General features: G+C 38.5%; 7 protein-coding genes and 3 long non-coding RNA genes across 20 annotated transcripts; 4 read left to right on the plus strand and 6 right to left on the minus strand.

The window, feature by feature from the left end:
* Window positions 1–9,475: 9,475 nt before the first annotated feature.
* Window positions 9,476–11,719, minus strand: LOC122327164. Its single transcript, XM_043222357.1, has 2 exons — window positions 10,725–11,719; window positions 9,476–10,599 (listed from the first exon to the last, which is right to left on the minus strand). Exons 1-2 carry the CDS (start codon window positions 11,407–11,409, stop codon window positions 9,476–9,478), a joined length of 1,809 nt encoding a protein of 602 aa, XP_043078292.1. The 5' UTR covers window positions 11,410–11,719.
* Window positions 11,720–17,232: 5,513 nt separating this feature from the next.
* Window positions 17,233–18,617, minus strand: LOC122327157. Its single transcript, XM_043222351.1, has 5 exons — window positions 18,528–18,617; window positions 18,076–18,402; window positions 17,814–17,912; window positions 17,554–17,624; window positions 17,233–17,441 (listed from the first exon to the last, which is right to left on the minus strand). The coding sequence occupies exons 1-5, from the start codon at window positions 18,589–18,591 to the stop codon at window positions 17,349–17,351; spliced, it is 654 nt and encodes a 217-aa protein (XP_043078286.1). The 5' UTR covers window positions 18,592–18,617; the 3' UTR covers window positions 17,233–17,348.
* A 2,829-nt stretch (window positions 18,618–21,446) lies between these two features.
* On the plus strand, window positions 21,447–33,057 carry LOC122327210 (keratin-associated protein 4-1-like). The gene is made up of 4 exons (XM_043222426.1): window positions 21,447–21,489; window positions 23,117–23,188; window positions 32,523–32,616; window positions 32,766–33,057. The coding sequence occupies exons 1-4, from the start codon at window positions 21,447–21,449 to the stop codon at window positions 33,055–33,057; spliced, it is 501 nt and encodes a 166-aa protein (XP_043078361.1).
* A 497-nt stretch (window positions 33,058–33,554) lies between these two features.
* Window positions 33,555–37,781, plus strand: LOC122327156. 2 transcript variants are annotated; one of them, XM_043222348.1, is made up of 4 exons: window positions 33,555–33,726; window positions 34,216–34,250; window positions 35,701–36,027; window positions 36,207–37,781. In XM_043222348.1, the coding sequence occupies exons 1-4, from the start codon at window positions 33,692–33,694 to the stop codon at window positions 36,464–36,466; spliced, it is 657 nt and encodes a 218-aa protein (XP_043078283.1). In that variant the 5' UTR covers window positions 33,555–33,691; the 3' UTR covers window positions 36,467–37,781. The 2 variants fall into 2 exon arrangements, with proteins under 2 accessions (XP_043078283.1, XP_043078284.1); XM_043222349.1 differs by lacking the exon at window positions 33,555–33,726 and adding an exon at window positions 33,795–33,947.
* A 21,470-nt stretch (window positions 37,782–59,251) lies between these two features.
* LOC122327165 lies at window positions 59,252–64,400 on the plus strand. The gene is made up of 2 exons (XR_006247610.1): window positions 59,252–59,734; window positions 60,758–64,400. It is a non-coding gene; the product is annotated as an uncharacterized LOC122327165 (long non-coding RNA).
* LOC122327170 lies at window positions 64,336–67,938 on the minus strand. Its single transcript, XR_006247615.1, has 3 exons — window positions 67,813–67,938; window positions 64,567–64,662; window positions 64,336–64,476 (listed from the first exon to the last, which is right to left on the minus strand). It is a non-coding gene; the product is annotated as an uncharacterized LOC122327170 (long non-coding RNA).
* LOC122327162 (V-set domain-containing T-cell activation inhibitor 1-like) lies at window positions 65,650–70,877 on the plus strand. 9 transcript variants are annotated; one of them, XR_006247606.1, is made up of 5 exons: window positions 67,959–68,249; window positions 68,564–68,946; window positions 69,626–69,666; window positions 69,749–70,075; window positions 70,243–70,877. XR_006247606.1 is itself a non-coding variant. In XM_043222355.1 (2 exons), the coding sequence occupies exons 1-2, from the start codon at window positions 69,673–69,675 to the stop codon at window positions 70,392–70,394; spliced, it is 555 nt and encodes a 184-aa protein (XP_043078290.1). In that variant the 5' UTR covers window positions 69,626–69,672; the 3' UTR covers window positions 70,395–70,877. The 9 variants fall into 9 exon arrangements, 1 of the variants encoding a protein (XP_043078290.1); XR_006247608.1 differs by having other exon boundaries at window positions 67,963–68,249; window positions 68,564–68,724; XR_006247603.1 differs by adding an exon at window positions 65,650–67,152 and having other exon boundaries at window positions 68,063–68,249; window positions 68,564–70,075.
* Window positions 70,878–79,886: 9,009 nt separating this feature from the next.
* LOC122327171 lies at window positions 79,887–82,804 on the minus strand. The gene is made up of 3 exons (XR_006247616.1): window positions 82,751–82,804; window positions 82,591–82,631; window positions 79,887–82,128 (listed from the first exon to the last, which is right to left on the minus strand). It is a non-coding gene; the product is annotated as an uncharacterized LOC122327171 (long non-coding RNA).
* A 6,845-nt stretch (window positions 82,805–89,649) lies between these two features.
* On the minus strand, window positions 89,650–93,480 carry LOC122327152. Of its 2 annotated transcripts, XM_043222344.1 has the most exons (5): window positions 91,398–93,480; window positions 90,996–91,319; window positions 90,470–90,592; window positions 90,243–90,355; window positions 89,650–90,083 (listed from the first exon to the last, which is right to left on the minus strand). In XM_043222344.1, exons 1-5 carry the CDS (start codon window positions 91,420–91,422, stop codon window positions 89,991–89,993), a joined length of 678 nt encoding a protein of 225 aa, XP_043078279.1. In that variant the 5' UTR covers window positions 91,423–93,480; the 3' UTR covers window positions 89,650–89,990. The 2 variants fall into 2 exon arrangements, with proteins under 2 accessions (XP_043078279.1, XP_043078278.1); XM_043222343.1 differs by having other exon boundaries at window positions 90,996–93,480.
* Window positions 93,481–93,748: 268 nt separating this feature from the next.
* On the minus strand, window positions 93,749–112,005 carry LOC122327211. Its single transcript, XM_043222427.1, has 11 exons — window positions 111,725–112,005; window positions 110,111–110,151; window positions 109,700–110,026; window positions 104,512–104,600; window positions 104,075–104,389; window positions 103,446–103,592; window positions 103,167–103,279; window positions 102,928–102,983; window positions 94,941–94,981; window positions 94,535–94,861; window positions 93,749–94,143 (listed from the first exon to the last, which is right to left on the minus strand). The coding sequence occupies exons 4-11, from the start codon at window positions 104,534–104,536 to the stop codon at window positions 93,914–93,916; spliced, it is 1,254 nt and encodes a 417-aa protein (XP_043078362.1). The 5' UTR covers window positions 104,537–104,600; window positions 109,700–110,026; window positions 110,111–110,151; window positions 111,725–112,005; the 3' UTR covers window positions 93,749–93,913.
* Window positions 112,006–125,643: the final 13,638 nt, after the last annotated feature.

Below are 125,643 nucleotides of genomic sequence, written 5' to 3' on the forward strand. Positions count from 1 at the left end.
CTTGCCCGCGCCGCTGCCCAAGATGGCCGCCTGCCCTGCGCCACGTGCGCTCCGTCCAGTGCCCGTGCCTCGTGCACCGCCTCAAGTTATCCCACTCAGTCCTCTGTCGCTCTGGCTCCACCGCATCCTTCTTATCCCCTGTCTCCGCATCAGTCGCCAAAGCCTGCGGCGTCGCCTTGGTCCTCCAGCGCCTCTGTGTCACCGTGGCTCTTCGGCTCTCCGCATCTGCCTCAGTCTCCTCCACCACCTGCACCCTGTCGATTCCATGGAGTCGATGGCCGCTCCTCCTCCATGGTTCCTCCCTCCGTCGGCTCCACCATGGACCATCATGGCTGGGCTCTGGATGTCCTCCTGCTCCAGACACCTTCTGTCTCCTCCCTGGCTCCTCCTTCCGTCTGCACCTCCCTGGACTCCTTCTGCTTACCCCCTCCTGGGGTCCTGTCCTCCACCAGAACCTCCTCCCAAGCTTTTTTTTTTTTTTTTTTTTTTTTTTTCAGGGCATGAGAGTCCACACCGGAGAAAAAACATATGCATGTGATCGTTGTGGCAAAACATTTCTTTAGACGTCATCCCCAAAGAGGCACCTGACTGTTCATAAGACAGAAAAGCCACATTTATGTTCTTCGTTTGGAAAGAGCTTTTCACAGCTGCAAAGTTTGAAATCCCAACAGAAATGGCATAATGCTGTGAGAGATTACATGTGCTTTGAGTGTGGGAAGACTTTTATTTTGGAAAGCCATTTTAAATGGCTCCAGAGGATTCACACTGGAGAAAAACCACACAAGTGTTCACACCACGACAAGAGATTCGATCTGTCAGAAACTCTGAAAGCACACACGAGGGTTCACACTAGAGAGAAACTGTACAAGCGTTCACACTGTGACATGAGATTCAGTCTGTCAGAATATCTGGTAAGACATGAGCAGATCCACTCTGGAGAGAAACCGCACACATGAATTTTGCTGTGAAAAGTCACCTGAAGCTACATATAAGGATCCATGCAATAAAGAAACCTGATCACCGTGATCAACGTGAAAGGAGTTGATGCTGTGTGTGTTTTAAGAGGTGGAGGTCCTATAATACAGATGCTGCAATGAAAGAACCAAAACATCACAAAACTTTTAATGTTAATTTTCTCTTTTGCTAGACTTTGTATTTGCTTCAAGCTAAGTTCTGTTAAACTCATTTTAAACAACATTCTCATAGTTGTAGCATTAGCATTTAACCTTTTAGATTTTAGTGATTGAATAAAGAGTGAAAGTCATAGTTACTTTAATTTGCCTGAATTACAGCCCTGACTTTTCTGTTTTTTTTCCCCATGTCTCACCTTCTTGTCTGCCATCGCAACTGCGTCTTAAGGTTTGACCATGCAAGGCCCGTGCCGGGTTGAGCAACTCTTCAAATCGAGAAGAGGTAAAGCAAGAATGAACGGGCATAGCCAACATTTCAGAAGTGAGGGGGACAGGAAAAAAGAATAATTAAAAATGATCTTTTTTTCATTTTTTAAAGCATTTTTTAAGTACACCTACAAAAAAGTCTAGAAGTATATTTGAACTATACTTGTACTCCTAGAATCAGTTTTTCATTGTTATGTGATAGGGGGCGCTAGTACACATCTTCTGTATTGAAGTTCCAAAAAAACACACACTGTACAAAAATTTGTCAATATATTTACTTTATGCATTTGACATGAACTTTTCACAATTTCACATTTTTGTTGTTTACATGGAAATAAAGACATTGTGCTCAAAAGCTTGTGTTTTTAGGCTTTATTTCAGAGGTTTTGAAGACGCTTAATGTTAACAAACAATTACTGAAAGACAAAAGTATAAATTACCAGTATGGTGGTCAATGTTCCCCTTAGTTGGGCTTGTGACTCTTGACATGATATATATATATATATATATAGAATGGGTAGAATGTTTCTTAGACTGACATTAAGAGTCAGTGTATGAATCTCAACAATGGTGACAAACCACATAGATAAACAGATGGAGGGATGGGAGAGAGACACCAACAATCTTCTCAGCTGCTCTCATTATGCGTTGGAGTGTTTTTTGGCAGGACGCGTTGCAGGCTCCATACCACACAATGATGCAGCTGCTCAGGATGCTCTCGATGGAGCTTCTGTAGAAGGTGCACATGATGGGGGTTGGGGCTCTGGCTCTTCTCAGTTTGTGGAGAAAGTAGAGATGCAGCTGTGCTTTCCCGGCCAGTGCTGTGGTGTTGTTAGTCGAGGAGAGGTCCTCTGTGATGTGAACATCCGGGAACTTAGTGCTGCTCACTTTCTCCACAGCTGCACCATTGATGGTCAGAGTAGCATGCTGGGTGTTCACTCTCCTGAAGTCCACAACAATCTCCTTCATCTAAAATAATGCATGACTCCAAGCACTTCATGAGAACTGAGGACTGGGATAATGGTGGTAGCTTTAAGGCATGTGGGGACAATGATTTACGTCATTGCATTGCATGTTTTTGTTTTTTCAGAAATACCATACCACAAATTGTAGTAATAATAATCAAAGTAAGGATCATTTCAATAAGGTAGGTTAAAGCGCATTAAACATATTATAATAACAGATCATGAACTATCATAGATGACCTGCAGAGGGCAGTAGATGAACTCTAAAAGGCTACAAGCAAAATTGCAAAATATTATTTCAACTGTTATTACAGAAGCCATACAAGCGTTCATATCTTTCAAATAAGAGATTTACTTGCTCATCTACTATATTTTTTAATAAACACATCTAATGTTCATCTAATCCAATAAAAGAATGAATTTTTATGCTGTGAGTGTGAGCTAAGTCGTTCAGTGTGGTTAAGGTGTCATTACAGCTCTGTGGTGTTTCTTAGTCAGAAAGATATGTTTGCTGGTGACTGCTTAGAGGAAATAAATCTGGGTTACAGAATAAAGATCATACAACTCTACAATTTAAAGTTTCTCACACCAGATTTAAAAAAGATTTAATTGGATTAGATTTCAAGCCACAGAGAGTCTAGCAAACGTACTCTTGACTTTAGGGGCAGAGGAGGCGGTGAATCACTTTCAGCTTCTCCGGGGTTGCTGTTACAGTAGCATACAACATGCTCAATATGCAAACAGCAACCTCAAACAGATAACTACTGAAATGTGGGTCATATGTCTGCCCCGTCATTGCTCTTTTATTTTGTTCGTCTTGTGTGCAGCTTGTCTCTTCTTCAGCCAATAACAGATGAAGGTGGTTACCGAAAACTCAGTGGACCCTCAGATGCTTCAGACTATTAATTATGAATAATGGTATATCATGTTTTATTTGTGTTTAAACTGTTTAAACCAGGACATCGGCAGCCACTTGTGGTCCCTGGGTGTGTTAAGGTTTTTATTTTCTTTCTGTCATTATTATATAAATATTTTTCAATTTTTTTCTTCCTTTTTTTATTTCTCTGTCTGTGTTTTCTTTGTAAAATTAAGTGTTAGGGAGAGAGTGCCTTTTTTCTTTGGAGCTCATTTTCATCCCTGTTTTTGGTTTAGTTAGGGAGTGCAGGGAAGATTTATGTTGTTTGTTTTCTCTTTTCTTTTGAGTCAAGTTAGTGCTGCTCCCTAAATAGGCAGGGAACTGTTTTGTTTGTTATTTTAGGCCTTGCTCTCTCCTGAGCCATTGCTTTATCCTATGTTAAACTCGTGGTTAACTAAATGAACTAAAAACATTTTTAAAAACAAAGATGGTATGTTAAATGTGATCTCAAAGCAGCACAGTTGAGTACACTTAGATGGTCTTGAGTTTATCATAAGAAGTACTAAAGACTCATTTTTAGTATATTAAGTACAAAATTAGTATGCGAAAATAGAGCTCTTTAAATACATTGTGGAAGTGTACTTGTTTTTTACCTGGATAGCATAAGTGTCACATACTTCGGTTGATCATGTATTTGACACGCTATAAATTACCCGACATAAATAACCCCAACAGGCAGCAAGGTGTTCAGCAGAAGGTCAAAACTAGCAAACACTAAAGGTATGGCAATTCATAGGTACAATAATTAAAGGTACACACCAAAAACCACACTGTCACCAATATAAAATATATTGTAGCACATAAAGGATAACCTACACTAATGCCATATGCGCACACATTCACAAATATACACACATACTAACTCTGGGGGGATGCAACTTATCCTCACCAGCGACTAAACACTAAACGCACCCACAAATCGATTACAGCGTAGATACGATTAGACAAAGCCGTACAAATCTATGTAAAAGGAAGTTGAAATGGCACGGTTGCATAAATGAATGCGTTTTAATGTGAACTTTGCATTTGGGTAGGTTTATGGCTTGATTTGGCATATTTCCAACAAAAATGAACTTTTACATACATACCTACATCAACATAATACAAACAAGTTTTAGACCCTGTGAGCATTTCTCTTTGAAACTGTGGTGAAACGTGCTGTAAGGCACATAAAAACAGTGCTGCAAAAAAGTGAACAGAGATACATATTTTTATATTGTTGAGTACATTTTACACAACTAAACCAGTCACTGATCTCCATGATGGTGACATTATTTTAACCAAATAAAACATCAGCATCTGTTCCTCTGTAATTCTCAATAACAGCAGGTGTTCCTCAGTAATACACAATCGTTATTTAATCAGACACTGAATTATCTCATTAACTTTAAGTCTTTAACTCTATATAAGTCATCAGCGAAGGACTCAAAAGTACTGATGCTGTAGATGCTGTACTCTTACCCAACACTGTATTTTTATGAGATCAGGTTGACATTAACACATTTGGTAAGCACTAAAATTAGACTGTATGTGTCTAGTGTAGGGTTTTCACACCTAATTTTAATTATGATAATTACGAATTGTCATTTGAATCAGTTCTCAATTCAAGTTTGGGGAATTGAATCTGAAAAGATTCACGTTGGTATGCAATTCAAGTATACCTTTAAATCACTTAATACGTCCAGCGTTTTAGGGCAATTTAAATGTATGTTACCAATATGAATTTACTCTGTGATCAGCAAAATAAATCAATTGGATTCTTCGCTTTACCTCGAGCAGGTAACAACGGATCTGGGCATGAGTTTGACTTTCCAGTTACATAACACACAAACAAGAATTCGTAATAATGAAACACAATTTATTAAACAGTACCTACTATTTGACAAGACTACACGGAGAAGACTAAACATAAACACACACACACACATGCATTCATACACACATTCACGGGTTGGAAGGGAAATGGATAATTGTCTGTCCAAAGTCTGTTAGCTAGTTCTGAGATCGCACTAAGAGCACCAACAAAGCAAAGTTAGGTTTAGCCTCGCTTATATGTGTCTGCGCCAATTCAGTAGAGACGGAAAGGTAGTTTTACCACTCGGCGTGTCTGGGGAAATCCCGGCGTGCTGATTGGGCAGGCTCGTCCGTGGGATGACGTGGTCGGGCTTTCCCGGGCCGTTTGAATGAAGTCTCTCTAGCTTGGTGGTTCGCTTTGGATGAACCGGGTTGGTTATGGAAAGGGCAGTGAGTGTCCGTGGAGTGATGTGACGGAGCGGACCGGTCGAGGGTATCGGGTCGTTCTGGTTCGGAGTCTTCTGACTTCTACAAGTTCCGAAGTTTCTCTGTTTCCTTGGCGATTCCTGCAGCGACCCGAATTCCCCTCCCGGTGGTTCCGAAGAGTTCTTCTCGACTCGACTCCGACTCCGATTCTTCTCGTTCTCAACTCAACTCAGAGAGCTCTGTTCCCTGCGTTTTGAGGTGCAAATTTTGGGCCGTGCCCTGGGCAGTTGTCCAATCCCGAGGTCGAAGGGGCGTGTCCACGCCTGCTTTCGGACTCGGTTTCGTGCATACTTTATCCCAGTTAGAATTGACATTCTGCACTTCTGTTCCCTATCAAAAGCTTATAAGTGGAATACACTGTTGTGCATTGCACAAACACATATATTCATTCATCACGATATTGGAAACATCGTAAGCTTCAATTTGATATCAAACATGCATTATCTAGCGCTTATGGAACGCTCTCTGTTAGAGGATTATTTAAAGAGTATATAGCGGTTCCTACATACATCCCAAAACATTTATTAAGCAGTTATTTACAGATGAACCTTTATTCGTTTGAAAGGAAGGCATTTAGATTGTTCGTTTAGTGGTTTTATGTGTGTCCTGGCAGTTCCTTTATTGTAGCGAAAAGGAAAAGGCGCGCTTTTAAGGAATGTATGTTGGGACAGAGCAACCCTCCTTGGGGGGGTTGAAAGTGTGAGGCTGTCCTGACCACGTTGATTCACCGCGGGAGTCTTATCACCTTTTGACTTGGTGGCTTGGTAGAACTGGTCCCAGATCAGTGCGCAGAACGAGTTATCGTGCTGTCGACCAGATGTTGCAGTTTCAATCATCCCAATCTTGACGTGGGTACTCTCGGATTGGTCGAGCTCACTGCAGCGACAGTCCCTTGAGAATGTTTGGTAGACGTTGCGGCGCTCTGCATCGCTCGGCTGACCATCTTGATTGCCTTTATGGTCCGGGGTGCGGAGGATGCGCGATTTTACGACCTGGTTCTAGAGCGATTCCCCCTTTTATGGTTCGTGTCTGTTCATCGAGGCCCCACATATCCCCCTTTTGCGCGATGAGGTTCCCGTTGCGAACGTCATCGGGCACTGGAACAATGGACAGAGAGAACAGACATCCACAAACAACATTTCCATCGCTAACTGAACTGTGGTGCAGAAATTTGGAATTTGGGCAGATCGGGTGAGAAACTTGATACGACATTTGCGCTCAATCTATGGACTTGGTGCGGGGAGTCAATCTTATTGTCAGGACCTGACGTGAGAGAATGGTTAAGGGTGTTCCTGTAAAAGGGCCTAGAGGGGAAAAGGGAAACAGAGAGGGAAAGAGAAGGGAAAAGACAACACATAAGGGACACAAGGACATTGAGTGAGGTTAGGACAACAAACAATGGTCACATGTGTGGAGAAACTCCTTGTTACTAGAGTGTTGGTTCTAGCAGTGCGGTGAAGGAGCGTGTAGGTGTTGTGCTTGAAAACCTGGCTATGTGTTTCCCTAGTGGGTGAGGAATTACATCAGTGAGGTGCGATAGTCGGTCTGTGTCAGTGGGTTTGGTCTCCCCCTTTCCTTGTCTCTTGGAGCCCTGGTGCCTCTTTATCTGGTTCCGTGTACCCATCGCAGGGCTGGCTCGCTGCGCCCTGTCGAATCTTGATTCGGTAGGCAACAGGTGACAGTTTGTCTACGATTTCGTGGGGTCCCGTCCAGTGAGGTAGGAACTTCTTTGACAATCGATGAGGGGTGTTTGGCCGTGGTTGGGCGAAACTGTAATACCACACTTCGTCTCCGACCTCAAGTTCCTGATATGAGGCTTTCCTGTCGTAGTAAGCCTTACGACCTTCCGCGCTGCTTTGGAGTTGTTGCTGTGCAAAGGCGAAAGTCGTTCTCAGGTGCTGATGCAACTCTTCTAGGTACTGATGCGTGGTGTAGGCAGTGACGAGGTTCATGTCACCGGGTTGGTACAGCAGGTGTAAGGGTAGTGTCATGCGTCTCCCCGTCATCATTTCGAATGGAGGTACTCCGGTGGACCGGTGAGGAGTGGACCTGATGGCCATTAGTACCAGGGGAAGTTTGACATCCCAATCCTTCTGATTGGCGGACACGTACTTCTTCAGCATGCTGACCCCTGTCTTGTTGGCACGTTCCACCTGTCCAGAAGAGATTGGGTGGTGGCTTATGTGCAGCTTGGCTTGCACACCCAGGAGTTTCCACATTTCTTGCATGACCTCAGCGGTGAAGTGAGTTCCTCTGTCTGAATTGACACTCAAGGGCATTCCAAATCTTTTGAGAATATGGTTCATCAAGAGGTAGGCTGTTGTTTCTGCCGTGTCATTCGGAGCTGGGAGGCACTCTATCCACTTTGTGAACTCGCAGACCACATTGAGGAAGTACTTGTTACCTCGTGTCGACCGTGGCAGGGGTCCTACCCAGTCTATTTGGAGGTCTGACCATGGGAAGGTCATTCCTTTCCTTTGCAGTGGTGCGCGGTGATTTGCATTCGCCGGTTGAAACTGGCAACAGACCAGGCATCCTTTCACGTATTCCGCCACGTCTTGCTGCATGCCAGGCCAGTATACAACCTGTTTGAGTGTCTCATAGGTGGCCTTGGCGCCATGGTGTCCAGCGCATGGTGCATCGTGGGCGTATGTCAACATTATCCCCCTTTGGCTCTGAGGCACTACGAGCCATGGCGTAGCGAGTGGCTCAGGGACATACGTGAGAACGCCGTCTTTGAGATGCAGCATGTGCTTGATGGAGTGCAGGTGGCGGAGGTCAGAGGAGGTGGCTAGGTTGAAGGCAGAAACGTGGGCGGTAGCTGGGTCAGAAATGTGTGCACTGATGGTTTGCAGTGCTGGATCCGACGCTTGAAGGGTACTGAGATCGTCAGCAGCAAACTGTGGCGAGATGGAGATACGGGAGGAGGTGGGGATCGCAACGCCAGTGGCGTGTAGGCGGCGGGTGATGGCTGCCACAGCTGGGTTGGGTGGGTGGAAATGGAGCGTCCAGGACTCTCCATGTAATGCACCTGCTTTAGCGAGGGCATCTGTTTGGTCGTTGAAGTCTTTGTCGTGGTTCTTGCTGCTTGAACTTGAAATTGCTTGTGACCTTGACATTGCCTCGGCGGTCTGTAAACGGGCAGTGGTGTCTGTGGCTTGGCACTGCAACTCCTGAACGTTTACTGACTGGAAGGGCAGAGGTTCACGGACTTGTGTCCACAACTTCAAGTGCTTAAAGTCTATTAGTGGCTTAAAGCGATTAAGCAGGTCCTTTCCGATTAGCAGTGGGTAAGTCTTAAGGGGTGAGATGTAAACTGGGTGGATGAGGTTCATCGGACCCACTGTTAGGTGGATTGGGGCCACTTGTGTCAGTTGTAGACCCGTGTGGGAGTATGCTTGAAGGTTCAGCTCACATCTTTGAAGTTTGAGGGGGCCATTTAATGTCTTTGCTCCTTCCTGGATTTTTCCGAGGAGTTCTGCTGACATTAGTGTGATGTCAGCTCCTGTGTCCAGAAGGGCTTCGACCCTGATGTGGCGTTCGATGATGATGGAGAGGTAAAACTTTCTTGCCATACCTCTCTCAATGAGATCACCCAGGAGTTGAGGGACTGGAGTTTGGGATGAGATGGGGAGGATATCAGGGCTGATCTGCAGTTCTTCGGACGAGTGGCAGACGACCAGGACAGCACTTTCAGGAACCAGAGTGGTTTCAGCGGCAGGTGTTTGTTGGATGATGCCGTGGTTTGAAGCATCATATGGTGAGTTAGGGGCTAACTCGATTGCTGGGGTTTCAGGTAGGATTTCTCGTCCATCTGAAGTTATGGTCATTATGGTTCTTTGAGTGTGCGGGGAGGAAGTGCTATTCTCTGTGTCTGGTTGGGTCGGGTGGTCGCTGCTGTCTCGTCCGGCTGTCAGTCAGGCTGAATCCGGCTGTTCTTTCTTTTCCCACTTCCAATCTTCCTTCATTTGCTGGAAAAACTCTTTCATCATACTCTTCATCAGTTCTTGGGAGTTAAAAGACGGTGATGTCTTTTGCTCTTGTGTGGATACAGTTTGAGCTCTGTCAGTTTGGAATCTTTGAGCGTTCTTTCGTTGATTCCTCGGGCTGGTTGCTCCAGGGTGTGTTTGTGCTCTTCCCATGGAGGTTCCGTTGTCATCCCAGGAGCTCTTCCCCCTTTGGTTTCTAAAGGAGGTTGACTGATTCCACGATCTCTCCCACTGACCTTCCTGCGGTCTTGAACTGTCCCATGACTTTTCCCAGTGGCGTCCAGGCGAGCGCTGTCGTTCACGTGGTCCCTCCCAGCGGCCGTTTCTCTGCTTGGGTCTGGTACCTGCGTGGAAGTCTTGCTCTCTGTTGGACGCGTTCCACTCTTTTCTTGACGGCTTGAAGCTGTTTTGATGTTGGGCGCCCTCTAGAGGCAGTCTGTGACTTTGTGTGTTGAAGTCGAGGACCGTCGGAGCTTTAGCGCCTTTCTCTGCAGCCATCTTCTGTTTGCTGTAGGCTTTGTGTGCTAAGTCGCGCAGCTGCTGAATGGTCATTGTGCGCGGACATGCAAGCACGCCTAGATGGTGGCTTACCCCAGGATGTAGGTTCCTGAGGAAGAGAGTCTTAAAGTTCATGTCCTGTTCCATTTCGGGCTCGTTGCGAGTTCCGAAGTATGCTCTCCTGAGTCGGCTGTAGTAGGCTTGTGAAGGCTCATGACGGCCTTGTCTGATCTCCAGGGCGGCTACTAGTCCTTGTTCTGACTCTGGGTCATCAAATTCATTGATGAGAGCCTCTCGGAGCAGGTGGTAATCAGCCTTTGTCTGGGCTGGTTGCCGGTCTAGGAAACTGCGTACAACAGGGCTTGATGTTGCTCGCAGTAAATAGAGTCTATCTATATCAGTGACGTGAGGTCTTACTTCCAGATGGAATTCGACGTCCTGCAGATAGGTTGGAACATCTGGACTACTTGGCACACCTGGGGTGAACTTGACGATGTTCCTGGCGATCTTGTCGAGGTCTTTTAGGTCCAGGCCGTGTGATGCTCTTTGGCTGGCTGGGTCCGTTTCTCTTGGCCTTCTCGCGAGGTATGTCTCTTCAGAGGAGCTGGTGAGTGTTTCAGCATCGCCTCTTTCCCCCTTTGTTCACTTGCCTCTACAAGAACAGGAGACCCGGTCCTACTTGGCAGGGGTGACTTTGGTGCCTCCCGTGTCCTCAGTGGCTCAGCGCGCAGGTCGTAGGCGTGTCTGAGTTCCTCCTTGACACTGTCGAATTCCTCTTTGACGTAGTCCAGCTGTTGTTCTAGGCGGCTGATCTCATTCCTTGACTGGTTCAAGTGAGTCTCAAGGGCTTTGATTCTGCCGGCCTTGTCTCTAATGTCAGTCTTTGCCTTCTCCAGTAGCTGTTCTGCGTACTGGAGGTTGTTGGCAGCATTGTCAAAGTCTCTTTTGGTTTGTTTCACCTCTTGTGTGGAAGCTGCTAGCAAGGCTTTGAGCGTGGTGATCTCCTCTGGGTCCTTTCTCTCCTCATCCAGCCTTTCCTGTCGTTCCTGAGCCTCCAGTTCCAGCTGTTTGATGCGTCGCTGTGCGCATGTCAGCTCCTGTTGGAGATCGGCGGCGTGCCTGTCACTCAGTTTGAGGGTAGCGATGAGGGTCTGACTTAGGGAGCAGGTGATCTTTGCTAGCTCTTTGTTGTTGTAGCCTTGGCTTGGGTCCTGTTTCATTAGGCTCGTTAGGTTGTTATCCAGCTGTTCCTGGGTCTGATGCTTTAGTGTTTCCGCGGCCTTGGGTAGGAGGCTGCTGGTTGCAACACTTAGCCATGTTTCCAGGTCTTCCCAGTGACCAACGTTGTCTGCTGTGTGAGACATGTTTTGGTGCGGCGAGGGGGAACGTGACTGACACAGACCTGGAAGAAAATAACAACCAAACAAGGCAGAACAGACAACAGCAAGGAAAGACAGAGGTGTAGATGTTTGGTGTCAGTTGATGCTAAATGTGAGGTGTCAGGTGGGTGTGGTTCTCTGTGACTGTAATCCTCTGGTGGGTGTGCTTCTAACTGGCGTTTCTGGGGAGACAATTAGTAACCACACACAGGACGACAGAGAACAGAAGACAACACAGAACAGGAAGAAGGGATAGCTGGGCGTTTCGTTCTCCTGTAACAGGCGGTCCTTGCTTCTTCTCTTCTCCTTTTTTTTTTTAGAGAAAGGGAGGAGCTACCTGTAAGAGACGTAAGAGAGGGAGATAGAGAGGGAGAGAGATAGAGAGAGAGAGAGAGGGGGGGGTAACACACTCTTTCCTGGTCAAGGAAGGAGGGGGTTAGGCTCTATCACTGTCTCTTTTCCTAAGTTAGAGGATGCTTTTAGGAGTTTCTAAATGGGGATTTCTAAGTACTAAGACTGCGATTGCCATTAGAATCTCCTCCGGCGAGGATAAAACAATAGCAATGACAGTGTTAGCTTTTAGTTGGTTAGATTGACTCCGTGCACCAAGTAGATTGTTCCTGGGGTCGTGTTTACGATTCCTCGTCGATCGACTTTGGTTTCGGCTGGGTAGGATAACACGCTGAGAAGGGAAGGTTTGTGAGCATGAACAATTTGAAACAATGTCGTCAAGTTTCACCCGATACTGATCAGAAATGTCTCAAATTAAATTCTTTGCTTTCCTGGTTCCCACAGGTGCGATCTCAGAAGCAGCAGCAGCAGTCAGATCAGAGGAGAGGAACAAGAAGGAGAGAAGAGAGAGAGTTGCTTACACTGTAAACAAAGTTGACAAAGTGTGATGCTGTTAAGCCTGATACCTAATGGTTGGTTTTACTATGTTGGTGTGATGAGTTAAGTCACCTGAGGTTGAATAGGCCCTAACCTACTTATGGGTGTCGCCAAATGGGTTTTAGCAAAAGGGGTTTAGACTTAGGCTTTGGTGATGAGGCGATTAACCCGTCCGGAGTACAGCGGTATGGCTCCCGTCTGGGCGCCCCTGTGCTCCTGTAAGGTCAATCAGACTTCTGTCCGACAGTATTGCAGTGAGCCTCTCAAACAGCGTCGGCTTTTGACACAAAGGTGCGGGCCCACGGTGGAGGTGCGTCAACGGCTGGCCTGGACTGACAAGGCTGCGGGCAGAGCCCTGGGTTACTGATCGGTTTCCCGATTCAGCAGCTGACAGGGTGGTTTACCTGAGCCTCCGTCCAGGTCAGCTCGTGTTGACTCCTCCTCCGTTACACAATTGCTGATGCCTGCTGCGGGTTCACTCACAATGCTAGGACAGAGAGGCCTGGCTGGCCCCCAGCTGGCACAAGGTCACGTTCAAACGGGGTCCTCACTCGCTGTGACACCTCCGAGACAACCGTCCCTGCACCAACCTAGCACTAGGGGAGTGCTAGCTGCTAAGCCCTAAGTAAGGAGAGACCCTGTAAAGAGGATTGAGAGGAGGCACTCAACTGTACACACCAACGTAACTGCAAATGACTTGAAATTTCTATTTGGTAGCGATAATTAATGATCAAAACTTCCTGAGGAGTCAAGCCTGAATTAATCACTAAGTATCTTCTGCACTAGAATCCGGATACTATGCTTGGAATAGTAAACGGAAGTTCAAGTCGATTATAATTGAAAATTTATGATATTGGTATTAAATTATAAAGCAATTATAATTAAATAAATCCCCAAAATAGCAATTATGTAGGGGAGTCACCCTAATTTGCTAAATCTGAAATTAAAATTCCAAACCAGGGATTATATTTAAGTGATGCGTTATCACGACTATAAAGGCAATTATAATTAACCAAATCACCAGCTGAAACTAAAATTTTCAATCAATAACGGCAGTTAATAATTAAAATTCAATGCAATTATCATCAAAGTATTCAAAGCAATTATAATCAAATGAATCAGCAACTATTATTGCAATTTATGAATATGAACCTAATGCATTTAGTAAATGACATTATGGTTTCACATTAGCAATGCTAGAAAATTGGTAATATTTCCTGATCTCATTAAATTAATAAAAGCAGTTATACTTGTTGATGGCAATGTATCATTGAAATGCTAAGGGTAAGAGAAAAAAAAAACGTTTCTTGTTAATACCAACGGTTATGGCAGTTCAAACATTTGTCAACATTCTTCTCGGTAAGGGAAAGGTGAGGAAAAAGGGGATAAACGTGAAGGGGAAAGGAGGAGGAAGCCCACTATTGTGGTTTCGGCGTTCCGATGTAACTCACACACCATAAACACACAATGCATTCAACTCAATGGACAACAGAGGTCTATTCGCTAAGAGCTAGCCTGATGCTAACAGTTTGCATAGGTTTCAATGCCAACACATTAGATTCAGTTATCCTAGCCTCTGTTCACGAACTTCAAATATGGCGCCGGAGGACTGCGCTTGCGCACTTTGAAGTTAACTCGGAAACGGCGTCCTAGGACTTCCGCGTCGTTACTATGGATACGTGCAATTCGCTATTGTACGAGTTCGGCCCACCCGAAATGACGGCGCATTTCGCAATGAGTAAACTCGATCAGCTTCGTCTAGCACTGACAACTTCACTTGCTAAAGTGAGGCACTTTTACATACATATACTGCAATTAAACGATGACGTCATCGGACCGCGGCGGGTCTGCACAGTTTATTCACTTGATCAAGAATTTTCTTCTCCCATATACTTCCGCGTTCTGACGCTCTCTGCGCTACGCTCGGTTTCACTTCTTCAAGTGACTAAATGGCAAAGGATTACTTAGTTAGCTACTTCTAAGCTCTTGCCAGGGAGGAAATAGATTCATATGACAGTGGAACTCGCACTGTCATAGATCAACAAAGGCCTTATGGAAAATAAACAAGGAACACGCTTGCTTTTTTCCTCAACGCGCTCTAACGCGGATCTCTGTCTCTATGGACAAATATTACGATTACTGCAGTTTTCAAAGTCTTCACAATTCACACGCACTTTTACGTGTTCGCATGTCAAAATAGAGGTACGAAATAACAACAATTTGTCTCTGTGTCTTAATCTATTCTTCCGGATAAAATAGAAAAACCACGAAATCACGAATCACAAATTTATGAATTATGAACTGAAAATCAAATCTTGCCCGCCTTGATTCTCCACCATTATATGTAGGGTTTTCACACCTAATTTTAATTATGATAATTACGAATTGTCATTTGAATCAGTTCTCAATTCAAGTTTGGGGAATTGAATCTGAAAAGATTCACGTTGGTATGCAATTCAAGTATACCTTTAAATCACTTAATACGTCCAGCGTTTTAGGGCAATTTAAATGTATGTTACCAATATGAATTTACTCTGTGATCAGCAAAATAAATCAATTGGATTCTTCGCTTTACCTCGAGCAGGTAACAACGGATCTGGGCATGAGTTTGACTTTCCAGTTACATAACACACAAACAAGAATTCGTAATAATGAAACACAATTTATTAAACAGTACCTACTATTTGACAAGACTACACGGAGAAGACTAAACATAAACACACACACACACATGCATTCATACACACATTCACGGGTTGGAAGGGAAATGGATAATTGTCTGTCCAAAGTCTGTTAGCTAGTTCTGAGATCGCACTAAGAGCACCAACAAAGCAAAGTTAGGTTTAGCCTCGCTTATATGTGTCTGCGCCAATTCAGTAGAGACGGAAAGGTAGTTTTACCACTCGGCGTGTCTGGGGAAATCCCGGCGTGCTGATTGGGCAGGCTCGTCCGTGGGATGACGTGGTCGGGCTTTCCCGGGCCGTTTGAATGAAGTCTCTCTAGCTTGGTGGTTCGCTTTGGATGAACCGGGTTGGTTATGGAAAGGGCAGTGAGTGTCCGTGGAGTGATGTGACGGAGCGGACCGGAGTCGAGGGTATCGGGTCGTTCTGGTTCGGAGTCTTCTGACTTCTACAAGTTCCGAAGTTTCTCTGTTTCCTTGGCGATTCCTGCAGCGACCCGAATTCCCCTCCCGGTGGTTCCGAAGAGTTCTTCTCGACTCGACTCCGACTCCGATTCTTCTCGTTCTCAACTCAACTCAGAGAGCTCTGTTCCTGCGTTTTGAGGTGCAAATTTTGGGCCGTGCCTGGGCAGTTGTCCAATCCGAGGTCGAAGGGGCGTGTCCACGCCTGCTTTCGACTCCGGTTTCGTGCATACTTTATCCCAGTTAGAATTGACATTCTGCACTTCTGTTCCCTATCAAAAGCTTATAAGTGGAATACACTGTTGTGCATTGCACAAACACATATATTCATTCATCACGATATTGGAAACATCGTAAGCTTCAATTTGATATCAAACATGCATTATCTAGCGCTTATGGAACGCTCTCTGTTAGAGGATTATTTAAAGAGTATATAGCGGTTCCTACATACATCCCAAAACATTTATTAAGCAGTTATTTACAGATGAACCTTTATTCGTTTGAAAGGAAGGCATTTAGATTGTTCGTTTAGTGGTTTTATGTGTGTCCTGGCAGTTCCTTTATTGTAGCGAAAAGGAAAAGGCGCGCTTTTAAGGAATGTATGTTGGGACAGAGCAACCCTCCTGGGGGTTGAAAGTGTGAGGCTGTCCTGACCACGTTGATTCACCGCGGGAGTCTTATCACCTTTTGACTTGGTGGCTTGGTAGAACTGGTCCCAGATCAGTGCGCAGAACGAGTTATCGTGCTGTCGACCAGATGTTGCAGTTTCAATCATCCCAATCTTGACGTGGGTACTCTCGGATTGGTCGAGCTCACTGCAGCGACAGTCCCTTGAGAATGTTTGGTAGACGTTGCGGCGCTCTGCATCGCTCGGCTGACCATCTTGATTGCCTTTATGGTCCGGGGTGCGGAGGATGCGCGATTTTACGACCTGGTTCTAGAGCGATTCCCCCTTTTATGGTTCGTGTCTGTTCATCGAGGCCCCACACTAGTAAACAATTGCATTGCTTGTTTCCATTTGAGGTTAGGACAGCTATGAGAACTGAGATACATAAATGCAAAAAGGTATTGAAAAAAAACCCTGCACTCGGTTCTTGGTTAAACCCCCAGTCTTGACAAAGGTGAGCGACCATGTTTGTCATGGGCTGTCAAGTGCTAAATGCAGCAGAACATATTTGTAGTTTTAAACGTTAAGCTAGCTATAAACTGTAATGTCTTACAGTATAGTATACAAATATATCATCAATAAGATTACACTAGCGGTGATACAAATTTGAGGCGTGACCAAAGCCATACCATTTTTATATTTATTTTTTATTATTTTCGAGTTTTTATTATTCATTACTTATATATAATTCTGATTGTATACTTAATGCGTGTCTGTTTTCATACAGTCATAAAGACCCCATTCACCAATAACAATATTATTTATCAAGAGGTTGCAAAAAGAAAGAAATTGCTAATAAATCTCTGACAAACACAAACATGCACACAAATATATAATTTTTTTAAATGTATTTATTTATTTAATATAAAGCAGCAAGTTTACAAGATGGATTTCAATTGAAAGATTAAACTGTTTTCAGCATAAGGGTGTTTTCATAAAAGACACTTTCAGATGCTGTCGTGTTTATACTGTTTCTATTTCAAGAAGTATTGTATTGAAAGGAAGTTATTAAAAGCAGTCATTTCAATATTCTTTTCTTGACCGTCTGTTTTATAGAAAGGAATACATTTACGACACAAAAATGCACTTTAAGAAGCCAAGCGGATAGACATTTTGCCATTTAGCTGATGCTGTTTACTTTTTAACCCTTTTCGATTCTTTTTAAAATAAGATTTTTATTTTTTATTTGACTATTTTCTCTGATCTTTTTCCATTATATTCATGTGTTCATGACTTCGGCAGCTGTAGAGCAGCATAGGTGCTGTTGATTTGGCTGGATCGAATATTTCTACGCAGCTTGGAAAAATCCACCTCAGCGTACTGAAAGAACATTGAAGAAAACGGTATAACCTATACAGCAGCTCTGAATAGACTGAAAATAATGTTTCAGTAGCCAAACAATATTGTTGAAATAAGTATTGATGAATTATACCTGTAATTGTAGATCAGTGTTAAGTTGTTCTGGAGACCTTCTGTTCCCAACAACAAAAACCTTTACCAGTCCTAAAAATAGAATAGGTTAAATTTTTACTAAAGATTGTATTTCTTAAATTATTTAGTCTAATTTAGTTTAGTTTAATGTAGAATTAAACTACAATTTAAATAAAATTAAATGCCAAACATAAAAGTTAAAAGCCTGAATGAAGACTTACTTTAGCCTTTATGAAGAAGAGCATAATTTTGATAACTCACCGATCACTACCATGATCAGAAGCCCATTCATCAGACCAGATATTATGATGATAATCTGCCAGTGTGTATGATCCAGACACTTAGATATTTGAACTGGCTCTGTAAAAAAAAAAATGTTCATAGTTTATTGCTGTCAGAACAATGACTTCAATTTTGTAGAATCGATGTAAATATCTATAATATTTTTAACTCTGTGTGAAGTGACCAGTGAGGTGTCTCTATAAATAAATATTTATAGTGGTCATTTAGCAAATGTACTCACCTTTGAAGTATATTCTGGTGCTGTTGCTGAGTTTTGGAGGTGTTTCTGTGTTCATACAGTAATAAACTCCTAATTCATCAGCAGTCACATTATTAATAACCAGACGATGTTTAGACTGCACTGAATAATTCTTTCTGAAGGTTTTATTATGGTAGAAAGGGGATTTTGTTTGTGTTGAGAATGAACGTAGGATGACTGTTGGAGGATCTGCTGTTTTCAGTAAAATCCAATAAACCTCATCTTCATCAAGATCACAGTTTATGGTCACATTTGATCCAAGATCAGTTATTAGATCTGTCACTGCATACTGACAACATGTTAATACATCTATAAAATAAGAAAAAAAACCAAAACACATCATAATTAAGATTAGCAACTTAATGCTTTTAACAAAACAATTTATATCAAGGAACATGCAAATATATTCATAAAATGTGCAGTAATGAACTCACAGAGCTGAAGCAGCATGATCTTCATGGTTCTTGCTTGATGAAGCTGCTTCTCGCCACACAACATTAACAGAGGAATCTACTGCAACTCTGAAACAAACAGCAGAGGAAGTCAAGTTTGCTCTGACCACATTGTACACACGTTTTTCAGCCCACACCATCATCATCACTTTGTTAATCAAGTTGAATATGACAGTAAATTGCAAGATAATTGTAATGTTACTAACACATTTGTCACATAAAACAACCTCTTAAGACAACTCATTTTAGATAGATCAGCGTCCTAACATTGTATGAACGTATGATTTATAATTGAAATTGTTAATGGTTTCATTTTTCTCTTATAATCACGGCCACGTTTACATTAGAATTTGACCGGTTTCATCTAATCAACTCAAAACTTTTATGAATTTACACAAGAGACTTTACAGAGACGGGTGCTCTGCCTAACAGTGAAATAGAGAAGAGAAGAGAAGTCTGGTAGACACTGTTCACTGTGCTTCTGCTGTCATAGAGGTCATAGCGCCATCAAGACGTGAGGTAAAAAAACTCACCAACATGACTAACAGAACAGGATTTATAATCTGATATAGAATTACTAATTAAATATGCTAAACATAATAGATTGAACAAAATAGACTTTCAGTGCTGATTACTTTTTTGTAATGTCTTTATCTGTCTACCAACAAATAAAATGTCAAAAACCTACATAAGCTATAGATAAGACAAGGATCACGTTTGGCACATCTCTACCCACGCCTCGTTCTGTTTAGAGTTATTATTAAACATTAAATTTACATGTACATCCTCTTGAGGGCAGCAGAGGACAATTTTGACATTTGATTTGGTCTAATAAGATACTGATATCAGTTCTCCACAAGAGAATATAAAGTGAGTAAGAGGCTGTATTTCCATTTAAGGTTTAATCATCACAGCACACCAGCTATATAACATCTAATGTACAAAAAATCATGTAGGCCTACTGATACACAACAATTTTAAGGTCTCTGGAAGAGGTTTGGATAAGTGATAGTTATGTTCTCTGTGGTCAAATGTACAGTCCGGTGGGGGTGACTTTATCCACTGGTTGTGCTGAGAACAATGCAGTGGGGAATGGAGGATGAATCCGTTTTGACAGCCTTGAACACAAAGCGCTGGAGGATACTGATCTCCAAACAGTCCTTAAATCTGGAACATCCCTAGAGTCCCTAGCGTAGGTGTAGAAGGTCCTTGCCTAGAACACACAAGCAAAGGTACCTCAGAGTGAAGGTTTGCTCTCTGGAACTTAACCTTGCTGCTGATGTCTGCATGTCTTCTGCCTTTCTGGAATTGAGACTCAAAATTTGGTCAATCCGCTTTGTCTCTCTAAAAGGGAGATGTACTGCATCTGTTGCTGTCTCGCTGGACGAAGACTCTAAATGTAGTCTGAATGCAGATTATCTCTTTCCTTGCAGGAGGCTCAGAATGTGGTTGTATCTGTTGCTGCCTCAAAGCCCTGCCTTCCCTTCATGTTAATTGTATTATTGTCTTCAGCCAAGTCTTGTTAATTTAGTTAATTACCTTTGTGTATTTAAGTCCTGTGTGTTTGTATTCCGTTTGTCCGAACGTCAATGTCTTTACTCAATGTCGATTCGATGTCCTTACGTGGTTTTCAAGTCAAGTCAAGTCAACTTTATTGTCAAATATGCTCTATGTACAACATACAGCACAGATGAAATTCCTTCCCTTCTGACCTTGCAATCGTGCAGAATAAAAGAATAAAGATAAAAGAATAAAAAACTAAAGTATAATAAAATAATGGTAAAATATCTAAAATATCTAAAATATAAATAGTGCAACATTAAACATACAGACATTAAACATACAGACAAGGCACTTGTTGGAAAATTAAATTAAGTTAAAGTGAGGTAGTGCGTTGAGGTGCAAAAAGTGTAGACCCTGAGATTATGAGTTTATGTGGGGGGCGGGATCACAGTCTGAGGTCTGAGGCCTGAGGCAGGGGCCAGAGGTAGAGGTGAGTGAAGGGAGAGTAGGTAGGGAGTTGAGTCTCCTGACCGCCTGGTGGATGAAACTGTCCCTGAGCCTGCTGGTTCTGGCTCGGAGACTCCATGATCTCTTCCCCGGCGGCAGCAGGTTGAAGAGGCAGTGGGATGGGTGGGTGGGGTCTCCTGCTATCCTGGTGGCTTTTCGCGTGAGACGAACGTTAAAAAATGTCCAAGAGAGGGGGGAGAGAGACACCAATGATTTTCTCAGCTGCTCTCACGATGCGCTGCAGTGTGTTACGGCAGGACACGGTGCAGGCTCCGTACCACACCGTGATGCAGCTGGACAGGATGCTCTCGATGGTGCCTCTGTAGAAGTTCTGCATGATGGGGGGTGGGGCTTTTGCTCTTTTCAGTTTACGGAGAAAGTACAGGCGCTGATGGGCTTTTTTGGCCAGTGATGCGGTGTTGTGACTCCATGACAGTCACAACTGTTTTTGTCCAGCCTGCCTGTTCTGCCTGCCTTTATATATTTCTTTTGCCCGTTAAGATTTAAATCTGTTTATTTCGATTCTCAAGTGCTCCTTCTCTCGCGCGTCAAACCACCGGGAAACGTGACAGTTGTCATCAGTTATACTATGAAAGTAATCTAGGTTTTATATAACCAGCAGCTTAACAATTAGTGCATTAATTTTAGACCATTTATAAGGTGATAATTCAGCTTCTTTCAGTTCCTTGTTGTCAGTTCATGATTGCTCTTTGAAATTACAGCATTCATTTTTATTGTTTATTTTCCCATAAATGTTATTTATCTCAAACCTTGTACTGTTTACAAGGTTTACTTCTCCTCATGTTTCTGATTATTCAGACTCATTTCCAGATGTTCTAAACAATTTAATAACACATTTTTCACTATACAGTCTCCACTCCAGACTTTAACATGTCCATTGTCCCGAAGAAGACTGTAGAGCTGATCATCAACGGTATGTGAAACTCACTGTCGTTCATGATGTTTTTAGTTCAATTGTATGGGTTTTTTTATGTCTATTATATAGATGTAAGTTCACTAGTGAAGTCTGAAAGGTGGTGTATATAAATGATCTGTTGTCTTCATCACAGTACAGTAATGTTGTTTTCTCTCAGACTTTTTTGTTGCAGAACCAGAACCAGTTACAGAAAATGGAAACAAAGCCACTGATAAAAAAAACAAGAAGAAACCAAACCAGACAGTCTCGAGAAATCATGGCTTTGGATCCTGATTGGCTTACGCTTACTGGTTCTTTTAATCATTGTAATTATCTTTAGAAGAAAGATTTCCAGCTGCCTTATGTCAGGTGAACACGTCCGGGGTTCAGACACTCATGAGGTTGTGAGTCCTGGTCCAGGTTATAAATCAGTATCTGCTGATGGTCTTTAAGCAGCTAAAGCAGGGAAATTATACAGATGTGCAGCTTGGTGTACCAGCAACTTTATTCAACAATTTGTGTCCTGCATCACTGTTTATTTATGTTTAGATCATAATAGCACTACTGGGTGATGTGGAGGATATAAATTGTTAAATAAAGTTGTTATTTTTGTTTTGTTTGTTAGCTTGATAAAATTACGGTTGAACCACAGATATCATATGGATAATTAAGAGCGATGTTCCTTCATTGAGTAAGAAACCTTGTTCCTCTTTTAAGATATTCTATAACCTTTTCTCTTTCATTTTGTCTCTGTCCCAACTTTTCTGGAGTGTGATATAGGAATTCTAACTTTGTTTATATTCACAAAATGCATTTAAGTTGGTCAATGAAATCTTTTCAATGTACTTTTGTCAATTTAGATAAGTTAGTATTAATTAACAAATCACATTTGGCGAAATGGTCATAGTTTTTTGTAATTTGGCTCGTATTTTGTACTGCTTGATTATTTTTATTACTTTTATCTAAAGGTGCTTTTTAAATACCTGTGTATATGAAATTTGCTATATTAATAAATCAGCATTGCCTCTTTGCTTCGAACATTTGTAGAGCAAAAAGCACTTATAGCATATTGTATCCTTGCTTTATGCACTTAAATATTGACATATAATGTATAATTATGTATTAAAATATGTAAATGAGAACCTTTTTCCTTTTCAACTGAAGAATATTAGTCACTATGTCAATGCCCCATGTTACTGAACATACTGAATATATATATATATATATATATATATATATATATATATATAAAAAATGTTTAATCTTCAGTATTCTTAGGTATTGACATAGCATTGTGTTTCACAGTTTTTTTGCATTTACGTTTACATTTGATCATTTATCAGATGCTTTTATCCAAAGCGATCTGCAAATGACGAGAATAACAGAAGCAGTTGGACGAACGAGAGAGCATCAGTATACAAGTGCTCTAACACGTCTCTCATAGTCTAGCACGATACACATAACTACTTTTTAGTTATTACACAACAAGAATTAACCAATGAGCAAACAGAACTGAGAGTCGTATGAAAGGACAATTACCAATCAGCACATGACACAATGGACAAAGGAATACATGAGGGCAAGGGAACATGACAACAAGAACAATGTGTTATAACTTGACATTGTTATAACTTGTGGTTTTAAGGCATGTATCTTCAGATGACTCTCGTGGTTCCCAAAAGCACCAGTGTCAACACAATTAAGAAGGAAATAAGAGGTCTAGTGATCTGAGAAGTGGAAATTAGTGGACATTTTTGCAACCAGAAATGTTTACTGGACATTTCTAGCTTTGGCATTTTGAAATGCAACTCATCAAAAACTCAAATTTAAGTCTGAATTAAAAGATCAGCATAATTTGTTGAAACTTAACAAGAGATGATGTAAAAAAGATTCAGATATAATTTTTAATGAACCCTCAAACATCTTTCAGGGCAAATTTTGTGGTTGTTTTTAATCTGAGTGGTACAACACTCTGCTATTTTTAAGTTTGCCACCTGAAAGAACACACACACAAACACAAACAAAATGGACTTGATTTAAGAAAGAGGTTAAAAAAAGACTTAATTTGTCTTTCATGGACAAAAATGGCCATTTACTACTTTTAATATATTGATTAAAGAACTTGAGGCTAGACTGAGAGATATAAAAAAAGACAATCACTTTTCTTGATCTATATATAATAATTTATATAATTTATATGTCACGATTTCTGTGTTCTACACATTTCCACATCAAGAGTGGTCCAGTCCAGACACACCTTAAAGTCTTTTCCAGGACATTCCAGGGGGACAGATGAAGACACTTTCAAGCCTCATGGTACAGTTTACATCCATGGATTGAATATTCTCAGTGCCAAGACTCAGTGTACTATTTTTCTTATAGATACTGTGGCTTTCTAAACATGTTTAGTGTGAATAGACTGAACAATCTGGGAGTCTTAAGTGTTAAGTCCAGACGAACCAAGTCTCTGAAACTTGATGAATTTGCGAATTTCTCTGCTTTAAACCACAAAAATCACAGCATCCAACTAATGTTGTACTAGTAGTACTAGCGGAAGGTTTTGGAAACAGCTTGTAAGACTGTCATAGTTGTGAAAAAAATTGGGGCGAATTATGACAACATTTTTTTATTACTTTAAATGAACTAAGTAAAATGAAAGCATTGGAGCATTTTAGCAATTGGACACATCATTGTGATTTAGGCACCTACAAAACTAAAAAACACTTTCACTTTCACTTTCTGTAGGCTGTATTAGATGTAACGTAAACTGTAGTGTGAAGGCGCACAACTCGCCTCTTCTTACACAGAGAAAAAAGAGCGACAGAGAGAGAGAGAGAGAGAGAGAGAGAGAGAGTGTGTGTGTGTGTGTGTGTGCAACACAATATGCAGAATTGACGTGCTTCATGTTAACAATTTTCTTTATTGTTGACTTTGTCAAAATAACGGAGTTCTTTAGGAATTCTTCAGATTTTAAGAACGCCTCCTGCTGACCAATGACAGAACATTTAATAAATGTGAAAATTAACTTTTATTTTGACGCTGCAAACAAGACAAGGCATTTCAAAAATCGAAACGTTTAAAATAATAAAGTTTTCTGAAAACCTGCAAGACTTGCTTTTTACAGCCATTTTGCATTTTAATATGTTACTGTAGTCCTTGCCATAAACGCTCATATAGTGTTTTATTTTTGTCTTTCAGTCTTAAAATAGTCTTTCATTTGTGCTTAAAAAAAAAGTTTTATTTGATCATAGTTTTGAAAAACATTAGACTATGACTATAAACTATGACTGTGGAGCTGTTTTGATTCCTTAAATCTATCAAGGTAAAATAGTTCTATGTTGTTGAGTGTGTTTGTGCTTGTTTTTTTTTTCTACATATAGTTGATATGGTTCTTTTAGTTTGCAGTGGAATGTCAGCCATATATATATATATATATATATATATATATATATATATATATATATATATATATATATATATATATATATATATAAATATTTATGAATGTGAAACATTGATGGCATCAGCTGACATTCCACTGCAAACTAAACGAACAACGTCAGCTATATGTATTTAACAACCAGTCTGATCACTCTGAGAACAGGCTTTATGTTTGTATTCCAAAACACATTAGTTATTACCAAAACTGCAATATTGCAAAAACATTTGTGAATAAGCACTGCCACCACTCACTGAGTGACCACTCAAGAGCAAAGTCATAATTTCATAAACTGGCAAGAAATATAAATAAGCCACTGAATACGCTTATTTTCATATTCACCTTACTTGCTCCTCAGAGCTCGTAGATAAGCACCGGGCAAAGTCATATTTGTTACATTTTTCAATGCATTTCCATCTCCCATTATTTCCATTAACCCTTTTTTAAAAAGTCAAAAACCACAACATTCGACATTTTTAATAAGAAAACTTTAGAGCAATATTGTGCTACAGAGAACTCTTAGAAGTAGTTTAGACGCACTGAACCTCAAAAGATGCTGCTGTCATTTGTTTGTCACTAAACACATGATCTCTTTCACCCTCCCATCAGACAACTAACCACTGAAGTCTCTCCTCCCACCAGCAGACAGAGTATTACAGACCTTCACTGTACTTGTTCAGTCTGTCAAGATGAAGACTAAGACGAAAGAGAGGAATTTTTTAACAGATCTTTCTTGACTGAGTCCAGATACAGAAACACTTCAGTGCAGGTAAGATATAGCATATACTGTATCTGTATATCTGGATAATAAGCATCATTTGAAAGGTATTTCATGGAAAATCCAGGTTTTCTGTAATCCTGCGCTTCCAGGTCAGAAAATAAAAATAAAATGTAAAAAAATAAGACAGAATATATTAATCAATCAATCAATCAATCAATTTTATTTATATAGCGCTTTTAACAACACAGGTTGCATCAAAGCACTGTACAGTATAATGACAGGAATGTATAATGACAGGGATGTATAATGACGAGAGTGACTAATTTCTTATTAAATGCAGAGACGGTCTCTGTAGTCAATTCAACGATAGTCACTAGAAGTTAAGTGTCCCCAACCAAGCAAGCCAGAGGCGACAGCGGCAAGGAAACAAAACCCCATGCATACAGAATGGAGAAAAAAAAACCTTGGGAGAAACCAGACTCAGTTGGGGTCAGTTCTCCTCTGACCGGACGCCCAGCACTTAACTTCCAGTTCAATTTTAAACGCAGCTGTGTCAGGTAGTGTAAATGACTTAGTGTTTGCGTGTGCGCATCAGGATCTGGTGATTGGTCCACAGGGCGCATCTAGGTGTTCTGGTCTCTGATGAACATAATCTCTGGGTGCTGATCCACCATCTAGTCTGGATACAAACTGTGAAAACAGATTGAGAAAGAAACAGGACTAATATTAGCGTAGATGCCATTCTTTTTACGATGTCACAAGTACATCGTATTGTAGGAGTAGTGTTCCCGGTTCCAGCAAATCTAAGTAATGCAGCCTAAAAATCCTTTAACGGATTTGAATAATAAAAGGTGTGTTGGAGTGTTATGTGTAGGCTAAGTTAAAAAGATGTGTCTTTAATCTAGATTTAAACTGGCAGAGTGTGTCTGCTTCCCGAACAGAGTTAGGGAGATTGTTCCAGAGTTTAGGTGCTAGATAGGAAAAGATCTGCCGCCGCAGTTGATTTTGATATTCTAGGTATTATCAAATGGCCAGAGTTTTGAGAACGCAGCGGACGTGCAGGACTATAATGTGATAAGAGCTTGCTCAAGTATTGAGGAGCTAAACCATTCAGGGCTTTATAGGTAATTAATAAGATTTTAAAATCTATTCGATGTTTGATAGGGAGCAAGTGCAGTGTTGACAGAACCGGGCTAATATGATCATACTTCCTAGTTCTAGTAAGGACTCTGGCTGCTGCGTTTTGGACTAGCTGAAGTTTGTTTATTAAGCGTGCAGAACAACCACCCAATAAAGCATTGCAATAATCTAACCTTGAGGTCATAAACGCATGAATTAATGTTTCTGCATTAGAGGTTGAAAGCATAGGTCGTAATTTAGATATATTTTTAAGATGGAAAAACGCAGTTTTACAGATGCTAGAAACATGATTTTCAAAGGAAAGATTGCGGTCAAACAGCACACCTAGGTTCCTAACTGACGATGAAGATTTAACAGAGCAGCCATCAAGTGATAGGCTGTGTTCTAGATTATTATATGTGGGGTTTTTAGGTCCAATTATTAGCACCTCTGTTTTTTCAGAATTTAGCATTAAGAAGTTACTCATCATCCAGCTTTTTATATCGACTATGCATTCTGTTAGATTCTCAATTTGGTGTGTATCACCAGGCTGCGCTGAAATATAGAGCTGTGTATCATCAGCATAGCAGTGAAAGCTAACACCATGACTCCTGATAATATCTCCCAGAGGTAACATGTAAAGGTTGAAAAGTAACGGTCCTAGCACTGAGCCTTGAGGAACTCCATATTTCACTTTTGATCGATATGATACCTCCTCATTTAATGCCACAAACTGATAGCGGTCAGATAGATATGATTTAAACCATGCTAAGGCGCTTCCTCTAATGCCAACATAGTTTTCTAGTCTATCCAAGAGAATGTTGTGATCGATAGTATCGAATGCTGCGCTAAGATCTAATAGCACTAATAACGAGATAAAACCACGATCAGATGATAGAAGCAGGTCATTAGTAACTCTAATGAGAGCAGTCTCAGTACTATGGTACGGTCTAAAACCTGATTGGAAATCCTCACAGACACCATTTTTTTCTAAATAGGAATACAGTTGTGAGGATACTACCTTTTCTAGTATCTTTGACAGAAAAGGGAGATTAGAGATTGGTCTGTAATTTACTAAGTCCTTGGGATCAAGATGTGGTTTCTTAATGAGAGGTTTAACTACAGCCAGTTTAAAGGTTTTGGGAACATAACCTAATGACAATGATGAATTAATAATGTTCAAAATAGGATCTATGACTTCTGGAAGCAGATCTTTTAATAGTTTAGATGGAATAGGGTCTAACATACATGTTGCTGGTTTAGATGATTTAACAAGTTTGTACAAGTCTTCTTCTCCTATAATAGAGAAAGAGTGTAATTTTTCCTTAGGGGATCTAAAGCTCATTATCTGATGTGAAACTGTAGTTGACGGCTGCATAGTTACAATTTTATCTCTGATGGTATCAATCTTAGAAGAAATTCATGAACTCATTGCAGCTGTACTCTTGGGGCATATTAGCACCTGTTGATGCTTTATTTTTTGTTAATTTAGTTACTGTACTGAATAAATACCGGGGGTTGTGTTTGTTTTCTTCTAAAAGGGATTGCTATTTTTAATGCTTTTCTGTATGACAGCATACTCTCCCGCCAGGCAATACGAAATACTTCTAATTTGGTTTTTCTCCACCTGCACTCCATTTTCCGGGCTGCTCTCTTTAGGGTGCGTGTGTTGTCATTATACCATGGAGTCAGATTGTTTTCTTTTAACTTTTTTAAGTGCAAAGGAGCAACTGTATCTAAAGTGCTAGAAAAAAGAGAGTGCATAGTTTCTGTTACATCATCAAGTTTTTGCATCGTATTGGATGAGCTAAGGAATTGAGATAAGTCAGGAAGGTTATTTAGAAAGCTTTCTTTTGTGGTGGAAGTGATGGTTCTACCATACTTGTAATAAGGTGCAGAGTTTACAGGTTTAACTATACAGAGTTCACACAAGACTAGATAGTGATCTGAAATGTCATCACTTTGCTGCAGTACTTCAACCATTTTAACATCCATTCCATGTGACAGTATTAGATCTAGAGTATGATTTCTACAATGAGTAGGTCCAGAGACGTGTTGTCTAACCCCAATGGAGTTCAAAATGTCTAAGAAAGCTGATCCTAATGAGTCTTTTCATTATCAACATGGATATTAAAATCGCCAACAATTAAGACTTTATCTGCGGCCAGTACTAACTCAGTTAGAAAATCAGCAAATTCTTTGATGAAATCTGTGCTGTGCCCTGGTGGCCTGTATACAGTAGCCAGTACAAACATGACAGAAGATTTATCACTAGCACATGATTCTGTAGATAATGTTATATGCAGCACCAAAACTTCAAATGAGTTATACTTAAAGCCTGCCCTCTGAGAAGTACTAAGAATATTGTTATAAATTGTAGCAACACCTCCCCTCTACCTTTTAAACGTGGCTCATTTTTATAGAAATAATTTTGGGGGTAGATTCATTTAGAGTAATATAATCATCTGGTTTTAGCCAGGTTTCTGTCAAACAAAGCAAATCTAGCTTCTGATCATTGATCAAATCATATACATAAAGTGCTTTTGTGGAAAGTGATCTAATATTTAGCGAGCCAAGTTTTATCGTTTGCTTATTTGAATTATAGGTAGTTTTAATTTGTTGGACATTAATTAAATTATTGCTTTTGATTAGGTTTGGACGTTCTCTGCATATTCTAATTCGGGGAACAGACACAGTCTCTACAGTGTGATATCTAGGTGAAAGAGTCTCTATGTGCTGAGAATTAACTGCCTTCTGTGACGTGAGGCAGCTAGCAGACGATCGGTTTAGCCGGTCTGTCTGCTTCCTGACCTGGGCACTAGTTGGTCATGTTGGAGCTATAAGACTGTATGCCATATTTCTAGATAGAAGAGCGGCACCACCCCAAGAGGGATGAAGACCATCTCTTTTCAAGGTCAGGTCTGCCCCAGAAACTCATCCAATTGTCTATAAAGCCTATGTTGTTCTGCGGGCACCACTTAGACATACAGCCATTGAGACCCAGCAATCTGCTGTGAATCTCATCACCCCGGTAAGCAGGGAGGGGACCAGAGCATATTACATTGTCCGACATCGTGCTTGCAAATTCACACACCTCTTTAATATTATTTTTAGTGATCTCCGACTGGCAAAGTCGAACATCATTAGCGCCGACGGGAATAACAATCTTACGAAATTTAAGTTTAGCATTAGCCAGCACTTTTAAATTTGACAAGATGTCAGACGCTCTGGCTCCCGGTAAGCATTGGACTATGGTGGCTGGTGTCTCTATTTTCACGTTCCGTACAATAGAATCGCCAATTACTAGAGCACTTTGATCAGGTTTCTCAGTGGGTGCGTCACTGAGTGGGGAGAACCTGTTTGATGTTCTGATCGGAACGGAAGAGCGGTGTTTTGACCCACGACTAGCCCGCCTCACGGTCACCCAATTGCCCTGCTGCACGGGCTCTGAAGCTGGAACCGAACAATGTACACGATTCACTGTACTAGTCGCATCCAAAGCAGTATCTACAGCCCTCGCATTCTTACTGTCCTCAATTAAAGTTTGGATACGTGTCTCTAATTCTAAAACCTTCTCTGTCAGCCTAGCAATTTCCCTGCATTTATCACACGTGAATCCCTGATCGCTAACAGAGAAGGATAAGCTATACATGTGACAGACGGTGCAAGTGACGATGCAGGGAGAAGCCATTTACTCACCGTAAGGATTCACTTACCACTCTTGTTTTGATGAGCTTGTGAAAGCGGAGCGAACGAGCGCGAGGAACAAATGAACAGGAGCGGGGGAAAAAAAGCCCACAATAGGCGCGAAAATGCGGGTGGGAGTGAAAGCGAATCGGCTAACGAGTACTAACTCACCGCCGAGTTTTAGATTAAAGCGAAAACAGGACAGGATGGCAGAAATATATAAAACATCACTTGAGGATCATATGTTCTTGACTGAGGATCATAAATACTTTCAAAAAGTATTCACTTTCACAATCAGCAAGCTGTAAGTTGACTAAATTCATTATTTTGTTTAATCATTTTCATTTTACTAAAATGAAAACATTTTAGGAGGCTATTCTGCAATTTTCTTTCTCTTCTTCTGAAACTTAAATTAATGTCCCTAAGCCAGCAGAGGGAGCCCTTACCACTGGATGATCTGTGATCACTCCCTCTGCTGCTACTTCCTGTTTGAAAGACTATAAATGCTGTAGCAGGCCCCTCAGGTTGTATTTTTTGATTGTCTTCTGATTGTTGCGCCTAGTTTTCCTTGTGTTTCCCGAGTCTTAGATTCTTTGGTTTTGACCCTGCCTGTCTTTTGATACTTTGATTGTTTGCTGCCTGACCTGACCTCTGCCTGTTTTTGGATTTTGTTGTTGCCTTGCCTCTGATACTCCTGTTTGCTGTGATTTGACGCCTGCCTGCTTTGACCATGCCTTTGTTTAATAAAAGCCAGCGAATGGATCCGCATGCCTCAGACCCCTCAATCATGACAGAATACAACCTCACACCAGGATCCAGCGGCTTTTCACCCGATCCATGGCCAGGTAGGCACCTCACAATATCTCTACTAACCCTCAAGCAGGGCACCTGAACACTTGAGGACTATACCCAAGAATATCTGGACCTGGCTTACCTCTCTGACATACCGGACTGTTTGCTGATCGAGTTTTTTCATGAGGGTATAAATCAGCCACTCAAGACGCAACTTGTTCGAGAGGGTCCACGTGAGTCAATTGCACAGTTTGTGGAGTTTGCTTTAGTGACTGTGGGGTCAGCATTCACGCTGGGTATTGTGGCGAAAGAAGACATCGCATCGACTCCTGTAATGGCCGCCTTCCCAGAGCCGCTTCCCAAGATGGCCACCTTCCCAGAGCCGCTTCCCAAGATGGCCGCCTTCCCAGAGCCGCTTCCCAAGATGGCCGCCTTCCCAGAGCCGCTTCCCAAGATGGCCGCCGCCTTCCCAGAGCCGCTTCCCAAGATGGCCGCCGCCTTCCCAGAGCCGTTGCACAAGATGGCCGCCGCCTTCCCAGAGCCGTTGCACAAGATGGCCGCCGCCTTCCCAGAGCCGTTGCACAAGATGGCCGCCACCATCCCAGAGCCGCTGCACAAGATGGCCGCCGCCGTCCCAGAGCCGCTGCACAAGATGGCCGCCGCCTTCCCAGAGCCGCTGCACAAGATGGCCACCGCCTGCCCTGTGCCGCTGCACAAGATGGCCGCCGCCTTCCCAGAGCCGCTGCACAAGATGGCCGCCGTCTGCCCTGCGCCGCTTCCCAAGATGGCCACCTGCCCCGCACCACTACGTGCGCCCCGTCCAGTGCCCGCGCCTCGTGTGCCGCCTCAAGTTAACCCACCCTCCCACCCTTGCCACACGCCGCCGATGGATCCCAGCAGCCCCTGCACTCATCCACTGCACACCATCGGATGCGCGCCATGGGTCTGCCAATCTCCATCGCCGCTGTGGGCGAAGGATTCCTCGCTTCACCGTCCCGCCTCTGAGTCCCGGACTCCACCTCGGCTTGTAGACCCGTTGGCTTCCACTAGGCTCCTAGCTCCCTCCTCTCCACCGTGGTCCGTCAGTCCACCAGCTCCACCAGGCTCCATCGTCTTTCCGGCTCCACATTGGTCGGTCATCGACCATCCGTCGCCACAGGATTCCTCTCCTCTGGCTTCACCTCGTCCCTCCATCCCTCCAGCTCTGTCAGGCTCCTCCTTCCCTCTGGCTCCACATCAGTCCTCTGTCGCTCTGGCTCCGTTGTGTCCTTCTTGTCCCTATCTTCGCATCAGTCGCCGAAACCTGCGGCGTCGCCTTGGCCCTCCAGCTTCTGTGCACCCCATCCAGTGCCCGGGCCACGTGCGCCTTGTCCAGTGCCCGCGCCACGTGCGCCCCGTCCAGTGCCCGCGCCACGTGCGCCACGTGTGCCCCGTGCGCCCCGTCCAGTGCCTGCGCCATGTGCGCCATGTGCGCCCCGTCCAGTGCCCGCGCCACGTCGCGCCACGTCCAGTGCCCGCGCCACGTCGCCCGTCCAGTGCCCGCGCCACGTGCGCCCGTCCCAGTGCCCACGCCACGTGCGCCACGTGCGCCCCGTCCAGTGCCGCACCACGTCGCCCTGTCCAGTGCCCGCGCCACGTCGCCACGTCCAGTGCCCCGCGCCACGTCGCCCGTCCCAGTGCCCACGCCACGTCGCGCCCGTCCAGCGCCCGCGCCGCGTGCGCCCGTCCAGTGCCCGCGTGCGCCACGTGCGCCCCGTCCAGTGCCCGCACCACCTGCGCCACGTGCGCCCCGTCCAGTGCCCGCGCCTCGTGTGCCGCCTCAAGTTAAGCTCTTTGTTTGCTGCCTGACCCGACCTCTGCCTGTTTTGGATTTTGTTGTTGCCTTGCCTCTGATACTCCTGTTTGCTGTGATTTGATGCCTGCCTGCTTTGACCATGCCTTTGTTTAATAAAAGCCAGCGAATGGATCCGCACGCCTCAGACCCCTCAATCATGACAATTAATTTATCACAGTAGCATATGAAAATGGAAACATAAAAACTTAACTAGTATTTTCAATAGCTGTTGAAACACAAAAATAGTTTTACATAATTACAATTACAAAACAACACAAAACTATTTTACAGTTAATCTGGCGCAATATTAGTAATAATTGAATGTGAAAACTTAAAAAAAAAAGATGATTGAGACTTGAGTAGAAGATCAAAAGTTGGCTTCCTGCGACGAAAAACTTGTTAAAGTCAACTTCTTTCTCAGGTGTCTTGAATATACTGAAGTAAATCTAATAAGTTTAACAATTTTTTGGTGCGTTTTCATATCGTTCGCATACTGTTGACGTCACTTACGTCTGATGTCATCCGTAGGACGCACAACGTGATGCTAACACGGAAGCGTATGTGCTGCTAGGGAGTATTTAGAGTATTTCAATATAGTTCAATATACTAAAATAAAACATATTGATTTATGTATTTAAAAAATTGGGGCAACATTATGTTCTGGTAGGTATGATGATTCAGAATGAATTAGACAAACACGTATTCATCTTTTAGTTTTGTTTTGTAGCACGCACAACGTGATAATAACACGGAAGTATGTATGTACCGTGTATGTGCTATTAGGGAGTATTTAGAGTATTTAAAGTTCATTTAAGTTCAATATATTAAAATAAAATATATTGAAAAGTTATGTATTTGAAAAATTGGGGCAACATTATGTTCTGGTAGGTTTGATGAGTTCAGAATGAATTGGACAAACACGTCTTCATCTTTCAGTTTTGTTTTTGCACATGCTTTATTAAAACTATTTAAAAGGGATATTTTAGTTATGAAAACTTTAACATAATGAAGTGGTTGTTTTATGATTATCAGGTTTATTTGGAGGGGAAAATCTTAATTGCTGTTAGCATTAGCATTTAGTTATCTTTGAGAAGATAAATAAAAAATGCTGAGTTGCAGTATTTAACACATTTTTTTTCTCTGTTTCTGCAGCTACATCTTTGTATTTGCAGCACTCATAGATAAAGGTAAGAATCTAAACAAAGTGCATCTAGGTGTTCTGGTCTCTGATGAACAATCTCTGGGTGCTTAGCCACCATTTAATCTGCATACAAGTTTTACAGATGCTGGACACATGGTTTAAGGAAAGATTGCTGTCAAGCAGCACACTAGGTTCCTAACTGATGATGAAGAATTAACAGGGAAGCCATCAAGTGTTAGACTGTTCTAGATTATTATATGTGGGGTTTTTAGGTCCAATTATTAGCACCTCCGTTTTTTCAGAATTTAGCATTAAGAAGTTAATCATCCAGATTTTTATATCAACTATTCATTCTATTAGATTCTCAATTTGTTGTGTATCACTAGGCTGCGCTGAAATAGAGCTGAGTGTCATCAGCTGTCACGTTTCTGGTTTCGCGGGAAGGAGCACTCGAGACAAAAAAAAAAAAAAAAACTTAACCAGATTTAATATCAAACGTGTAAAATAAATATACAAAGGCAGGTAGACAGTGTTTTATAGTGCGCAAATCTCCTGCACCTTCTACCTTATTTAGTTTATTCTCATGTAAGGTAAAGTAAGTCGAGTCTGTCCTATCTCTAATAAGCATTTAATCATACTCACAAGACAGGTCACAGAAGACTTCTCCGTGGTCTGTTCTGCTCTGGTCTTGAAATCAGAGTCTTTGGCAGGCGAGCGTATTGGTTATAATAAGATATAGTTTTATTATATATAGGTAAAATACATTACAAATAAAACACTAATATAAAATAGAAATAAAAACAAAGCTGTATAATTTGCGAGCTCGGTCGTTCAGAGGCGTCGTGGCGAGGCTGTCTGGCATCGGAGAAGCGTGTCGCCGAGGTGCAGCGTTATCTTCTGGCTCACTTCTAAGTGCCACCCTCCTATATAGACTACAGGTGCATGTCAACACTTTTTGAGAAAGTCCCGTATGGCTGGAGACCTCCCTTTCAAGAAGCTCACTATAAAAACACAGCCATCTTATCAGTCTGCTCTTCTGCGAATGCAGTGTCACTGAAATTCAGCCGTTGAACAAAATGAGATATGTAGATATATGACGGGAATAAAGTCAGATTGTAATGTGTGAAGCTGATGCTGTTTGTGGAGATGTTTAATCATCCTCTCCTGTTTTATTTCAGTTTATTTAATCTAAGGCTGTGGCTGAAGTTTGTTGTAGTTTCATTTCTTGTTCTTTTCTTTAATGATTCTTTAATTCATCATTGGCTGAATTCACTCATTACTTCATTTTATAAATTCTATGTTTGTATTATTCTACCTAAGGTGACTTTGAAAAAGGTTTTAAATACTCCAAGGTGTGATTGGTCATCTACACTATGTACAAACAAAACTTTGTCAGACAAATAGAGCAGACAGATAGCAAATATTTTAAAAATAGTTAGTTTTGGTGTTGATTGCATTTATTTATTTATTATTTTCAAAATGTTTTCTCATTACAGCATCTCTGCTGGTGACAGTATGGGGTTTCGTTGGGGGTTCTGTCGTCCTGCCATGTTCTTCAGATGATTATGAACATAAACTTCAAGATGTTGATGTGAGCTGGAGACACAATGGTAGCAAAAATGTGTGTGATTTAATTCCACACAGTAATTTAACAAAAACACAGGACGTACGATACAAGAACAGAACAGAAACTTTTCCTGAGGAGTATAATCAAAGAAACTTCTCCATCAAACTCTCTAATCTCACTCACGCTGATGCAGGAAGATACATCTGCTTCATCACACCCTCAGATGAGATGAATACTGTGGAGCTGATCATCAACGGTGTGTGAAACTAGCTGTCGTTCATGAAGTTTTTAGTCTAATTGTGTGTTTTTTTTATTATATCTATTATATAGATATAAGTTCATTGGTGATATTGTCTGAAAGGTGCTGTATATAAATGATCTGTTGTCTTCATCACAGTACAGTAATGTTGTTTTTTTCTCAATTTTCTGTTGCAGAAAAATTAGAACCAGTTACAGAAAATGCAAACAAAACCATTGATCAAAAAAACCTAGAAGAAATCAAACCAGACAGTCTCGAGAAATCATGGCTTTGGATCCTGATTGGCTTACCCATACTGGTTCTTTTAATCATTGTAATTATCTTTAGAAGAAAGATCTCCAGCTGCCTTACGTCAGGTAAACACGTCCGGGGTTCAGAGGTTCATGAGGTGAGTCCTGGTCCAGGTTATAAATCAGTAACTGCTGATGGTCTTTAAGCAGTTAAAGCAGGTGAATGACACAGACAACAGCTTTCTCCTTAAACAAGCAGTCAGAGGAGGAAAGTGCTGCTTTTATTGTTGCTGATGCAGTGAGTGTGTTGTTGTATTTTCTTTGTCTGCACTCTTTAAGACTACATAGGTCTCTGGATTGACTTGGTCAAATATGATTTCAGACAAATTCAAGCAGATTCAGAACATTTTTCACAATCAAAAAAATATTGTTAGCTCATTAAATTGCTATAGAGATTCATTGTTTTAAAGCTGTTGGGATAATTTTGTAGCAAATTCATAGTAAACCATGGCTTTCTGTCACATTTGATGAGGTTCACCAGTCAATGTTCATGTTGGTAACATTGCCAATGCCACACTGATCTTCTTGCCTTTAAATGGCCTACTATCAAAAACTACATATTTGTCTTTTATTCGTTATGTATTTATTGAATTATTTATTTTTTGGAATGTTTTTTTGGATGTTTTGATTCATTGGTGTCGTTCGCACTGATAAAGGATCACCTGATCCACCTTCTGTATTGTAACCAAGTGCCATATATAGGCCCCTTTCCACCACTATTAAAATATAAAGTTCAAAATATAAGATAGCAAAATAATTCATAGTTAAAATTGTCATAGGTCAGTTCTAATTATAGTTTTTTTCTCAAAGTCAGTTTTCTTTTTGTCAATTTTGAACATCATACTTTTGACATTTATGTTTTTTGTTTTATATATATTGTGTAAATAGGATTCTGTAGCTCAATGATGCAGCTCAAATCAGATTCATCCGTACATAATAACAAGTACATAAAGCTCAACACACATACCAGAACTTAATGTTGCTCCTCAAGTACTATGCTGAAAATCAAAAAGTTATAGTGCAGTTTTAATAACAGGTTTTTTTTTTTTTTTTTTAATTTTTTATTATTTGTACTGTTTTATTACTTTTTATCACTTATGTAAAGTGCTAAGTTAATAAATTTGCCTTGCCTCTCCACTTTGGAAAGTTACTTTTAGATGAATTTGAACAAAACACGATTGTGCTCTTATATTCTTGCCTTACCCACTAAACTCTCATTATATAAGATTATATGATATGTTGAAACATGGAAATGCACTGAAAGGAATATGAGCCTGTCAATATGTTGCTGACCTAAAAATTCTGTACTTTTATGCTTTGTATTGGACCATATAATGAAAATATTTGCACTGAAAATGTTTTATTTTTGTTCAAAATCTAATTCAATATTATCAGGCATTTACTTGTCTTTCATTTTATATTGATTGTAAACTTTAAGACCAAATAAAATGTCTAAATAAAATGCGTCTTGTCAGTGGATTTTTCAATTAATAAAGAACATCTTTTATTTAGTAAATAATATGCTTTGCATCATTTAATAGTACATTGTTCTTCATGAAAATGCATTTAAACACAATTTTGTATTACAGAAATGTCTCATAATATGTCTGAAGTTCTTTTGAGTCATTCACGAAATGGTAATTTTTTTGTGACACAGTTGTTTTCATACTTTATGCATTGTCTAGACACGATTCAGAAAGATCTTTGTTCTTCATACTGCATGATAACTGTGACCTGCTTAATAATGTAGAGCAACTTTTTTATGGCACACTATAGGCAAGATCTGTATGGGTTTAGTAGGGACAACTTCTTTCCTATTCCAAACCTATTTTTCATTTGCAACACCTGATGGCACAGAAGGGCTTTAGGCCAAATCTGTGTGTGTTGGGGGTCTGCTAATTGCTAAAAGCTCTTTTGACTCGTGACAGTGTTTATAACTTCAGCATCCTGGAGCTACGTGTCACCACATTCCTTGACTTGGTGAATATAAAACATCAAACATCAGCTGACATGCAAACTAATCGATACGTATCTATGTATTTAACAACCAGTCTGAAGGAAAACAGAGGCAACACAACTTGTTTCAAACAGTAATAGACTTTGCATGAATGAGTGTGTAACTGGAATTTCTGCATTCTTTTCATGCTCTTACACTGAAGACTTTGGTGATATCTGGTGGCACATGATGGCATAGAAATCAAAATAAATAAATAAATAAATATATACGCAACGACCACGTTATCAGGTACTCCTGTCCAACTGCTTGTTAACGGGAATTTCTAATCAGCCAATCACATGGCAGCAACTTAATGCATTTAGGCATGTAGACATGGTCAAGATGATCTGCTGCAGTTCAATGGGCTACAGCAGCAGAAGACCACACCGGGTGCCTGTCAGCTAAGAACAGCTGATCATGTCCGTCCTTTATGACCACAGAGTACCCATCTTCTGATGGCTACTTCTAGCAGGATAACACTGTACTCAAATGGCCTCCACAGTCACCAGGGGGGTATTCCAAAAAACAGGTTATGTGACATACCTGGGTATGTTTAAGGGTAAGTTCGTGGATAACCTCAACTTTCAGTTCCAAAAACGGAGGTAACTTTCTGGGTATGTATGTAACCATAACAACTGACTCTCTGAAGATAACCTGCTCGGGAGCACGTTATGTTTCAGAGTAACTTCGTTTCAGAAGGTTGGTGAGCATGGCGTGAGCATGGATCCTGTGGACGTAGAAGCACAACTTATATGAGGTTTTTTTTCGTCGGGAGAGGGTTATAAGACCACGTATTGACGTGTTTGCATACCCCAATGAATATTTAAAAGAGCGTTATCGTTTTTCAAAAGATTCCTTTTTAGTTTATTTAACACGTCTTTTAAAACCATGTCGTAAATGTGACGAACCGCGGTTCTGCGCTTAGCACAGAAAACATTTTGTGCATAGCACTTAGGTTTTTTGCGTCTGGCCATTTTTTTGTACAGTGTGGGCGATTCGGAGCATGTGGGAAAGGCAACTGTGTGTAGAGCCGTTCGTACAGTATGTCTGGCACTTAAACAGTTCTTACCCACGTTTGTACAGTTCCCTGGCCATAAACCTCTGCTTGTTATTAAAGACGAATTCCACAGAGTGGCAGGTTTGTCCTTTGTAGTAAAATCTATGACGCATCTTTAATCATATTATTGATATCTATACTATATATATACTATGTATTCATTATGCACACACACTTCATACTTCCATAACTTTCTGTTTCAGGGTTTCCAAATGTAATTGGGTTCATTGATGGCACTCGCATTCCTATCAAAGCTCCATCAATAAATGAGGGAGACTATGTTAATAGGAAATCTGTTCATAGTATCAATGTGCAGGTTACAACTTAACTTTTTTCCCTTCTTAAAATCTTAAAGTCTACTTTTTCCACTACATAGGTAATATGTGAGGCAACCCAAATAATTACCAATGTCGAGGCAAAATGGCCAGGATCTGTGCATGATTTTTTTTTTTCCTTTTTACTATATTTGTGTTGTACACTTCAATCATTACAGGACAGTACAATGGTTACTTGCTGGGGGACAGAGGATACCCTTGTCTGCCCTCTTTAATGACACCCTACCCTGAACCTGAGCCTGGACCACAGACACGCTTTAACCTGGCTCACAGCCGAACACGGGCCGAGGTGGAGATGACTATAGGGATCCTCAAATCTCAGTTTCAGTGTCTGCGTGGGCTCTGGGTTAGTCCAGAGAGGGCATGCGACATTATAGTGGCTTGTGTTGTGCTTCACAATATTACCACTATAAGAGGAGAGAGCCACCCTCCTTGTATTGAGGAAGATGGCCCAGAGGAACATCTACAGATTTTACAGGCCAACAGAGATGGAAGACTTTTGAGAGACAGGATCTGTCAAAATTACTTTTATTAGTTTTTTTTGCACTGGTCTGCCAGGCACTTCATTTCTTTATTTCCTGAAAAGAAATAAAAGTACAATTCAATAAAATGTTTTTTTTTTTTTTTGCTTTATACACACACACAGATATATACATGCACCCAGCACTTTTATCATGCAACAGATTGTTCTGACAGAATATTCAGACAAGTTCTCACCTTAAGGCGATGCTCCAGTAATTCAATTTCAAGTGCTGCTTTTTTAACGAGGAGCCTTTTCTCTTCCATTTGAAGCTGTATAAGGTCCATCTCCATGTCACTTTTCCTTATTTGTTTTTGACGATGGACCTTATACAGCTCTTTTGCTGGCAAGGTGGAAACAATTTAATAAATGAGACTGACCAAACAGACAATATAATTAAAATATGGACACTTTAATGAAAAAGGGGCAATACATTATAATGGTATGCATCATACCTCAGTGGATCTACCAGCATTGTCCACTTCTATCACAGCAGATGTGGTCTCTTCATCGTCATCTTCATCATCTTCATCCTACAGGAGAAATATTCAAGTATACATTATCTGAAAAAAAAAAAAAAACTAAACCTAAAAGCAACTAAAGGTACCTGACAACAAATCACTTACAACTGTGACAGACTGTGTTCTTTCTGGAGAGTCCAATAATACAATCCGTCCATCAGTGTCTATAAGAACACACAACCCATAAAATTCTCAATATTATCAAAGAAAATAATACATGAAAACAGTAACATGTCACTCTAAGATCACAGTAGCCTATACATCATATGCAGTTAAATAAAATAAGCCTACATAAAACATTTATCTTGTTAAAAAAGCCTTTAAGTGACAGAGATAGTCATTTATTAGGACAAAAAATTAAAACAAATCATAGAGGTAAACTCACATTGCACTATTTTTTCACCATCACTTGTGGTGCATGGTGTGTGTGATGAACTGCCCCCTGGATGCTCTTTATTAAGGGACAGAGCCAGCTCCTCGGATGGGGTGAGGGGAGGTGGTGGTGGGCTTCAGTCTTCTTTCTATTAGCTACATGACAGAATGAATATACTAAATCCTGTTATAATAATAGTTCAGTAATTGTGTAATCAAATATTACCTTTTTGCAGAATGTTTTTGTGTTTCATTTGTGACTTGGCTTAAACTTCTTGCGGCTCCAGAAGGATTACACCTTATTAAATAAAAACATACATTATTTTTTTAAACTAAACAAATAAATGGCAATGGCAAAGTAAATGCTTTCATAGTGATATAACATTCAAAAGGATGTATAAATCATACTTCATTATTTTGCATTATAATAAAACGGGAGCCAATACCAAATTTGTAATTTAATATACTCACGCATTTACTCTGTCGGTTATTTTTTGCCAAGCCAACTCTCTTGCTTTAGCTGATGCAGCTGTATTGCTTCTTTTTAATATTATTGGCTTAAACTTCTCATAAGCGTGCATTAAAACCTCCAGCTCCGCCTCTGTGAAATACGTCGCTCTCTTTTTTTTCGCTTTGAGTTTCCATGGTGACTCGTGAAATCGGCGATCCATTGAAAATGTCTTTCTACATGCACCGTGCACACGCATTAACTCTGGGTAACCAGTTGGAGGTTGATTAAACTAACTCTTCTCAGGTGTTTTGGAACCGATATACTCATGGTATGCCTGTTTGGGGTAAATCAACCCAGAGGTTATGATTTATCAAATGGTAAGTTAACCAAGCTTTCTGGAATACCCCCCAGATCTCAATCCAGTAGAGCATCTTTGGGATGTGGTGGAACTGGAGATTCACATCATGGATGTGGAGCCGACAAATCTGCAGCAACTGTGTGATGCTTTCATATCAATATGGACGTATGTGTGCGTGCGATTGGCTAAACAGTAATGTTCGAAAGATGTTTGGGTTTTTGTTATTTTTATTTTTTTTTTTGTCCGCATAAATGAGGATGCAATTGAAATTTCTGCTTTTTTTTATGTTTTTACATTGGCAGCAAGCAAAAGCAAAGGACTATGTTCACATCATACCAACTATCTATTAAGTCCATAAATGCATTAATTTGATTAGGTTTTATGTTTTCTCTGTTTAAAAGGATTAAACAACAAAATGAACTTTTTAGCATTTTAGAGTAATCATTTATTTAGTCTATAGAGAGCCCCCAAAATATCACAAAGTTTACCACTCAGTGCCCAATTTTGTCCATAAAGGACCCATTAACATATAAAACATATTTATATATACTCTTCAATTTTTGTATGAATTATTCTGTTCTTTTAATTTAGACTTAAACTTGAGTTTTTGTTGAGTTATGTGTATGCCTGATGCATATTGCAATTGTGTAGCCAGACCATGTCTCTGGTGAATCCTTAGGTGAATGGCACGGGGGTTTGTTACTACTTGTTGGAATGTTTTTGGAGCTTTGATGTAGGGAATAGAGAGCAAATCTGTTTAGTATCTTTGTGATAATGGGGGAACCATGGGCAATTTAACACCCACAAAGATGTAGATATGAGGTCCAGGTCTGTAATTTATCTGCAAATTTTAAAAAGCGAAAAAGGGTCCTTGGCATCTTGATCTTAGCCAGACGCTACAGCTGAGTCCAGATAGAGAAACACCTCAGTGCAGGTAAGCTATAGCATATAGCATAACTGGATAATAAACATTATTTGAAAGGAATTTCATGGAAAATCCAGGTTTTCAGTTCTCTCTTTATTTATCTCTCTATTTAAGACATATAGTCTATTAAGACTATCAAATGGCCTCAAAGAAGTTCTGGCAAACCGTCCGGCACCTCAGAAAGGGGAAGCAGTGCCCTTCCAACACCGTATACAGTGCTGGTGGGAACCTGCTAACCTCGACTGGGGACATTGTCAGGCGGTGGAAGGAATACTTTGAGGATCTCCTCAATCCCGCCAACACGTCTTCCAGTGAGGGAGCAGAGGCCGGGGACCTGGGGGGACTCGACCATCACACTGGCTGAGATCACTGAGGTTGTTAAGAAACTTCTGTTGAGATCCGCCCTCAATACCCCAGGTCTCTGGATGTTGTGGGGCTGTCTTGGCTAACACGCCTCTGCAGCATCGCAGGGACAGTACCTCTGGACTGGCAGACCGGGGTGGTGGTTCTTCTTTTTAAGAAGGGGGACCAGAGGGTGTGCTCCAACTATAGGGGGATCACACTCTTCAACCTCCCTGGGAAAGTCTATGCCAGGGTACTGGAGAGGAGAATCCGTCCGATAGTCGAACCTCTGCTTCAAGAGGAACAATGCGAGTTTTGTTCTGAACATGGAACACTGGACCAACTCTATACCCTCTTCAGGATACTGGAGGGTTCCTGGGAGTTTACCCAACCAGTCCACATGTGTTTTGTGGATTTGTAGAAGGCATTTGACTGGGTTCCTTGCGGTGTCCTGTGGGAGGTGCTTTGGGAACATTCTCGTCGAGTGCTCCTTCACACTAAATCACAACCTGACAGTTGCATAAACAGACTAAGATGATAAAGACCAAATTATATAACAATAAAGTTATAAGTCATATTGTCTTATTGTTGACGCAAACTATACAGACTAGCAGACATAAATGTGCATTAATAATAATAGAAAAATTGAATAAATATTGTTGAATATTAAATAATTGAACTAAATTAATAATGGTTTACTTTTTCAATTTAAATGCCCATTTGTTTTAAACACTTATTTTTATGGTTTACTTCTTGTCATCACATGGAAGAGCTAACTCCGCACTCTTCCTATTGCCCTTTCTGTGAAATACTACAGTTAATGTTCTGAAAATAATGAATAATTTTCTTTTTCATACTTAAATGTAATTATACTATAATAAAACACTGCAAATAAATAAATAAAGCAATAACTGCATTCATATAATTGATGTTACTATATATGAAAATCCCAATGGAAAACAGCGTTGACAGTATTGTCATCTGGCAACATTGACATTTATTTAATTCATGGTAAAGCTATATCAGGCATTGTTGCTTTGCAAATAAAAATATGTTATTTATTAACCAAAGATGGTGCAGAATCCCTTTTGGTTAGAGATGTTCAGAAATTAGGTTCACAAGCACTTCCTCCATGTGAGGGTGTGTGGTATTACATATTTATAAAAGGTTAAATATAGGTTCCAATATAACAGTTTGAACCAAAAAAAGGTTATGTATATTGTGATTTACATTCTAAGAGCAGTTCTGTTGTCCTGCCCTGTTCATCAGCTGAACATGATCTTACAAAAAAACAAGACATCAGTGTACACTGGAGAAATAGCGGCAGGAAGATTGTGTATGATATACCTGAAAGTAAAGAATTTCAAGACTCAGTGTATGAGAACAGAACAGAAACTTTTCCTGAGGAGTATAATCAAAGAAACTTCTCCATCAAACTCTCTAATCTCACTCACGCTGATGCAGGAAAATACATCTGCTTCATCACACCCTCAGATGAGATGAATACTGTAGAGCTGATCATCAACGGTGTGTGAAACTAGCTGTCATTCATGATGTTTTTAGTCTAATTGTGTGTTTTTTAAGTCTATTATATAGAAGTTCACTGGTGATATTGTCGGAAAGGTGCTGTATATAAATGATAGGGATATGTTGTCTTCATCACAGTGCAGTAATGTTGTTTTCTCTCAGACTTTTTTGTTGCAGAACCAGAACCAGTTACAGAAAATGGAAACAAACCCACTGATAAAAAACAAGAAGAAACCAAACCAGACAGTCTTGAGAAATCATGGCTTTGGATCCTGATTGGCTTACCCATACTGGTTCTATTAATCATTGTAATTATCTTTAGAAGAAAGATCTCCAGCTGCCGTATGTCAGGTGAACACGTCCTGGGTTCAGACGCTCATGAGGTTGTGAGTCCTGGTCCAGGTTATAAATCAGTATCTACTGATGGTCTTTAAGCAGTTAAAGCAGGAAATTATACAGATTTGCAGCTTGGTGTACCAGCAACTTTATTCAACAATTTTTGTCCTACATCACTGTTTATTTACGTTTAGATCATTGGTAGATCATGTGTGTCACCAAGCCAGCAGAGGGAGCCCTGACCTCTGGGTGATCTGCATTCACTCCTAACCTGCAGGTGAGGGGCCTGCTACCGAATTTATAGTCCTCAGACAGGAAGTTGTCGCAGAGGGAGTGAATGCAGATCACCCAGAGGTCAGGGCTCCTTCTGCTGGCTTGGTGACAATGTGGAGGAGATACATTGTTGAATAAAGTTGTTATTTTTGTTTTCTTTGCCCACAAAAGTATTCTAGTAGCTTGATAAAATTACAGTTGAACCACTGATATCATATGTATAATTAAGAGCGATGTCCCCTCATGTTTCTGTTCCTTGATTGAGTTAGAAACCTTGTTCCTCTTTTGCAGTTTAAGATATTCTATAACCTTTTCACTGTTATTTTGTCTCTGTCCCAACTTTTCTGGAGTGTGATATAGCAAATCTAACTTTGTTTTTATTTGTATTTTTTTTTTTAAATTTTCAGTATTCTTAGGTATTGACATAGCATTGTGTTTCACTGTATTCTTGCATTTACGTTTACATTTGATCATTTATCAGATGTTTTTATCCAAAGCGATCTGCAAATGACGAGAACAACAGAAGCAGTTGGACGAACGAGAGAGCATCAGTATACAAGTGCTTTAACACTCTCATAGTCTAGCACGATACATGGAACTACTTTTTAGTTATTATTATAAATAAAATAGAATTCTATTCGGTTCTGAATTATTTGCAGAGGACACGACAAGAATTAACCAATGAGCAAACAGAACTGAGAGTCGTATGAAAGGACAATTACCAATCAGCACATGACACAATGGACAAAGGAATACATGAGGGCAAGGGAACATGACAACAAGAATAATGTGTTATAACTTGACATTGTTATAACTTGTGGTTTTAAGGCACGTATCTTCAGATGACTCTCGTGGTTCCCAAAAGCTCCAGTGTCAACACAATTAAGAAGGAAATAAGAGGTCTAGTGATCTGAGAAGTGGAAATTAGTGGACATTTTTGCAACCAGAAATGTTTACTGGACATTTCTAGCTTTGGCATTTTGAAATGCAACTCATCACAAACTCAAATTTAAGTCTGAATTAAAAGATCAGCATAATTTGTTGAAAATTAACAAGAGATGGTGTAAAAAAGATTCATATATGATTTTTAATGAACCCTCAAACATCTTTCTGGGAAAATTTTGTGGTTGTTTAGTGGTACAAAACTCTGCTATTTTTAAGTTGGCCACCTGAAAGAACACACACACAAACACAAACAAAATGGACTTGATTTAAGAAAGAGGTTAAAAAAAGACTTAATTTGTCTTTCAAAAATGGCCACCCCTAGGAAATGAATTTATTTATGTCCAATAAAGTCAATAAATCTAGCAAAATGCAGATTATGAATGGGTTAGCCTAAACAATATTCTTAATGTGGCAAACACACATTTGTTACAAATAAACATCATTTACTACTTTTAATATATTGATTAAAGAACTTGAGGCTAGGCTGAGAGATATAAAAAAAGCCAATCACTTTTCTTGATCTATATATAATAATTTATATAATTTATATGTCACAATTTCTGTGTTCTACACATTTCCACATCAAGAGTGGTCCAGTCCAGACACACCTTAAAGACTTTTCCAGGACATTCCAGGGGGACAGATGAAGAAACTTTCAAGCCTCATGGTACAGTTTACACCCATGGATTGAATATTCTTAGTGCCAAGACTCAGTGTACTGTTTTTCTTTCTAAACATGTTTAGTGTGAATAGACTGAGCAATCTGGGAGTCTTAAGTTTTAAGTCCAGACGAACCAAGTCTCTAAACCTTGATGAATTTGTGAATTTCTCTGCTTTAAACCACAAAAATCCCAGAATCCAACTAATGTAAGTTGTTGTACTAGTAGTACTAGCGGAAGGTTTTGGAAACAGCTTGTAAGATTGTCATAGTTTTGAAAAAATAATAATTTAAATTAACTAAGTAAAATGAAAGCATTGGAGCATTTTAGCAGTTGGACACATCATTGTGATTTAGGCACCTACAAAACAAAAAAAAAAAAAAAAAAAAATTGATAGTGCTTTCACTTTCACTTTCTGTAGGTTGTATTAGATGTACCGTAAACTGTAGTGTAAAAGCGCACAACTCGCCTTTTCTTACACAGGAAAAAAGAGCGATATGTGAGAGAGAGAGAGAGAGAGAGAGAGAGAGAGCATGTGTATGTGTGTGTGTGTGTGTGTGTGTGTGTGTGTGTGTGTGTGTGTGTGTAACACAACATGCAGAATCGACGCGCTTCATGTAATTTTCTTTAGGAATTCTTCAGATTTTAAGAACGCCTCCTGCTGACCAATGACAGAACATTTAATAAATGTGAAAATTAACTTTTATTTTGACGCTGCAAACAAGACAAGACATTTCAAATATTGAATAGTCCTTTTATTTGATCATAGTTTTGAAAAACATTAGACTATGACTATAAACTGTGGAGCTGTTTTGATTCCTTAAATCTATCAAGGTAAAATAATTCTATGTTGTTGAGTGTGTATGTGTTTACAGAGTTTAGAAATATATATATATATATATATATATATATATATATATATATATATATATATATTTTTTTTTTTTTTTTTTTTTACATATAGTTGATGTGGTTATTTTAGTTTAAATGAACAACGTCGACTATATGTATTTAACAACCAGTCTGATCACTCTGAGAACAGGCTTCATGTTTGTATTCCAAAACACATTAGTTATTACCAAAACTGCAATATTGCAAAAGCATTTGTGAATAAGCACTGCTACCACTCACTGAGTGACCACTCAAGAGCAAAGTCATAATTTCATAAACTGGCAAGAAATATAAATGAGCCACTGAATACGCTTATTTTCATATACACCTTACTTGCTCCTCAGAGCTCGTAGATGAGCACCGGGCAAAGTCATATTTGTTACTTTTTTCATTTCATTTCCATCTCCCATTATTTCCATTAACCCTTTTTTAAAAAGTCAAAAACCACAACATTCTACATTTTTAATAAGAAAACTTTAAAGCAATATTGTGCTACAGAGAACTCTTAGAAGTAGTTTAGACGCACTGAACCTCAAAAGATGCTGCTGTCATTTTTGTTTGTCACTAAACACATGATCTCTTTCACCCTCCCATCAGACAACTAACCACTGAAGTCTCTCCCACCACCAGACAGAGTATTACAGACCTTCATTGTACTTGTTCAGTCTGTCAAGATAAAGACTAAGACGAAAGAGAGGAATTTTTTAACATATCTTTCTTGACTGAGTCCAGATACAGAAACACTTCAGTGCAGGTAAGATATAGCATATACTGTATCTGTATATCTGGATAATAAGCATCATTTGAAAGGTATTTCATGGAAAATCCAGGTTTTCTGTAATCCTGCGCTTCCAGGTCAGAAAATAAAAATAAAAAGTAAAAAAAAAAATAAGACAGAATATATTAATAACATGATGGCAGAAATATATAAAACATCACTTGAGGATCATATGTTCTTGATTGAGGATCATAAATACCTCCAGAGGAGTTTAAGAAAGGAAGCTCCACTTTCACGTTCACAAGCTGTAAGTTGACTAAATTCATTATTTTGTTTAATCATTTTTATTTTACTAAAATGAAAACATTTTAGGAGGCTATTCTGCAATTTTCTTTCTCTTCTTCTTCTGAAACTTAAATTAATTTATCACAGTAGCATATGAAAATGGAAACATAAAAACTTAGCTAGTATTTTCAATAGCTGTTGAAACACAAAAATAGTTTTACATAATTAGAATTACAAAACAACACAAAACAATTTTACAGTTAATCAGGCGCAATATTAGTAACAATTGAAGGTGAGAAACAAAACAAAAAAAAAGATGATTGAGACTTGAGTAGAAGATCAAGAGTTGGGTTCCTGCGACGAAAAACTTGTTAAAGTCAACTTCTTTCTCAGGTGTCTTGAATATACTGAAGTAAATCTAATAAGTTTAACAATTTTTTGGTGCGTTTTCATATCGCTCGCATACTGTTGACGTCACTTACATCTGATGTCATCCGTAGGACGCACAACGTGATGCTAACACGGAAGCGTATGTGCTGCTAGGGAGTATTTAGAGTATTTCAATATAGTTCAATATACTAAAATAAAACATATTGATTTGTTATGTATTTAAAACATTGGGGCAACATTATGTTCTGGTAGGTATGATTATTCAGAATGAATTGGACAAACACGTCTTCATCTTTTAGTTTTGTTTTGTAGCATGCACGACGTGATAATAACACGGAAGCGTGTATGTACCGTGTATGTGCTATTAGGGAGTATTTAGAGTATTTAAAGTTCATTTAAGTTCAATATATTAAAATAAAACATATTGAAAAGTTATGTATTTAAAAAATTGGGGCAACATTATGTTCTGGTAGGTTTGATGAGTTCAGAATGAATTGGACAAACACCTCTTCATCTTTCAGTTTTTTTTGCATATGCTTTATTAAAACTGTATTTCAAAGGGATATTTTAGTCATTAAAGTTTAACATCATAAAGTAGTTGTTTTATGATTATCAGGTTTATCTGGAGGGGAAATCTTAACTTATTTTTATTTAGTAAATTACTATTAGCATTAGCATTTAGTGTCAGAGCTTTTGCTTGAAATGCTTTATTTTGGCCACTAGATGTCCCTATAGAGCCCTCATGTCTGCATTATTTGTTTCTAATCAGTGCAACTGCTTTCACATGTGCCTCGTTTTAGCCTATGTATTTAAACAGAGGACTTCCTTTGGGTTCTTTGCTTGGATATTGAGGTTCCTTAGCCAGTCCTATTGTAAGTCTACTTTAGGACTTATCTTGGCAAATCTTTTGTTTCTATGTCAAATTTGGCTTGTTGATGCCTTTTCCCTGAATTTAGTTTTGGAGGTGTTTTTTGCCCTCCTGTTGGACCTTTTTGGACTGATGATTACTGTTTTGACCTTCTCTAAGAAAAGGATTTCTTGTGCCCTTTGCTTTTTGCTCATTAAACTTTGCTGAGTTAATCCAAGAATGTGTCTCACTATTGGGTTCAACTGTCTTCGGTGGCTCAGAGGTGGAACATAAGACTCTCCTGCCAGAGACCCGGGTTCTAGTCCCAGTCCTGACAGAATATACAAGCCAACTATGAACCCAGAAATGCCTAAACCTGAAGAACTCCTTGCCACAGTGGCTCAGCATGAGGCCTCAGTCCAACGGCATGAATCAGTATTGCTGCAGCAGGAGACCTTGATGGTTAAATCTCATGACCTCTGTTCGCCAGATCTTTGACCGGTTGCCCTCTACCTCTACTTCAGCTGCCCCTGTACCCCCTCTGGATTCTCGAGTGCCCACTCCTCTTACTGAACCTCGCTTACCTCCACCTCCACGTTTCTCAGGTGATCCCAGTGCATGTGATGGTTTCCTGACTCAGTGCTCTCTCTCATTTGAATTACAACCCTCTCCCCTCAGATCGGGCCAAGATCGCATATGTTATCACCCTCCTTTCTGGCAAGGCTCTTTCGTGGGCAACAGCAGTCTGGAAGGCCCAGACACCTTTCTGTTCTAGTTACTCGGCATTTGAAAAGGAGTTCAAGCGGGTCTTTGACCACCCCCTCAGTGGCCGGCAAGCCTCTAAGAAACTTCTCACTTTTCGACAAGGTAATGGCAGTGCAGCTGAATATGCCATTCAGTTTCGGACAGTTGCTGCAGGGAGCGGCTGGAATGATGAGGCCCTAATGGTGTGTTTCCTGAATGGTTTGTCAGAGGCAATCAAGGATGATCTGGCTACCAGAGAACCTGCTCACGATCTTGAGACTCTTATGGATCAAGCAGTTAGGTTGGATAATCGTCTGAGGGAAAGGAGCCTGAACCGTCCATCTGGTTACACATTCTCTGCTTGTCCATCTTTGCCTCAAATGTTACCCCAAGATTCCTCGGCACCCATGCAATTGGGTAGGACTAGGCTTTCCCCAACAGAACGAGACCGTCGTATGAGAGAGCGCTGTTGTCTATATTGTGGGTTACAAGGTCATTTTTGCTCCACCTGCCCTGAGCTTTCGGGAAACTCCCCGTCCCGTACAGGCAAGGAAGGACTGTAATGGGAGTTACCCACACGGCTTCACCTTCCAACTCTGGATTGCTCCTTCCCATCACTCTCACATTTGGAGGCCAGAAACACCAACTCCAAGCATTGATTGATTCAGGAGCTGCTGGGAATTTCATAGATATTTCCCTTGCCAAGTCTCCAGATCCCTAATTATTCCCTTCCTGCTCCTCTAACCGTCACAGCCCTGGATGGAAGACCGTTAGCTCCAGGGAAAGTAACCCACCTCACCTCACTGCTTGGCCTTATCGTTTACCAGCAACAGGAGAGAGTGTGCTTTCACCTCATACAGTCTCCAGAGTTTCCTGTTATCCTCGGTCACCCTTGGCTCCTCCAGCACAATCCACACTTTGACTGGTCCACTGGCGCCGTCCTCAGTTGGGGTCCCACCTGTCAGACTACCTGCTTAGCCCAGAACTCCCTTGACCCTATTCTCGAGTCTCAAGAGCCCCTAGATCTGTTTCAAGTACCTGCCCAGTACCATCACCTCAAAGCAGTATTCAGCAAGAGGAAGGCCACCTCCTTACCACCTCATCGCCCATATGACTGTGCCATTGAGCTACTCCCAGGAACCTGTCCTCCCAGAGGTCGCATATTCTCTTTATCTCCCCTCGAACGAACTGCTAAGGATCAATACATTAACGAAGCCCTTGCAGCAGGTATCATCCGACCATCCACTTCCCCTGCCGGAGCTGGGTTTTTCTTCGTTGGGAAGAAGGATGGTGGACTTAGGCCATGTATTGATTACAGGGGTCTTAACAAGATAACTATTCGAAACCGCTATCCCTTGCCACTAATGGTCACTGCCTTCGAAATACTGCAAGAAGCTTCCATCTTCACTAAGCTTGACTTGCGCAATGCCTATCATCTTGTGCGCATCAGACAGGGAGATGAATGGAAGACCGCATTCAACATGCCCACGGGGCACTATGAGTATTCAGTTATGCCCTTTGGTCTCACTAATGCCCCTGCAGTGTTTCAAGCTCTTATCAATGATGTTCTCCGAGACATGCTCAACCAGTTTGTGTTTGTCTATTTAGATGATATCCTCATCTTCTCGAGTTCCCCCCAAGAGCATGTAAGACATGTGAGTAAGGTCCTCAGGCGGCTTCTTGATAACAATCTTTATGTTAAACCGGAGAAGTGCGCATTCCACGTGACCGAAGCTCAGTTCCTGGGGTTCATCATCAAGCCTGGAGAGATACAAATGGATCCTCAAAAGGTTCAAGCTGTCGTGGATTGGCCCTCCCCCTCATCAGTAAAAGAGGTACAGCGTTTCCTTGGCTTTGCCAATTTTTATCGCAAGTTCATTCAGAACTTCAGTACTGTGGCGGCTCCTTTGTCTGCCCTAACCAAGGGGAACACAACCAGTTTTCGCTGGGGATCTGAAGCCGAGTTGGCGTTTGGCAAATTAAAGAGCCATTTTACCTCTGCACCTATTCTTATTCTCCCTAACCCAGATAAACCCTTTATTGTGGAAGTCGATGCTTCAGATGTAGGAGTTGGAGCAGTGCTGTCCCAAAGGGGAGAGGATTTCAGGTGGGATTTGGAAAATACGGTAAAACAGGCCCAAGCCCAAGAACCTGACCCAGGTGGTGGGCCAACTCGCTGTCTGTCCCCAAAGCTGCCCGCTCCAAGGGCCTCCAGTGGGGACACTCCTCCCGTCTCACGTGCCATCCTGGCACTTCCCGTACTCTCAAATTTCTCCTGAGACTGTTTTGGTGGCCAACTATCAAGGAGGATGTGACAGCATTTGTAAATGCCTGTCCCACATGCAACCAAAGTAAGGTGTCTCACCAGTCTCCTCAGGGGCTATTGCACCCCCTCACCATACCTCATAGACCTTGGTCTCATCTTTCCACAGACTTTATCACTGGACTTCCTCTATCAAAAGGCAACACCACTATTATGGTCATAGTTGATAGGTTCTCCAAGGCGGCCCGATTTGTCCCTCTGCCTAAACTACCTACTGCAAAGGAGACTGCCGAACTAATTATGAACCATGTCTTTCAGGTCTTTGGCATTCCACAAGACATTGTCTCTGACCGGGGACCCCAATTTTCTTCCAGATTCTGGCGGGCATTTTGTCAGTCTCTGGGGGCTACAGTAAGTCTTTCCTCTGGGTTCCATCCAGAGTCCAATGGGCAAACTGAGAGAATTAACCAAGATCTTGAGACTACACTGAGGTGTATGGCAGCCAACAACCCATCCTCCTGGTCTTCCTTCATTATGTGGGCTGAATATGCACACAATACCCTTCACTCCTCTGCTACAGGCATGTCTCCTTTTGAGTGCCAGTTTGGGTACACCCCTTCACTATTCCCTGAGCAAGAGGTGGAGGTTGCAGTTCCCTCTGCTCAACAATTTGCTAAACGCTGCCGCCAGACATGGAAAAAGGCCCGAGCTAAGCTCCTTAAAGTTTGTCAACAGTATCGGCACCAGGCTAATCGCAGACGCAGACCTGCCCCCAATCTGCGCCCTGGTCAAAGAGTTTGGCTCTCCACAAAAACATTCCCTTACGGCTAGAGTCCCGTAAACTTTCCCAGAGGTTCATTGGCCCCTTCAAGATTGCCAGGAAAGTTAATCCAGTGACTTATCGTTTATACCTGCCTAAATCTTTAAAGATTAATCCGACCTTTCATGTCTTTTTGTTAAAGCCTGTTTTGTCATCTCCTTTTCTTGCCACAGGTAAACCTCCCTCTCCTCGTATCATTGGTGGCCAGCCAGCTTACACAGTCCACAGAATACTGGATGTCCGTCGAGTACGTGGGTCCCGCAGTATCTTGTGGACTGGGAAGGCTATGGTCCTGAGGAGCGCTCCTGGGTTCCTGCCAAAGACATCTTGGACCCAAATCTAATTCAAGAATTTCATGCTCGCAAGCCCAGTCATCCTGGAGGGAACGCCAGGAGTCGTTCCTAGAGGGAGGGGTCCTGTCAGAGCTTTTGCTTGAAATGCTTTATTTTGGCCACTAGATGTCCCTATAGAGCCCTCATGTCTGCATTATTTGTTTCTAATCAGTGCAACTGCTTTCACATGTGCCTCGTTTTAGCCTATGTATTTAAACGGAGGACTTCCTTTGGGTTCTTTGCTTGGATATTGAGGTTCCTTAGCCAGTCCTATTGTAAGTCTACTCTAGAACGTTTCTTGGCAAATCTTTTGTTTCTGTCAAATTTGGCTTGTTGATGCCTTTTCCCTGAATTTAGTTTTGGAGGTGTTTTTTGCCCTCCTGTTGGACCTTTTGGACTGATTATTGTTTTGACCTTCTCTAAGAAAAGGATTTCTTGTGCCCTTTGCTTTTTGCTCATTAAACTTTGCTGAGTTAATCCAAGAACGCGTCTCACTATTGGGTTCAACTGTCTTTGGTGGCTCAGAGGTGGAACATGAGACCCGGGTTCTAGTCCCAGTCCTGACATTTAGTTATCTTTGAGAAGATAATAAAATCATGCTGAGTTGCAGTATTTAACAGGATCTTTTTTTTCTGTTTCTGCAGCTACATCTTTGTATATGCAGCACTCATAGATAAAGGTAAGAATCTAAAAAACTCATGTACACCTAAATCTTTCGGTATAACATAAGTAGAAATGAATTTTTGCTGATATGGCAACTCCGTACCATGCAGCGACCATTGGACTTTTCTTCGTTCTGTCACAGATGCAGTTTTTGTTCCTTGCCACTGTGGCTTGCTCAATTTGCAACACTTAATTTCAACTAATTATTGTCGATTTGACGACACAGATATCATGAAGTGTTTACTTTGAGGCAACTATTGAGAGTGCAAGTCTTCAGCCAGACCCTTCTCTTCATTTTGGGCTCCTTTCTCTCAGATCTTTTTAATCATTTGTGTCTCCTTTTATTTCTCCCAAGGAATTAAATAAATATATAATTTATGCCACTGACTGTTTTTGCCACACTTAGTTTGTGTTATTTCAGTCTCTCTGCAGGTCACAGTAGAAGGTTTCGTCGGTGGTTCTGTTGTCCTGCCATGTTCATCAGCTGAACATGATCTTAAACTTCAAGACATCAGTGTACACTGGAGAAATAGCGGCAGCAAGATTGTGTATGATATACCTGAAAGTAAAGAATTTCAAGACTCAGCATTTAAGAACAGAACAGAAACTTTTCCTGAGGAGTATAATCAAAGAAACTTCTCCATCAAACTCTCTAATCTCACTCACGCTGATGCAGGAAAATACACCTGCTTCATCACACCCTCAGATGAGCAGAAGACTGTAGAGCTGATCATCAACGGTGTGTGAAACTAGCTGTCGTTCATGATGTTTTTAGTCTAATTGTGTGTTTTTTATTATATAGATATATAATTTCACTAGTGATTGTCTGAAAGGTGCTGTATATAAATGATCTGTTGTCTTCATCACAGTACAGTAATGTTGTTTTCTCTCACTTTTCTGTTGCAGAAAAACCAGTTACAGAAAATGGAAACAAAGCCACTGATCAAAAAAACCTAGAAGAAATCAAACCAGACAGTCTCGAGAAATCATGGCTTTGGATCCTGATTGGCTTACCCATACTGGTTCTATTAATCATTGTAATTATCTTTAAAAGAAAGATCTCCAGCTGCCGTATGTCAGGTGAACACGTCCTGGGTTCAGATGCTCATGAGGGGAGTTCTGGTCCAGGTTATAAATCAGTAACTGCTGATGGTCTTTAAGCAGTTAAAGCAGGTGAATGACACAGACAACAGCTTTCTCCTTAAACAAGCAGTCAGAGGAGGAAAGTGGTGCTTTTATTGTTGCTGATGCAGTGAGTGTGTTGTTGTATTTTCTTTGTCTGCACTCTTTAAGACTACATAGGTCTCTGGAGTGACTTGGTCAAATATGATTTCAGACAAATTCAAGCAGATTCAGAACATTTCTCACAATCAAAAAACTATTGTTAGCTCATTAAATTGCGATTGAGATTCATTGTTTTAAAGCTGTTGGGATAATTTTGTAGCAAATACTGAACCATTATTTTTTCTCTGTGTCTCATCTCTGTAAATCTGAAGATCATCTGCAGTTGACAGTGTAGTAGAAGCTTGAAGCCACAACCAGTCAATCAATCTTGGTCTAAAAAGAGTTTTCAAACTAAATCACTGTACTCGTAGTAAAACATACTGTTGGCTTTCTGTCACATTTGATGAGGTTCACCAATCAATGTTCATGTTGGTAACATTGCCAGTGCCACACTGATCTTCTTGCCTTTAAATGACCTACTGTCAAAACAACATATCTTTCTTTTATTTGTTGATTTATTTTTTTGGAATGTTCTTATTATATGATATCTTGAAACATGGAAATGCACTGAAAGGAATATGAGCCTGTCAATATGTTGCTGACCTAAAAATTCTGTACTTTTATACTTTGTACTGGACCATATCATGCAATATATATACATATATTTGTGGTGAAAATGTTTTATTTTTGTTCAAAATCTACTTCAATATTATCAGGCATTTACTTGTCTTTCATTTTATACTGATTGTAAACTTTAAGACCAAATAAAATGTCTAATTAAAATGCGTCTTGTCAGTGGATTTTTCAATTAATAAAGAACATCTTTTATTTAGTAAATAATATGCTTTGCATCATTGAATAGTACATTGTTCTTCATGAAAATGCATTTGAACACAATTTTGTATTACAGAAATGTCTCATTATGTCTGAAATTCTTTTGAGTCATTCACGAAATGCAAATTTTTTTATGACACAGTTATTTTCATACTTTATGCATTGTCTAGACACGATTCAGAAAGATCTTTGTTCTTCATACTACATGATAACTGTGACCTGCTTAATAATGTAGAGCAACTTAAGGTTTTTTTATGGCACACTATAGGCAAGATCTGTATAGGTTTAGTAGGGATAACTTCTTTCCTATTCCAAACCTATTTTTCATTTGCAACACCTGATGGCACAGAAGGGCTTTAGGCCAAATCTGTGTGTGTTGGGGGTCTGCTAATTGCTAAAAGCTCTTTTGACTCGTGACAGTGTTTATAACTTCAGCATCCTGGAGCTACGTGTCACCAGATTCCTTGACTTGGTGAATATAAAACATCAAACATCAGCTGACATGCAAACTAATCGATACGTATCTATGTATTTAACAACCAGTCTGAAGGAAAACAGAGGCAACACAACTTGTTTCAAACAGTAATAGACTTTGCATGAATGAGTGTGTAACTCTTACACTGAAGACTTTGGTGATATCTGGTGGCACAGGATGGTATAGAAATCAAAATAAATAAATAAATATATATGCAACAGCCACTTTATCAGGTACACCTGTCCAACTGCTTGTTAACGCAAATTTCTAATCAGCCAATCACATGGCAGCAACTTAATGCATTTAGGCATGTAGACATGGTCAAGATGATCTGTTGCAGTTCAATGGGCTACAGCAGTAGAAGACCACACCGGGTGCCTGTCAGCTAAGAACAGGAAACGGGGCTACAGTTCACACAGGCTCACCAAAATTGAACAATAGAAGATTGGAAAAACGTTGCCTGGTCTGATGAGTCTCGATTTCTGCTGCAACATTCGGTTGGTAGGGTCAGAATTTATCGTCAACAATATGAAAGCATGGATCCATCCTGTCTTGTATCAATGGTTCAGGCTGGTGGTGGTGGTGGTGTAATGGTGTAGGGGATATTTTTTCAGCACACTTTGGTCCCAATAGTACCGATTGAGCATCATGTTAATGCCACAGCCTACCTGAGTATTGTTGCTTACCATGTCCATCCTTTATGACCACAGAGTACCCATCTTCTGATGGCTACTTCCTGCAGGATAACGCGGCACTGTACTCAAAGTCACCAGATCTCAATCCAGTAGAGCATCCTTGGGATGTGGTGGAACTGGAGATTCGTATCATGGATGTGCAGCCGACAAATCTGCAGCAACTGCGTGATGCTTTCATGTCAATATGGACCAAAATCTCTGAGGAATGTTTCCAGTATCTTGTTGAATCTATGCCACGAAGGATTAAGTCAGTTCTGAAGGCAAAAGGGGGTCCAACCTGGTACTAGTAAGGTGTACCTAATAAAGTGGCCGGTGACTTATTTATATGTATATGTTGTAATAAATAGAATACAAAAGGCTTGCATTCATGTTTTTTTTTAAGATAATGTCAAGGTAAAGGCCCTCACAATATCCGTTTACAATCACTTTCGATTTTTGGTGGCTTCTAATGTGTATGATTTATTCTGTTCTTTTAATTTAGACTTAAACTTGAGTCGCATCTCAAAATGTCACAGTCTTTTTAGTTGTTTTTATACTATTATCATCTGTGTTTAGCTGGAGGACTTGACTTATGTTGGTTATGAATGATCTGCATAAGGAAACAGAGAAGCTCTAATACAAAAAGTCATCAATACATATATATTAACTGTCTTCACAGAAGCTGTTTGATTTGTTAGCTTAATGAAAATTAAAAAACAATTAAGCTGCTGTTTATTTCGCTTTTAACAAATTTGACTATACATTTAGCCATTAAAATCTGACACACACAATACTGTGCTAATATCAGTCTATATAATAAAAAAAACAGTACAACAATGTTGTAATACAATACAAAGAATCCACCTGTTTGCTTAAAAGTAATGTTTGAAAGGATTAGGCTCTATGTTGGAAACTTTCTTTAAGGAAGAGGGTTCTCTTACTTCCTCTTTATGTAACTGGAATCTTTCTTTTCGTGTTATTACGATGACGATAAACAAAACCAGTAAAATGACGATGTGTAGACACCACACCAATCCACTCCTAGACTCTTCTGGTCTGATAACAATGAACAGTTTGTGTCAGACTGAAACTGAGAGGAAGCGTCTATGAGGCAGATCTCGCTGAATCAAGCAAATACACAGAAACGAAACATGTCAATTTTTGTTTTAATTGATGGAAACCAGCTGAAAGGCGAGTTCATGAAAAAATGATTGTACGTCGCAAATGATAGTATGTAACTGGATTCTTGTCATTCTTACAGTGAGAAATTAATCAGCTCATGACGTTATTATAGACGTGATGACAGGAGGAATGTGTTGAAAAGATAATTAGATAAACCTCATCTTGTAACGAACTAGAATGTACAGAGAACTACATTTATCATGATACTATTATTTATATTTTTGGAGTTGAGATCCACTGAGTTGTCATTTATTTTTCACTAACGGCATTCACCCACCCAATTTCCTTCACCCACCAATCTGATAACAAACCTCAGATGTCCCTCCTCCCATAACTACATTCCTTCGCTGTACTTGTTTAGTCTGCCCGGATGAAGACAAAGATCACAAAGTAAAACATCATATAGAGAAATGATTCAGCTGAGGATCCAAAATCCTTTCAAAAGGAAGCTTCATGTGAGTAACTGATTAAATGTCTTTATTTAGTTTGATCCTTTTCATTTCACGAATATGGAAACATATAAAGGAAGCTACGCAGTAACGTTAACAGCTTTTTGATCCAAATTTTAATCCAAAGAAACGTAACGTAACGACATGTATACATTTGCATAAAAAGAAAATATAAATAACAAATATTAATGGTCATGACAGTCTGTGAAAAAGGCCCATCATTTCCAGTGAAACTGACACAATATTTTATAGTGCAACCAATGAAAATTTAGAATAATAAAATTAAGCTTTTGTCTTTTATTGGTGAACTGAAGTTCAGACATGACTAAATGATGATTGGAGACAGTAGCTGACGGCAGAGACGTGTTTAGTTTTGCTAATGGTGAAGGCTGATTAGAAGATCAAGAGTAGAGAAAAGTTGAATGCTTTTGAAAGTCAACTTCTGTCTCAGGAATTTTGAATAAGCTGAAGTAAATCTGAGTGACGAATCTGCTGTGCATTTCATACGTTTCATTGTTCACTGACGTCACTTACGTCTGATGTTATTTGCACGGATTGAACAGAAGTATATGATATGGAACTTTGAACCATTTTGAAAAAGTATTTCATTTAAATTTGAGTTTTACGTTTAAACAAAACAAAACATGGTAATATTATTGGGGAACCATAATATTACAAAATGCACTATTTTATTATAGGAAATAAATGGTTGTGTCTTGAATACTATTGAATATTAGATACTAATGGATACTATTATGTTATTAATAAATAATTATTATTTAAAATTATTATTTTTAATTCTTATTTAATTTTTTTATTTTATTTTGTTACTTTATTTTCTTTACTTTTGTTACTATTGTTACTATTTTACTTTTGTACATTAAAAGTCTCATGATCTGCTGCTTTTTTAAAACTGCAGTTGCAGATAAAGGTGAGCGCAAAACAAACTACATTTAAAAGTTGAGTTGTCAAATCATGTCAAATTTTATGTTTACAGTTACATGTTCTGTGATTTCATTCTGTCTGCAGGTGACTGTAGAGGCTGTTATCGGTGGTTCTGTTGTCCTGCCGTGTTCTGGAATTGCATCGTTTAGCCAGGTTTCTGTAAAACACAGAGCAGCACAGTTTGAAAAACCCCTATTAGTCCGGGTAAGTCCATTTTGTTGGGTAGAGAGCGGAGGTTCGCCAAGTGAATGCTGGGCAACGGCGTTCGGAGTCCACGTTGTCTGAGTTTCACAAGCGCGCCGGAGTGGTCTGCCAAATGTTCAGCAGTTCATCCTTTGTAAAAACTATGGTATTTGATGAACAAAAAAACAGGAAAAACTAACAAAAACAATACGAGCATTTGAGAACTGCCATTCGCGGACATAGGAATGCAGATATAGGAATGGAAAAGAGGTAAAGTATTAGATACAAAATTAATGATATTCAAAATACTGTAATTAAAATTGAAAAGTTTACACGTCACAAAATGTTATTTAGCCATGTGACATGCTTTTTACTGGGAAAGAACAACTTGCTACAGAAATCTTATGTGGTTGCTTTTTTGAACAAGTAGTTTTTTTGTATGTACATTCTCAAAAAAAATCCTCAGAAAAATGTAACAAAATCTGCATATAGGTAAAACATGTTTTACATTTTTTTTCCCACAGCCACGTATTTAATAATCCACAGAGTTTAAGACAAGAAGGTAACCACAAGTACACAGACGAGGGAGAACTGAACGGACTAGAACTTATATTGGGGAGATAATGACATTAATTAACACAACACACCTGAACACAAATGACACAATCAAGGGGAGAAATAAGCATTTTCTCAAAAGGCATTTCTTTTATGCACAATATGTGAAATAATGTGATTAACATGATGATAATGTGAAAAAAATAGATGTCTGTTGGATCCTTAAAAAACTGCATTAGATTAGCATTTTTAGCTCTTTTTATTCATATGGTCTTTGTTTTGCTGGTGTACTTGACTTGATTTAATAGTCGCTGACTATAAAATTTCCTGCAATTCTGGACGATCAATGAAATGTTGGTTAACCTAGTTATTAAATCCTAGTTAACCTGGTTGCCTGTCATGAATGACCTTGCAGAGGGCAGTAGAAGAGAGCTGATACAAACAGGATAGATAAATATGATGTTAAAACTATCTTTACAGAAGTCTTTGATTTTTCAGTATAAATGAAAACAGGCAGCATCCATATGCAGAGTTTATTAATCAATATCAAACAAGCAGAAGCAGCATCTCATCGCACACAAAGCATGAGCTTTCTTTTGAATGTGTTTTCACTCACGGTAAGACCCCGGTAAGAGAAGGTGGAAAAAAATATTGCATAATGCATAATATTAGCGCTTCTTTGGTGTTAGAAGTATATTTCGTAATGCCATATAGTGCTAAAATGAGTGTAAATATTACACCAGATAAAAACAAAAACTTGTGTTAGGCCCATTTATACGCCAGAATAGACTTGAGTACGACATGCAGTGTGTAAATGTGTTTGTCATATATATTTCACATATACAGTGTCATATACATTTCATATAATCATCCAAACCTGTAATACCTTCATAATTAATGACAGAATTTAAATGTTTTCGGTCAACTATCCCTAAGACTAACAATAAACAAGAGGTATTTCATCAAAATGTAAAAAAAAAAAAAAAAAAAAAGTTTACTGTAAATTTATTCATTCTCCGGCTAATAAGATGTAGATGGAATTTTTTTTTTTCTTCGGTACAACATTAAAAGAGAAATACTGCAATGCTGGATGGGTGACTGTGAGAACTATATTAAAATAAAAGTTTCACCTCTGCACTCGTTTCACAGTTAAACCTTCACTCGAGACAAAGGTGAGAGTTGTTGGTTGTCAAGTGTCAAAGCAGTGGAAAATGTTTTTGGTTTTGGTTTAGCACTTCAGCGGCTGACTTTAGTTATTATATTGTTATTTTTTATTATTACTTACAATAAATATTGAAATAGTGCTATTGAAGTAAAATGCTGTTTATAGATTATAGACGGATTGTAGCTAGATATTTCTCCAGTAGATTATCAGGAGTGACATGCTCAAACACACACAAAAACATACATGAAAATAATTAAGCAACTTTATAATAAGAGTGTTTTTCATAAATGTCACGTCAGGACAAGTGTATGATTTCGAATTTAAAATATATATATATATATATATATATTATTCCTGATTTCTATTTGAATGATTACGTATACGCATAGATATTTCTCAAATTAAACATTTTAAAATCCATGCATATACTATACACCGTTTAAACAGTAGGGAAAAAAAAAGTGATAGAAAACACAACATTTAACACAACATCGTTTGACTCTTGAAAGATTTAATTTATATGCATCAGTTTAATCATCAGGTGATTATGATCACCAGTCTTTAGAAAGAATACTGAAATATGAAAAATCAAATATAATATGTACACACTCACCAGCCACTTTATTAGGTACACCTTACTAGTACCAGGTTGGACCCCCTTTTGCCTTCAGAACTGACTTAATCCTTCGTGGCATAGATTCAACAAGATACTGGAAACATTCCTCAGAGATTTTGGTCCATATTGATATGATAGCATCACGCAGTTGATGTAGATTTGTCGGCTGCACATCCATGGTGTGACTTACCAGCCACTTTATCATAAGTGTATATTTGAATATTTGTATATTTGTATATATTTATAAAAAAATATATTATTTACATTTTTAAGGAAAATTACAGTTTTTATTTATCTGAGTTAAGGAAAAATCTGCAAAATAAATATAAAAACATTTTGTAAATATAAAAACAGTGTCCACCGTGGTATGCTGAAAATCAATATTAGTATTTTTAGCTACAATCACACAAAATGAACCAAAATAAAGTTATATAGATGCTGTTCTACAGGTGAGCAAGAATGCTCAATAATTATCAAGGCAGAAATTAATTTTAGTAATAAGACTGGATTCACAGTTTTTTAAGTGCAGATGTTCCTGATGTTGTAGATCAGCGTTGAGTTGCGATTGATTTAAAGATCTTTTGTTTCCAACGAAAACATTTAATAGTCCTAGAAACAGAACAGTTTACTAGATTCAGTATATTTACAATAACAGTTGTACAATAATAATGCAGTTGCCGAAAAATACATTTATGATATAGATGGCTAAAAAGCAACTCACCGATCAGCAGAATGAGCAGAAGTCCATTCACCAGAGCAGATATGATAATAATAGTCCGCCAATGTGTTTGATCAGTATATTCAGTCACTGTTTGGTTGTGACACTGAGTTGGTTCTGTAATAAAAATGTCCACAATCTCTGAATGTATAATTGTTCTTAATGAATATTTAAAAGCTGTAAATAGTTAATGACTAGTGTGTATGTAAGCAGTGATTATTGATCACTACAGGAGTAAATGGACTCACCGTTGAAGTATATTCTGGTGCTGTTGCTGAGTTTTGGAGGTGTCCGTGCGTACATACAGTAATAAACTCCTAATTCATCAGCAGTTATATTATTAATAACCAGACGATGTTTAAACTGCACCGAATATTTCTTTCTGAATGATTTATTAGGGTAAAAAGATGATGTTGAGAACGATCGTAGGATGACTGTTGGAGGATCTGCTGTTTTCAGTAAAATCCAATAAACCTCATTTTCATCAAGATCACAGTTTATGGTCACATTTGATCCCAGATCAGTCAGAAGATCTGACACCGCATACTGACAACAGATCAATACATCTAAAATAAATAAATAAAAATACATAAATGTCATACGGCATTAAACTTTTTAGAATTTTAATAAAGATGTCAAAAAATGTCAAAACTCACAGAGCTGAAGCTGAATGGTCTTCATCTTGTTGTTATGTGTTAAGACACTTCAGAATAAAACCTGGTTCCTTCCAAACAACAGTTAAGATGAATCTACTGCGAAGACAGGAAGACAAAGAAAAAAAAAACCTTCCCACATCAAGCAGAGAAAGACCTTATTCCCCCTCACCATCATAACTTCTTTTAGTTTAACACCTTTAGTGTTTGATCATGTCACAGATTATTAAGCCATGCTGGTATTTCTCAGATCATGTCTGAAATTGTCTTATCTATTCCAGAAACATATATGTACTGTCTGTGTTTGAAGAGTTGTATTTGGATCCTGACACTATTTTTGTTTTAGTGTATTTTGCTAATGTTTTTTTTTTTTTTTTTTTGTGACACACATGAAACGCATGATTCAGTTCTGATGCTTTTGTGCCAATAGTAGACAGTACAGGGGTCTCGTGTGTACTTTGACTGGTTTGTTTATATGCAGCAAACTGTCATTTATTGTGTTTTAGCACCTGTCTACTATTGCCAGCATTATATTTTTCAGCAATTTGAGGCACGGTAGCTTTTCTCTGTTATCAGACCAGACAGGCCAGATGGGCTTTAACTTATTGTTTTGGTGGTATTGATTTTCTGAGCCTTGATGCCACCTACTGGCATAATAATACAATCTGCACTGAAATATTGGAAAAATTCCCACCATGGTCTAATGTATTTTTAATATCTAATAAAGTTAGAGTTAATAAAGTTAATATCTAAGCTAATATCTATAAAGCTAAAACACAAGTATTTTAAAAGAAAAGTAGTAGGTAATCTCTCTTTCTTATATGACGTTAACTGGACTAAATATTTGTATTTATGTGTGTGTGCGTGTACCTGGTATTTATCACATTATGGGGACCAACTGATAGGAATAACAGTAGATTTTGACCTTGTGGGGACGTTTTTTAGGTCCCCATAAGGAAACAAGATTATGAATCATACATTTATTTTTTTTGAAAATCTAAAATTGGCAGTAGTTTCCTGTAAGGGGTAGGTTTAGGTGTAGGTTTGGTGAAGGACAATAACACATACAGTCTGTAGAGTATAAAAACCATTACGCCTATAGAAAAGTCCCCCACAAACCATGTGTGTGTGTGTGTGTGTGCATGTGTTTGTGTTTATATAGCTGCCACTTCTCTGCATATTTTGCATGCGTATGTAACATTTTCTAATTTTCTGTATATGTCAATGTATATGTCAAATGTGTGTGCCAATGCTAACAAAGTAGTCAGCATTATATTTAAAAGATCTGAAAGTTTGAGCATCAGCATAAAAAGAAGCGAAATAAATCTGATGATGGTCTCTCAGCAAGTTAAACCCTTGAGAGAGGTTTCTATGTAACCATAGATTTAGTTCCCCTTCTTTCCATAACACGGAAAAAAGCTGTCAAAACCCCTGCTTATTTTCTTAGAAATGACAATATGCAGATCTCTGTCTAGAGAATCATGAGAATATACAAACACCAGGTCCTTTGGCAAACATAAATGCAAGCACACAGACTAATTTTTTTACACGTATCGTAGCAGTTCCAAAATGAAACATGGAGGAAAAACATCATAGAAGTGTCAAGAAATCATAAACATATATAACATTTGGGGGACGTCTTGACCTAATGGTTACCTAAAGGTTGCAGGTTTGTGTCTCAGGTTCTACATGGATTGTAGGTGGGAAGAGTGAATAACCAGTGCTCTATCCACTCTAATTCCACAACTGAAGTGAGACACTGGAGCCCTCAACTACTGTTCACTACTCACTGCTGTCTGTGCAATCTGCCCACTGCCAGTTTACCCAATTGTATTTGGAAAACCTTGGCTCGAGAACAATGCAGTTTGAAGCACACAGTCATTAATGCTTCCACATTTGTCTCATGGTTTTCTGTTATGGTGTAGGATGCAGGAACAAACTTCAATAACAGATAATTAATTATAATTCAAAGGAAAACATGTGTCATGCCCCTAGACTGTTTTGCTTGTGCTTTCACACTCCAGAAGACATGAAGACATTTAAAATCGGGCAAATAAACCAGAAACAGAATTCTCTTTAAACCCCAGCTGGTGAACCTGCATGTCTGGCTGGTCAGTTAAGCCTGTAACCAGAAGGGATTGTGCCTCAACGAGTGTTAAACACAATCACTGAGCCTCAAAAATTATTATTTATATGCAGATCAAAGTATTCTAATATTAAACAGGGAAATAGTGTTTCGAAAGTGCGTCACTCGTCTCTGGTCAGATGAAATCAACAGTAATTCAAACACATATGTATACTATGTTAAGGTAAATTTATTAAATGCTGACCTTCTTAATACCTCTGCTTGGTGTCTCTATGCTCATTAGTGGAAATTGTTTATGAATTGATGTAAAATGCAGGGTTGAAGACCCAGTGAATTATCCTGTGTCAAATATACCATTGTTTTTACAGAAGTGATTAGATTTCCATCCTTAAAAATGGCATTTTGGTGTTAGAGCCCTCTTCTCCAGATCTATGGCCTCCTCATGGGCTTGAGTCACATGAAGCATCTGTTTAAGTCATTTGATTGGCAGCTAGTTGCCAGAGGTAAGTGATATGGTGCAATAGAGGCAGAATGTAACCCTCATTTCTAAAAGTAGGGAATGGAGTCAGTGGCCGATGAACTGTGATCTCACTTTGAGAAACCAATCCACTTCAGCTGTATTAAAACAAGCAAGTGCACATTAGTATACATTGGCATGCAATGACAGCATCCAACTGCAGCTGACCCCAGCATGAATATAAATGAGCCGATAATGCAGCACATATTCAGGTTTTCACTGAGCAGACGTGCCAGTGACATGGCCAATCAACACCACCATGGCGATGGGATGTAACATCTCCGTTCCCTTCTTCGGGAAATGAGAGTTACATACATAACAAACGACTGACGAATTGGGATCCCTACCAAAACAACATGGATGCTGCCCCTTCCAGCCTCAAGTAGTAATTGCTAAAGTAATATGCTATTTAAATACTATGCTGTTTACTATGCAATCTAGAATTTATGTGCTGCTAAACCAAAATTTTAATTAGCAGATGAACATCATAAAGTACTCTCTGTTTAGGTTATTGCCTGAAGGGTCAGCTATTAATGAACTACAATAAAAATACTTATCAAAAAAAAAAAAGTGTATATATATATTATTATATGATCCTCAACAGTGGTGATAATTCATTTTCAATACTGCGAGTTTTCATTATTACCTGAAACACTTAGATATTCATGGTGGATGTTCAGTTGTTACCACTTGCTTCAGATGTGAAATTCCCATTACTTTTGTAGAATGGTGCACTGAAATGTTTCCTTAATGTTTAAATAACCAAGAATCTTCTTCCAAAACACATGTAAAACTGCACATTTTAGTTCCATCTGACTTAAAGCAACCAGTCCTGCATGGTTTGAAAGACATTTTCTCTGCAAGTCTGTCAGACTTTTGCTTCCTCCCTTGTTTAGTTTCTCTTTAGGTGAGAATGAGGATGTTCTGGCCATCCAATTAAAAACCACAAAACGCACTGTACTTGCCCAATCGCCAGCTTATCTCAGCTCAGTTTTTTCACCCGTCTTTGAGTCAACAAAACATTTTGAGGAACTACAAAGAAGATCGTTATGGATTGCGCCTAGCTATATTTAAAGAAATCAGGTAATTTCTGTTTTCTAAAGTTTATTTTTGAAAACCATTTAAAAGACAAATTGGTGAAAATGCCGGGCTGCATTCCCATTTTGTATTCAAATCTCTCTCTCTTTCAAGTGAAACAGGATCCAAATGATAGAAAGCTTCAGTTGCTTATTTTAGATTTCATGTTTCTAACATTGAGTTTCCATATTGGTATTTAATGATATACAAATAGATTTAAAGCTAATCCTGTAACTAATCCGGTAATGTAAAATACATTTCAAAGCAACTATTTTTCAGTTGGCTAATTGTTTCTTCTTTTTTTTGACACATATTGACAGATATTGAGAACACATCTGGGATATTATTCAGTTCCATTCTCCTGGGACAAAGGGATGTCATCTCTTTTCGTCTCCTCTGAGTCTCTGCTGCTGTCAGACACTCTCCTGTGTCACTTAGCCCAAGATGAGGCTGAGATGATCTTTACGAATTGAGGATTTAGGTGAAAAAATGACTCACATATAAGGATTTAACAGGAAGCTCTGTGTACTTGTTCTGGTCTTTCTGTAATCAAAAACTGAAGTTAAGATACTCGGGTTGTCTATTGACACGATGGAAGCAGGATTATATAAGACATTATATAACACATTCCCTTCAAGAATCAATTTCCAGAATACAGCTTCTAGAGTCTAGAGTCTAGAGGAAGCTTCACTCTCATATTCATGTAAGTAACTGATTAAATGTAACCATTAAAAAGTAATTGGGACCACATCAAATCACATGTATTCATACCATATTGCTATAATCTAGCAAATTATAAGATTTTTTTGTCATGTACAAAATTAAAACTTAATCAATTGGTCTTGAAAATACTATAGTAAACTTACAATCGACCAACAAATACCTGGTGCGCGTGCGCTTGTTACTCGACGTCACTTGTCTGAGCAATGCGGAAGAGTTCCTTCCTGTCGTTTCCTGTTTTAAATTGATAGTATTTAAACTTAATTTCAGCATTTAATGTACATTTTTATCTAGATTAAATATTATATTTAAGTAAAACCACGATGATGAGGTATGTTTAATGAATTGTGAATGAAGCTAATTTAAACAAACGTGTTGTCCTTCACCGATTTGACCGAAGGCCTGCGTTAGTTCCTGCAAATATGAGTATATCTGCCTGCTGTATTTTGGTTGTTGGTTGCTTTGTTTAAGCTAGAGTTAGGATGGAAAGATTAGTTAATTCTATTCATTCGTAATTCATAACCGGTTTATAGCTGTAACTATATTTTGTAATTATTAGCGATTAGCATTAGTATTTTGTATTGGGCCTACCTTATTTCGTCTCTCAGAACATGTGCAATTCACGTTAAGGGTAGAAAATTTATTTTGCCCTGTTTCTGCAGATGCTGCTTCATCTGTGTGTGCGCAGTGCTAATAAGTAAAGGTGAACATGAAAAAAAATTACACTGAAGTGTTACGATCACGTATCGTGTATCATGTGCCAGATTGTGTGTTTGTCATTTCAGTGTGTCTGCAGGTCACGGTAGAAGCTGCAGTCGGTGGTTCTGTTATTTTGCCATGTTCTTTAACTGCAGAAGATATTAAACTTCAAGATATTGATGTGCACTGGAGACAGAATGACAGCAAAATTGTGCATGATATAATTAAGGGGGAAGATTCAGTAGCGATACAGGACCCAGTGTTCAAGAAAAGAGTTGAAACTTTCCCTGATGAGTATGTGAGAGGAAACTTTTCCATCAAACTCAACAATCTTCAACACACTGATGCAGGAAAATTCATCTGCTACATCACACCGTCGTCTGTATCTCAGACTGTAGAGCTGATCATCAATGGTGGGTAAAGCTGGTTGATTCGTGTATTACAATCTTCTAATAAAATCAGAATGCATTAAGTGTTTGACCAGCTCTAGTAATGATGCTGTCTGAATGCTGCTGCGCATAAATGATAGACAGATCTGTTGTGTTTATCATATTTTTTTTTTTTTACTGTTTTGTTGCAGGCTCAAGATCAAAAGGAGGAGCTGACATTGAGGGCAAACCATTGCTCTGGGTTTACATTGTAATACCTGTATCAATAGCATTTATCTCCAGTTTAATCATATTTTGCTGGAGGAAAAAAAAATGTTTCTTCTGTTTCAAACTGAACGGATAACAGCAATAGACGATGAATTGCAAAACATTTCTGATTATGCTTTACTAGCTGTTTTTCTATTTATTGAAGTTTCTATTTATTGAAGCTTCTTCAGGACTTTGTTAACACACTTTATTTTTTTAAGTTTTAAGTTTTTTTTTTTTTTTTATTATGGAATTGTTAGATGCCAGTGTTTCTTGTAACAACTATGCAAAGATTTCAAAACCAGTATCATATTAAAGTGTTTCTTGTTATTATTTTAAGAGTGATGTTAAGCCTGATCTTGTGATGGCTGTGCCTTTAAATTAAATTATGGCCCTGTAAAATGTTTGATACTGATTGTCGTGACATTCCAATGTTTATATGTTATTCCCTAATAACAACTGGTAAAATAACATCCTGGTAACTATAAAGTTGGTTCTACATGCTTGCTATGAAGTTGTTGTTGTTGGGTTTTTTGTGTGTGTGTTTGATTAGCTAATAAAATATTAAAACTCAATTGAATGATGTGTACAATTTCTTAATTCTATCATCCTTATATTCTCGTTTCATATAAACACAGCTGCTGCCATTTTGTTTTGTACACTGTAATAAATTACAATATAATTAACAGCTTCTTGGAAGCTTTTTCTTTAAATATTTAAACTCAGAGATCTATCTCATGTATCCATGTCTAATTATTTATTTTTTGTGGCAAGCAGCCATGTAATAAACGAAATAATGTACATTCAGACAGTTGTTATCGCAAAATGAAGATGTGCATTATCACTTATTATAATATTAATTCAAGTAATGAAGGACTTTGAAAATCTGACGAGAAGTGTTGAGTGCTGAGGTTAACCAGGCCTGATTTTAATGTTTCAAAATGATGAAGAGTTCAGAAAAGAGGTCATCAAATCTTATAAGGTACATTACTTCAATAAACTAACTGAATAAATGACACTACTTGTAACTTGTAATCTGTAACCCACATTTCCAAAGTAACCTTCCCAACACTGCATATTCAATAAAGTATTAATTTAGTGTTAATTGGACACGATTAACATTTGTAGTTTTATCAAAAGAAAATCGCTTCTTGCCAAATGTGATGATTTATCACATGCGTCAAGATGCCAGGCTTCAAAATTGTGTATTCCCTTTTTCTGTATGTGTTTTAAGGAACTTTTAAAGAACTGCTTCAGGCATAAATTCAATCCATTTCTGAAATGGAATTCAAGATCAAAAGTCAAGCAATCTTTTGGTCTGGCGGAGAGTGACCCTGCCTCAAAATCAGTGTCTTCACTTTCTTCTTGAATAATCCCTAAAGTAGTCCAGATGCTGTGTCTGTTTAATTCAACAAATGTTTATAGAACCTTTGCTGTGATCTTGTTCTCTAGCTGCTTGCTAAGATCTGTCCAGGTGCTCTGATTAGGAGTAGCTATGTTGCCATTGTTGACTATGGCCTCTTATAATGAACACAAGACTGTAAAAATGGATCCCTGTTGACTACTGGTTCCTTGGGCATCTGGCATGAGCAAAATATCCTGGACTCCAAAAATGGCATGTATATTATAAACCTGTATATATACATTATATCCTATATTACTAACAATGTTGGTCCTTAAATGCATAACATGTTCTAAAAACTCACATGGGTCATATGTGCAAATGTAAGAAGCATTTAATTGGTAATGATACAAGTGATCTAAGTAGCTTTTCAGTTTTCTGTTCAATGAACATTCACAATCTTAACTCATTTGACCGCTGTATCATTGTAACAAAGATTTTCTTATTATTTTCCAATATATGGTATATTCATTACCAAGTTTTACTACAAATGCCATAATTATACTATGGTTAGTGTAACAAAATCATGGTTAATTTATGGTTACCATGGGTTTACTGTAGTTTACTGTATTTTATTTGTAGTTTCATAAGGGTGTCTAATAATATTGTGAACTGATATTGTTAAAATATTGTACAGAAATTTGAGTTTTTAACTGTTTTGGGAGAATTTGGAGCATGTGGGGGACTCTGAGTGACCTCAGAATTACCTTTAAATAAATATTTATATTTTAACCAAAGCAGCACAAGCAAAAAGATTTACAGCACAAACAATTGAGATAACCTTGCTCACAATTAATCCCTGAAATCAGATTTAATGACAGGTGAATGACACTGATGTATGCCTAAACTAAATCTGTTTGGATAATCACAATGTTGTTACAGGGTCAAAATAGATGTTGAAAATCAGGTTCTGCTGCAAAACAAGAAACAAAGGCATCAGTTGACACACCTCATGTGACTCATCTGCAATTTAAATAAGACACATACGTATTTAAGAAGCAGTTTGATCAGTATGAGAACATTTTACATAACTTTATGACCTTTTTTTTCCAGAATACTCATGCCTGCACAGCACTTACTGAAAAAATATCTTGATAAAGGGTTCAATGCCTTAAATGTAGCTTCAGTTTGATAATTATTCTAGTTTTGAATAGTTTGATGAAGATCAAAAACAATGGGTGGTTATTTTTGCTTATCAAATTATTTGAACACAAGCCGACCCCTGTTCTCTGTGTTATCGAGTTGTTTTTCACTGTTAACACCTGCTATGCGTAATAGTTTTAAGAATAAAAACCTTCTATGAAAAGAACCTATGTTGGCGCAAGTGCCATTTTTTTAAACCCATCAGATTTAGGTTTTGTACATATAATAATGCCAGCGTGGAATACAGCATAAGATACTTTTGAGTACTTTACTGATGACTGTTCAAGGGTTAAAGACCTCAAGTTAATAAGATAATTAAGTGTCTAATTAAATGATTGTGTATTAGTGAGGAACACCTGCTGTTATTGAGAATTACAGAGGATCAGATGGTGATGTTTTATTGGTTAAAATAATGTCACCATCATGGAGATCAGTGATTGGTTTAGTTGTGATCTTGACCCATTTACTAATTCCAAATAATATGGTTTTAATCAGTTACAATGTTATTTCACGGCAAGCATTTGTGTGTTGCTGAAGGAAATATTTAAGTAGCAGGTGACTGAACTTTAGGAAGTGCTCTCTGGTTTGGTTATTGACTGAAATTCAGCTGTTACTGAACTACAAAAAGAAATACTAAAATGCCACCTTAATTCTTCAATATTAAAAAAGAAGAATTAGGGAGGCTACTAAAAAGCTGAATTAGCTCAGACTTCTAGACATGAACACTTATCATATGATACTTGGTGTGGTAACAGTAATTTTTCATACTACCGTGCATGATTTCATCAGTGCATGAAGGTTTCATTCATCCCTCCATGTCACCTACCGCCTCCAGTTTTTTCTTTGTCGCCAAGAAGGACAAAGGTCTCCGTCCTCCGTCCGGCTGTGAGAAAGAAAGTGAAGGTAGACCCAACAGAGAACAATACATGTTTCACACTGTCCACAGACCAAGATTTTGACTGCTGGCAACATTGAAACAGACGTTTGGCATTGGCAATGGTTTGGCTATAGCTGCCCGGCCATGTATATTGACCCTGTGGAGCTCCCGACGGACAGCTTTGGTGGAAACAGGAGAGTTGAGGTGCACATTCAACTCTGCAGTGAGCTGGGCAGCTGTGGTTTTATGTTTAATGGATGCAATCTGGGTTAGCAACCGGACATCCTTTTCAGAAAACTTCCTCTTGTGTCCACAGTTACTTCTGTTTGATGTGGTTCATACTTTGTGTTACGCTGACATTACCCTGGATACCGTGGCTCTTTATACATCACAAAAACTTGCTGTGTGGGTCACAGATGCGCCAGCAAGACGTGCACCAACAATTTTTCCTCTTTTGAACTCTGATGTTGTGTGTTGTGTCATATTGTTGTGTCATAATGTTGTGTGTATTGCATTTTTAAGTAAAACTGCTATTACTCTGCTACTTAAACCTTCACAGTTTGCTCTTACTGGTGAAGATTGAAGATTGGCCACAAGGCTTGTCAAATGTATATAGAAGACAGATTTTTTGTACAGTGTCTCTGAAGAGCGGACCCCTGGACAGAGGAGCCCCACGCAATTGCATGGGTTGCGTGGTGGATAAACATGCTTCTGTTGATAGGTGTTGTATTCCTATAGATAGATGTGACCAGCTGAAAATCAGCTGATTCAAGCTTGACTCACGTGACCTCCCAGAACAAACGCTAATGCTTAATTTACCGTTCACAAAAAGCTTGATTGACAGGCAATCTTACCAATCAGAGCATGTATATTATGTGTTTATACTCATTTCAGCATTGAGAGGCTGATGATGTACAAGTAGTGTCACGAAAATCAAGAGAAGGATTCAATAGTGGTGAACGACAGTTTATTATAAGATAAACAAGAGAGAAAGTCACTGATGGCGGTGGAGCTCGTGCAGCGCGAGGATGGAAAGCAGTGCAGGGACGCAATGGGCAGCCAATCCAAGCGTAATTCTCCGAAGCAGACCGACAAACAGAGCAACATCAGAACAGGAACTCAGGACAACGGTGAGGATCTGACAATGAGAGTGGTGTTAGCTGGTCTTAAATAGCCCAAATAATGAGCCACAGCTGGGGCTGATCAGATCGCAATCATGAACTTAGACACACCCAACACTCAGCACATGACAAACAGACACACAAGATGATACAATGAATCCATGAACCGTGACAGTACCCCCTCTCCTAAGAGCGCCCCCTGGCGCTCCCAGCCAACCTTACCCGTTGATTGTAATCATCGATAAGAGAGTGATCCAGAATGTCCCTGGCAGGAACCCAACTTCTCTCCTCTGGGCCATAACCTTCCCAGTCCACCAAGTAATGGAATCCACGTCCCCTCCGCCTTGAGTCCAGAATGCGATTGACCGAATATGTTGGCTCCCCGTCTACGAGACGCGGCGGTGGAGGAACCGGGGCTGGCGGATTAAGGGGTGAATGAAAAACAGGTTTTAATTTAGAAACATGAAACACAGGAATTCTCCTGTACGCTGGAGGAAGTTTGAGGCGGACTGTCACCGGACTAAGAACTTTGGTGACAGGAAACGGGCCCATGAATTTGGGAGCAAGTTTATTACAGACGGGGTGGAGAGGAATATTCTTAGTTGAAAGCCACACCTTTTGACCAACGACGTATACAGAAGGCTTTGACCGGTGGCGATCGGCCTGAGCCTTAGTGCGCCGTCCCACCCGGAGGAGGGTCTCTCGGGCCCTTCTCCAAGTGTGACGGCACCTCTGGATGAATGCGTGGGCAGAGGGAACCGCGACTTCGGATTCCAGACTAGGAAAGATAGGTGGCTGGTACCCTAGACTACATTCAAATGGTAAGAGGCCCGTGGATGACACTGGTAACGAGTTATGTGCGTACTCAACCCACGAGAGTTGTTGACACCAGGAAGTGGGATTCTGCGCCACCAAACATCGCAACACCCTTTCCAGATCCTGGTTAGCCCGCTCAGTCTGGCCGTTGCTCTGAGGATGGAAACAGAAGACAGACTAACGCTCGCCCCCAGCAAACGACAAAACTCTTTCCAAAATTTGGATACAAACTGGGGTCCCCTGTCGGAAACCACGTCCATCGGGAGGCCATGAATGCGAAAGACGTGATCAACGACAGTAACCGCTGTCTCCTTAGCAGATGGTAATTTAGGTGAGGGGATGAAATGAGCCGCCTTCGAGAACCGGTCCACTACAGTCAAAACAACCGTATTGCCCAGGGAGGGCGGAAGGGCCGTGACGAAATCTAGCGCGATGTAGACCAGGGTCTCGAAGGGACAGACAGCGGTTGAAGTAATCCCTCTATGGGTCGATTGGAAGCGCAGACTGAACAGGCCAAAACAAAATCCCGAATGTCCCGAGCCATGGCGGGCCACCAGAATCGTTGGTTAACTAGAAACCTAGTGCGTCCAATTCCTGGATGGCAAGCCACATTGGAACAATGACCCCACCGGATAACGTCGGACCTTAACCCCTCAGGCACGAATAACCGGTTCGGTGGGCACCCGGACGGAGGCGTTACCCCTTCTAAGGCTGTGCGAACCTTCGATTCGATCTCCCACGTGAGTGTAGAAACAATGAGTTTCTCAGGTAGTATGCACTCAGGAGACTACGGCCGTTCTGAAGAATCAAAGATACGGGACAGCGCGTCGGGTTTGATGTTTTTGGACCCCGGGCGGTATGACAGCGAGAAATCAAAACGACCGAAAAATAGTGCCCACCGAGCCTGCCTGGAGTTGAGGCGTTTAGCGGATCTGATGTACTTTACGTTTTTATGATCGGTCCAGACGATGAAAGGGGCCCCGACCCTTCTAACCAATGACGCCATTCCTCCAAAGCAAGCTTAACCGCCAACAACTCTCTGTTACCAATGTCATAATTGCGTTCAGCAGGGGATAATCGATGGGAGAAAAACGCGCAGGGGTGCATCTTATCCGAGGAAGCCCGCTGGGACAGCACCGCACCTACCCCCACCTCTGAGGCGTCGACCTCCACCACAAACTGACGTGTGGGATCAGGGGCTGTAAGAATGGGAGCCGAAACAAAGCGGCGCATTAGATTGGCAAATGCAGCCTCAGCTGCATTGGACCACCTGAACGCCGTCTTGGTGGAGGTCAAGGCCGTCAGAGGAGCGGCTAGTTGGCTGAAATTACGAATAAAACGTCGGTAGAAATTGGCAATCCCCAGAAACCTCTGCAGGGCCTTACGGGAATCAGGGGTTGGCCAATTCACCACAGCCTTGATCTTGTCGGGGTCCATGTGAATTCCCTCGGCCGAGACGATGTACCCCAAAAAGGGAACTGACTGTGCATGGAACGCGCACTTCTCCGCCTTGACAAAAAGCCCATTCTCCAACAGCCTCTGGAGCACTCGCCTGACGTGCTGCACATGTTCCTGGAGAGATGAAGAAAAAAAAAATCAATATGTCATCCAGGTAGACATATGAACTGATCTACCATGTCTCTCAGCACATCATTGACGAGTGCTTGGAAAACTGCGGGGCAATTAGACAGCCCAAACGGCATGACCCGATACTCAAAATGCCCCCTGGGGGTATTAAAGGCAGTTTTCCACTCATCCCCCTCCCTTATGCGGACCAAATGGTAGGCGTTACGCAAATATAACTTGGTGAAGATGGATGCTCCCTGCAACCTCTCGAATGCTGAAGACATCAACGGCAAAGGATAGGTGTTCTTTACCGTGATGTTATTCAAGCCTCGGTAATCAATACAAGGTCGCAGAGAGCCATCCTTCTTCGCGACAAAAAAAAATCCTGCCCCCGCTGGAGAAGAAGGGCGAATGATCCCGGCTGCTAGAGAATCAGAAATATATTTCTCCATGGCCTCCCTTTCAGGAACTGAAAGTGAGTATAACCTGCCTTTAGGCGGAGACGTACCTGGAACTAGATCTATCGCACAGTCATAGGGACGATGTGGAGGAAGAGAAGCAGCCCTGGACTTACTGAACACTTCCTTCAGGTCGAGGTACTCCTTGGGCACGTTTGACAGATTCACCGCCTCATCCTGAAACGAAACACAAGACACAGGAGAACAAGCAGACACAAGACAAGAGGCATAACAGTTCTCGCTCCACGCCGTGATTGAACTCTGGCCCCAATTGACCCTAGGGTTATGCCGAACCAGCCAGGGATGGCCAAGCACCACAGGGATGAGAGGTGAATCAGTCAATAGAAATTTAATTGTCTCTGTATGATTTCCAGATGTGACAAGTGTAACAGATATAGTGGAGTGAGTGATGTCAGGAAGGGCTTGTCCATTGAGGGCACTGACAGAGACCTTGTGACGTAGGGAGACAGTGGGAATGTGGAGTTGAAGGGCAAGAGTTCGGTCCAAAAGGTTACCTTCAGCCCCCGAGTCCAGCATAGCCGAACAGTCATGTCTTCCGTCTGCCCACTGCAGTCTTACCGGGAGGAGGGTGGTGGTTGAGGATTTGTTTAGTGATACTCCACCCGACAGTAACCTCAATTCTATCGCCGGGCTTGTGCTTTTACCGGGCAATCCACCAAAAAATGGCCTGATGCCCCACAGTACATACAAAGTCCTTTGGCTCTACGACGATCTCTCTCCTCCCGGGAAAGCCGAGCTCTACCAACCTGCATGGGTTCGGTGTCCGGTGAGTGACTGAACATGCATCCAGAGTCAACAGAAGAAAATTCCGTAACAGGTGGTAATCGCTGACGACATGCTCGCTGGTCACGTTGCTGTAATCGCGAATCCACACGGAGGGCAAGATCAATCAGTCCATCCAAGCTGTTGGGTAACTCCAAGGTAAAAATCTCTCTCTGGATCCGGTCAGCCAACCCATGCAGGAACATGTCCCACTGCGCTTCCTCATTCCATTTGCACTCAGCCGACAGGGTTCGGAACTTGATGGAAAAGTCCGACACAGATCTTTCACCCTGACGGAGATCAGCCAGTCTGCGTGCCGCCTCACGCCCAACTACTGCACGATCGAAAACTCTTTTCATCTCCTCAGACAGTGCTTGGAACGAGGAACAACAGGGATGGCGATTCTCCCACACCGCCGTTCCCCATAAGGCTGCCTTCCCGGACAACAGGGTGAGTACCAATGCTACCTTGGACTCTTCAGTAGCAAAAGTCTGTGGCTGAAGTGAAAAAAACATTGAGCACTTAACTAAAAACAATCTGCAAAAATTAGGCTCACCATTATATACTTCCGGTGTCGGCAGCCACGGCTCGTGCTGAGTCACGCTGATAGGAGAAGCGGGGGGAGCGGGCGGTGGGGGTGGCGCAGTGGGCGTCCCACATCTGCACCACTAGCGCGTGCACGGCTCGTCCAGTCTCGAGCATTTGCTCGTCTTGGCGATCCATTCGTGCATTGTTGCTTTCAAGCAGTTCTTGAATATTTCGAGCTTCCGCTGAATCCATATATGGTCAGATCCTTCTGTCACAAAAATCAAGAGAAGGATTCAATAGCGGTGAACGACAGTTTATTATAAGATAAACAAGAGAGAAAGTCACTGATGGCGGTGGAGCTCGTGCAGCGCGAGGATGGAAAGCAGTGCAGGGACGCAATGGGCAGCCAATCCAAGTGTAATCCTCCGAAGCAGACCGAAGCAGACCGACAAACAGAGCAACATCAGAACAGGAACAGAACAGGAACTCAGGACAACGGTGAGGATCTGACAATGAGAGTGGTGTTAGCTGGTCTTAAATAGCCCAAATAATGAGCCACAGCTGGGGCTGATCAGATCGCAATCATGAACTTAGACACACCCAACACTCAGCACATGACAAACAGACACACAAGATGAGACAATGAATCCATGAACCGTGACAAGTAGCTCCTGAGACACCGGTGACCCTGCCATTTCTCCTTTATCCTGTACCACAAGTTATGAGGTGATCTAAATCTAGAAATTGCGAATATTTCAAAATGGTTATGTTGCAAGTTATTGTTGACATTTCAACAGATTTTTAAGTGATGCAATATATATATATATATATATATATATATATATATATATATATATATATTTTTTTTTTTTTTTTTTTTTTTTTTACAAACCATATAACTAATGTTCAAGGTGTAATGCTTTCAATAAAAAGCTGCAAAACGTGATTCACAATGGTTAGTGGTTTCTTTATTTACTATTCATATACAATGATTTGATATTATAATGCCAATATATGGTCTGGAGTATGTGATCAAATTAGCCAGGTACATGTGAACCAGGCATCTAATTGCCAGCTCAGCCAGGAAAACACCATGACTGTAAGACTGGTTATGTGTCACATCTTTGGACTTTTTGTTGTTGTTTTTCATGTTCCATGTGCTCTGTATGCCCTACTTTTCATTTCAGTTAATTGTATCATTGTCTTCAGTTGTCTCGTTTATTTAGTAATTTACTTTGAGTATTTAAGTCCAGTTTGTTTCCATTCAGTTGGTCCGATCATCGTCTTTGTTGCCTGCCTGCTTGCAACTACATTGTTTATTTCGAGTGTAGAAGATTAAAAAACTATTTGTTATATTCTCATCTAGTGCTCCTTCTCTCTTGAACTACAACGTGACATTATGAATATGAATTTGATACAACTGATCGCACCCAAACTCACCAGAGCCAGTTACGTTCAGTCAGTTTTTAGAGGCAGCATTTCCAAGGGAACCAAGAAAAAGAAGTTAATCGAAAAGGAGTCACCATAACAACACCAGAATGTTGTGGACACGGTTATTTTTTTAACTTATTAAATATGTATTAGTAGGAATTTTCTGTTCAGATACAAGCTTGTTATTAAAATGAATCATGCAACATGTTTTACCATTACATTCACCCAAAAATGATAATTCCACTATACTTAACTATATTTTAAGACATCCTAGGTGTGTATTACTTTATTATTTTAAATAATAAAAATCGTTAAATGTTAAATGCCGAACACGCCTCTCCTCGAGAGACCGGTCTCTTCCCCCGTGCATGCACGCTGGTGTCCTCGTGGGTCCAGGAAGGGTGCGTGAAGGAGCTTGCCGGCCGCTAGGACCACGTAGTCCAGGCGATGACCCCCGTATAGTCCAGGTGACGACTGCACCTGTGTACGGCTGACGGGCCAGGATGCCGAGCCGTTTATCCCCTTAATCTCTGACAACCGGAGGAAAGAAGCGATGGAGATGCCGCGGAAGAAGCCGCCGCCGGACTCCGCCCCTTACCTGGACCCTGCCCCCTGCAACACTACCTGACCTTGCACTTTCCCTGCAGCACAAGGACACCAGTTCCCCCTTTTTTATTTGGACACTTTCTCCCTGGACACTTTATTTTGTATTTATTTTGTTTAATAAAAAAGCCTCTCCGAGGCCTGACGCCACGCCCACTGAGTCTGTCGTTGGCTCCTCCCGTCACACTGGTGGAGAATGCGGGCAAGGCGGAGCTTAGACGGCACAGTTGGGCGGCACCTGATGACGTCATCCCCTCTCACTCGTACCCACGCCGGGACGGAGGAACGACGGAGACTCGCCTCCAGCCACCAGGAAGGGTAAGTGACGCTTGAGCATATCGACTACTTCCCGGTAGTCTGCCTTCTTTCACTCACTTGACTAATGTGAGGATTGACTAGATCCAAACAGGAGACATTTGTGCCTGCATCATCGAATCCCACACCACGCCCAGATAAGTGGTTTATTTTTGATAGAAAAAAACATACTCTCTTGGTGTTTAGTCTTAACCCCAACTGTTTCATGTGAGTGTGGACTGAGCTAATATAAGCCAATCATTGATGTAATCTGAAGCCGCAGCGGAGCTAGAGCTGCATTTATTACTTTCATAAACATGTGGGTGAGAGTGCCTCACTGAAGGGAAGAACTTGATATTGGTATGCTTTGCCCCTAAAAGCGAACTTTAGGAACTTCCCGTGACACAGAGGGATGAAGACGTGGAAGTATATGTCTTTTAGACTGAGCAATTCACCAGACGCAAATCTAATATTGGACACAGCCTCCCATGCTTCTTTGGAATTATGAAGTACTGGCTGTAGAACCCAGACTCTACTTCACCCCGTTGACTTCCTTAGGAGAGTCTACTGTCTATTCTGTAACCAAAGCCTGCCTGTGACTCACCAGAGTGGGAATCACACCACTGAAGCAAAAAAAGATGCTAAAAAGTCTTGGTGCTCGCAAGCACCTGTTCAAAGTGTGGCATTGCCTTACTCCTCATACCAGGAGGATTGAGGGCTCTGACAGAAAAGGAGAGATTCTACAGCAGATTCAGAGCGTGGTCACCCAGAAGGTCTTCCAATTGTGTTTTCTTAGCAGGTCGAGTTCCCTAAAAGGAACAAACAAATAAACAATTTCAAGAAAAAAAAATATTGTCACATGGAGCAGTCAGCTCCTATCACTACTTTCCAGCAAGCATGGCGAAGGCATGAATCCCAAAGAATATTACAGGAACAGTTCATCCCCAAAAAAATTTAACAAGAGATCTCTAATTTTTTAAAATATATTTAGTCAAAATAATAGTGTTTAATGATCGTGACTGATACTTTGAATCTCTGAATAAAAACAAAAATGTTTTATTGAAAAACACATATTAAATTAGCTTTACAACGAAAATGAACAAGAAGAACAAGAAACTATGAGTATACTGTATCTATGAGAAAAACATTTAAACATTTGAATTGAAACATTTTGAACAAACAGAAAAAAAGGGGGTGAACTAGTCACAAACAACAATTGACTAATGACAAGTGAACTAGACCAACTTAAAAAAGAAACTGAAGACAATTACCTTTCAAAGAATAACCATGACAACTATCACATAGTGGGAAACTACAACAAAGTACAAAACATAGATGTTATCCATGTTTTATGTCGTAAAGACATGCAAGCAAGAAAGAAAGAAAGAAACAAATAAATGATTTCAAGAAAAAAAAAAGGTAGTAACTTACATTTACATTTAGTCATTTTGCAGACGCTTTTATCCAAAGCGACTTACAATTGAGAGTCGAACAGACAGAGTAAGTGCTTGTAACACCCAGTCACAGGCAGTGTTCAAATTAGTACATGCCAGAAGGGTAGGAATAAACAAAGGGAAGTGAGAATTTTTTTTTTTTTTTTTTTTTTTATGATGAGGTCAGGTATTGCTGAAAGATGTGAGTTTTCAGCTGTTTCTTAAAGATTGACAGAGATCCAGCATTCCGGATATGTATGGGAAGATCGTTTCATCAACCAGGAACAGAGAACGAGAAAGTTCTGGAGAGTGAAGAAAGTTCTGGAGAGTGAACTTCCTTCTTGTCAACATGGAGCTGTCAACTTCCTACCACTACTACTTTAAAAAAACAGTTCACCCAAAAATGTAAATTCTGTCCTCATTTACTCACCCTTTACTTCTGTCGTCAACCTTACAGACGTCATGAGACAATCACAGATGCAAAGCTCCAGACATCCCAGATCCCCTATCACTGATTTCGCTAACAAGTGGAATTTAAGGAATTTTTATGATAACAGCATTCTTGTGAAGTTGCATTGAAGGTCCTGCATACCATCTAATCACTTTATTCTGTAGCTGCATGAACATTGAGATGTTAATCATAAAAATAGACAAAAGAGCAGAGTGAGCCTGACTGCTGTCTGTCTAGACATCGGGCTGCATCCAATTCTTATTAGTTCTCATAGCTATCGGTTGCTTTCGTTATCCTGTGCATGAATAGCCCTTGTGTTTTCCTTGTGCTTTCTTAGTTGTTGATGGTTTTGTTTGTGTTTATGTTCCTAGTTTTTGGTTCTCCTTACTAAAACCTGCTTTCTAAAAATTAAATAAAATTCGAATTTGAATTTCTGCTGGACTGACATAACGATTCATTGTTCTCACTTAATGATATTTATTGTGCAGAATGTGATCTTTGGTTTACCGTTACGTTCCGATTCATTAATAAAAAGCATTAAAAGTAAAGTAAATCAACAGATAATGCGTGTATGGTATGGTTTATTCAAACTGACTGATACTCTGGAGCTCTGTGCGTGCGCGTGTGTTCAGTCAGACGACAGCAAGAAAGTGGGTTTGTTCAGTCTCACAAAACTTAAAAGAACTTCAACAGAAAGAAAGAGAAGAGATTTTCAGATACTGCTAGATGTTGTGCATTGAATTTATCTGTAAATACAGAGAGAAACAACAACCCGGCTAACAGGAAACATACTCGCAACTTTAGTTTAACAGTTTACAAGGTCATCTCAAAGTACGTTTCCGTTTCTCAAAATGTTCATTGAGCAATTGTACCTGAAGCATTTAGCTGGGTGTTTATAGTATAGTTTATAGTAAATACTGTATAGTGGTGAAATGCTTGGTAATGCCGGTGGATGGTGCCCATTATTTTGAAGCTCCATAAATCATATATATCCATCATAAAATTAACCCATACACCTCCAGGGGTGTTAACACGTCTCGAGATCGATGCGTCTAAAAATATTTTTATTTTTAAAATTATGTTTTTATGTATGCACGTTTGTACCTAAAGGGTCCACTTTAAAGGTGCCTTAAAAGGTACATAAAGTGTACATATTTGAACCTAATGCGGTAGGTACAAAATGTACCTTTTGGAAAAGTTACTTTGTTTCTGAGAGTGCATAACCAAACGTTTCATGACAAGGTTTTGCTTTCTCTGTTGTTTAGGTTTCTAAAGATCAAAACGAGGATGTTTTGGCCATGTGAAGCAAAACCACGAAACACACTGTACTTCCCAGCTGCCTGCTCATCTAGTCTGACAGCTTCTTCTCCTCCCATCCACCATGAATAAATATTATCTTTGAGCGACAAATCAACTGAACAATCAGTCAGGATCAAAACGAGAGAGGAACTATGTAGCTCAGGTATAAAATATAATAATAGCATGTCATTTCTTTATGTATTCCCTAATTTCCTAATTCTTTGTCTTCCCTTTTTTTCTTTAGATCGGAATGAGGACAGCAGCGACGATTATGAAACGAAGCGTCATTTTCAAGTAAGTCTGTGTATATTTACTCTTGTTATCTACTCGCTGCTGTACATTTCGTAAAACCTGGATCAAATGCCACATCAGATGCAAAGACAGCAATAAGCTAAAAATACAACTTTATTATGTTACTTTATTGTTACATATCAAATTGAATTTTTAATGAAACTAGCACTGTACTTTGTGTTCTAACCAATACAAAACAAAGCTTTTGTCATGTTTTTATTGGTTACATAAAGTCCAGACATGACATATTATTGAATATAGTATTTAATATTAATAGTTAAAATTGGTTAAAATTGAATACACATTGATGATGCCAGCGTAGGTATGATATGGGCATTACATGGATGGTTGATTTAATCTGAATTAGCCCCAGTGGCTCGTGACCATGATGATCAGGTAAGTTTGATGAATTCTGAATAAAAATATAATTGGACAGAAAAATAACAATGAAGATCTCGTGTCATTTGCCGCCCTTATTTGTGTTTTGGTCGTCAAGTGCTTTATTTAACTGAAATTGTAACTAAAATAAAAGGGGAAAATGTTAGTACATTAAACAATAATCAGCTAATTAGTGATTACAAGTTTTTTTTTATTTAATCAGTTAGTATTCTTTATTACTGTCTTTTGTGTTTTATTGTTTGGCACCGCAGTTTTTTTTTGTCCTTACTAATATGAAAAGCAGAATAAGGAACAGGTTTTTTTGCTGTTGCTAAAGTGAATGAGGTTGAAAATTATGTTGTCGTCTCGGCCACAAATGTTATTTCTCATGTTATGTTTTCAAGTATTAAATCAATTTAGCATTATATATGTGACAATGCATGCTAACAGAAACAAATGAGTAAACACAGCTATGCTATACAACTCTGAATACTAATGTTGAAACAACAAAAAGTGCATGATGTTGTTATCAGTAACATTAAAAGTTTATTAGGCAGAAGCGTGATTAAACACAAAGTTGAAACCTGTAATAACCGATAGCAGAAATCATCTTTTAAAACGTTTTCATTTTGTCTCAGTTGTAATGTGGCGCCATCTAGTGGAAAAATACTAAAGTACATTACACTCTGTAAGCGGTACTTTAGCCTTTAGCCTTTAGCCTAGCCTTTACATTATTTGTTTTTTGTTTGTTTTTTTCGAATGATAAGGACCGAATATTTAAATGTTCGTGTATTTGTGCACACCCCTAGTTTGCATCCTGCAGCCTGTTAACGTATTTTATTTTTATTACATGTATACAAAAAAAAGGTTTGCCTAACATTTGTAACTCCAAGCTTGAAATCCGATTATTCGATATAAATGTCTGTCAATACAGATATGTCAAATATGAAGTATTTGCCATATTTGTCCAGTAAATAAATAAATAAAACATTAAGATGTGTTTTAAAATTGTTTTGTTTTAATAAGCATTGGCAACAAAATAAACCAAAATATAAAGCAATACAGTGTCGTTTACTGTCATTGCAATTACTCGTTTTTCTACTGCCTTATTATAAACAGCAGCTTTTTGAACGCTTTCGTTTTGTCTCACTTGTTGTGTGGCGCCATCTAGTGGAGAACATAACTAAACGAATCTTGTAATATAGCGACATTACACACTGTAAGCAGTACTTTAGATTCACCTTCTCTTTGTTTCCTGCTGAAGTGTCCAGAATATGCTTAATCGCTATGTTGAAGAGGTATTCACCTATTCTTATTTTTTTTTATTTAGCTGTATTGGTGTAGCCAATTTTTATTAATGTAATTTGTATTAATGCAAAAAAATGAAAAAATTACAGCATGACGCGCTGTTGGAAAAAAACCAAAAAACAAAAACATTAAACCTTTTTTAAAGGTATTTTTTTAAAACTGGTGTTGTACCAAAGAGAAAACAGATTTGAATTGTCCAATTGTCAGCAGTAAGAGTAAAAAGGTTTTAAAAATTTCCTAAAAGTTAGCATTAGCTAGCTAGTTCGCCAGTTCAGCTAACAAAATGTTACAATTCATAATGAATTATTCCATTCTTTTTAACTTTAAGCCTGCACTCTGATTTTGCGGTAAGTACTCTCCCCAATATTTACTGGCTCACCTTCATGGTTTATTGTTGCCAATAATGTCTAATTTGCAGTGTTTATAACAAGAAATGCTATAAAAAATTGTTCTTCACTGCTTCTTGTTTTAGATAATCAAGCATGTATATATATTTTATATACATGTATTATATATTCAGTGGTCTTGGCTTTAAAGAACCACTTTACCGGTTTTTGCTGGAGCATTGTCCTGCATGTACATTGCTTGCAGGGAAGGAACTGCATGTGCAAGGAAAGAAGTTCTAATGATCACTTGCATTCACCTGCCATGCATCTGTACAAGAGGCCCAACTCTTGATGCAGAAAACATCCCTCAAACGGTAACACTTCTTCGTTCACCTTTCACTTATTCTTTACACACTTGGGCTTTAGTCTTTCCTCGGTTTTAAGCCAGAATCACACTTGCTTTCATCACTGAAGTGAACACGTTCTCCTCACTCCACACAACATGCTCCTTAGCAAAGGTGAACTTAGCCCTTTAATTCTTTCTGCTGATGAGGCTTCATCACTGCAGAGTGCACTTTCAGTCCAACTTCTCTTAAACATGCAGAGACAGATCCTTACCCTGTACAACACTGAACAAGCAATGCAGGACAAATGCTGGTGGGAATCCGCTGACCTCGACTGGGGACGTTGTCGAGCGGTGGAAGGAATACTTTGAGGATCTCTTCAATCCTGCTAACACGTCTTCCTCTGAGGGGGAACCCCGGAGGAGGGACTCGACCATCACCCTGGCTGAGGTCACTGAGGTTGTTAAGAAGCTCCTCCTGGATGAGATCTGCCCTTAATACCTCAGGTCTCTGGATGTTGTGGGGCTGTCTTGGCTGACACGCCTCTGCAGCATTGGAACAAGAGATCGACAGACGGATCGGTGCAGCCTCTGCAGCATTGGAATTGCTGTACTGGTCTGTCATAGTGAAGAAGGAGCTGAGCCGCAAGGCGAAGCTCTCAACTTACCGCTCAATCTTCGTTCCTACTCTCACCTATGGTCATGAGCTTTGGGTCATGACCGAAAGGATAAGATCCCGGATACAAGCGGCCGAAATGAGTTTCCTCCGTAGGGTGGCTGGGCGCTCCCTTTAGAGATAGGGTGAGGAGCTCAGTCACTCGGAAGGAGCTCCGAGTAGACCCGCTGCTCCTCTACATCCAGAGAGGCCAGCTGAGGTGGCTCGGGCATCTTTTCCGGATGCCTCCCGGACCTAGGACACGCTGGAGAGACTATGTCTCTTGGCTGTCCTGGGAGCACCTCAGTGTTCCCCTGGAAGAGCTGGAGGAAGTGTCTGGGGAGAGGGAAGTCTGGGTGACCCTGCTTTTATGTTTAACAACTGATGATTTGTGAAATGCATCACACTTTTTTAGCTTGCGCAGAGAATTACCCTTAACAGTCAAGTTAACCACCTGGTTGTGTATATACTGAATTGATCATGCTGTTTGAGCTTTTTCTTTGTAAGTCATATTTTTTAAAACAATTACAAGTCTTCACTAACAAAACAAAGGCACTGGCGTATTTTAACGTCAGTCAGTGCAAGTATCTTTCGGTTGAAGATTTGCACTTTAGTCTGGGAATAGACCTAAGCCCCGTCTATGAGACAGGGTGTTCACTTGCATTTGCCCAATAGGCTTTGTTTTAGCACTTTTAGTATCACATTTGTGTAAAATCTTTTATTTCTAGATTTGTGTTAAATTGCTCTGCCAGCTTCAATGTGTTGAAACTTGATAGCAATAAATGCTTCAACATAAAAGTTGTGAATGTGGTTACACACGTTAACATTTAGCAAGTGCCAATTGGCCATTGTGTGGGTCTAGTAAACAAACAAAGCAGACATACTTTCCACTTGAGGTTAAGACAACTGTGAGAACTACATAAAGGTGTTGGAAAAACACTGCACTCTTTTCACAGTTAAACCTCTACTCGAGACAAAGGTGAAACTTATTGGTTGTCAAGTGCCAAAGCCATTAATTTTAGCACTTCGCATGAGCTTAGTTATAAAAAATAACACTGCATAGTGTTATATTTTTAACTTAACATATTGCACAGTATGTATAACCAGCTAAACAACTTTGTGACATACCCGAAAACAAAAAACATACACAAATATACATATTTAGCATAATGAAACAACGATTATTAATACACTAATCTATTAATATTACATACCTAGAAACAGCTTCATAATAAAGGTAGAATTCTTATTAACTATTAATTAACTATAGAATTAACTATAAGGTTAAACTGGCTACTCAATTTAGATTTTGTAATAAATGTCAGGTTGGGCCAAATTGTCGCATGTGTTTTAAATGTGGTTAGTGTACAGTTATATACTATTTATTTATTGTGTAACTAATCGTAAAATGAATGCAGATGTAATAATACGAGGTATTAAAATGCAGTCATATCAATTTTTTTGTTTTTTTATTATTCAAATAGCAAAAATACACTCACAGATGTTTTAATAAAACACATGTTAAAATAAAACGCATAAAAAAGCAGACAAACCCGTCACACTTACAATTTGTTAAAACAAAGGCAAAAAAAAGCACTGAGAGCCTTAGAGACCGTGAGAAAGTAGGTTGACAAGCCACAACATTTCAAGCTAAAAGACTTTACCATAACTATTTAACCCTTCTTAGTCCAACAACATTGAAAACTCCCATCAGTCAATCTTCAAAAAATAATGAATATTTTGCATATTCTCGATCCACTCTCATAGATATACTTGCATGTACAACCACTCACAAATGTTCCCAACCGGGTACGGTTTAAGACAGCAGATTCAAAGAGCGCTAGACAAACTAGGATACCACCAACCTTCTGCAAGACCCACTAAAATACAAAACAGGTGCATATTTTCTTGCATAAAACATTCATGCAATCAGTGTCTACAGAAATAAGTGTCTACTAAATTTCAATAAAATATTTTTTAGGTGACTACTCATTAGTAGAGTATGTTTAGATATACACAAAGACAAATTTAAAACTGGCTGTCATTTTAATAAAATGTGATAAATCTCATGACTTCCAGCCAGTCTTTAGAAAGCAGTTTCTTTATTTTTTTTCCCGAAATTTTCTCAGAATTACAAGAAAAAGTACACACAAGACAAATCAAATAAAATCAGTCATGCTTATGTGTTCATGACTTCGGCAGGTTTAGAGCAGCATAGGTGCTGTTGATTTGGCTCGGCCGAATATTTCTACGCAGCTTGGAAATATCCACCTCAGCGTACTGAAAGAGCAACATTTTCAATTTCAGCGACAGTTGAAGTCAACAAACATGAACCAAAATAAAGTGATGTAGAATGAAATTGTACAGATCGGCAGGAATCGTCACTGATTATGAAGACAGAAATGAATTTTGTTTAAAATGATATTTGCATATTCTTACATTTAACGAGTCCCGATGCTGTTCTGCAGCTTGCATCTGCTGTAGATCAGTATTAAATTGTTGTGATTGCTCTGTAGACCTTCTGTTTCCAACAACAAAAACCTTTACCAGTCCTAAAAAAAAGGTGTTTCAGATACAAAAAATATTTACACATTCAATTATCATCAGATGCCTATGGAGAAAATCATGATAAAAAAATAAATCTAAAATCTAAAAAAATATCTCACCGACCACCAAAATAACCAGAAGCCCATTTGTCAATCCAAAGATGATAGTAATAGTCCGCCATTGTCTCTGATCAATATATTCAGTCACTGTTCGATTTTGACACTCAGTTGGTTGAGTTGATTCTGTAATAAAAGTGTCTTGTTTAGTGTCTGCTTTAGTCTCTTACTGTAAATTGTTACTTCATTGCCTGGAGAATATAAAAAAAGCTGTGCAGTTTCGCTGTGCTTTCAACATTTCGTAATATTGCATTAATTGTCAACCATAGATTCCTGATATAAAAAAATATTGAAAGTCTAGCCATTGTCATGTATTGTACTTGGGACATCTTCAGACATGTGTCTGAGAAAATAAAAAAGCTACACACAGCATCAGTTACGTTTAAAATAATTGTTGCCAAACATACAACATGCCAGAAGCATAATAATTTGCAATTGCATAATTCATTTGTCGAAAAATTTACAATTTAAGTAGGCGAGCGTTAATATATCATTTATAATATATTTGAATCTGAAGCAATGAACTCACCGTTGAAGTATATTCTGGTGCTGTTGCTGAGTTTTGGAGGTGTTCGTGTGTTCATACAGTAATAAACTCCTAATTCATCAGCAGTTATATTATTAATAACCAAAAAATGTTTAAACTGGACTGAATATTTCTTTCTGAATGTATCATTTGTGTAAAATGGTGGTATTGGTTCTGGGAATGATCGTAGGATGACTGTTGGAGGATCTGCTGTTTTCAGTAAAATCCAATAAACCTCATTTTCATCAAGATCACAGTTTATGGTCACATTTGATCCCAGATCAGTCAGAAGATCTGACACCGCGTACTGATAACAGATCAATACATCTACAAGATAAAAAATAATTGTAATCATAAAACCAACATGTAACATATAAATATATTTATAACGTTTAATAAACTCACAGAGCTGAACCTGAATGATCCTCATGCTGTTGTCGTGAATAAAACCTGGTTCTTTACGCACAACATTTAAGATTAGTTTCAATTAAATGTGAAACTCTGAAGCAAAGACAGGAAGAAAAAAAATCTTTTCACATCAAGCAGAGGAAGTCAAGCTAACCCCAAAGCCCAATTCCTCATCACCCCATGAAGTTAAGCATGTTTGATACAATTGACAAAATGCTTCATGCTGCAGTGCATGCTGGGTAACACCATTGAAGAAACTTCCATCATGCACTGCAATATGAAAAACTGTCACTACTGTTGAGTATCATATGATAAGTGTTTATGTCTAGAAGTCTGAGCCAATTCAGCTCTTTAATAGTCCCCACCCCTACTTTATTAATATTGAATTTTAATTAAATATTAAAAAATGTTTAGCTCGGTAACAGCTGAATGTCAGTCATTAACCCAAACAGAGACCATAAACAGATAGAATAAGCTGATAGGCTACTTAATAATTTACTATATGCAACCGCTTGCAATCAATTACACTATAATTGATTACAACCATATTATTATTATTTTTTTGTAAAAGGGTCAAGACTAAACCAATCACTGATCTCCATGATGGTGACATTATTTTAACCAATGAAACATCTGATCCTCTGTAATTCTCAATAACAGCAGGTGTTCATCACTAATACACAATCATTATTTAATTAGACACTTAATTATCTCATTAACTTTAAGTCTTTAAGCCTTTATAAGTCATCATCAAAGTATTCAAAAGTAATCAGATGCTGTACTCGTACCCAACACTGTTCTTTGTCGCATCTTCCTCTTTATGATGCACCAGATGTTTTATGTAAGGCTGGCCATTCAGTATCCAGATGATCCTTCTTCTGCGAAGCCATAATGTTCTCTGAAAGAGACAACGTCTGGATGGGAGCATATGTTGTACTAGAACTTGGATATACGTTTCAGCATCGATGGTGCCTTTCCAGATGTCTAAGCTGTCAATGCCACACACACTCACGCAATCCCATACCATGAGATATGCAGGCTTCTGAACTGAGCGCTGATAACAACTTGGGTTGTCCTTGTCCTCTTTAGATCATGTTTAGATATGGCTTCTTTTTTGGCGTATAGTTTTAGCTGGCAACGGCGAATGGCACAGTGGATTGTGTTCACCGACAATGTTTTCTGGAAGTATTACTGAGCCCATGTTATGATTTCTGTACAGTAGCATTCCTGTATGTGATGCAGTGCCATCTAAGGGCCCAAAGATCACAGACATCCAGTATGGTTTTCTGGCCTTGACCCTTACCCAAAGAGATTGTTCCAGATTCTCTGAATCTTTGGATAGTATCATTCCCTGTAGATGATGATAACTTCAAACTCTTCGTGATTTTTCTTTGAGAAACTCCAGCATTGGGGGAATTAGCAATCCTCTGCCCTTCCACAAGCAAAGTTGTCAAAACATATACTTATATTCTTAGAAACGACAGTATCCAGATAAGACTTATTTTTAAATAAATGTCTTCAAAATAATTAAATACTTTATACATGTCTATCTAACCTGAAATCAAATCTCAAGACGTAATGTTTCAAATTAATATTTTAAATTATCCCAGAAAAGACTAAACTATAAACATTATAGTATATTATACATATAAAACATTATATTAAAACACTAACAACAATGGTATAATCTTTAAAATTAGAGGCAATATAATTGGATGTAACATAAGGCTTTAGTGGAGAGAGGCTTGCATAATAATTAATATAAAAAATAAAATAAAAAGATCCTTAAAATTCAAAATATAAATGTCTACTACAAGAAATGTATTAGATTTAACAAACTGTAAGTAGAAATTAACGATTCAGATTTGAAAATGATATGCAGATTTAATATTAACAATCAAGAAATACACAAATAATACAAAAATCATTTTATTCGGGCATACACACTTGTACATTGTTTTTGTAACATTGTTTCCTGCAGAACGGAATCCAGAGGCCCTGGTCGAAGGTCAATGCGTGTTCGGTCTTTTCTTTGCGTCTCGTTAAAAATCACTAATATTTATTAATCTTTTGTTTCCAATTGTAGTACTGACCTTATACATAATTTTATCTGACTCCAATCTTTCGTGATTTTAGTTATATTTATTCAAATGTAACTGCTGATCCCTCTAATTGTGATTAAATTTGGATCATTAATTAACTATAATACTTCCTAGTTTCGACTTATCGTTCGTTAGGAGTCTGGGTCGCTTAGAGACCTTGTTTGGCCAGAACGGACTCACGACACATCTGGGCTAGTCCTGGTCTTAGTCAGAGGCTACCCCGTAGATCGCTTACCTTAATGCAGTCATTTCCTCAATAGACTCAAAAAGAGTAATTTTTTATGCGTTCCCTAAGTAATAGCATGCTAAGCCAGTTTGGTGGCCAGAAGCCAAGATCTCAAAAACGTGCCCCCTGGCTCCATCCATTGATGGAGTATAAAAAGAGATTCGGCAGATATATATACACGTCACTCACAATTCTAATGAACATTCATTCGTTTCAATGTTGGCAGAACGATACTGGCTGTTCAGATGCAGCTGAGTTCTTCTCTTCCAGTAAAGTATAAAACCGATTATTATAGACATGAGAATTACTAAAAGTACAAGAGTGCAAACACATATTAATAATCTCCGATCGAACTGTGTTTCTGGTAATTTGTTTTCTTCTTCCGTAGATTGGTTTCCAGTTGTAACTGTTGATTCTGCAACAAAACAAGTTCATTAAAAACAAAACAAAACAAACAAACAAAAACAACAACATTACTACACGGTCAGTAATAATCCATCGTTGTGCTACAGCAGCATTCAGGCTATCCCAGGTGAAAAACACTTCCATATTAAAGTGTTGTATTTTCAGACTAATTTATACTTAATTTACTAAAAATTATAATTTAGAATGTAGGATAATTTTAAGAATATCTAAAGCCCCCTTGGCACCGGAGGAACCTTTTTTGATGGTTTCTAGAACTATTTTGGGAAATGCAAGCACTGCAACCGTTTGTGCTCGATCACATGTAAAAAAGCAAGCTACCGATTATGAATTTTTTCCACCTGGGACATTTTATCAAACTTAAGTAAAGTATTTGTACACACCATTAATGATCAGCTGTACAGTCTCCTGTTTAGAAAAAGTAAAGTGCGTGATGAAGCAGATGTACGTTCCTGCATCATCGTGAGTGAGATTGTTGAGCTTGATGGAGAAGTTTCCTCTCTTATACTCCTTTGGGAAAGTTTGTGCCCTGTTCTTATACCTTGGGTTCTGTGACTTTAGCGACTCTTGTCCTTGAATTAAATCATAAACAGATCCACTGTGTTTGTCTCTCCAAAGAACATTGATGTCTTGAGGTTTAAAGTCATATTCATTTAAAAAACATGGCAAAACAACATAACCTTCTATGAAACCTGTGACCTGCAGACACACTGAAAGGAAAAAAGAAAGTAATTGTAAACACAATATACGTGGCACGAATTATTAATTCAAATGTATGAATGCACTGACCTTTGTTTACCAGCCCTGCTATAACACAGATGAAGCACCATCTGGAGAAACAGAAAAACACGTTCATTTCATTTCCTTGATTTCACCCAGTAGATCATGACATTAAGATGAACAGAACTGATCATAAGTGATCATGCATAATCTCAGTACATGTGCAACATTAAAACCATGATGAGATGTGATAGAATAATGCACATTACTGCTAAAAAGCATAATAAAAAACTAAACAGAATTTGTAATAGTTTTACTGGTTATAATAGTAATTGTATTGGTTTTAATGGACACTGAAATGGATCCTGTTGGTCTCTACTGGTAATTAGTCACATTCTATTCTATTCTCTTCCTAATAAGTCTTGTCCTAGTTAAATGAAAGTATTCAATATACTGAATAGTACTTTGCTAGTAAGACATTTATAACGTTTTATTGTATATTAAACATTAAATGGGATTCGGGATGCCTGGCGACTTTGGTAGTTGTAAAGTCCAATCCACAACTAAATTATTCAGCAGTAAAATTAATTAACGGCATAAAAATAATAGCACATGCACCAAAACACAAAGACTACGCAACATGCTAATGCTAATGGCTAAATACAAATAATGGAGCCAATTCTCTGGATATTAAAAACCTGCAATGAATTAATTAATCTACCATAATCAGCGCATTAATTATTGACTATTAAAGCTAGTTTAAGGCAGAAACAAAACAAAGCAGGTCAAACACAAACGCGAGCGCAAATGTTGTTTTACGTATCGTGGCTTTCAGAAATGAAAGTACGGCTGTGTTGAAAGTACGACTTGTTTTGTGAAAACAGATTTTCCTTAGGAAATAACGAGCATACCCGGTTTTCATGGTGCCGCGATAAAATTAATATTTCAACGTAATACGTCCAAATAAAACTTCATAAAAAAGAGCACACTTTTCCGGTAAACCCTGGATCTCTGTACTAGCGGAAATAGCCACGAACAAGAAAGCTGGTCCCTGCTGGTAGAGGCTGAAACTGCACAAACCGTCCGCAAAAGCTTCTCCCATGGAAGAAAACCTTTCAAAAGAAAGTGTTTTTAATTGTATGCCAAGGTAATGTAACACTAACTATAATGTTACGCTACAACATAAAAAAGTCAGTGAGGCAGGCTGATCTGAAAAAAAAAAGAATCATTAATTGAATTTACTAAATATGTTTAGACCTCTCCTAGGATCGCCACCTTAACGCGGTGGAGGGGTTTGAGTGCCTGAATGACCCTAGGAGCTAGGTTGTCTGCGGCTATATGCTCCTGGTAGGGTCTCCCAAGGCAAACAGGTCCTAGGTGACAAGCCAGACAAAGAGCGGTCCACCCCACCTCTTATGGATAACAATAATAGAGTCGCGATGTCGCCCGGTACGGCGCAGCCGGGGCCCCACCATGGAGCACGGCCTGGGGCTGGGGCCGGCATGCGAGCGCCTGGTGGCCGACTAGAGATAGTGCTCACCTCCATGCTCAACCCATCTCCTCGAAAGGGGCTGGACTCTTCACTACCCTGGTGTTGCCAGCAATGAGATGAGGCGGGCTGGTGTGGGCTTGCTCATAGCCCCCCAGTTTAGCCGCCATGTGTTGGAGTTTACCCCGGTGGACGAAAGCGTTGCATTCCTGCAACTTCAGTTTGGGGGGAGGACTCTCACTGTCATTTGTGCCTACGGGCCAAATGGCAGTGTAGAGTACACAACCTTCCTGGAGTCTCAAACGAGTGCTCCAAACGGGGACTCTATCCTCCTGCTGGGGGACTTCAACGCTCACGTTGGAGATGCTAGTGACACCTGGAGGGGCGTGATTGGTTGAACACCCCCCCCCCCAGCAGGATTTCATCCAAATTTAATCACAACTAGAGGGATCAGCAGTTACATTTTAATAAATATAAATGAAATCACGCAAAATTGAAGTCAGATAAAATTATGTATAAGGTCAGTACTACAATTGGAAACAAAAGATGTTTTGTTATGCAGGCTTGGTAACCCTCTTTCACAGCTACTTCTGGGTCATGCCAACCTGTATAACTAAATATTAAAATCAAATTCGGGCTGCAGGCATTTTTCTGATTTCCCATTTTCAATTTTAGTAAGAAATCAAAAATACCAAAACAAATCGTTATTTTTTTTAATGTTGTATCTGTAAATGAATAATGACATAAGTTCTTTTTTTATTTTCTGAGTTTGAGTCCTTAATTGAATATGAAAAGAACGAATGATACATGGGTTCTTTTGTTAAGCAGTCAGAACAACAAGTTCATCCTGTTAAGCTGTCAAAAGCAATCAAGAAAGAAATCAGAATAGTGAAAGCTGTATCTTGCCCTGGCAATGGAAGTGCAATGATTAAATGCAAGGAAGAGAAACGGAAGCAAAAGATTCTGAAAATGAAAACATTAGCAGGAGGAATAATAGCATACACAGAAATAGGTAACAAAGTTTGAGGAGTCATCTCAGGAGTACCTCTTAATGTATGTATGGATGGTCTTAAGGGAAGCTTGAATGGAGGCACAGTCATCATTGCGAGAAGATTGCAGATGTGGAAAGCTGATAAGAGTGAAGCTAGGACTTATAAACTTCTCGGTACGTGATTACATACCTCCTCCTTCGTGATGCCAACAAATGTCACATACTGCTAATTTGGTAAAGTAAAACATGTTGTGCAAAATGCGGAGGAGAACATGAACATGGCAAGTGTGAGGAGGGGCAGTGATTAAATGCTGTAATTGTGGGGGAGGACACAGCGCAGCATATGCAGGATGCCCTGTGCCAACAAGAACCTCACAAAGTACAAAATATTAAAACAATGCTAAATTTAATGCATGCAGAACTACTCGTAAGGTAGAAGGTGTATGTGAAAGAAAGACAACTAATGTGCAAGAAATTATGGTGGGCTCCTATACCCAGAAAGGAGTAAATCTTGCAAGGAATGTCATGATGAATAAAAAATCTACTTTGTGGAATTCATTTGTGCTGTGTTATATGGTACTTCACAAGTGGAAAGAAAGTCAGACAAGCTAAAGATTATTGTCGGCTATCCTAAGAAATAATCTAAAGTTACAGGAATTATGGTGGATAACGTCCATTTCATCCTGAAAGCAAACTTTGGATTCTTTGGATATGATTCAGAGTAATAACCTGTGCAGTCATAATTCAGTAATGGTAAAAAATAAATAAAATCAGTCCAGAATCAAACTTTTCATGCAGCCTGTCATAAATCACACCATGTGTTCTTATTTAAACCATAGGAGAACTGGACCCAAAATTAATCTGGTTAATCTCATGGATTTTTCTAGTAGCGTTTCTCTCAAGTGTGCAATGCTGCCGTCTACTGGTCATAATAATGCATAGCACGTAACTGCCACTGGTTTCACTTTCACTTTTGAATTCAGTCATTTAAAAATAAAAATTGAAATGATTTTCAGTATTATAAAAAAAAACATTGTATTCTAATTAATGAAGTGCCTAATAAAGAGTATTTTTTCCCTATAAAAAACAGTGTATATAAAAATCTAAATTTAAAATTCAATCTGAATTTGTCTGTAAGAAGTACATTTTAGGGTAGTTTTCATTTTTGGGTGAACTATGACGTTCAAATTACCAAGAAAAACGTTTTAAAACTGTACATTTAAATACTAATTCAAATATAGTTTAACGGAAAACTAGCAGACCTACATTCTCATACTGTAGTATGCCTACACTCTCAGAAATAAAGGAAAAAAGGGGTAGTAGCTTTTCAAAAGGGACATGTTTGTAGGGTCCATTTTGGTATGTAAAAGGTACATATTAGTACTTAAAGTGTACATACTTGAACCTAATAGGTACAACCTTTTGAAAAGGTTTCATGATCATTATTCATTATGTTTTAAAACACCGTTTGACAAAGCCAGTTTGTATTTGAAGGATTTTTTTTCCTAATTCCGTGTCTTTCCTTTTTTCTGTAGGTCTAAATGAGGACAGCAGGAATGATCGTGAAATAAAGCATACTTTTCATGTAAGTCTGAGTATATTTTCTCATCTAATTCACCGCTGTACATTTCAACTGGATCAAATGTCGTCAATCAGATGCAAAGATAGCAATCTGCTGAAAGACCAACTTATATTTATTAGTACTTTGTGTTTATACCAAAATGAAACAAAGCTTTAATTGAACATGACTGATTATTTGGATACAGTTAGTTCATATTAACATCGGAATTATGTTCAATATTAAAGGTAATAATTGAATGCATGATATGGGCTTGATTAATGGGAACTACATGAATATGTCCATGGGTTTCATGTTGATTTAATCTGAATTAGCCCCAGTGGCTTGTGACCATGATGATCAGGTAAGTTTGATGAATTTTGAATAAAATGCTATTTGGAAAAAAAAATAGCGATGAAGATCTCATGTCGTTTGCTGCCCTTATTTGTGTTTCGGTTGTGCTTTATTTAACTAAAATTAAAAGGGAAAAATGTTAGTACATTAAACATTAATCAGTTAATTAATGATTACAAGGTTTATCTACTGTAAATATTATTTTATTAATTAGTCAATAGCAAATTAACATTAGCATTCTGTATTACTGTCTTTTGTGTTTGAGTGTTGGCGCAGCTGGTTTTATTTCATATTAATTAGATTTTGCTAGTCTTACAGTGCATTACTAGAAGGAAATGATGGAAATAAACAATGCAAACGCAATAATTTTTACTTAATAGTGTGTATGCATATTTAACCATACTTGTTTGGACAACAAGCAGAATTAAGGGAACATGTCTTAAAAGGAATAATATCAGGATACAATAGCACAGACCACAAAGATAGGCAAAAGTATATAGTGTTATTATCAGTAACAAAAAAGTTTATGAAATAGAGGCGCATTTGTAGCTATTGCTAAAATATATTCCCAGACAATAATTGTTTACACAGAAGACACAAAATATGAAACTAGTTATAATAATTTCTAAGACGGCTCACAGATCACTGTTATACTAACGTGGTTGACAAAATATCCAAGGCATTTCAACAAAAAACCCTTATTTTGTGGAAAACACTGTGATCAAAAGACATGATCCTGAATCAACATTACTGTCCAAAAATCTGGATTTATTCCAATCCCTACACCTAAACCTTCCTGGTAACTGTACGTTGGGCCAGTGATTTCACTTTTTCAGTGGTGTTGGCTTCAAGGAACCACTTTACCTGTTTTTTCTGGAGCATTGTCCTGCATGAACATTGAAGGCTGATTGGAAGATGCTTGGCGCGAAGGAACCGCATTTTGCTGAAGGAGGTTCATGGCATTCATCCTGCCATTTAAGAGGCCCAAACCATTACACTTCTTTGTTTTGACTTCTTTACACACTTGGGTTTCGGTCTTTCCTTTCATCACTGAAGTGAACCAGTTCTCCTCTCTCCACACAGCATGCTCCTTAGCAAGGGTGAACTTAGCTTTTTAATTCTTTCTGCCGATGAGGCTTCATCACTGCAGAGTGCACTTTCAGTCCAACTTCTCTTAAACATGCAGAGACAGATCCTTACCCTGTACAACACTGAACAAGCAATTCCGGCTGCAGTGTTGAACCAATACCCCATTGCGAGTCTCTTCATTATAATGTCTTCTTGTGAACGACCAGCCATTTTGGGGAATTAAAACGAATTAGTGTCATTGTAAACCTGCAGTATTTGAGAAATCACTTGGAACGACCAACTATGCTTGCACTAAAAGTATCATGCCTCTGGAGAGTCTCAATTGCAGAGTCTCAATCACTTGAATCGACTTAATAATACAGAATTATTGCATGATTACATAAACAAAGTAGTAAATCAGTTATTTTATAGAGACGCAATTGATTAAAAGACCCAGTTTGCAAAAAGATACAGATTTCTTTATTGCCTTTAGTTATGGATTATAGGACATACTGTTCTAAATAATCTTGCACAGACTGATTTCTTCACTTCATAAGACCTCAATATATCATGAGGAGTCACGTGTATTAATTTTGCTTGCCTTAATATGCTTTTTTTCTGACATACCAGAAGCAACTTGCGTTTTATGAATAACCATACCACTTAACATATGTAGAAAGCTAAATGTGAGATGTAAGAAATAAGTAATTAATGTAATTAATAATAAATATAGGGATATATATTAGATAGATATATGCAAAGACAACTTTAAAGACAACAATTTTAATTAAAAAAAGTTCACCTGCTTTCCCCCAAAATGCTTTGTTTTAGCATTTCTAATATGACATTTGTATGAAGTTGTTTATGCTGTTTCTTTTGAAGATTAACTCTAGTTTTGTGTGAAATGACTTTGCCAGCTTCAGTGTGTTGACAAGTGCCAATTGGCCATTGTGTGGGTCTAGTAAACAAACAAAGCACACAAACTTTCCACTTGAGGTTAAGATGATCGTGAGAACTTCAGACATAAAGGTGTTGTAAAAACACTGCACTCTTTTCACAGTTCAACAGGTGAAAGTCATTAGTTGTCAACAGTGTTTGGTACGAGTTCAGCATCTGATTACTTTTGAGTACTTTGCTGATGACTTATAAAGGGTTAAAGACTTAAAGCTAATGAGATAAGTTATGAGAGTATATTTAATGATGATTATGTATTAATGATGAACACCTGCTGTTATTTAAAATTGGGAGACTATTTAAAAACCTGAATTGGCTCAGACCACTAGACAAGAACACTTATCATATGATACTCAACAGTGGTGACAATAATTTTTCATACTGCAGTGCATGATGGGCGTTTCTACAATGGCGTTACCCAGCATGCACTGCAGCATGAAGCATTTTGTTGATTGTCACCATTGTAGAGTTTCATATGCTGCTGCTTGATGTCTGTGTGTGCCTTAACACTGGAGTTCAAATATTTATATGCATTGCACAGACTTAAAAGTTATTAATTCTAACTGTTAAACTGTTGGTTGTATAAAACCTAAGCATACATACAAAAACAAGATTGCTTTGGTAAAATAGCTCATGATGACTACACTGATTGCTTTTCTTCTCAATAGCACATGCAGTGCTACAGAGAGAGCTTGAACATAAGTTTAGGAACCCAACTAAAGCAAACACTGATCTCCATGATGATGACATTATTTTAACCAATAAAACATCATCATCTGATCCTCTGTAATTCTCAATAACAGCAGGTGTTCCTCACTAATACACAATCATCATTTAATTTTGTCACTTAATTATCTCATTAATTTTAAGTCTTTAACTCTTTATAAGTCTTCAGTAAAGTATTTAAACGTAATCAGATTTTGTACTTGTACCCAACACTAATTATTATATAATATTTATTTATTTATTGTGAAACTGCTGTAAAATGAATGTATAAGTTATTAAAAGTAGTTGTACTAAAAAGGCAATTTAAAGTAAAAGGATCACATTCTTTCATCTAGAAAATATTTAGAAAAGACATTTTTACATCTGATTTGAATACCAAAATATACTCATAGATGTTTTCTCAGAGTAAAACCTGAAAAAAATAAAAATAAAAAAACGGACTCATCACACTTACATTTTGTTAAAACACAAAGGCAAAAAAAGAGTTAAGATCAAGAATGTAGGTTGACAAGCCACAACATTTCACGCTTACAGACTTCACCATCCTATGACTTTTAACTCTGCTGACTCTCAAATATATTTATATATATATGCACTTTTATTGCAAGATTACAAACTCAGGTAATTTTTTTTTTCCTGCATAAAACATTCACACAATAATACAGTGAAAGAAAAATGTCTACTTTATTGAAATTAATTTTTCCAGGTAATATTCTCTACACACTATTAGAGTATACTTTTAGATATACACATAAAGGAAATATAAAACTGCCAGAGAACTGAACTTATTAACAATTAAATAAATGTAGTCTAATGACTTTCAGCCAGTCTGTAAAAAGCAGAATGCAATATTAAAGATACAACATTTTTACTGTATTTTTCTGAAGTTTCCTTAGATTCCGTCTCAGCATTTCAGAGTTGAACATCACGAAAAAATGACTTCGGCAGCTCGGAAAAGTTCACCACGGTGTACTGAAAGAGCAATTTTACCATGACCAAAAACAATCGAAATTAAGCGTTATAGAATTGTATTGTACAGAATACAATACAATTATAATTATACAATATTATTGTAGAATTATATTGTACGGACTAACAACAATCCTTGATATTTATCCAAACAAATTTAGTTAAGACAGTTTCATATATTCTTACATGTAACTGGTCCTGATATGGTTCCACAACTTGCATGTGCTGTAGATCGATGTTCATTTGTTCTGATTGTTCTGCAGACCTTTTGCTTTCAACAACAAAAGCGTTTACCAGTCCTGAAAACGGTGTTACAAATTGAATATTTATATGTATAATACATAAATGGCACAATAATAATGAAACAGACAAAAGCCTAAATAAAGAATATTTACATATTTAATTAACATCAGCTGACTGTGTATAAAATCATAAAATACAAATATTTTATAGAAAATATCTCACCAACCACCACAAGAACTAGAAGGCCATTCATCAGTCCAGATATGACGATAATAATCTTCCATTGTGTTTGATTCTGATCAATATACTCAGTAGTTGTATGATTGTGACACTCGGTTACAACAGTCAGCTGGTTAGATGGAGTTGGTTCTGTAATTAAAAATGCCCAAAGTCTGTTGGAATCAACTTTACAGAGTGGTTCAACTCTCTCATTGTCAATAAAAGATCTAAAAATTAATGCAGCTATGGAAATACCTATCAATTACAGCACATGGTAAAGAATTCCAATAGGTTTAAACTCAGAACTCTGTGGTTACATTGACATTGTCGTCCTGAAATATGTGCGTGCGTACATTTTCTGCCATCATTGTTATATAATATGAAATAAGTGAAAAGCTATGCATCAGTTAGGCTTAAAAATAATTGTTACCAATATACAAGATGCCAGAAACACATTTATCAATGGAACAAAAATCTAATCCTAAAATCTCAAGAACTTTTTTTCTACCTAGACAATCCTTTTTTATTTTTGGCCAAGCATTTGTTTAATTTATGAATATCAAATTATTTAAAAAGTAATTTACATAAGCATTGATCATCAATATACCTTAATCAGGAATAAATGAACTCACCGAAGTATATTCTGGTGCTGTTGCTGAGTTTTGGAGGTGTCCGTGTGTACATACAGTAATAAACTCCTAATTCATCAGCAGTTATATTATTAATAACCAGACGATGTTTAAACTGCACTGAATATTTCTTTCTGAATGATTTATTAGGGTAAAATGATGATGTTGAGAATGATTGTAGGATGACTGTTGGAGGATCTGCTGTTTTCAGTAAAATCCAATAAACCTCATTTTCATCAAGATCACAGTTTATGATCACATTTGATCCCAGATCAGTTATTAGATCTGCCACTGCCGCGTGACACCACATTAATACATCTATAACAAAATAAATGAATAACATGTAAATTGACCTATGTAAAAACTAATTGCAGTTTTATAAAGCATGTAAATATACTAATGTCATATTATTATTATTATCATCATCATCATAAACTCACAGAGCTGGAGCTGAATGATCTTCATGATGTTGTTGTGAATAAAATACTTCTCTTCACACAGCAGTTAAGATGTTGAATTTTCTCTAGCTCTAGAGCAAAGACAGGAAGAAAAAGCACAGGAAGTCAGTCAAATTTGCTCTGACCACCAAAACCAGATTCCCCCTCAACATAATCACTTTAAGTTAAGCATTTTTGTAATGTCTTGCTTGTTTCATGCTTGCACTGATTATGTTAAATTAAAAAAATTTTGTAGCTTGTGATGTTCAAAGTTGATCGTTTTATCTAAATATGCTGTTTGTCACCATTGATGAGGTTCCATGATGTCTGTGTGTGTTCAAAAGAAGACATTCCCTCTATGTTCTTGAGCTGTTCTTTTATTTTTTTTTTTAAAAAATCCTTAAGTTATACTAAAAACTGTAGATCTTCTGCTATGGAATCATTGAAGGGCTACTACAATGAACATAAAAGTAACTCACAGATCAATCTCTGAAAGAGTTCAGTGATTCAGATCACTTGTTGATTATGCAAAACCACAGTAATCATCTTTTTTCTACACACTTGTGAAAGTCCTTTGCTCCCCAGAAAAAGAGCATCTACTATTCACATAACGCTGGGTTCTTTTGGAAGCTTAACAAGGTTATCTTTCCCAACCAAAAATACACTTCTTTGGAAACATAGGCCTACTTCCCACTTATACTCAGAGTAAAAAGTTTATTTGAGCTTTACTTGTGCTTCTAGAATCTGTCTTTTCATTGTTATATGGTAGGGGGCGCTAGTACACACCTTCTGCAAAACTTGAGTCGCTATATTTACGTAATTGTTTCTAAATACTACAAGCAATTAATTAAATTATAATTAAGTATTATTAATCAAATGCTTACAATGTACCATTAAAAATAAGTAAAACAGCATAAAAAACACTAGTTGGCGATCAAGAAACATTTTGAGTGATTTCAAATGTAAAAATTATTTAAAAAAAAAAATTAATTCTCCTTCTTTTCCCACTTTTTGGTTAGTATATATAATTTGTTCAGAGGGGCTGTTGAAAATGACCTTGAAGGAAAGAAGCTCAACCAAAACCAAAACTTGAACACTGTTTCTTTTGGCTTGTCTAGCTGCTATAATTCAGCTCCAGTAGTCAAACAAGATTCAAGAGCCCAACTAAAGCAAACACTGACCATAATGGAAATAATAATAAATAATTTTCTCCTTCATTGTTTTTACTCAAAGTTTACTACTGTTATACTTAAAGTATACTTAAAACTACACTAATAAAGTGGGCCAATTTAGTCCACTTTTAGTTTGCCCTAAGTATACTACTTTTTCAAAAGGGTAGGCACACTCGAGTGATGAAGAACTCTGATACGAACCCAATAAAAATCCTCAAAAAGTTTTAAATTTGAAATTGCACTGTTATTGTCTCTCAAAAAAAAGAGTTGATTCTTAATCAATGAAATTAATAATTTTTAAAATGAGTCTTAAGTTGTTTTTTCATTTCAGATGTGAGGAATGCATTTTATAACATTTTAACAACATTGTATTACTTTCTAAGTATTTTGAATGCCTTAATTTAAAAACTAATGCAGATTTTTTTACAAATATATACTATTAAAATATGACTGATCTTGTCTTTTTGTTACACACAATTATAGGACTGTGATGACGGAAGAGAGATGTCTGGCGTTTCAACTGGCCTACTCATGGTGATCCCTGAGGACTTTGAAATGGTGCCATACTCAATGCATCTAATCGCCACATCCACTGCCGTCATTTTGGAAGGTACGATTGCGTTGGATGACGTGGGAAATCTTCCTCAAGCCATGTGCCTGCTTTTCGGGCTTATTTATGCTCTGAATTTAGAGTATCCTCCCATACTGAAGAACACTTTTGACTTCATTCAGAGAGTGATTTTGTCGCTTGGACACAAGGCTCTCAAACCAAAAATACAATTCCTGAAAAATTGCTTGATGCAATAACTTATTAAGGACTGACCTTTACTGCATTACCAAATTGGTAAATTACATTGTCAAGTGCTAACTTGTTTTCTGTTGGAAAACTGGTACTTGGTTTAATGTTTAAGTGGTTTTGGAATAGAGATTAATCTTTAAAAGAACTTTTAAGAGAGCTTGTAAACTTGTTCAGATGTACACAATGTTATGCACAATGTAAAGTCGGGTTTTAGAGTAAAACTTGGTATTAAATTGACATTTTAAGGAAGTTTTAAGAGAACTTGTTAAAATGGTCTATGTTTGTTTACTGTTTAATGAAAATTGTTTCCAAACATTGTTCTAGTAATGTGAACAAGCAGGCCTGTAAAGGGAACTCTTTTATTTGAGTTGCGTGTACTAAGATTGAATGTATATTGGATTTTAACTGAACTTGTCATATTGAGTTGTAAGTACTTAACTTTATTAGTAACCTGTACAAATAAACAAGTAAAATACACAAATCTGTAGTACGTTTAATGAACTCACAAATGATGAACTACTTTACTTGAGGAATTTGAGGCAATCGGTTTCCATAGGTTTTTCAAATAAATTCAACTTATTACTTTTTACAGTGTACATCATAAAGTGACTAACCAAAATCATGTTCTTAGGTCAAGTATCATAATAAAACTTAATCTATAGTCAAGTTGTGTACCTTGAATATATTATAGCATCTTGTACTTTCTTAAGACACTAAAAACTGAGGCTTACTGCAAATGTAGTTATAAAGATGACATACTGAGATTGGGATCAGTGTAAGGCCACGAGTAATTACACACACAAACACATCATAGTATAAAATGCATATCCTATTTTTATAATATTAACAAATAAATGCATAAGATACATGTAACACAATACATAAAATACAATGTAAAGAAAGGACACTTATTGAATTAAAGGAGAAACATATTGGAACAAAGTGAAAGTGTTGGTTGAAGGAGGTTACACAGGTGTAGTTGCTCCAGGTGAGTGTCAAACTAAAATTTTACATCCAACTTTGATACAGCTGCTAGGTTAGTTTCTGCTCAAGCTACTTAATTTAATGTTCAACAATGTGTCTCATGTAGATGGCAACTGTAGATCTATGCTTAATGGCTCCTTGGGTTTGTTCTGCTCTGCTCTGAACTTATATCTGTGGTCTAAGCAACAAAAAACATCTCAGTAAGTTTTTGCATCTCCTTTCTCAGGAGCTCAAAAACAGGTTGATTTTGGCCTGTAATTATTATTCATAAGCATCTTTTCTGATTGCAGATTGAGAAAATTAAAGCTTTAGATGTCCCAAAGGTGAAGCAGCATTCCCAGGGCCCGTTTTACACCTATTGCCATTTCTAGCCACCGGGGGACCATATGCAGGCTAGGGGAACTCACATTAATGTTAAAAAAAGTAACATTTTCATGCTATGGATATGCAGCTTTAACACAGGTGCCCAAGAAATATGCACTGCTCACATGCCATTGATGCCTGAGCAGCAAAAGGCCGAAGAGTAACAATAAAAATTTTTTTTTTACAAAATAAAATAAAATAATAAACTAAAAAGCAAAACAATGAAACCTTTACAAATTTCACTAAAAGTAATATTTAAGTTGCATTAAAGTCAGAAAATGAGAGAATGCGAGTCTAATAAAACTTTCAGTTTACCACTGTTCCTTCTATATGGGAGCTGGATCTCTTATTCTCTTCTTGAATTTAAAATAGACTAGACCCAAAATTATTAAAAATACTAGAATAAAAACACAGCTCAGTAAAATCTGCCACCAATATAATTGTGTTTGTTGTCCATGGTTTTCTTGTTCTGTTGATTCTGGGGGAAAATTAAAATCACTACACTATGAAAAACAGTTACAAAAGAATTCATACAGTAAAAAGAAACATTTAGGATGTTTTTAAATTAAAATTTGAAACATACATAACATTATGACCACCTTTCCTAATATCGTGTTGGTCCCCCTTTTGCTGCCAAAATAGCCCTCTGAAGGTGTGCTGTGGTGTCTGGCACCAGTATGCTAGCAGCAGACCTTTTAACCCATTTGTGCCCAATTTGTTCATGCATTTAGTAGTGTTAATAATGTCCTAAAATAAATAATTTTATTTTCAGAATTTTTCTAATATGGTCAATGGGGTAAAACACTGAGCAATGGGCAATTACTGTAGTTATTCTGATCTAAACAACAAATGTTTTAATTTTTCCATCAAATGTATTTTAAATATTTGGATTTTATATTTAATTTTTGACATGAAAACATGAAAACTCTTCTTCTAACATAATGTGTTCAGAAGAGTTTAGCTTTTCAAATTACATAGTCCTTAAGGGAGTGTGTCCCTCCCTTTTACCCTAATGTTAACCCTAACTGTAGGCACTAATAGTGATCCTAAACATGTTAGCAGTATGCTAAACATATTAAACAAAATTAGCATGATTAGCATGCTGCTAGCATGATGTTAACATTTTAAACAATGTGATTAGCATGATGCTAGCAACATGACAACTATAACCTGTCACAACTATAGTTGCCAGTGGGCTTAAATGCATTAAGTCATGTAAGTTAAGTGGCTTCCGTGGATCAGACTTCTTTTTTCATTAAATAACAGATGCTTGATTGTTTTGAGATGTGGAGAATCTGGAAGCCAGGGGTCCATTCTTCGTACGTCGCTAACTCTGTTAGCTGGATTTAATTGTTGATAGAGTGATGACCTACAAGACCAGTGTTTGCTACTCAACAGATTGAGAGCTCATTGACAACTGTGTTATATTGCAAGATGCGCTCCCTTTACACGTGAAATCGAAAGTCAAAGTGAACAGAACCACACAAACACTCATTTAAAGGAGATTTAAATACTCACTATTGATAGCTGCTCCCTGTAATGCGAAAATTATATGTAAAATTAGAATGTTTGTGGGAGTGGGCGGGACTTTAGAGATAAGAGATTAGAGATAAGATTGCTCTCTAACGGTCAGGATATGAATTCAAAACTGCCATGAATCTTGTATACATTCTGTCAGCTTGCCTCCTTGTAATAGTGCATCCTGGCACCACGTGTTCCCCAAGTAAGTTGCGCATAAATATCTGGACATCCATGTGATGTAAAAGAAAATGTGATTAATCAGGTAATTATCAGTGTTATTTACTTTACCTATCATTGGTCATAATATTATGCATGATCAGTTTAAAACAAAAATCAAAACAATTTTACCCACCATGAATGATCAGCTCTACAGTCTTCTGTTCATCTAAGGGTGTGATGTAGCAGATGAATGTTCCTGCATCAGCGTGACTGAGATTGTTGAGTTTGATGGAGAAGTTTCCTCTCTCATACTCCTTTTGGAAACTTTTTGCTCTGCCATTATATCGTGGGTCCTGTGTGTCCAAAGAATCTGTACCTTTAATTAAATTATATAGAGTCTCACCATCTTTGTCTCTCCAAAACACATCAATTTCTTGTAGTTTAAGATCACATTCAGTTGTAGAACACGGCAGAACAACAGAACCACCGATAACAGCCTTTACTGTGACCTGCAGAGACACTGAAATCACACAAACTGTAAACACACCATCTGTTATCTATAGGTGACATGAAATTATTGTTCAAATTTAGTTCAGATGCTTACCTTTATGTATCAGCACTGCAAACAGACAGATGAAACAGCGCCTGCAGAAACACAAAACTAGTTCTTTAGTGCTTCATTATGCAGCTTGTCAGTGAACAAAAACTCTGTGTAGTAAATGCTGCACCAATAAGTGAGGTACTGCCCAAGTGTTTTAATAATGTACTGTAGACTACAATAAAACAGCAATAAAAATAATTATTATGCCCCATAATCCCATCTTTGTTCTGGGACCAAAGAACCTCTTTAACATCACAGGCTTGTTCACAAACCAGCTGAATGGTTTGCTTCGCTATGTTGCTAGTATAACTTTGTTAAAAATACATTTAAACTTTTACTAGTAGTCTGACCAAATAATAATAATAATAATATTATATATATATATATATATATATATATATATATATATATATATATATATATATATATATTTCTTTGAGCGATTTCAGAGAACTTTTCTTGATTTAATGAAAGTCAAGATTCACTTGAACAATTCCTGACAAATTTATAAAAATGTTATAGAAATATGTGTAAAATATAGCTGACAGTTTATGACAACAAGATCAACAATTTAGCATTTACAATAATCACCCATTAAAAATGAACTAATAACTAGATGTTTTGGGGTAAGACTATTGTACAGAGAACTACATAATACATTTTGGGCAACATAATATTAGCTACTAAAAATGTAAGAAAGTGCAGACAAATGTACATAATCAATTGCGTGAATGTACCAAAGCAATCACAAATTGTTTAAAAGAATAAGAAACATTTGATGATATTATATTTTATGCACAAGTGATGATGTGGCCATTTTATGTTTTGTAGCTGTAGCAGTCTATTCTGTTAAATGGACCAAAGCCACTGAGAAAATTTGTACACTGACTTTGGCCCCTTTATCTCCATTAATGTTTCTGACTGTTGTGTGATACATTTAGATTCCCAGTGTTTCCATTTGGGTAATCGTGCACTAACTTAGCTCAGACTGTGCAGACTTGAGTGAACATTAAATTCTAGTGCTTTCTATGCAAGCACAAGTGGTAAGCGCTTGTGGGGATTTGTGTGTATAGTTTTCTAGTTCACCAAATCCGATCTATGTTAAAGCTGGGGAATGATGTTTATAGTTTGTGGTTTTTAAATTTTTGTTTAAAAGCCTGGTTGTGTTTTAGCAATCGCGAAAAACTGTACAACTTGGAAAAAAATAGTTTTTTGTTATTAATTTGTCTGCTCTACATTTCTAAAGACAAATTTACCTCCAGGTAAGATCTTTATTATCTTGAGTGTACTTTAAGACTTAGTCATTTAAATTACTACCAAATAAAAAAAACAGCACATGCAAAACGGCACAAAGACAGTACAACATGCTAATGCTAATGGCTAAATTAGATTATGTGGCAACCGGCAAATTGCTACTGGCTAATTGTTTAAATAACTAATGCAAAAATTACTGAGAGGTATGTTTGTCTGTCAATGCTAGTTTAAGTGTGGATTGAAATAAATGAGGCCAAATACGAGCAAGCAAACTTTGCATACTTTTGCGGCAAACGAGATCTGAGCTGTGTGGGATGTTACGGTAAGTGAAAATCGAATATCATGAAGAAATTATGAACATACCCGATGATCATATTGCCCCGATACAATTAATTTAGTTTGTATATTATTTACCACGACACTACTACTACTACTACTACTACGAAACCAAAAGCAAGCCCTGTTACCGTTTCCGGGTAGCGGAAGTCGTCATGCAGTCATGGAGTTTAAAAAGTAAATGTAGCGGAAGAGGAGATAAACAAACTAATAATTTTTCATGTATCTGTTCTCATGATTACTACGATTTATGGGGATATCGAGAGATTGCTAGACAATCAGACAAAAAAAAATTATAAATGTCAAACAGTCAATCCCACAGACAGTTTTACCTTAAAACGTTCTTGGTCGTCGCTGCTGGTAGATGCTGGAATTACACCTGACTGCATGTTTCTCTGTTTACCCGTTAAAAATAGACATGAAAAGTATTTCCTTGTTAGAAATATAATTTGAAAAATAATTTTAATTTAAACATTTGGCTATAACACAAAAAAGTGCATATTTTGAGATACTTGCACAACATTTGCAACATTTTCTAAAATAATTGAACTCACAAACCTATCTAAAGTTCATGTGAACTGGAAGTGTGGCTCGAGGGGGCACTGGCGAGAACACTTCGAATGGGATGCCACATAGTCTTATGGACTTAACAGACACGAGCATGTGGTGGCCATTGTAAGAGCATAAGACCGCAACTGCACTTGAAGTGTTCAATTTTGGGCAGGACTCATTAGGTTGGACAATTTTCGTAGATAAATTCCCATGGCCACTTCACTAACTACTTAACATTGTACTTCATGGAAATTGGGCTATAAGCTTCTCTACCCTTCCTCCAGACTCAGGACCTTGGATTCCAAATGAAATACAAAATTTGCTCTTATATGAAAGAGGCTTTGGACCACTGGGGAACAGTCCAGTTCTTCTTCTTAGCCCAGATAAGACTCCTCTGACATTGCCTGTGCTTCAGGAGTGGCTTAACAAGAGGAATACGATAACTGCAGCCAAATCCCGTGACATCTTTATGCCTTGACCCCAGCCTTAGTCCATTCCTTGTGAATTCTTAAATCAATTTTTCCTGACAGTCCTCATAAGGCTGCAGTTCTCTTGGTTGGTTCATCTTTTTCTTCCACACTTTTTCCTTCCACTCAACTTTCTGTTAACATGCTTGGATACAGCACTCTGAACAGCCAGCTTCTTTGGCAGTGAATGATTGTGGCTTACCCTCCTTGTGAAGGGTGTCAATGATTGCCTTCTGGACAACTGTCAGATCATGATTGTGTAGCCTAGTGAACCAAACTGAGAGACCATTTTGAAGGCTCAGGAAACATTTGCAGGTTAAATGTGAGCCTAAATCATTACAATTAAAACCAAAGACTTCAGTCTGTGTGCATTGAATTTATTTCATACATGCGTTTTACAATTAAATTAACTTTTTCATGACATTCTGATTTATAGAGATGCACCTGTGTAAGTTGACTCCTAATAAAGGCAGGAGGAGCCTCCCAACATCAGAATACTCTTTTGCTCAAATAATCAAAGTTGAAATAGCAAAATAATTTTATAAAAACTTTTTACATGGACCATTACAATTAAAACAGTAAAACGTCTACATGTCAATAATAAAATCCATAGAAAGCACAAACTCTCCTCAGGGTTCCAAAAAGGGTCGGGCCTGCTTGCATACACCATCTGTAAGAGGGAAAAAAAAGAAAACCCACAGCATACACTGCAACCAAAAAAATATTGTATTCACCACTACAGTGACAACTATCTGATACACTCCACACATCTGTGTCACAACAAACGGATCACCTACATCACAGAAGACTTTGATGCAGGAACCACAAAACACTGTCACAAACAAACTGAAGAGAGAAATCACATAGTAGATAAAAACACAAACCAAATTTTATAAAATTCAATTAGACAAAAAAAAGGAGAAAAAAACAAACAAACACTTAAATACGTAAGAAACAGTGGCTGTTCTGGACCTTTAAGAAGAAGGAAACCATACGTGTTAATTACCAAGGTATCAGATAAGAAGAATGTTGCGTGATCACAAAATTAACTTTCATATTTGTATGATTGAGGAAGCAAAAGCTGCGTATTAAACATAACTTTGGTTTATGGCAAAACTTTGTGCATTCATGGCACACTCACTGTACATAACTATGTTATTTAAATAAGTTAACTAATGGGCCAAACCAGATTGGCCTGACCTGTACACAATCATTTAATGGATGTATTTCCGCCCTTAATCTGATGAATTGACCTGTATTAGTCTTTCTTACAGAATTGATTAGACAGCAGTCGTGCACCCTATACACTTATGTATGTGGAAGCTACCATGACTTTTTATTCCAAATCAATAACCAGTTAAACCCTCTCATTGCTCAAATTGGCGTAAATGTTATAATTATTATTAGGAAGACATATTGGAGGCAACATAATAACCCTTTGACTAACAACTTTAGGACAGAGAGGCATAATACTTTCTTCAAAGAAAAATATTAATTTATTCTTAAAATTCAGAATAGACTATAAACAACCACTCCCAGAAATATGTTGAGATTAAATGGTTAAATTGTGTTCCAAAGATGAACAAAGGTTTTCAGGTTTGGGACAACGTGGAGATAAGCATTAATGGCAAAATGTTCTCTTTTGGGGTGGAATAAAAGATTCATAAACCTCATCCAAATAAAATTCTGCATCTGTAGTACAGCAAATCATGAAGTTACTTATACACTTATAACAGTCTGCAGAACCAAGTAACAATCTCAACCCAGATTTATATTATAATATTAACAATTAAGAAATACAAAATGCACTTACTTTGGAATACACACTTGTGGTACAGAAATGTTAAGGCCAAAATATTGGCAGGATTGACAAGACCCTGCATCCTGATACACAATAGTAACAATAGTCTTGCGCTATTGTTAACATCACCCCATGTGTGCACTAAAGCAGAATCACCTGACTCACCAACAGATGAAACAAGCTTGCTTGCCTTTTTTTTTCTCAGCCCACGTTTACTTTGTCACATGTTGGTGTAGGGTAGGGGCCATACCCTTATCAGAACTAACATTTTGAGAGTTCATTACATTATGCAGAGAATTATGAAAGACATTTTTATGTGTCAGTACAAATGCATCAGCCAACACTGCAGCGTCATTAACAGAGATTACATTTTGTTCACTGAGGTGAACTGCTATGCATTCAGATACACTTTTTTTTACTTCTGAAGTAAAACTAGCTCTTGACGTTGATTGAACGTGGCGACCCGATTGGAAAGGCAAGGCTTCTCAGTGAAACTGCTGTCTATATACCACAGGGACCAGCCCATATACTCTCAACATAGCAGTGTTTACGACGGCAATGCAGAAGAGAACTTTTGGGCCTTCCTAGAAAGTCTGTACTGCACCAGTAAAGCCCAGATATCCTCAGGCTAGTGCAGCTTCATGGAGATACACTCAAATGTAGCAAAGTAGGTGTCTTCTTCACTTTCTCTGAAAGGGGGAACCAATTTCAGATACTCTAGCATCAGCTTCATGCAAATTCTGAGGTATCGCATGTGCGGCACCAGATGAAGAAGCAACGCTGGTGTAGCTTAACAAGCAATGTCTCGCACTCCTGTTTATTAATTTCAAGATTAAGCTGTTTTATCTTAATAGCTAACACCGGATCAGTAGGAGATGCTGCCACAGGGAAAGGCCACCATCCGCCATTGCTCCGCCTGCTGCCTCAGGTGAAACGTTTCTCTCCCCCTCGGCGGAATACTCTGGAAGAATGCCCATACGTATGAGTGTATCATGCAAATCATGTTTAACTTGCTTGGTCGCATCCCTAGACACATTAATGTCAAAATTAACAATAGATCTGATTTCTACAATGCTCAAAGGCTTCTGCAGTAGAGAGAAAAAATTGACAAGCCCCCAATTTTTTACAACTAACTGCTTTAGAGGAGCTTGCTAACCTATACACAAAACAAAAATGAAAACTAATTATATAAACTTCCCCTAGCTCTCCATAGCACATTTTCTTATCAGTAACCAGGAGACAAGAGGTTAAAAAAATAAACAAGGCAGTCATTCTGTAGAAGATGGCTGTAGACAAGATTTCAGGTCCAACAAATGGAAATTATAATTCTACACACAAATTTCTTATGCTACTCAATATACATGCTATATACCCACAGCTATTTGTAGATACCCACCCAGATCAAGCAGCAACACATGGCCAGCAAAAAAGAGTTATTGTCACAATACCTTTTAGTTACCCACATGGGGCGGAACGGTACAGTTTTTAAAAGCAACACTAAACCTTCACAAAGAAAATCCTGATGAGGGGTGCTATTAAATGCAAAGAGCGCCTGAAGAAGACAAAGCGGACAATCATTCTTTTTAGAAAGTGGCAAAGTGCGCAACAAATCATGTAAGGTTCTATTGAAACGTTTGCACTGACCGTTTCCAGCTGGGTGACATGGGGTAGTATGTGACTTCTTGATTTCATACACAGTACAAAGTTGCTGAATGAGAGTGGATTCAAAATTATGGCCCTGGTCGGAATGAATACAACCCGGCACACCAAATTTTCAAAACCACAAGAACCTGACCTACCGTCTGCCCGCTGATTTTGTAAAAATATCAGTAATTACTAACACGTTCTCCAACCCAGACCTTAAGGGATCCAGTACAGTAAAGTCCAAAGCCAAAATTTCATAAAGACTGGCAGCCAACAAATGTCCCATAAAACTTCCAGGGGCAGAAGGGGCACCTTTAGCACACTGGCACCACTCACACTCCTGAAAGACCTCATCACCGCCATCTGGGTGTCAGTCTCCACAAGGCGCCATCAGTCTCCACAAGGCGGTCCCATTGTCAAAACAGAATGGTTGCCAACTTCAAGAGTTTCTTGTGCTCCTCCGCAGTTGGAAGCAACTTGAGCTTTGAGAACACCAACAACTCCCTGTTATTACTATAGTACACCTATATCTCTACTAGAAAAACAAGGGAGCGAGGTGACCCGATTGACTGAGCTCACGAGTTCCACTTGGGCAGCTTGCTGCAACGCCCCTGAAACAGCTATACCTGGGCACAACTCACGATTACAGTTACAGTTGCTTTTCCCTGACCTATATTTGATTTCAGAGTCAAATGTTGCCACTTGTGCAGCCCAATGCTGTTCCATAGCACCCAACCATATGCTATAGGGCACACCCTCCCTTGATGCTCCTGTAAAAGGACTGCCCCTAGATCCCCTGGTATCTGGTATGAAAAATCAGCATAGGCGTATACAGCTACAGGTACCTGGTTGTACCCACTGGCCAGGTCCATGGTAGAAAACCAGCAGGCTCCTTGATGTGTGGTAAAGGGAATGTATCCTTCCTAGTCTTTGAGTTTAACCAACGGTAGTCTACACACATGCGTAAACTACCGTCTTTCTTTTTTACTAAGACAATGGACGAAGCATAAAGGGCTGCAGCTCTCTCTAATTACCTGGGGTTTTAACAGTTGATTTATGTGTGCCTTTCCCACCTCATACTCACATGGAGGAATGCGTCTAAACGGCTGCCTAACAGGGATGTCATCCACCAAGGGGATACCATGGGATATCAAATTAGTACATCCCAAATCACCATCACATGTAGAAAACATTGGCAAATACTTTTCTAGTAATGCCCTGACCTTACCCTGTTCTTCTTCTTTTTTAACACGGATAAGTTTAACATGGCTATCTGTTCCTGCACAGTAGGAGATTCCTGCTCAACGTCCGGGGGTAAACTAACCACATCAACCTTGTTCACAGTACCAATAATGGAGCTAGCATACAGCCCTATTTCGCTGGTACCAACATTAACTACAGGCACATACACCGTGCCGTTGTCCACCCTTAAAAAAGCAGGAGAGGCCAACAAACCTGCTGGCAGACCAGAAGTGGGCGGTTCGAACAGTATGGTACCACTCGAATATTGCACAGACGTTACTGTTAGTTGCAGTAACAAATTTCATAGTACTACCTGCGATGCGAAACAACCAACGTCCACGCACTTTAACGTGTCCCCTACATTCAAAAACTGACTGAGTGTCAATCCGATGGCAATGTTGCAAAGCTTGAAGAACAAAACTAGGGGCCCTTGACACTGACAGTAGATTAAAAAGGGCTGGCCAAAGAGCTCCTGGTAGCAGAGAGCGGCTGAGGATATTTATACCCAACAACCCAGGAACTTGTGCACAGACACCACCAGGAAGATCTCTGACCACCACCACTCTGCAGCCTAAAACCATACAATATAAGATGCTCACCCCTCATTAAAGCTGAATTCATGCGAGTTAGTGATGGGAGCACAAATATCCCCCCCCTGTGACAATCCCTGACAAAATGGCCAGATTGTTCACATCTTCTGCAAATTAAAGTAGTCTTCGGTGGTCCTAAGTGTACGTGAGGATTTTGCATCATATCATCTTGTTGACTCCTCTCCAAAGAGAGGAGTTTATGGTTGTGGCTAAAAAGTTTTGAATGACTTTGTGCCAGAAGGTTTGAGGCTTGTCTTTATGCTGTTTGGCGTATTGTAAGCAGGATACTTTGTGGCACTTTCATAGTAACGGCGACTTTCTTCTGGCAACTTGACCACTCAGTCCATCTTTCTTCAAGTCCCTTCTTATTGTGCATCTTGAAAAAGCCACACCATATGTTTTCAGAGAGTTCTGTATTTTACTTGAAGTTATTTGTGGGTTTTTATTTTGCATCCCAAACTATTTTCCTTTCAGTTGTGGCTGAAATATTAGTTGGTCTACCTGAAGTGGTTTGGTTTCAACAGAACCCTTTATTTTCCACTTCTTAAGTAAAATCTGAATACTGCTGATTGGCATTTTGCATTTTTTTTGGTCAGCCTGACTGTCCTCTATTTTCCATGACTGCATTCTTTCAAATATATCCCTGCTTCTATTTGAGTCCATCCTTCAATCCTTCATACAGATTATCCTTTGTAATAAAAAGTAAAAGGTTTTCTTCTCACATAGTACAAATGGAAAAACCCTCATTAATAGTTAAAATCCTTATCCTATTTGGCATAGGTTTCTTCATGTTAAGTAAATTCTTGTTAGAATTAAAACTGTACATCCTTTACCAATTCCATGTAACATCAGTAGATCAGCCACAGAACATAGCAGAGAAAAGGGTGTGTGATCTTTTGACTCTTTTGAGTCTCAGCACAGTAACTCCACGCCTTAGTGAATATAAAACACCAATCATCAGCTGACACACAAACTAAATTATCTGTTTATTGAGAACCAGTCTGATTACTTTTAGAACAAACTTCAATGTCATTTTAAACATATAATACGGAATCATTATACCACAACGAAACATAATACAAAATGCTCTTGCATAGGTATTTGATGAATAATATGTCAAACTGAAAACAAATGTTAACATGATAACAATGAGAAAGGATAGATACAAAACAACTTGATTGATGTAAATATAAAGTAAACCATATGCCAGTAAACCAATATTAAGGAAATTTGAATGGCAAATTTATAAAAGGTAAATCATGATATTTCACAAAAGTCTGCAGAACCAAGTAATCTCAATTTATATTATACTATTAACAATAAAGAAATACAAAATGCACTTACCATTTTTTACCATTTTTTTTTCTCAGGCCACTTGGGCTTTGTCACAGGTTTGGTATGTGAGGAGTTAGGGGCCACACCCTAATTACGCAGAGAATTATGAAACACATTTTTATGAAATTTGAATGGCAAATTTATAAAAAGGCTGTTTGCTTGACTGTTTGTTTCTCTCTTTCAGGTCAGAATGAAGACGTCACTGGAAAATCTACAGTTCTTCCCGAGTTCAGCAATCTTAAATATGTGACAATAAGCACTATGACAAGGTGCATGAATTTACACAGTAAAATAAGTATGAGTAGCTTATGAGTAGCTTATAAGTACTGTAAAGTAACTCACAGTGTCTTCATTTTCTGGTTTTACAAGATTATAAAAGCACAGACAAAAAAAAATCAAATCACAGAAGCATCTATGTGCAATGAAAATGGGCTCATAAATGTACTGAACAAATAATTTTACTGTATAACATTAATGTATTACAAGACTAAATGAATAAAATTGTTTAAGTAAAAGTGCTGTGTAGTTCATTACTCACTAAACACTCTAATGGTGTCCTTATATTTAACCTTTTAATACATTTGCATCAGGCATGACTTCATTTACATTTTTTGTGGAAACAAATGCAAATTCTCTTTCATGAAAATAACCCGGAAATAATCTGTTCGAGTAGTCAGTATCTCCCACAATGAGATAAAATGATCAGAATGTAGAGATGTAGTAATGGGCTCTTTTACATGCACTGAGGCTCTTTGAGGAAGCAGTTAGGCTCTTGATGACTGATGGGGCCCCTAACTGTATCTCAGAAGCAGAAATCTGCAGAGAAATAGGACTGGGCTCTTATTACTTGTGGCGGTGTTTATATCTATTATTTATATCTCCGGGATCCTGGTGCCACAGCAACGTATTCTGTTAGAAAACATAAAACATTAAACAATGGCATCAGGTGATACACCTGTGCAAGCTACAAGAAACAAAACTGTATTTATGAACCAGTCTGACCAGACTTCAATAGCACTGTGTCCCAAAATACAAAAACGGAAAAATACAAACGATATAATACATGGAAATTTAGTTTGTGTGTTTAGGTAGCAGTAAACTTAATATAAAAGGTGTACACATTTGAAACAGAGCTAAAAAGAAGTCCCAATAGATATCCCTTCATCATAACCAGCTTCTTTAGTGGCCTTTTTGGCTCCTGAATATCATGAAAACATGAGACTGGGCTCTTCTTACATCCCATAACTGTATTATTTTTGATGAAAGATGTATCAAAGTCATATCTGCTTGACCGGGAACAACACTTCTGTATCTCTATCACATGTCAACTTGATTTACTTTTTCTCCCACTGCCCCCTAGAGCCTACATGCAAGAACCGCATAAAATATTCAACACTCATGATACATCTATATTCAAACAGTTTGAATATTACAACTTCGAGTCACAAAACAACAATGCTTCAGTGCAAAAACAGAGTTCAGACATTCTATCAGAAATAATGAAATTAAGAGTATAAGCATCCAAAAGTGGTTTGTCCGTATGCCACAAGAACACAGTACAAAAATGCTATAATAGCCTTCAATACAGAAGAATCTCTGAAGTCATTTCTGAAAACAAAAGTTAGGTATTTCCCTTTTATATTCACACAGGGCAGTGTGAGGCAGACTCAGATTTTAACCTGTTCAATTCTCAGTACCGTACCAGATGTGAACAGCGCTCTCTTTCTTCTTTGAGTTTCATCTCAGCAGCACTCTATTAAACAATATCAAAAAATGTCATCAAGTTACACCTCTGCGACCTGAAGGTTGAAGAAACCTGAAGAAACAGTTTGAAGACAAGTACAAAGAGCTAGAAGCAACAAAGAAGGTTCAGCTTGTGCACAAAAGACATTACTTGAGTATATGTGAAATATTAACGTTATTAGAATTTGAAAGAATAGACGTCTATACACCCGTAAAAAACTGTCGGCCCTGTCTTTTTAGTGCTTATGCCAGTATATAGTGTTGGTTTAATGTGATACAGAAAATGTAAATATACCATTAACTGTCTTAAGTGACTTTCACCGAAATATTGAAGTTTGAAGTTGCTTTACATAAATAGCCTGAAATATATGTATATATCTAGATGCATACATATATTTCGTGTTTTCATTTGAGCTGAGAACTGAGAAGCATAAGCGTATAAAGGTTTTAGCAAACCTCAACTGTAGACAAAGATGACTATTTGTGGAAAAGAAATGTATATTTAATACCTCAATTTAATTAATATGTAATCTGATATATAACAAATATATACAATATTTTATTTTTATTTAATTTTTGTAATACCAACAAAAAAGAAATCGGATGTTCAGATTTTTTTATTATGTAATAATCTTAGAAAATACGATTGTATATAATATGTATTTGTTTATATGTATATGATATTATACAAATATTCTAAAAGATATGATATTACGTGATATAAAATAAGTATTAATATGATTATTCAGCTACAGCATCTGAACACCAAATGTGAAAAATTTTATTAAATTTTGTTTAATTTGTTAACTGTGTTACTATTTGGTTATTTGTTTTTTTTTTTGGCTGTGCTGCCTTTATTGTCTTTATTAATGTTCAAACTTTATATTTGTTAAGATGTATGTGAAATATGAAAGTGAAATTTGAACATAGAACTAGAAAGTTTAATACGAGTTTAATATAAGTAGAATACAAGATACCATGGGCCAAAACAACAAAAAGAATAGCTGAATATGTGATGAAAACAAAATTAAATATGTTTTCATTTCTGAAATAGTTAACAAATTAAGCAGAAGTCATTCCATGAGAAGTTAAAGAAAACCAGACCGGTAATGGTGGAAATTTTATTTTTATTAATTAATTAATTTATTTATTTATTATTATTATTTTACCAAATATGCAACATTCAGGTGAGTAGTTCTTCTCCACCTCGGCGTACTGAAAGAGCAATGAAGAAAACAATGAGCTTTTCAGCTACACCCAAAATTCATCTGAACAAAGGTACTCAAGTTTGTTGTACTTATAGAAGAACCTTCTGTACAAATAATTATAAAATAATAATAAGGAATAATGAATTTTTAATAATGAACCGTTTAAAGATTGTTAAGCGTTTCATATATTTACCTTATTGTACAAGTTTTGCATCTTGAAGCTGATATGTAACTTTTGTCTCCAGATCAGCATTATAAATATATTTATCCAAATGTTCTGCTTTTCTAGCAGCAAAAGCTAAGAACGAAACAGAGAATTCAGATTCGTTAGTCTGTAACAACACATATGGAAAGACTAAGAACTAAAAGACTAGTTTACTCCAGAAGAGCATCATATTATAAACACCATCACTACTGTTTATTTAATTTGCTAATTTAATTTAAGAAGAATAACTCACCGATCAGAAAAATGATCAGAAGCCCATTCATCAGAGCGGATATGATGATAATAATCTGATAATGTGTTTGATTTTGACACTCAGTTAGTTGTGCTGCTTCTGTAAAGACAATGTTAACAGTGTAGTAATAAACAACACGTGAAAATCAACACACTGATTATCTGAATGTTTTATTAACTACAGGAGTAAATGAACTCACCGTTGAAGTATATTCTGGTGCTGTTGCTGACTTTTGGAGATGTTTCTGTGTTCATACAGTAATAAACTCCTAATTCATCAGCAGTTATATTATTAATAACCAGACGATGTTTAAACTGCACTGAATAATTCTTTCTGAATGTTTTATTATGGTAGAAAGGCGATTTTGTTGGTGTTGAGAATGATCGTAGGATGACTGTTGGAGGATCTGGTGTTTTCAGAAAAATCCAATAAACCTCATCTTCATCAAGATCACAGTTCATGGTCACATTTGATCCCAGATCAGTCAGAAGATCTGCTACTCCATACTGACAGCAAATGAATACCACTGTGTGAAGATTAAAACACATTATGAAAGTTTCATTGTTAAAAATATGCATAATATGCAAACTTACAGAGCTGTATCTGCGTGATCTTCATGTTGTTTTCTTGATGAATTCAATGTAAAATCTGCGTCCCTCCACAATGTGTGTGTGAATACGTCAAGAAAAAAACGAAGAAGAGGAAGTCAAGTTCCTGACCGCATTGTAAAAAAAAAAAAAAAGAAAAGAAAAGAAAAGAAAAGAAAAAAACAATGATGACCCCAATAATGAAGGGTCTCATCACAAACCCATTTCTGGGTAAAATGGCATAAAAATCTATCATTGCATAAATTGTTCAAAACATTCTCATTATTGCCTTACTGCTTTATTGTGATTCACAGTAGTATGCTCACAATAATACAGGATCAGATTTCACAGAAATTTGCTTTGATAAAATGATCTCCTGTAATCAGGGGTAGGACTTTTGAGTCCCTGAGCAAATTATAAGTACGGGACCCCAACACGTCTATTTCTCCCTCATACACCTTTTACCGAAACCAAAGAAATCCAACCCAGTTTGAGTTCAATGGTTCTTTCATTGCAGATGTTCTCTGTCATCTCAGGGTTAGATCCTGACTAGGCTATGATTAGTAGGAGATGATTAGTAAAAGTACCTACTACCATCTAGTGGAGAAACCAGAAATCTCTGCTGGGTCGGGGTGATATTGAACAGAGAATCACCACTTGAAGTCTCTTGAGAACAAAAGAGAAATCTATAGAAATCTATGATAAACATTCTGTTCTGAAAACCAAAAATATGACCTATGACATAAAAGTTCAACAGTTGAACTCTTATTATCTACCTTTTCAAAGATAGGATTCAGAATACCACTAGATGTACTAGTTCCTCCAACGGTTCCTTTCATTTAGCACTTTGTACACAGAAATGTGTTCAGAGTTGAGATGTGCTGCAGCTTGCAGACTGTTGTCAGAAGACCACAACAAATTGTGAGACAGAAACACTATCCACTCAGCTATAAATGGCTGTCTTTGTAACAAGTTCTCTGACTTTTTTGTGTTTCAAATGTACAAAACTTATACATGCGAGTACACCACGAATCAGTTGATTTTCCAAACCAAGTTTTTGGCTTGTCCTGAATCATGAAGAAGTAGCTCCGGCTACATTGTTCTTCCGCGTTGTTCTTCCTAGAGCGCAAAAAGTTACAGACTGCAGCTTTAAGCACTCAAAATTGACATGACAGTGTGTAATCTGATGTATAAAAACATATCAAAGTCTCTTCAAGTAGTTAGCTGCAGATCTTATTTTACTGTAACTGAATTGACATTCTAGAACATCAATGAAAAAAATCGATGGCCTGAAATGCAAACATTTGCTTCGAAAAACAAATCGAACTGCTCAATATTTATTTAGCTATATTTACAAAGGTCTTACAATAAGTCACCAAAGTTTTTATGCAGGCACAATCTTGCCACACTGTATGTCAGATATACCTTGAAGTATTTGAAAATAGTTTCAAGTATATAAATGTGTTTTTCTATATACAGCATCTACACAGAGTCTAGAGATAGCTTCACTATCATATTTATGTAAGTTACTGCATTATTAAACAGTAAAGGTACTATACCACATTACACTTAAGGATTCATAGCCACCATAAGAAATGAGCAGATATTATTCTTATTTTATGTCTAACATTAGTGAAACTGGTTATAATAGTCTAACCAATGAAGATGAGAATTAAATCTAAGAATATTCGTCATATCCTTTATTGGTGAACTAAATCCACATATGAGAGACAGACATGTTTCATATGACTTATAGTGAAGACTGAGTATAATATCATGTGAAAAGCTTGTAAAAGTCTTGAAAGCCTAGTAGGTTCACATGGATATTCATTTTTTTCTTTAATATGCTTTTTTGACTCTTATTTGCCACCGACTAGCATCTCATGAATCGTCAAGGTACGGTTTCAAGTTAAAAATCGTATTTACTGTTCCTCTGCAGAAGAAGAAAAGCATACATGGCATGAGCGTGAGTAAATGAACAGCATTTGGCGAGTGCCATGTGTCTAAATGTGTACAGCAAGTGAACAATGAATTCAGATAAACTGCAATTCTGCCCTTTCGCTTGAGGTTTGGACAAACGTGAGAACTGTGAGAAACACAAGGGTGCTGGAAAAACAATGCACTCATTTCACAGTTAAACCTCTGCTCTAGAGAAAGGTGAGACTTATGGTTGCCAAGTGCCGAAGCAGGAACCTTTTTCTGGTTTTGGTTTAGCGCTTCAGTTTAAATAGTACTGTGTAGTTTAGTTGTAGAGTTAAAATAATACTGTGTAGTTTTTAGTTTATTTCTTCATAAATACGTTAGTTTACAAATAATTAC

Source organism: Puntigrus tetrazona, chromosome 22 (assembly GCF_018831695.1).
Source record: "Puntigrus tetrazona isolate hp1 chromosome 22, ASM1883169v1, whole genome shotgun sequence".
Taxonomy (NCBI): domain Eukaryota; kingdom Metazoa; phylum Chordata; class Actinopteri; order Cypriniformes; family Cyprinidae; genus Puntigrus; species Puntigrus tetrazona.

Bases quoted from the DNA above. Each gene is read 5' to 3' on its own strand.
- LOC122327162 (XM_043222355.1), top strand. From the start codon at position 69,673: ATGAAAAAAAATTACACTGAAGTGTTACGATCACGTATCGTGTATCAT. The intron at 70,076-70,242 runs GTGGGTAAAGCT...GTTTTGTTGCAG, and splicing joins TGTAGAGCTGATCATCAATG to GCTCAAGATCAAAAGGAGGA.
- LOC122327156 (XM_043222348.1), top strand. From the start codon at position 33,692: ATGTATTTAAAAAATTGGGGCAACATTATGTTCTG. The intron at 34,251-35,700 runs GTAAGAATCTAA...TTCTCATTACAG, and splicing joins TGCAGCACTCATAGATAAAG to CATCTCTGCTGGTGACAGTA. The intron at 36,028-36,206 runs GTGTGTGAAACT...TTTCTGTTGCAG, and splicing joins TGTGGAGCTGATCATCAACG to AAAAATTAGAACCAGTTACA.
- LOC122327157 (XM_043222351.1), bottom strand. From the start codon at position 18,591: ATGTTGTGTGGCGAGAAGCAGCTTCATCAAGCAAGAACCATGAAGATC. The intron at 18,403-18,527 runs GTGAGTTCATTA...CTTATTTTATAG, and splicing joins GATCATGCTGCTTCAGCTCT to ATGTATTAACATGTTGTCAG. The intron at 17,442-17,553 runs GTATAATTCATC...ATGTTCTTTCAG, and splicing joins ACACTGATCTACAATTACAG to TACGCTGAGGTGGATTTTTC.
- LOC122327164 (XM_043222357.1), bottom strand. From the start codon at position 11,409: ATGTCTCACACAGCAGACAACGTTGGTCACTGGGAAGACCTGGAAACA. The intron at 10,600-10,724 runs GTAGGACCGGGT...AAACGGACCCAG, and splicing joins ACCAAAGTCACCCCTGCCAA to CCAGCCAAAGAGCATCACAC.
- LOC122327210 (XM_043222426.1), top strand. From the start codon at position 21,447: ATGTCCATTGTCCCGAAGAAGACTGTAGAGCTGATCATCAACG. The intron at 21,490-23,116 runs GTATGTGAAACT...TGTGGTTTTAAG, and splicing joins TGTAGAGCTGATCATCAACG to GCATGTATCTTCAGATGACT. The intron at 32,617-32,765 runs GTGCGCCCCGTC...TCGCCCGTCCAG, and splicing joins TTGTCCAGTGCCCGCGCCAC to TGCCCGCGCCACGTGCGCCC.
- LOC122327211 (XM_043222427.1), bottom strand. From the start codon at position 104,536: ATGAAGATCATTCAGCTCCAGCTCT. The intron at 104,390-104,511 runs GTGAGTTTATGA...ATTTTGTTATAG, and splicing joins GATCATTCAGCTCCAGCTCT to ATGTATTAATGTGGTGTCAC. The intron at 103,280-103,445 runs GTGAGATATTTT...CACCGTTTTCAG, and splicing joins TCTAGTTCTTGTGGTGGTTG to GACTGGTAAACGCTTTTGTT.
- LOC122327152 (XM_043222343.1), bottom strand. From the start codon at position 91,422: ATGAGGATCATTCAGGTTCAGCTCTGTGAGTTTATTAAACGTTATAAA. The intron at 90,593-90,995 runs GTGAGTTCATTG...CTTTTATTACAG, and splicing joins CACCAGAATATACTTCAACG to AATCAACTCAACCAACTGAG. The intron at 90,084-90,242 runs GTAAGAATATGC...TTGCTCTTTCAG, and splicing joins AGCATCGGGACTCGTTAAAT to TACGCTGAGGTGGATATTTC.